This window comes from Pithys albifrons, chromosome 10 (genome assembly GCF_047495875.1).
Source record: "Pithys albifrons albifrons isolate INPA30051 chromosome 10, PitAlb_v1, whole genome shotgun sequence".
Classification (NCBI taxonomy): Eukaryota; Metazoa; Chordata; class Aves; order Passeriformes; family Thamnophilidae; genus Pithys; species Pithys albifrons.
This window is the reverse complement of record NC_092467.1, coordinates 18,208,523-18,352,701: the sequence shown is the minus strand read 5'-3', so window position 1 is coordinate 18,352,701 and position 144,179 is coordinate 18,208,523.

The following is a 144,179-nucleotide window of genomic DNA, read 5'->3' as shown; positions in this document are numbered from 1 at the left end:
CAAGCTGGACCAACAGCTGGCTGGCTGTGGGACTACTGTCCACTGCCTTCCAACCACACTGGCCACCAAAATGGACTGAGGCTGAGTTAAGGTCAAACACCCAAATAATTCATTACTGTTCTATAAACTGTGTGCTCAATCTTCACAGCATTTTATGCAAAAGTAAACCATGCCTTGTTTTTTTGTGCTATCAGGTATTGTATCACTTGATGGATCCATCTCCTTAAAGAGATGCATAATTTAAATACAGTTAAAGGTATGAGTGAAATCCATGTAGAATGATATTAGTGATAGACAAAATGAATGAAGAAGAGATGGGCAAAACAATTTAGATAATACCCAAAAGAAAAGCATCACAGCTAAAGCAGGATTAACCCATGAAGCATGATGTATTTCAGGAAATGACTTTGGTATAGTCTAGAACTGCAATGACTCAAATTAAGAAGGGCAGTATTGCATCAAAGTTGCTTCAGTGCTCAAACATGTAACATATGTATTGAGTCATGCCTTAAAGAGTGGACCCAAATTTTTTTAGTTAATGTTATATATAATTGTATTTGCATAAATTTAATAGACAAAACATTTAAAAAAATTATTTTGCATAAAACAGTATCATATTCTAGATAGAAGTTACTCTAAGCAGCTTTAAGCAGCAATAGATACAGCTGTACAAGGCTTGCAAAATAAGGCAAGATAAGTCACAGCACAAGAGCAGGTTTGGGTGGTGAAGCACAAATGTGGTATTCCAGAAGTATATAAAATTGTGATGAAGGTGAAGCAGAGGTAGTGGGGTATTCAGTGATATACCCAGTGCCCTCATGGTGTGATTCAGAAACTGCCTGTGCTGCCCAGCTGTATGGGAGTGGCGACATCCTCTTGGTCCTGCCCAATTAATCATCCTCTGTTTTTCTCAGCCTCTGGTGCAAAAGGCAAACCCAGTTGACTAATTCTGGCAACAGAGGTCCTACTTGTCAACAAGACCTCCCCTTGACAGAGGTGTGATTTGGTTTTAATTTTCTTTCAGCCCATTCATTTATTTGAGGCTAATGGCTGACATGAATCATAGCATTAGGAGGGAGAAGCATCATTTGTACTTGCAGCCTAAAGACATGGCATGTCCACCAGCAATGGCAGGAGGAGAGGGTGTGGTTTCGTGATGCTTTGAACACAGGAGAAGAGGATTGGCAGAGTGACTCCTCAAAACACAGTGTCTTCCCCTGTTCATGTGCAGGGCAGCATCAGCTGAGAGCACAGCCAAGGTGTAAGTGGAAGAACAGGGACTATTTTGCAATGGATTCACGTGGGAGTCTCAAACTGACAAGGTGATGATTACTGTGGCCCCAAACAAGAGCAGCCTTTGTTTAACTTTACTAGTATGAGTAAGCTAAATGGCATCACTGGGCTTGGATGTGTGCTTAAAAGTTATGGCCATGTTAAAACACTTTGGTGGGTCAGGAAATAATGAGTGTTTGGCACCTTGCAGGACACAGCCCTGGGTCCAAGCCTTAACCCCGACCTTCTGCAAAGCACGGGGCTGCTCTGAGGGCCTGATTTTGCTCAGCCCGTGGTTCCATTGCCCCACGCTCTCCACAGCTACATAATGCTGGGAATTGTCTAAATCATGAAACAACACGTCCTACCAGGACAGCCAAAAACAACAATAAAATTAGCGGGCCCTAGTCCAGCTGACTCTACGAGAAGCTTCAGAGTTTCAATATTAATTTTAAATTTCCCTCTAACCCTGAAAGCAAAGCTAATTGCAGAACTTGATAGGAGCACCTCAGAAAAAACACAAACACTTCAGATAAACCCCTCATTTTAATTGTATCAATTCTGCCAATTAATGATAATGGAAGAGCAGCCCAATTAGCTAAATAGCTAATAGTTTTATCAAGCAGAGGCTGGCAATTTAAAGCAAACAAATTCATTCTAATTTTATCCTCTTGCACACCAAGATGTTTAAAGGATAATGGGGGATCCAATAAAGGATATTGCTCAAATAGAGCTACATTTAAATCGCCTAATGGCTTTAAGAGTTTTACCCCAATTAACAAAGAAGAAACATGAACATTCAGTGACTCCCAGCATAATATCTAAAAATCTTCATTAAAAAATAACATATTCTCCAGCTAAGGGCAGAAAGGAAAACATCACTGACTTTTCCCTTAAAAACACTGATTTCTCCTGAAACAAAGGCTCCTCTGTAACAGCAAAAGTATCAGAGAAAAAGGACTCTCATGTCTAAGCTTCAGTATATAAATCATCTTCAAACTACAGTCATTAGTTTTAACATAACTGTGGATTTGAATAAAGGAGATTGACCCATCTAACATATTTAAGACCAAATCCTACTGTTCCCTAAATCTGAAATAAGTTAAGGCTATTGAAGAGAAACAAAAGCCTTTTCAAAATCAATAGCCAGAACAAATTCCCCATGATCATAATTTTGAGGATAAAAAATCCATTAAAGTGATGTCTTTGATTGCTATTAATGAAGCAATCTGGTGTAAATCCAGAGTGATCCATATGCATAATCGAATCTCTCATTTTCTCACATTTTTCAGATTTGGGCCCTGATTTATATGACAGTGATGATCATTTATATGCCACTGGGCTGCCCAGCCTGGACAGCTGGTGGCACAGTCTCTAAAGGGAGCTGGAGAAGCAACGCACTCGATGCTCAAAGAAAGAAGGGATCAAATAAATAGACCTCCAGCCTCCACTGCAGATCCCCAAATACCTCTCCTTCCCTGCAGGTCTTGTGAAGGCTACTGTGGGCTGCAGAAACCCTTGAAGTGCTGCTAATTAACTGGCACAAACCTCCCTCCCTCATACACCCTCATCACTCAGAGGTGCTTGTCACTCCCACTGCCCTGCCAGGCTCAAGCAGAGACAAGGATGTCACCCATGGGGTAGAGGTGGCCACCAGGAAAGCCCCAGGTGAAACCACTGACTGAAGCCTAGGTAGGTTTTAGTGGGGAAGTAGAAGGACTCTTTCTTCGCTGTTAAGCTCTTGTTTCCCCAGCCAAACAGTAAGAGATTCAGGCTGCTTCTTCTTTTTTCTTTTTTCTTTTTTCTTTTTTTTTAAATAATGTCATGAACCCAGAGGCAATGAATTGCCCTCATTCCTGGAGCTAGGGCCAGGTCACCTCACGTGGGGTGGGGTGTGCATGCAGAAGGGGCCCTGCTCTTCCCTGTGCCCCCTCACAATGCCAACCCAGCAGCTTCACTGCTCTCTTTCTCTGCCATATTCTCCAGGCGGGAGATTCCAGCACCCCACCCCTCAGCACCCATTTTGTGGCCTCCAGATACACCCTAACCAGCCTCTTCATCCATTAGCAGTGTCTCCTCTCCCTGCATGTCCTGCTGCCAGTCAGACCATCTCCATCAGCCTGCCTGCCTTCCTCCCTCCCCCTGCCCTTGCATCTCTGCTTTCACTTGGCTGTGGTCTTACCTGGTGCCTTGGTTTCTCCTTGCAAAGCTGACCATCCCTCTGCTGATTTACTTGAGTTGGCTGAAAAATCTGCCAGGTCCCTCATCAGAAGACTAGAAGTGCTAGAAAGGAATACAAAGTTTTCATTTGTGACTTTGTTTCTTTTTGTCCACCTCCCTCACCTTCCCCTAAGGTCAGAATTGCCTGTGGTCTGGAAACTGTCCATGTCACAAGGCCAGGATATGGCCCCCCATCTCTGAGCAACACTGCTTCAGTCAGAATTCAATAAAGGACGTGTATTTTATGAACTGGTAGGAATTGATTCTTATTTGAAACCAAATTTTAGCTTTCAAGCAAGAACATAAAAATGGTCAATGCACTTTGTACAGGTATCACAACAGTTCAGAAAGATTCTGAACTTCCGCCTTTATTATGATCCTAAATTATCTTTGAGTCCAATTTAATTTCACAGAAGTATCAGCTCCCTTTCCTTCTAATTTCCTGACTGAACACTGAAGGTAAAAGCTGAGGGGTTTAGTTTTTTATATACTTTTATCCAAATCAGACACAAGAAGGTCTTTAGAAGTCTGATCTATACATAAGGAATACTGACTAACAGAACCATCTGCCTCTCAAACAGCTGAAATTATATATAAAAGCTTTCACTCCGACTTCCCAACCAAGTGATAGTCTCCTGTTGCTCCCACTCTTGCAATTCTTTTCTACACTTAGTTGCCCCTAAAAGCTCTGCAACTCCAAGTCGGTTTCTTCAGAAGTGCTACTTCTATCACATCAGCCAACATGGATCTGTGTGGCAGAGTGGTCTCTTTGCAGAAGGGTGCCCTTAGGTGACCATGGTTAGTAAAAATTGCTGCTTTACCATATGACAGTGCAGTTAGGACAGAAGCTGTCTCCCTTTTTTACTTACTAAAAATGATGGAAACATAAAAATCTAAAACCAAGCACACTAGGTTAAACAAAAATCCATGTATTCCACTACTTTTTGTCTGATCATTACCAGTAGTGGATGTTCAGAAGCGCAAGTGTAAGAACAGGTTAAAGGCTGAAGTCTGGCCAGTGTTATGACCCCTCCCAGTAACCCATTGATGAGGCAATCTTGTTCAGACCTGTGGGCAGCATGTGGTGGGTTACCAAAATCTTCAAGCTAGAATGGAGGCCAGTTGTTTAAATTCTTGAGAATATATAGATTGCTGTAAGAATGACAGAGTACAAATATATTTTCCTATGTTTCCTATATTTTCCTATGAGGACTGAAATTATACCTACAACTCATCTAAATGGATGTTCTTTGTTCTTCATTGAACAGCACTGAATAGTTTTTCTCAAATCCTTTAATGGACTTGAATCCAAAAGGTGAAAGCAGACACTATACCATGAGCTTTCCAGAATTTGTGCAGACACAGTAGCTCTGGACACACCTGTGAAATGTTGAGACAATGGTCAGGAAAACTGGGAGAATTCAAGAAGTTGAACCAGCAGTGGCAACATCAACATTAGCTACTGGAGATGGGAGAGAGCAACAGTTCACTACTAACATTTGCCCCTATAGACGGGTGTTTCTAAGAGTAAAACTGCTAAGCCCTGTCATTTGTGAGATGGTTTGGAGATTGTAGAGCAGGCTTTGGGAAGCTTACTAGTCCAACACAGCTCAGCCAGGTGATAATCTACAATGATCATTTTACCATCAGAGGAGAACAGATTCTGCTCCTATTTGCAGTGATCTAGGTTGATAGAGCTACTACTGCTAAAGCAAACAGAACTACTACGACTAACTCAGGTACAGGAATAATCTGCTCCAAGCTCCACGAATGCCCGTTAGGCTGTGAAGAACAGACACAACTACAGATATAACTATCTCACTACTCTGAGTAAGATAGAGACAGAAACCTTTCATGATGTTCTACCCATTAAAAAGAAACCGGAACACACAGTTTATTTTTATAAACAAATGTGTTACCTGAAGAATAGTTGTACACACTCATTTGCATAGGATTTGCACATCTGTGCTCTTCAGCAGATTACTCCAAACCTTGTGTATTTCATGTAATTAATGTCAATATGCTTGGCTTATTTGTTATAAAAGCGTTTCTAATTAGCCTTTTTGATGTGCAAAACTTCAGCATTTCTCTCTAGTGTTTTCCAGATCATATTCCTTATTTTATACTACTAGGTGAGCCTTACACACCACTTTAGACTCATTCTGAAGCCAGTTTAAATTGCACACATGTGATAACTAGGCCTTGACCTGGCCATCACCATGGCGTGAGGTCCACCCACTATGAGCAATATCAGAAGTCCACATAATAAAAACTGGCCTTGTGACAAGTCAAACATTCCAATTTCCTGTCAAATTCAACCAACACTTTGCATATTTCCCTTTAACATAGTGACACATACAATCTATTTTTCAACCAAAGTAAACCCTACTTGCCTTCACTGAACCTCAGGAGAGTCTTTGAGAAGAACAAAACCTTCACAGCAGTGACATTCAGAGGCTTATCACAACACACCAGGGACACAAGTAAATCTCAAGCAGTAAAAAAGAGTACAACTGTGGTGAGCTGCCTAGATGTAGCAATAAAGAAGGTCAAGGTGAGCATTTTTTATACCAGCCAACCCTGCAGAAAGGCCAGACAAATTAAGAAGTTTTTGACCAGCCAAAGGATTGGTGCAATCAGCAGCAAGCAATGGGAGGGTGGAAAGCTGAGTATATAGACTATTTTCTCCTACCATTTATCCCACTTTTCCTTGGGAGAAACTTAGCACTGAATCTACATTTAAGTAAAACCATGGCAAAAGACTGACCGGATGCCTGCTGCAAGCAATTGGAATATTTTTCTTTTACTTTGGGTCTTGGATTAAGCTCTAAATGAGTTCAGAGCTAAACCTGATCTGTGGAGGCATATAGGAAAAAGAAATTTTGCTTCTCTATTAAATTGGACATCCAAAGAGCTTTACTGAATGCCAAAATGAGATGTGAGAGTCCATGACAAGCTCAAGTTGTTTTTCTTTGCCATGTAGCTTTCATTTAACACAAACAGGCTTATTTTCCATATCATGGGGCCCTTGATCTTGAGCAATAAATACAGTATCTTCCCTAGAAGCTTTATAGTCTTGGCAAGAGAGTGCACATTGGCCTAGTTGGTTGATTTGTTAATTCAAACAAGAATAGCATATTTCTAAAACTTTGGCCAAATTTACATGTTTTTGACTGTTCCAATGAGCTAATATTGTTGTAGAAACCTGGAAGCAGAAGTCAAGTCTTTGATGATTTATTTAGTAGGAGTCATCTAGTAGCTAATTGTCTGCAATTTTTAACCTCATTCATGTGCACTGCTGATTCTTCTTCCAGCATCTGCAGTTTTCTCCTTAAACTTTCTTATATCTCTCTATGTAACATTTCCAAGTGGCAGCTCAACTTTATCACAAATATTCTTATGAACTTGCCAAACCACATCCAAGATCTTCAGACTCAAAAGTAAAAGATAAAATCATCCTCAGAGGGCACCTCACCCTTTTGCATCTAGGCACATGAAAAAAACCCCAGCTTTAGGCTCTGACATTTTACATTTATTATGAATCACATCTTAGGGGGTTTTGGGTGGGCATGTTTGTTTGTTTAGTTGTTTGTTTTGTTTGTTTGTTTTGGGGGGTGTTGTGTTGGAATTTTCACTTTTCCATTCTTCTCCTTGATTTCTCACTTTTGATCCATATAAAAAGAGAGAAAATACTAACGAGCCATGTACAAGAACATCCATGTTTCCTGTTTGCACTGCAGATCTTGCCATCTCCGCGGTGCCGCCCACTGTGAAGAGCAGCCTGTCAGTCCCTGCAGACGTCCCACAGGAAGAGCAAGTGATGGCCAGGCAGGGAAGTTTGGGCCAAGAGCGCAGAAGACTTTTGAACTATATTGCCAGAGATCAGAATTAACTAAATTGCTCAAGATGTTTGATGGCTGTAACCCAGATCTTACCTAGGTAAGTTCAAAGAATAATCTGATTCCCTGTGTGGTTCTGTTCCCACCATGGTTCATGGGATGTCCTGATGTCTGTCGTCATAAAAATATAACAGTTCTAGTCACACTTCTTGTTAATCTCATGTGATTCTTCATGAGATAGAAAGTTCTTCTTGTTCTTTTTCTGCTTTCAATTATTCATGATTCAGCAATGGTCACAATACTCATTTGGGGGTGGTTTCATGCCATGAGTGAAGGAAGGGCTCTTTATGCCTGGTGTCTGTCTCCTATCTGTATGTTTATGAAGAAGCCTGGGTCCCTTGGGAGTTGGAAAATAGTCTATTGGAGCAATATTATTACCATCCTCTACTATGATCCATGCCTGTGGGAAGGTATTTTTAAAAATAATAAGTTCTATTTTGCTAATGTAGCCATTGTTTAAATGTAAAATATAATTACAGTATCCACCCAGGGTGTACACTGTTGTCTAATTTTATAATACTACATCTAGATGAGTGTTGGCATTCTACCTATATACTTAACCACACCCAGGACTGCTGGTATTACACAATTACACACATCCTGTTGACTAATTACATAATAATTAGTATTTTTAATATTCAAAGATGCACTCCAATCAGTTGTGCAAGATTTTATGTCCCTGCAAATTAAAGACAAAATATAACAAGTATATGTAGTGAGCAATGCTGTACAGACAGCTTACTGAGCCTAGACTGAGCTTCCTGCAGACAGTACAGAATACTTCATACTTAATTTTAAAATATATGACATTTGAAACATGTTTGGTAGACCCTTCTTTCACTACTGTTACTTTGGGTTACACCTGTCTCATGAACTGTTAACGTACTTTTGTATTCAACACAGAATTTCTGTAGTCTGCCTGGTTCTGAGTTATAATCAGTTATCATGACCAGAGATAATTTTTGGCTGAAAAAGCACTGTGATGTGCCCAGGGAATGAAGATTGTTCTTTACAATGGCAACTCTGGAAGGAATCTGGAAAATGCACTTGAAGTTACCAATTAGCTACAAAAGTATCCCAAATACCTGTGTTTTAAGCAAGTGTCTTCACCACTTGGATTTGGAACAGATTTTCCACAAGCTTGAGTTGAGTGTCTTGACCTGGGCTCTTGGTTCTCCTGATGCTGACGATATGCCAGATGCAAAGCCTGTCTCACCAGTTGGATTTGGGGGCTTTAAGATCATGGACTTTTTGTTGCAACCTTGTCTCACGTATTTATAAAATTTTTGTGTAATGTAACTTCTGAATTTGCTGTTCATCTTAATTCAGTAAAAATTCACAGAAGGCACAGAGGCTGAGCCCTGGGTCTTGTCTAGGGCATAGTTTTATTAGCTGCTGTGCACCAAATGGATTGTATATGATGTTTCAGTGGAGTTTCTGGCCTGCCACTGAGAGTTTACCTGGAGTCCTCGGTTGTGCACAAAGATCTTTATGATGGAAAAGCTGGACTGTGTTCCCACCTCCAGCTATGTGTGTGTGAGGCAACAGTAAAGAGCAACAAACATTTTGCACATAGCTTCATTTTTTTTTCTCTTCATGAATTTGTTTTTTAACTTCTCAGTTACTGTGGTAGCAAATGATTTTTCAAGGCCTTGAAAACAAACCACTCCCCAGGAGTTTCTGTTTGGACTGTTTCTCTTTACACAGGGCAAGAGGTTATAATGCAAGACCAGCTTCTTTCAGTTACACTGAAGAGTAACTTTTTGCTGCTCTGGTAAGTTAAAAGTTGGCATTTTAGTCTAAACATTGCCCTTGCCAGGCAGCTATTTTTAGTGAAAATCACAGTGGGGCTGTATGGAAGGAGTATGATGTGAGACTGCTGAAATAAATGATATTGCTCAGTTCATGGACAGCAGTGCAAGGCAGCTTCACAACTGCCCCCAAAGCCTCAGCCACCCCTTTTCTCTACCCCAAGCATCAGCAATAGAGTCAGTACTGTACTGCCCTTCCCTGCATCTGAAAGATACGTAAAAAGAGGCTGGTTTTTTGAATCTGTTACTTGGGCTCCTGTTACTTCTAAAGGCTCTTCTTTTTTGTTCACTGCTTTCTTGTTTGGTGTGCTTCACCCATGGCTCTGACAGACAAAAAACATCAGAGGGACAGGGGAACCATCCTCACCTGCTTACCTTGGTCACCACTGGCAAGCAAACAGCAACCTGATTCCACACTAGGAACCTCTGAGGGTAGTTTTAAAAAACTGTTCTTCAAACACGAAGCCCCAGTTGACATGATTGGTCAAATCCCTCTTTTCCCTTCTTTCCTAAAGAAAAACAAAGGCACAATGAATATACACTCTTTGTTTTTTCCCTCCAACAGAAATGCTGTGCCTCATCTGCATATATGATGAACAGTATTTCGTTATGGAAAATAAGCCAAAACAAAAAAATTGCACCTGGCCAGTAATGTAAGACCAACTTGTTTCCTGATGTGATTTTAAATGGCTGAGAAATTAAACACTGAAAAACGGGGATTATAATGGAAATACTGACAGACTATTAACTATAGCGGTGCTGCTCTAATAAATGAAATAGCCTGTTGTAATCTCAAATTCATAAATATGCAAATACAAGGCAGAGGATTTGCTCCAAAGGATGTCTCTATAATTTTAACTGACCTTTACTGATATAAAACGAGCCTGTTGCTTCTGAGTTTGTGCATTAAATAGAAATTACAGGGAATCCTGTTTCTTTGCATCCAAGGCCCAGTTCAGCTCCCATAAGTGCCAATAGCAAAATCCTCACTACTTTCAACAGGTAAAAATCTGGCCCCAGGGCATCTAGAATGTGAGACACCTGGCATTAAACTGAACTCCTGACTGCACTTGATTTTAATTCTGTTCTCATCTGTGTTAATTATTATGATATTAATTCTTCTGTTTCGGAGAAATTAAGCAGACATTTGCCCCATGTGTCAAAGAGCTTGACCTGCCAAAAGGCACTTACTTGCTCAGTGATAAACAGACTATCAACACAATGATATAAATGTTGAATTTTAGCCAGTTTCCTGTTCTGCACCAAATGGAGGTAAATCCACTGACTTAATATTTAATAACCTAAATGTAATTTCTTTTTTGTGCCTCGCATTGCACAGTAAAGAATTGGATGGCTAGCAGTTCTGCAAATTCCCAACCCCTAATTATTTTAAGCTATTCATCCTGGTATCTGTCCATTGATGCTCAGCCAAACTGCCAGCAGGGGAGAGATCTGTCCAATCCAGGAGCTAAATGAGTCACTGAGAGTCAATCTGTTTTTTTCCCTTGCTGCTGGGATTTCCTTGGGTCCTGGCCTCTCTCTGCTCCAGTCATACAGACTCAGCTCCAGGCATGGGTCCTCTTTGGCTTCAGCTGCCTCCTGTCTCCTGTGCCCACTCTGCCCATCACAGCTGTTGGTGGGTTCTCGCCGGCTGCCCACAGCAGACCGAACCCCCCATCACGCTGCTCTTACAGCTCTGAAGGGAAATGAAGACATCTTGGCCTTGTTGAATTTGCTGATGAAGTAATGCATCAGGTATCTAGATGGAAAGCAAACCACATGAATAAAATGTGTCATCTGGGTTAGATACTAATTTATAAGTTGGGAATGATATTTGCACTTTTTCCAGAGGACTCGGTTAAGTTCCATAGAAACGGAATACTAATATGATTTCTGTGGCATGGAAAACAAATATGAAACAGAGAAAAAATAGACTCATCAGAAATATTAGGTGCTCACTATTAAAATATCTGACAAGGCAAACACAATTTATAAACAGGAACATTTAGAGCCTAACTATTCACTAAAAAGCGAGTTCCCTGCTTCCTCCCTTCTAGGGTCAGGATTCAATTACACGAAAATATGCAGCAGACTTAAGGACTGCATGTAAGATTAAGATAACTGGTATTTCATGGTAAATGATTAAATTAGCTGACACAGTTTTATCCTGAACTTTGCCATTAAAACTGACATTTTTGTGCCACGCACATTGTAGGCTGCTAGTAATCTAAACTGCCTTTCTTCTTTCAAAGCCTTCAAATAGCTGAAGAACTCTAGTTCTTTACTCTATTTGCAAATGTGGAAAATATATCTACAACATCACAAGATGAACTAAGTACAGGAGGGTTTTTTTCCCCCTCATCTATTATACAAATACCTTGAGAAAACAACAAGGAAGTTCCAAATGCCCAGATTCAGCTCTGCAACATGCACTTTAATCAAGTAATTTATGTGACTCCACAGAGATGAGAACATGCTGTCCTCACGGTGAGTGAAAATAGAGAAATGACAAAAGCCTCTTACTAAAAACTTAATTATTCCTAGTATACAATTCTAAACCTCTCTATGTTTATTCCTCTTCTTTTCAGCCTTGCTTTTTTATGATGGCAGGGAGTTATGGCAATAATTTTTATATAAACCAGACATAGAACTGTATGGGTGAAACGTTGGTTGTAGTCACTGCCCTTTAGCCAAGCCAGCTGGGAGCAGCAACTCAACTCTTCCGTGAAGACACACAGTCTTCAAAGCAAAGTGCAGCCACGTGCCAGTGCACACAGCAAAGGCACAGCCAGTCTGACCAGGGACATGCACTATGAGAGGAGTGTATCTCCTAAATACTGCTCTGAGAGAACCCAGACTAGGTGGGAAGAAAAACCACGGCAGAAACGAAGAGAAGGTGGCATGACATGCAGGCAGGGCACCCTGCGAGAGGCCAAGGCTGAGCATGAGGAATGGGCTCTGTCCGAAAGAGATCGATCACACAGGCAATTGGATAAAATTATTTTATATTTTTAGCTGTTTGACTTGTCCTGTGATCAAAAAAACAAATCTTTATCCTTTTTTTGTAAATACTTAGAGTTACATAAAAGCAGTTTGTGACTCTCTCCTAACTAGTATAACCTATAATATTTCAAATTTTTAGCTAGCTATAAAGTTCAAAAGAAGAGGTTCTAGCAACAAAAAAGCATGGGACTACAATTCTGGTCCAGAACAGTGGTCCAACAGGTCCACTCTTTCACAGAGAGGATCCTTACACACTTGTGAAAATGATGCAATAGGAATGACAATTATTATTAAAGACTACCTGAATGGGACACTTAATTCCCCACCCAGAGGCTCAAAAAATTGAAGTTTTGTGATGAAATCATGCAGGCATCATATTATACTTCTCTATGTGCACTGGCACAAAGATAAAAGAAGTCTCCAAATATTGACTGTACAATTTGGAAGGGTAAAGACATGCCTCTGTACAGGAACTCTGTACTAGTGACCTTCTTGGCTGCAACAGGTAGCGGAAGCTCAACAGACACCAAAAAAATTGTGATTTTTATTCCAGCAGAAAACTTGGCCCTTTAGTCTTAGTGCAGACTTATCAGAGGTATGTGGATAACGGGAATGCTACGGCAAAGTTTCTGGATACCTCATTATCCATAAGCAGTTGAGCAAGACTTTGGACTCTTTTTCACATCTTGGATCTTCTATCATTTTTATTAAAGAAGAAGAAACCCAGCTTTTTACACAGCACCTTCCTCAGCAGTTAAAAATGGTGGTTTGCACAACACTTGAACAGTCACATCACTGTCATCAAATGATGACTTTCATCACTGAGAGACATGATGGTCATGAAGCCAAAGAAAGGTCCACAAAGACATATAATTGTTTGAGAAGTCATGCAAATGTTGAACAATGAAACTCAGTCTGATGATCAAAATTCAAACCTGTATGATGAACTCATATACTGTGTTATTCAATTAAAACATCGTAGCACTTCTACATAATTTTTTGGCTTTTATATATTGTGCAAAAATACAGCTACTTTCAGTTCTCTTTGTATGTTTGAAACTTTGAAAACCTTTTGCAGCAGAGATTATATGAATCATCTAGCTTTTCCTATTCCAAAATGTTTCACTGATCATTCATTATTAACTCAGTAAAATGAAGATAGCTAGGATAAATTTTGATCTAGCTCAAAGTATTAGAAAGGATATGAAAACATCTTGTTCATAGTACTAACTTTTAGATGACACATGACAGTATGAGCCCAGTTTTGTCAGTGTCACATCCAATAAGGTTCTTAATAACCCAAAAACATATTATTACTTTTTCCCCAATTCCTAGGCATAATTAGTTTAAGCCTGCTCTGCCACTCAGCAGAAACAAATTCAAACAATAAAACCATGAAAGGACTAGGTGTGGGTGACAGAAGCCTATCAATGTCAGAGATGTCCAGTTCCTTTTGTAATTAATGTGTGTTCTCTAAACAGTGCTACATACATATATGGCTTAATGTCAATGCTCTGGAAAGGGATTAAGAAGTCTGTGGCCACTGTTAGAGCTGGGAGTGGTGTCTTTCAACACATTTCAGTAACTGGTGCTCTTTTACTAAATATACTGCAATATAAGTGTACACAAAACTTGAAATGCTCCTTTTTAAGTGGCTGAAAACAACCTAGAGAGGAACCATGTTAACCCAGAAAAAAGCCAAAGGAACTGGCTCATTTTAGTGAGTCAAGATCCTGGATACATCTTGACTATCCAGACAGATGGGCTAGACCAGGGTTAGTGGGGCCACTTGAGATGTACTCCCCAACTGAACGTATTTGGAAAAAGCTGTTATACCATTTTACTCATTTACATCTTAAAATTATTTCAGTTTCACTACAGCTGCATTTAGCTTGGGTTCCCCAGGGCCAGAGGGTCAGGCCTATATGTAAGGGAGGCAGACAAGGACAGAAGCTGTGCAAAGCTGTCCATGGACTTAATAAGAGCTTGGTTCTGTACCAATGAAATCAACAGGAGTTTGGCTCTTGTTTGCAACGGGAGGTGGATCAACTCTTTATGCCAGCTGTTCCCTACTGGGTAGGGATAATCCCTTTGAAACTAAATATTTAACTTGTTCTCACTCTGTTGTTGTAAGAAGGCTTCCCATGATAATGCTTTCAGGAGAAATAAAAGGTGTGTCCCATTTTTTTCTTACAAATACCCCCCTTCCTGTAGTTTATAAAAGTTTAAAAAAAAAGAAAAAAAAAGAAGAGAAAAAGGAAAAAAACCCCACCTGCTATTAAACCATGTAGGTTTACAAAAAATGCCACAGAAATGAGCAGGAATCACCCTTGTGTTCCACTGGCCATGACAGCATTTCTTGCCATTTCCTCAGCCAGAAGATGCAGCAAGGAGCCACGTTAATTCCAGCAGCTACAACTGAAGTGGGATCCCATGGGCAGAAGTAAAATAACTGAGGTCCCTGCAGGCAAATTAGAAGATGATAAAAAAAAATAAACTTCCAACATTCATGATGGGAGTCAGGCGCTGAGGGAGGAGAGAACTAACAATAAAATCAGATACATGGGTCCTGCAGTCTGGATCTGAGTATAGCATTTAGTCTCAGTTGCCGTTTCTGTGTTTTGTTTTTATGATTTACAGAGAAAATGAGGTTCTGAAACCTGGCTGAGACTGCCCAGGTTCCTCTACAGATCTGCAGCACACAGTGGCTACTTCCAGCCCCTGCATGTGTTAGTCAGATTCAAAAAGAATGTGAAAGTTGGGCCCATTTACACCAGCTTTCAGTTTTGTTCACTCCCTCTCACCCCTCTGGCTGGGGTCCATTTGGCTAACAAACCTGGAACATACAGTCTGCTAAGTTTTATAAAGTAATTATTTAATTTTAAAAGTATCTTCCCTTGTGTTCTAATGAGACTTCCATAAAATACAGACTTTCACAACAACCAGGGAACTTTTGTTTACTCCATAAACTCTGACACTTTTTGAAAGGCTCTAGAAGAGTTAGAGAGGAAGCTTCCAGTGACAGAGTTGTTTGGTCTGGCAACTGGGAGCTGAGCTTTCTGTGGAGTTACATCCTCCAGAAGCAGGAAACGTATGGAACCGTTTGAGCTTAAGAGACTGTGACATTTTTATAGGATGAAAGGAGGAACTGAGAGATACAGTGACAGAGCCGGGAGCTGCAGCTGCTGGCTGTTCATGGAGCATTCCCCTTATAGATTTTTATGACTCTCCTAGCCTTAATATTAAACACTTGACCTTTTTGTCAAATACTATTTTAGATTATTAGGTTGGATGATTAGTTACTAAACATACCATCTATAGTAAATAGGAAATTGTGTAGTCTGATGCTTCAGTGTTAGACCTTTCAGGTATTGGTCTCTTGGTATTTAACATCAGAACGTCGACTGCCCTTATATTAAGTCATTTAGTAAGTAAGAAATGCCCAGTATTTTCACATAGGGCATAGGGATTTCTGAGGTAGCACCAGAATGGAGATGTCCTCATTCCCTTGTCTCTCCCCACTAAACTGAGAGCTTCAAGGAGAATGCTGTGAACATCATGAAGTCAGGCACAGCCTGTAGCCAGCTCGTGCCAAACAATACACCTTAACCTGTAGCCTACAAGGAAGTGCATTTACCTTTTAAAGTTCTGTAAACCAGCACTTTGCAAAGGACTCTGCCCTTTGCCTCTCTCCTCAGTGAACTCTTCTATTCATCCCTTCCCCTCCTATGTACAAAACTGTACTCATGTTGGAAGCAGAATTAATCATTTGGTTTTTCACCTCTCCCTCCTAGCACCTTCATACCTGAGTTTGGGAAACTCTGCTGTAAACTTGATCCCTCCCTTCCAGAAATTCGACCTCAAATATTTGGATTTAAAGGCATATGCTTACAGAGAGCATGATCCTGAATTTTTGAACATTTATAATAATTTTGGAAGACAAAAAAGACCAAAAGTCTTCCTAGAAATCAAAATTGTTCTAATAGGATTGCATCAAAATGCTAGTGCAGAAACATCTACCATCCTTAGAGGACAAGCTGCATGAAGAAATAAAAAGAGGCTTATATATAAACACTGTGGAGCTTATTTAGAGGAGCACCCCATGGAGTCCATGTAACATATTAATAGTGTACAAATTCAGCTTTGGCATAGAGAGGTTTTAGATTTGGGTAAGTGATTCCTCATTACTGGCAGAACTGCTTTATTTTTCAGTAGACTGAATCGTTCTGATCTCAGTCATGAAATGTAAGACTGGTACTGCTCTAGTCATTTCAGAAGAATCACTCCTGCCTGATACCAAGGTTACAGTTGGTCTACTGGATTTAATAAACCAGCTGCTCTAAATTCTATCATAGATTTTCTCTCTGTTAATACTGGATGTCACTTGTTAGCAAAGTAAAACCTGAGGACTCACCCATTTATGTGCGCAGTGGATGAACAGACTAGAATGCAGGATTTGGCCTCAAATTTGCAGAGCTGTAATTATATTTTCTTTGATTGCACACTAGTGGGATGGAGGCAGCCTATGCAGAAACCCGATAACATGACCTTTCTGCAGTTTAACTTCTTGGAAATTAAAATGGGTGTGTTTGAGAACTATAAGAATTAGAAAAAATTAGGATGAAAACACAAACCCAGCCCTTCTAAAATCACAGTGTGTGAATGGTAATGAACAGCGAATCTTAGCTAGGAGCACCACCATGCTCCTATAACTGCTGTCCACCTTGGTCTTTAATAACAATAACAAAATATTACTGACGCTGAAGATACTCCACTGCAGTTAAAACATGGTTGTTTCGCAAACAAATACATTCAAAATAAACTGTTGTGCTCCAGCATCTACTAAATTGAGTTTCTCCCCTCCTTCCAGATGCCCTCCATGTGGGACACACCAGTGCAGTGATCTGTGAAGTGAGGCTCAGGGCAGTTCCTGGACACTGACTCCAGAATGGGAATGAGCTGGGACTCCTCCACAGTCCTGAAAAACACCAGACTGCAACGCTGGAGCTGCAGCAGCTGGGAATTTGCTCCCCAGGCATCATACAGATACTTGCTGATCCCAGAAAGTCACAGAACAAGAAAGCCTGGTTGCAGGCACAGCAATCCCACTTGTTAGGTGTTTCATTACAGAAGTGTGTGTTTGAAGCCTTAGACACTCAATCCTTGATTACAAGCTATGTCTCTACAGCATAGGACAACACTGAGACAGCTTTTCTGGTCTAATCACAAGAATCAGCACATGCCTATTTATCTCAGTCCTCTGCTCTCAGCTGCTACACCCAATTCATTGAATCCACATGCTTCAGCTACCTTGATGTTTCCAAGAAGTTCACATCTGCCTTAGCTGGAGATCTAAACTTCTGAAATCTATAGGTAAAGTGGTAATTGATTCAAATGCCCTTTTATCTATGGATCTTGAAATAATTATAGTCAGTCTTTGGCCATGTTTAGCTCCCACCTCATAGGTGCAGAAATGAGCATGAAGCAGGAAAAACAGTTAGCAAGGAAAGACAAAGTAAAATAGTTGTGCCACGTATAAGATATTTATATATATATTTATATATACTGTATAAGATATTTAGTTCCTTTTATTGCTATCACTCCAATCCATTTAGTCCTTTTTATTCTTGTCACTGCAATCCTTTCATCTAAGCTATTGACACAAAGGAGATAAAAAAAGGGGTTGTTAGAACACAGTAGGTTCATTGGCACCATTTAAGAATTTGGCTCAAGAAGTAAAATTGGGGCTGTTTATGCCACAGCTGGCCTTGGTCCATTGGTTTTGCTACATTACCTAATCTTTTTGCTAAAGAAAATGAATTCTAATTCTATGTAATTGCAGTATTGCCTTGACACTTGAAGTTCATGGAGCTCTTCCAGGACTACCTGAGTGCAGAGCAGAGCAAGAATGTAAACACTCATTATGATTTTGGTACTTAAACCAAAGAGCTATATTTAGGCTTCTGTAATGCTCTGGACTGAAAAAAAAAAACCTCAAACCAAAAGTGGTATATGCATAAACCAGTTTCAAACATGTGATAAAATTTGCCACCTTAACCACTTATCAGCCAAATCAGCAATTTTCTAGTTTGTAAGGCTTGTCAGAGGACTTCTGTAGTACCATTTTACTGTATAGATTCCATTAGCTGTATCCATGAAAAACCACTTCTAAAATGGTGTTATAAGGATGATTTTTTTTCCAGATAGGTTCAAGTGAAACAATGGAAGTTAAACACAAAATCCATGGCAGGACATTAGTAGCAGAGCTGCAAAGAATATGGCAAGACTCCTGGCACCCAGATGCAGCAGGCCAGACCATGACAACTACCCTGGCTCAAACCACTCAAATTACTTTGCTGTCAATCGCAAAGTAGGACAGAAAGTTCTTCTCAGCAGTTAGTGGGTATTAGCCAATTATCTGTAGAAAACTATGTGATTCATTCTCAGAATTGGAATTAGGAAACAACTGGATTTCACAGAATCAGTCTGTAGTCTTGAGTACTCCAAAGCATGCCATGCTTATTCTCCCCCTCCTAACTGAAGGATTGTGCTCCTCATTGAATTCAACAATATCCACTGGCTTTCTCAATAAAAAACCTTTCTCTTGAGGGTGAGGGAACTATCCCACATAATGAGAAACCAAAATTCAGATTCCATCTCTAGAAGACCATTTCCCAGTCACACCATTTCAGCTTTTGTTCTCACCATCCTGCATGGTTTTCAAGCACAATTCATCAATTGTGATATATCTTATAACCTCCCATTGTCAATCAGACTTCTGGATGTTTGCCCTCTTCAGTATTACCCAAGGAGTTTAAGAGGTTTTAGTAGGTATGGAATAAACACACACAGATATCTGATATAAATCATTATGACCTTTGGCCAAAACATGTTTTAGCTGTGGGCTAGTTGTGCTATGGCTCACCATTTTTTCTATTACATCCAGCAGAAAGGATTACACAGGCTACATTTGCTGAGAAGCAGTTTTCTTATAAATCAGGCCAAAACACAGTGGCTCGGCTTCCTCAACTAGGATCTTCAGGTCTGCACTGCAACCAGATATGTCCCAGGCACCATCTGCCCATCTGTGCAAATGTCAGCACAGTCACACCACTGCAGCCAGGACGTCTTGAGGAAACAGTTAGTCATGCTGAGAAAGTCTAATCTCCTTGGTCACAGAGTTCTAACGATAATTATAACAGGTCCATAGCTCAAAAAAGTGAGAACATGCATATATAAGGAAAAAAAATTGACACATGGGAAGTGTAAGGTTTTATAAATATAGTTGCTGGCATTAACACAATGTGTTATATTCTGAAAAGCAAAGCATAGCAAAATGTCTTTTTAAAACACAAAAGCAAAAACTTTGCCTTTACCCGCTGATGTTTCTAAGCTATTTATGCTCAGTCCAGCTCCTGTCAGCTTATCACAAGCTGTATGTTTTCATTGCAATCTACTGCACAGCATCACTCCAGCATAGCTGGCATCTGTTATGGGTTTTACTTCTTTGCTTCACATCTACCACACATGAATTCCTGTTCTTAGAACCCTCTTTCTCTCTGTAACATTGGTGGGATGGTAGCAGTGGGTCAGCTCCAGCACCTTACTCATCTGTCTCCTTCTCTGCTTAGACACCTGTCAGTCCCTATGTTTTTGGTGCAAAATGCACCACTTTTCAGGTCTGAACATTTCACTGGAATGCTTTATGTCTTGTCCACCAAATATCACAGCAGAGAAGGGAGAAAGATCAGATGGCCTTACTAATATGGCTTTATTTTGAAAAGTCATCCAGTGGTGCATCTGGGGCCTCCAGGACACCCTCCCTGTGGTTATGTTGGAGTGGCTGAGGAAGATAAGCTTGCCAGATTCTGGGGTATTTCTGTTATTACAGCTGAGGAATGTGACAGGCATATAGAGTCATTTCAGTGCAGTTTTGTCATCACTGATGATGGAAAAGAGAAAATGTGACACATGAACAATACAATAATGTGGATTTAAAAAAAAAAGAATCAAAGACCTTTCAAGAGTGGATATCATATAAATTGCTATTAGCAAATCTGTATTCCAACCAAAGATGTATACCAACAACACACTCCAAACAAAATGGCTGGGAATTTAAGCTAAATCTTGTTTGGCACAGTGCAGGCTGGAACTCCAGATGGATGTAAGCCTGGAGGGAAAGACACATCTGCCTACAGAGTAATTGCTAATAGTGAAGTGAGATGTTATATCTTCTTACCCCATTTGGACACTATCAATGGGTTCTACCTTCCCTTTATCACCCAAGAGTCACATCACTTCACCTGTTATTTTTACTGGTTGATCAAAACAACTAAGCAATTACCGGTTCATCCTATGATATGTTAGGGCAGATCTCACTGAGAGACTTCTGCAGATGATCAGCTGTGCTGAATGTTCTCACTGTACAGCTCTTGGGACTAAAATTCTAAACACAACATAAGTTGATTCTTCCAGTTAATAGTCAGATTATAGGTTTGGACTGGTGACATTAGCAACTTTACAGGAAAGATGGGAAATTTCTGTCATGGTATAGTTTACATGACTTCTTACAGACCCACATACAATACACATACATAGTGTAATACATTATTTTAACTTAATATTGCTAATTCTTCCTGTGCTTTGCCACTGCATCTGAGTCAGACCACAGTCCAGACATGATGTCTGCTTCCTGTTGCTGTTTCACATTGCTGCTCTGGCAAAATGGCTGACAGGAGAGAAGAAAGACTTTGAAGTGTTCTGACAATGTCTGTCAAGAAGATCCCAGAAGAATGGATTAATGTTTTTTCTCTCCCAGAACTCACAGCTTAAAGTTCCAAAGGGTTCACTGCTGTTACCTTTCTTATTCAAAACCCATACAAAATCACTAGAGGATATTGTGAAATGGCTTAGGCTCCAATGTCATCAATATCCTGATGATACCAAGCTCTATGTCTCCTTTTCATTGAAGCCATATGTTACAGCTTCCTTGTGTCTGGCAGAGATAAGACATGGATGAAAGCCAGTTAGCTGAGGCTTTCTCTAGATAAGATGAAGGTAGTGTATGGGTTTGGCAAAGGAAAAGTGTTCTGAGTTGACGAAAATCTTCAAATTTGAGGGAGATTCCCATTGTCAAAATGCACAAAATGCACTGCCTCCTACCTCATCCTGAAGTCCCAGCTGCAAAAGTGACCCAAATCCATTTGTTTCTTGCTAGACTTTCCTCACTAGGTGCTCACTGGGTTTCAGCAGACCTGTCTGTGCTGTCTGGGTGTACAAGGACAATGTTATATCTTTGTCACTACTTGCAGATATTGTCTAGCCTATTCATAAAGATGGCCAGTGATAAAGACCCTACGCCTTCCTGATCTACTGCAGTATGCCACCAGATCCCTCAGGGCATACCAATTATTATATTAACTATTATATTAATACTTATACACACTACTCTTAATAATTAATACACAATAAATATTAATATATCAATTATTATTAATACTTATACCAGTTATTATATTAACTGACATCTTTCTTACCATAATTTTAGCATACTGGTTCTTACTTTCCCTAGGAACATATGAAAGGATTATTCTCCTTTTCTTTGGAGCAGTATTTCTCATGTAGTTGAAAAGCGACATTATCTTTTTAAAGATTCTTGTTTAGGTTAGACAATCCCAGATCATTCAATCTTTGCTCACAGATCAAATTTTTTTTAGACTTCTGATAATTCTTTTTGCTCTCTTCTCCAGCTGGACTGTATTGCTTGAAATGCAAGCCCCAAGAGGAGGTCACAGTAAATCAAGTGACATTTTAAGCTTCTATTACATATAGGTAGGCAGGAGCACAGTTTCTGCTCCAGGCCTTTCTGGCATATTTATTGGGTGGAGGATCTTTGCTAGTTATCTCTTTTGCAATATGATAGTATGCAGCTTGGCTGTACTCAGACCCCCCTGCAAAATTACAATTAGGTAGCACAGAAACAAGCAGATCAATGCAAACACAATAAATTCTATACTCATTTTCCAAATTCACAGCAACATTTGATGTTTTGGGTAACAGCAGGCTCCTCTAACATGTCCATCCTCTTGCTGGGAATTCAGAACTCTCCTCCTAATTGTTGATCCTCCCTCCCATAACATCAACTTTCTTTGACCTTAGTCCTACCATTAAGGGGAACCTTTCTGCTATAAAGCATTCTGTCCTGATCCACTCTTGTGTCCAAAGCTGCTGATTCTTTCAAAAGCTTGAGTCTTTCTTGCACCTTTCAAAGCCTTTCCTCAGTCCTTGCAGAAATCCACCCTATCCACTTTCTCCCTGCTTCACCCAAATGAAGAAGCAGGAAGAATTAATTTTCTCAGCCCACTGGACTAGATGATCTTCAAGGTTAATATTCTTCCACTGTCCCTCATCCAGCTGGCACAGAACATGTCCCTGTCCATTCTGGAGTGCAGCCTCTCCACCATCCCAGCCAGAAGCCATGAACTGGATGCAGACACATCCACAGCCACCACAGGACTGCCCTCTGTCATGTCGTGCAGGTGAGGAACTGGTTTCATCCCTTCCAGAGGGAGACTTCATCATTTGCATATGTCTCATCTTTTATTTCCACAGTGACACACTGCCACTATGGGGCTACTCTGGGAGCACAGAGGGAACCTTCTCAGAAGCTCTGACTAATCCTGGATGAGGCTGCTTGCTCTGTTGCAGGGCAGAGAAAAATAAATTAAAAAGGACAAATTACATGTGTTCTCCATACTTTGCATGAGCTGCCAAATGCCTGCTGGCCTGAGCACATTGATGCCTGGCTTTCTTCAGGAAAAGTGAATCAGGGACATATTCTCTGATTTGGTCAAAGGAGCTCTGTAGGCAGAGCACTGCACCGCTTGGTAAAGCTCCCCGCTGTGCCCAATAAAAACGGCACTTGGGAGAGTCAGAAACTTTTTGGCAAATAAGTAAGACTATATTAAATTAAGTTCATACAACAACAAGGAGGATGACCAAACAAGAGCCATGCTGGTCACTTCTTAATTACTCTATCTGCTAAAGAGACAGGCAATATTTATGTAAATTACACAGACTCCATGTAGCACAAAGAAGTTACTGTTCTTTCTCCTCCTCCCTTAATGAAATTTATGATTCTGCAATTTATTAAATCCTTCTCTCACATGTGGAAATAAAAAATAAATAATAACCTTCCAGACACCCCCAGAGGAGCACAAGAGGCAGCCAGCTGATGCAAACAGCATGCCAGGGCTTTATGCAGGGACTAGGAGTATTAGTAAGGGAAAACAGATACTTCAGAAAAAAATCCTGATAGTGTTGGTGTTCAGGTTAGGCTGTCCAAGGAGAGAAGTAATATGTTCTCAAATTATTACTGTGGGTTTTTGGTGACTGTAGTGCCATTCATGAAGCAGTTACCCAGATCTGTAGTGTGAACAGCCAAGATCTCATGGCTTTCTGACTAAATTTTAAGGGTAATGCTGTGGGGCCCTCATGTTTCATGCCTTGGAGTTACGAACTGCACAGTGACCATCTTAGTACTTAACATATAAATGCATTTAGTATAAACAACAGCTCTGAAGAACGGCAAGATTTGTTATCTGCACATCAGTCTTTTTCAGTGTTTTAAGAGCATATAAATATGCAGACCCTGAGGTTTCCACAGAAACCTCTAGTTAAAAAGAAATGACAACAGGCTCACACTCAAGGGGAAAGGGCAATATGGCTAAGTGCAAAGAACAGCTGGGGTATATGTAATGTTACAGTTATTTTTCTGTGCTTCCTCTAGGATGAACCAAAGACCTTGTTTTGCTGGATGCTGAATGCCCTGAAGTCCCATTACACATCTCAGGAAAGGCCTTTAATGCTTTTATTGGGACCCATATCTGCACATATAACATGGCCTTTGAAGATGAAAGGATTTTTTTTTCTCTGATTCCATTTGTTGCTTCTTGGTTGACACGTTCCTATATGGACACTCAGTCCCCAGATTTCTGTTGCCTAATCAGGGACATCAATGACATCCTCAGTGGGAAAACTCTGGAACACCTATGAAAGTCAGAAGTGTGAGGAATACATCTCAGATGATGCAGATGCAGTCACTGCTGTATGATCAGATAAGCAACATTGCAAGTTCATTTTTGTATGCTAAATAAAATAAAAATGTCAATATTTACACATAACCTTCAAGGCTCTTACATTTGCAGCTCTTTAGTATTCAGTACAGACCACATTTTCTTTAGTCCGTTACCAACAGCTTGGAAATTTAGTTAGAGGATGCAACCCAAATGTTCCTCCAAATGTTGTTTCCAAATGGTCATCTTGAAAAATGCTGTTTAAAAGGATGAAACCTTTATGTGAAGATATAAGAGCCCATGCACAAAGCAATATAAACTGCAGGAAAATCATCTGAAGATTAAAAACACTAATGATAAAGATATTACTGTTAGGCATAGTTTAATATGTTGGTAACTAAATCACCAGAGGCTTTTTATAGGCTGCTTGGAATCTGACTATTGTGTACTGCACATTCAACCTCTAAGTGTACAGTGACACAAACAAATAAAAGACATCATAACAGTTGAAATGCAGTTAGAGACACAATTGAGAACATCTGTATTGTAAGCAGAAATAAATTAGAAATACTGAAGTGTTTTGTAGCTGTGAAACTGAGGGCTAAAAAATAACCTACAGCACCTGGATTAAGCAGTTATAAATAATGTATAAAGGAAAAATCTCATTACCCCCTGTGTAAACTCCCCCCCAATGAAATATATTTTATGAATGTTGCATCACAGTAATAAATGCAGCATTTGTTTTCCCCATAAACTTTCCATTTCATGACTATAAGAGAGTTTGGATTTGGAAATAATGGCCAGTGAATGTACTGTTTGCAGGATTAGTTTCCTTCAGCAAGCAGCTTTGAACTGACCTTCAGTTTTTTGGGCTAAAGAGCAGAGACTTACACAGGCTTAGCAGAACTCATCTTTGTGCCTACAAAGCTGTGTGAGTGTTCTCCAGTTGCAGCAGAACCATATCATGCAAACAAATCCAACAGCATCACTAGAGAGTATTTAGACTCTGAGCCTTGAATGTTATAATTGCCTGATATCATGAAAGATTTGATGAGATTATATTAGGTAAAGACTAGATATAAATGTGGAAAGTTTTCCCTTTGTAAAAAAACAGGTCTTACAGGAGAATGCTGCATGCTGCAGGATACACAGCTTCTACTTACATTAAAAAGAGCAAGAGCCACAGGAAAAAACTAGAATGCTTCCTTTTGAGTTTCCAGTTTTTCTTTGCAAATATTCAGAGTTTTGTGTAAAGATGCCAGGACTGATTCCTCTCTTGTGTTAGCTTTGCACTGTCAGCTTTGCTGAAGTACTCCCAGATTTATTCTATATCTAGGCAATGTGTTACTGTCAAATTGCACCATTGGATTTTGTCTTGAAGATCCCTTGATTCCCCACATATGAAAAGGGGTCACTTCCTGATGATCCAGGGCAGCAATCACTGACCCCCCTGGGTGAGTCCCCGAATGATCTGTACACCTGATATGCAATCACGAAGCCACAGGCTGGTGAAACAGAGGTGAGCATGGGGATGAGAGGCTACAAAGGAAGGCAGCATCTAGAGTCCAATTGAAAGATTTGATACAGATTACAAATTAAAAGGACAAGAACTTCCCACTGGCTGAGAGAGATAAAATGTTGTAAACATAAAAACATTATAAAGTTAGATTTGAGTCTGAAGTGCTTTCCCTTTGTGATTAATGATTGGGCTCAACAAGGATGGGAAGGGCAAAGCGAAGTTTCTCTTGAACTAGCTTAAAAATGCCACATCTAAAGAAAAAATATAGGAACATCAATTTAAAAAATAACAAAACAACTCTACTAAAATGTAAAGGTCAGGAAAGATTTGGGTGTTTTTAAATGCTGTCTTGAAGAAATTTCATAAAGGTTAAGATGTCATGTAGTTTCAGAGTTATGGGCACTGAAGGGGGGTCCTTGAGTGCCAGCTATTCCTCAGGCCACCCGGTGACTGTGAGCTGCAGTGACAGTGGACAGCGGGAGGCTGGCGGAGCAGGAGCTATCACTGTGCCACTGGGGAAAACCCATGTCTTGCTCCCCAAAGAATGAAGACTTATGTGAATATTTCAGCATCTGAGATTCAGGCAGTGGATAAAATACAAAACATGCTTTAAATAACATATAAGGGTCTAAGTTAAATTGCTCAGAGCAAACACATTCAGCATTCAGGCTCTTCCAACTCAGTTCACTGTGCCTGGGAGGAGCAGGAGGCGCTTAGGGACGGTGCTCAGAGCCCAAGATGCTCCTGGTGGCAGCCCACCCTGCGCAGTTCAGTGGCTGCGAACTGCACGTGGATTCCTTGCAGTTCGAGAGCCCTGAGGGCACACGGTCAGGCAGGACAGAACAGGAGCTGTAATGCTTTTTTACAGGTGTTACAGATGAGAGCGGAAAGCCGGCATGACTGGGAAGAGTTTGGAGGGTGAGTTTTCCTTGACCTGCCCCCTTGGCTCACTCCTCACGCACGCTCCTGTGCCCTGATCCCAGTTAGCACTGGCCTGGCCCTCCTACCTCATCTGCCTCATTCTCCACTTCTCCCTCTCTCCTCAGGTGTTTAGTTCCCTCATATAGCATTGCTGTTTTGTATGAACAATAGCCACTGAAAAACCCCAGATTTTGTGCCTTGATTTTTTTCCTCATTTTCATCTTTGTGACTTTGAGACTTGAGTTCTCACCACTGGAGTAGGAGCTACCTTTCTCTGCTTCAAATACACCCTGGCCCACGTCCCCTCTTCAGATCCCCCCTGAAAGTCCTTGCTTTCTGCTGCTGGCATGCTGATTAGCCTAGGGATCAGGCATATTCTCTTACAGTGACTTGGAGAGGAAGAAGCCTTGGATTGCTGCACAAAGCTCCTAAATGGGAACTGCGGGTGTCGAGAATGCAGAGGACCCATCACTATCTCTTGACAAATGAAAGCTATTTCAACATGACATGATCTTCACTTGACAAAAGATGAATTATGAAAAGGTGAACTATTTGCTTCTAATGACCAAACAAATGCTACACAGAGACCATGAAATAACAGCGAGAGAAGAAAATCTTAGGCAACCTACCTGTTCTGGACAATCGTTACACGGAGGGTGAAATTCCACAAATGTCAATTATTTCATAAACAAAAGACTGTTGTCAAAGAAATATGATCAAATCGCTTTTTCATTAAAAATAGGTGGTACTGCTCTAATTGAAGATGTAATATATAAAGAGATCTTAAGTTAATTAGATCTTAACCTCCTTTCCCTGCTTCTCCTTTTGCTTCATTGTCTCTTTTTCCATATCCCTCTGTTGCATGCTGCAAGTTCCCTGTGGCTGCCACCACAAGGACTGATCCTCAGCCCTCTCTCTGATAGCTTTGCACTGTGCAGGAGAAGAGCAGAAGGAAAAACAGGTCTGTTGCCCTGAGGACTCCCTGGATTGTGAGGTCTTGCTCAAAAAACTTTTGCCTTTGCAAAGGCAATATAGTGAGGAGAGGACAAGAACAGCTTCAGACACCTGGATTGCCAACCCTAGGATGGGAAGGGGAGAAAGGGAGCCTGACCCAGTTTTCCCAGCCCTTCCTCAGTCAGATACTGGGTGGCTATAGGTGTGTGTAGCAGAGTATACTGTGGGTCTGACCGCTTGCCTTTGAAGAATGTCATGCAGAATTACAGTGTTGTATAAATAATTGCTATAATAAATAATAATAATGGCACCAAATTTTCCCCTAGTGTTGTGTTTCTCTTTTCTTAGTTTACATAACTGCCTCGTTCCTCAAAAACATCCTCCAAAAGTTGCTATTTTTAATGCTAGTCTAATATATATAATTATTCCTTGAAAAGCTGAAATACTCTGCTTTAGGTAGTAAAGTGAGAGGTTAGCACGGTAAGTTTAGATACAGCAGCAACACAATTAACTAATAATTATTCTTTATAGAAAATTAATGCACTTTATCATTCTTGGAGAAAACTGAAAAATTGTATAGTCGAAATGATTCTTCATTCAGCAAGAAAAGACATTTTCTTCTGTGAGATATGCACTGTGTATGTCTGGGTGGTAAAAGACCAAAACCCCAGGCTCATGTGCACAGGCAAAGCGGGTCACAGCATCACCTCCCTGTGTCCTCACCCTCTAAGCTCACACTGGGCATCCTCAGAGCCTCCCAGCTGCTGGCTCACATAAGCCTAGTTTTATTTATAGTTTCTCTCAATACAGAGAATGTATTTGAACACATTTGTCTTTTTTCCCTCTCTTGCTCTCAGAGACACAGATGTATATGTACACATATATATGCATGCACATGCAAAACATTCACACCTTGTTCTTGAGTTTAGTGTCAAAATGATAGTGAAACACATTATTAGGGCATATTTTTCTATCTGAAACTGGCTAGATTTACTCCTAACAGCTGCACTCTAGATTTTAATTAAATAATACCAGTTGTGCCTTATTTAACTAAGCCAGCACATCTTCCTTATGTTCGGGTATATTAATTTTCTTCTTTTTTTTTTTTAATGAATAGGATTGCATTTTGATTGGTATCACTCTACAGCTAAGAAAACCTTCAAATCAGTGTAACATTATACAGGCATAGGAAGGGGCAGTTTTTTTGGCCAGGGCAAATCTTGGCCACATTTTTAGCATGCTTAATTTAAGCCAATCAGCTTGTCCCTGGAAAACAAATACAGGGATAGTGGATCTCCTTGTACCTTTGGCTTTCTCATTTGCTGCTGCAACCCTACAGGCAATAAGCTGAAGGCCACCTTCCCAGGCATGTTCCCTCAGACCATAAAAAGCAATTAGTCTTCCGAGTCATTACCTCCGTTGCTGATGCTATTTAATCAAAGAGAGTTTTTAAGGAAATTGAATAGCTACAATGTCTGGACATACTGATAAAAAAATAAAAATTGTAATGGATCCCCAATCCACTCTGAAGCTCAGCATTTGCAAAAGATCCTACAAAGGAACCAAAATAAAGCTGTATTATCACTTCTGATATCCCTGAACTATATTGGGGATAGATCTTGTTCACATGAAAGATAATGGGAAGCTGAACAACTCCTTTATTCTGGTAAATATTGTAACTGTTTTTACTTCATGCTCTTTTACCTGGGAAATGTAGCTCTTGATACATTTGCCTCACAAAAAAACTACAGGTGACCAATGAAAAAGCCCAGAGAGAGTAGGAGCAGGCTAAGAAACTTGTTGTTTTAAGAGAGTAAGGACTCCCTTCAGCTTTAAACCAGTGAAGATTTTCTTGCTCCTTAATAGGAGAGTCACACAGAGTGACTGCTGAGACAGCAGCCTGTAGGGGTCTGGAACACACCCTTGTGAGCAGCACCTCTTCTGCATCACCTGCCTACCACACTCCATCACCAATTACCATCAGGATAGTTAGAGATCTACACGACAAGAAAGAAATAGTGCCTGTAAAATAAACTTAAGAGGGAGCACACCTCGAAAGCTGTGTAAGTAGGTGGGACTAGCCCAGCTGTGCATTTGTGTGATTTATAACAAGAAAAGCAGGGTGCACTTTTTGTGGAACTTCATTATTGCCTTGTCCTTGGAGATGGCAAATGAATTCTTTTCCATAATTGTCATATACACCAGTACAGGGATAAACGAAGCATGCAGAGTGTGCACTCAGAATCTGCAGGGTGGAAAGTGTCCCCTGCTTGGGCTGGGGGAGGCAGTGCAGAATGGGAGCTATTACATACAAACAGGAGGGCAGCCATACCTAAGTCTGTAACTTTAGGACAAATATAATGTATGTATTTACGTCCACAGGGAAAAATTCTGCCATATCTGAAAGAGCCATGAAGATTGTTTCAGCCATCACACAATTTGTCTCCATGATTTTACGCTTCCAGTGTCATGTACAGCACATTCTATCTGTCACTGGAGTCAATCTCAACAGCTGCTTGACATGGCCCTAATCAAGACAGATACAAACCCCAGTAACAAAGGTATTGTTGCCCCCAATTGGCTGGTATGTTTATTTAAATGGCTCATATCTATCCTGTTAGCACATTCCAAATCAAAGTCCACATTGTTTATTTTAAAGTGAATTTTGGTTTCCTGCTCTCCTTTGTTTATGAATGTCTGTGTTTCCGACAGCTGACAAAGGGCATGCTGAAGATTTATAGTACCCACAGCTGGCCGTGCGGTGGAATGGCACTTTCCCCACAAAAGTCTGCTTCATGTGCCCCAGTCATAGAGCAAACTCCCCACTGAGCAGCCCCAGTGAGAGCTGAGGCTCATGGTGAGGACTGCTTGCCTTGCCCTGGTATTGTTTTTCCTTTCACCTTGGGGAAATTGCTCTATGTCAAAGTGCAGCAAAAGCTACCTGGGCAGAACCTGAAGTCTGTCCTGGGGTGGAGTACGTGTGAAGAGGGGTGGTACCGGCTCCAGAGCGCTTCACACCCAGCCCAACAGCCACTTCAGTGCTCATTAACTCTGACACCTGGGAAAACGGTCACATGGCTTTAAGTAGGAGTAAAATCTGAGGTTCCATATAGGCTCTGTTTACTTATACCTGAGTAACTCCCCTACCTGGTTACCGCTGTAACTCCGAAGACTCAGTCTACAGACTCCTGCTTTTACAAGTCCAAATCCTATCTCCTTTGGCAGGATGTTGTCTTGTACACCAACTGGAAAGGAGCAAGGACAGATGGAAGAGTCCATGAACAGAAATACCCAGACTCTTTGGCTCCAGATCACAAATGTATTATTTTTGGTCATCTTTTATCAATCTACTTCTCACTTTCCCAGCAGTGGAATGACATGTAGATCTGTTTTGTTCAAGAACTTCACATTTTCCCTTTATCATTAGAAACCTGTTGTCCAACACCCTCACAAGATGGCTAAGGCAGCGTCACACTCTCTCTCCACTGCACACGTGCCAAGAAGGAACACTACACAGTTGCAATGCTTATACCTCACAGCACATTACCTGTTCTTTTACAGAAATCCTCACTCAGGCTACCAACAGCAGGGTGGGGAAATGCCTAGGTGAGTGATCTGCAGCTGAGGACTGCACAGGAAGAGTCCTGGGATAATTCCTGACTATTCCCACGCACCCAGGGTTAAAATATGCTTGGGTATGTCATGCTTTAGTAACTTCCAGCTCTTGCTTGGTAATTAAGATTCATGTTGTCTTTACACTGCAAAATGATCACTTATAGATCTAATAAATGGGATCATTGGATAAAAAGACACTTGTTAGTCATATGACCTGAGAAAAGCTAAAGAGAAAATAGCAAGACCCACTCAAAAAAAAGCCCTAAAGAGAATTAAAGAAATATGCCAAGAGAAAACATGACACACGTACTTTATACATGTTTAATTTCTGTTGTTTTGGTTGGAAAACAGCTGCAGGTGTCCTCTAATTATATCACCATTTTCACAAATATCAACTGTCATATTTAATTTGTTACATTTACCATCCAGCCTCCTCAAACATCACACTTCTTCCATTACACATTTAGTGCCAGAGTTTCTAACATTCAAGCTAACTTTCAAGCTAGTCAATTAATGCATTATTTACAAGTGAAATGTTATTAAAAACAGATTCTTAATTTACTAATGATTTAGTAGACCCCAGGCAGTATTCCAATTTGTTTTTATTGAAATTGGAAGAACACTTAGAACAAAGGGGAAAGTAATGTCAAGGATATTTTGGCCTATTCATCTGTGCTGTACTTTCTGTGTTATTATGTCTACCCCTACATCTGCCCTCCCTTTTTTTCATATTGTATTTTTAATACATAACCTAACCAGTTGCAGCATGATTGAGGGGAAAGGTCTATGAAAAATGAAAAACAGCACAAACACTATTGTGAGTTTTGTTTCTAAAAAGCACCAGGCAGTCTGGAATGACTCAATACACATGTTAACCATACAATACAGCATATTTTGATTTACAGCACTGTTCTAGCAGCACAGCAGGTTAAGAAGGTTAGAAGTCAAGGGAAATTAAATGTTATTAGCATTCCACCATTGTTGTGCTGTACAAAAGTGTGTATGTAACTTTTCAAATGCCTTTTTAAACTCAAATTTGTTTCTGAGGCTTTTAGCTTGTCAGAAACTTTTAAGAGCACATGTGTGCTTCTTTGTCCTTTCCTTTTTTGCTCCTTTTCCTCTCCTATCTGTGCCCATTCAGGATGTTCATTAAAGAGTAATTCCACTCCTACCTTCTCTCTTTGCCAAACTGCCACTACCTACAATAATGCTGTTGTCATTAAAATGTTGACATTCACTTTACGGCCACTTAATACAGGAAATATCTGTGATTCAGTGGCAATACTAATCAGTCGCAAACACTAAGCATCAGCGTTTGAATAGTGACTGTGATATCTTCAAGATACTTATTTCTTTGTGTTTATTTTTGTGGGGGAATACATGAAACCAAGGCAGGAACTCATGATCAGTGTGTGTTTTACTCCCACAGGGTGGTTTGCCAACCACAGATAGACCCAAACCACACAGCTTCAGTTTGGCTGTAAGGGAAAGGTGGGGGATACGTGTTTTGGGACTCTGGCACTCCCACACATGTGAACACCTATCTCAGCACCAGGTGTGGACACCTCCACTGGGAGATCTGCACGTGGGTAAGGCGGCCAGGGCAGGGAATGTCTAATTCAGGCACAGTAGCTCCAGCAGTCTTGGTGAGGCCAATGGAGAGGTTAACAGGTGCTTTCAGAGAGCAGAGAGGTGGGCACCAGATCTGGTTGTTTCTACTCACATAAAGTCAGCATCAGGAGAAACTTTGAGTCTGTGGGCAAAATACTACCACACCTAGCTAAATGAGAGCCAACTCAGGTAAGTCTACACCACTACCACCTCTTCTGAAGTGATGAGAGAGGCAAAGCTGAAGCTATGTGTCTCAGACAGTCATTTGTAAAACAGGGACAAAATTGCTGCTGTACCTTGCAAAGCTGATATAAAAATTAATTCAGTAATCATCTGGGATGACCTTCTTTATTATGGAATGCGACTTACACAAATCAGGTTGATGGATTGCTGTCTCTCCATACTGACTGCTGGTGTATTTGGAAGACCTCTTGTAGGTGATGACCTCTTAGCATTGGGTGTGAAGTCAGATGTACCAGACTGACCACGAAATGACCCTTTACCGATAGTGTCACAAGAGCTGCAATCCCTGCCCTGTTGCCAAGCAGCCCCGGTCCCTGTAGGTTATTAGATGCCCAGCATAGCACCAGTTTCAATGCACAGGGGGCCACATTGGCTGTGCATGACCCTCATGAGCCTTGTGGCCAAGCCTTTGGCTGCCTTGGTCCCTGACCACATGAGGCTTATTCTTTTCTGAAGCCAGTGTCATCAGAGCTTTGATCCTTGTCTGCCTCAGCAAAGGTGCTGACATCCAGTGCTGACCCACCTCCAGTGGCTGGTTTAAGAGAGGGTCAAGAGCCTCCTGCCAGCATGAACCCAGCTGGCTTAGCTTAGGTGGAGGAGACAGGGGCTTAGCTCTGGATTTACAAGCTCCTGCTCTCACTTCTGCTGATGAGCTGTTGTGCTGGATCATTGCAAAAGGAGTCATCAGAAAGTTTCAGACTTTGCAAACTAATGCTGTGTTTATTCAACTTTCCAATCATTCCTTTCTACTATCTGTGTTTCACATACCGTGAAACTGCACTACACTGTGCAATTGAATTAGTTGTACAGTGACTCAAAGGCATTAAACAATGACTTTGATATTTTAAGTACTGTCTAGGAGGGATTTTTAATTCCTTCCTCATAATGAAACAAGCAACACAAGAAAAAAAACCCCACAGTTACACAACCCTGAAACACTGATTTTCTTTTCCATCCTGGGTAGACCCCTCTGACACAACAGAACAAAAATATCCTTAAAGCCTTCAGCTTGTTTAGCAGCACAATAAAAATAAGACAAGCATTGACACACAATTTTAATGCCACTCAGTAACACAAGAAATAAGTCCCTGTTATTAATCCACCTCCTAAATTCACAGTATGTACTTAGAAAGCAAATCCTATGTGAACTTTCCAGATACTGTTGAGTCTGTGGGCAGATGTCCATCCTTCTCCAGCTGCAAATACAGCTGCTGAAATGGCCACTGCCCCATAAATGGGGCTGGTTAGCAAAGCCCTGGTATTTGAACTGTTCGGGGTGAACTCATTCACTGTGGTTATCACAGGTTAGGGAGTGGCCACACAACAGCTTAGCTGGCAGCTTGGAAGGAGATGCTAATTTTTGGCAGTGGAGTGGTGACAAGCTGCTAGCATATCAACAGTTGGAAGAAGAGCCATACCGAGCCTCAACCCCCTGCTATTTCCCTTGGAAAACCGGTGAGAGGAAAAAGAGGAAACGTCTGTGCTGTTCTTGCACTCTTGCTCACCAGGAGCTCCAGAACAGCGCTGAAGCTGCTGCAGGGACCACAGGGCTGAGGTGGGCCCAAAAGGGCACCATCACCTCACAGACAGCAAGGGGATCAGCTGCCACTGTGGCACAAACAACACTGAAGAGAGACAGTTCTGCCACTGACAAAAGGCTCTCCAGGCGGGTTCTTGCTAGAGATGGTACTGGAAGTGAGGGCGGAGAGAGGAAAAACCGAGCAAAGAAATGCTGTGAAACTCCTGGTATTATCTGCTAAGAGCACAGGGCCAGGCACCTAAGTCAGATGACTCACATCTGACAGTAAATACATGAATAGTTGTTGAAAGCTTGTTTGACTTTCACAAAGGGGTTTAAGCAAATATTTCTTTGTTCATTAGTCTTGAGCAACACTTTTATGGCATGAGATTCATTAAACCTTAACATATATCTGCAAGCGGGATATTTGGTTGTCTTACAGATTAAGACACAAAGCAATGAAACTGTTTACACAGAATGGCCTTGAAATACCTGTAATGGAGTGAGATACAGTTATTAGACACTGGCATTGTGAATCTTCATTCTCTTGGAAGGTTAGTTGGGATGCCATGTCTCTGCAGATAAAGCCTTAAAGGGCCCGTTTCTGCTTGTGTGTCTGCACAGTCTTAAAAAGCAGATGATTGAAATCTGCTTCATGAATTAAGTTATACGAGCGTATGGGAAAGCCACTGACAGCTGCAGACCATGCAGTAGAGAGCATACCACCACTCACAACCTCCTCAGGACAGATCACAGCACAGGCAGCTGTGTCCTGCATTTGCAAAATGTAATTTGAGTAGGAAACCCCTTCCCCAAATATCCTGAGGTGACAGCATAACAGACAACAACTTCTGGTGTTAAAAGATTGCCATGTATCAGATGGCATGTCCAAGAAGCACACACCAAGCTCCTGAAAGCGTCGGAGTGTGGGCATCCTTAGAGCCCTTTTGTGCTCACTGCTGGCCTGTGTCCTGCCACAAGACAGAGCAGCGGGTGGGCTGTGCTGAGGTCACTTGTTGAGCTCTGACTCAGGACTTCTTGTGGCAGCTGCAAATGAGGGAGACCCATCACGACTCTTCTGATGCTTGCAGGAGACATTAAAAAGGGCTCCCTCCTTTAAAGATATTTTGTATTATTTATGCTATATAAGGCATTCCAGTAAAAAATTAACTTGGATCTATATATTTTCAATCTGCCAAGCAGATTGGGAAGTTACTGTGACCAAATCCTCAATGATGTAACACTGACTTCAGAATAACTATCCTGATTTATACCTATCAAATCATAACTATTCTCAAGTGAACAAGTTACACTTTGCATCCTCTCTCTGGCTATTTTTCCCTGTGAGCAGAGCTGCACAGTGTAATGTTAGATGTGATGAGGGTCAGCAATAACATAATCATGGATCTGAAGTCTCCAATTTATGCACCTCTGTGTCTTCACCTCATCTCGCCAAAGGATAACATAAAAGGTTATGACGTGCAAAGTAAAAAGCCCAAGTTGTTAACTTCCTGAACTTGAAAATATTACATTCCTAAAATTATTGAAGGCACAACATACTTGACATTCTATACAGCTGATACAAATGGAAGATGGCATACAAATATTCCACAATATAGTGGCATTAATATAATAAAAGCCTTATACATATATTCTATATGACAATGAAACCTGTACATGACTTGACTCGGTGTAATTCCTGTCAGTATTTCAGAGGTACAGTAGTGACACTGAAGAAAACTTCTGTTTGGGGGGAAATGATGACCAGTATTTTCAATTTCCCTACACACCCACGGCAGTGAAGAAAATGATGCCACTGAATATTGACCAATATTCTCTTGTACTTCTCCCTGCCTTTCCAGATAGAAAACCTGTTCAAAATCAGCCCATATTTTCCTGCAATCCTGGTATATTGGCAAAGCTGATGTGCAAGAGAGATCCTTCCACACGTTATGTCCTGCTGACTTCATTGCCATTACAACTTAGCGTGTTCACAAACCTTGTGGTGAGAAATCACAAAAAATTTCATAGAATAAAAATTGTTGGCATGAAGGAATTTCCATGTGGTCTCAATGAGATGCTCAATCTAGTAGTACATGCTGTGGGAACACAGAAGAAACTCTGAAAGCTGCCAACATCAGTCAGGCATATTGCTTCCCTCTAGGGCTGTGTTACAAGGACTATCCATAATAGGCCATACCAACTTCAGAACGATTGGACCTGCAAATTTTTTGTGGTCTTTTGTATTACAGCTGCCAGTGCTAACTTTATAGCTTAGAAAGCACAGAGAATAATAAATTGTGCCTAAAAAAGAGGAAAAAGAGGAGCTCTCTGTTTTCCACACTTGAATACAACTGTAAAATGGGGAAGTCTCAGAAAAACAAACCATCCTGAAAAGAACTGCTCATTAAAGAAATAATTAAAACCTTCTGTATTCTCTTTTCTACCTTCTCTTGCTTCTCACTATATGCAGCTCCATGTCTTTCAGCATCTTCCTTGGAACCTCTGATTCTTCTTTCTTACCGATATTGCCCCTGCCTCAAACTGTCTCCAGAGGTGAGCCCAAGGCAGGCTGTAGAACTGAATAATCCTGAACTTGATAAACATGGATTTGCCTTGAAATGTATGGCACTGGCCACTTCTGCTTTGCTCTTGTAAGCGTGACAAACAGCTCCATCACTCAATAAACTCAACCTAATCTTTGCATTTCCTGACTGGACAAGAACTCTTCTCAGTCTTGAATGCTGCTACTGTAGATACTCAGTCACTGTGGCCCTCCTCCCTCAGGCCCCCTCATGCCCAGCAGTTAAAGCCCATAGACGCTCACACATGAGTGCTACACAGAGGTGCAAAGTCTTAAGATATAAAAATCTGTCATTCACTCCTAATTGTCACTTGGTAGGTGAGCTGATAACCTTCCTGTTGTTCTGGCACCAGGGGGAACTGGGATTTGCTGTCTGGGAGAAATTGAAGTAGTATTGGTTAAGACTGCAAGGAGAGGGTCCTGTTTCAGTAGGACTGCACTCAATTTATTATGCAGTTACAAGAAAAGAGGAGCAGAGTGGCTTTTAGGGAAAGCCTAGAATTTGGGAAAAGGGCAGCTCAGAAAACGCAGATGTTTTCCTGAAGGAAGGGGAGCCCAAACTGAAGAGTTCAGATGAAGATCTGAAATCCTCCAAATTGGAGAGTGTTTGGATGTTAGATGTCTGTCTCATCTTCTTTGCTTTCTTGACTCAAAATATACTGATGCTTCTTAAAAATTAGTTCAGCTGGGCCTTGCTAGAAGCAGATTCTCAAGTGCATATTTGAAAGCTGAAATGGCAATATTGAGAAACTCTGTGAGGAGGCTGCAGGAATGTCTCAGCAGGGAATGGTGCAGGGTCTTAGCAAGCCTGAATCCTGCGAAGCATTGTAGGAGGGCAAGCTGTGAGATGGTCAGGCACTGTACCAAGTTAACTCTGCCACACCCACTTGCCTTGAAACTCTAGAAAAAAGGACTAATAGCTGAGCAGGGGACCTCAGCCATCCAAACACTAGAGTGGTCTCCTTCACTGGACTGTCATTCTTTTTTTTTCTGTTTGGTTTTGATGCCGTTTAGCATTTAAACAGGTGGCATTTGAGCAGAATCAGTTTCTACAAACACTGCACCTTATATATTGAGTACAAAAAAGTTATTTCAAAGGCTGTGTTGCTATGTGATTGCAGAAACAGCAGTGCAAGGAGAAATGTCACCAATAAGTGCCTTTTGAAAATAGAAAACATTTAGCTGTTGTGAGATTACTTTTTCTGTTTTCATTGTTTAGAAACATATAAAACGACTGTAGTTCATATCTGCACTTTTGATAGGTTGTGTGACTCACACTGTGATTACACCAGAAATATCAAAGAGGGAAAATATACATAACCCATGGTTAGGATTAAATGTGAGTCGCAAATAATCAGTGTTTACAGCACATAACCTGGGTGCAGTACAGTTTGTTCAGATTTTATTTAAGACTGAATATCCAGTGTTGTGTTTGGAGCAGTAAGTGTACCACTGACAGCAGCAAGGACAGGACTTGCCTGCTGAATGTCAGAGTTTTGCTGAGCTCAAAAGTCTGGAATTTCACAAAACAAGAAGTGTTTCTTTCCATAATTAAAGTACAAAAAGCATGTTCTTAAAAAAAATTTAATTACAGTTGGCATTTAATCCCAGGGCTGGAGGCAGTTGTCTCACTGAAAACTGATGTCCTTCATGGCACTGGCAATAGACAAGTCCAGTGGAAAAGCCCATAAACAAGTTTCTAGGCAAATTTAATATTGGTTTAACCACGGGAGAAAGAATTTTGGTTAACACCCTGTTATTAAAAGAGGTAGGAAATGGACTCACACACTCTGCTGAATTAATTGTCATATGGTTGGCATCACAGACAACATCATTTTTCAGCAATGTGGCCACCCCCAGCACCAAGCACACAAATGCCAATTGTATTTGAAAACAGCTTTTCAGTTCTACTGCCCAGAAGAACATTTTGTAGTGTATTTGTGATGAAAGACCATTCTTTTTTAAGAACAATAGAACTATTGGTCTGAGCAAAAGCAATGAAGTTGGGAACTGTCTTTTAAACGCCATGCAAATTGTCAAATGGACTGATGAGTGATTACTGTTAGGCAAATTTAGGCCCTGTTTGAAGGCATGAATATGAGAAACTCCCTCCAAGCCACACATCAAAGAACCTGTGCCTGGGCAGGACTGATGACCACTCACAGTGACCTGCCAGCTCTGAAAGGGCACACAAGAAGCTGTGGCTAAATTTGCCACCCTGCTGCCCCCAGCTTCAGCCCCAGGGCTGGCTCCTGGTTGTCTCTGCCAGCACTCTGACACCAGAGGCAGCAGGTCAGGCACCCTGGATGCCAGCTCTGAGTAAAACCATTTCCATAGCCCAAAGTCCTGAAATAGGGTCAGGAAAAAAGGCCTTGAGCCTATGAGTACACTCAGTATGCAGCAATATTACAGAAAATATTGTTAGGACTTCTGCAGTATCTGGCTGTGGGATTTCAGGTGACAATTTCCATCTTACATTTATAACATTCCTTCCCATGCTAAAGATCTAATCAGGACTGAAATTAATAAGATGTGATGCAATACATTAGATACATATGCAGCTGATACAGCCTGATGGATCAATTAGCTGGGGTGAAGAGCTTTAGGGCTGGCAAGATTTTCCCCAGTGCTCCTGCTGTGTCCCTTCCCCATGGGCCACTCGGTGGGCCAGCCCTGCAGCTCTGAGCTCAGCTGCACTCAGTGCAGGGACAGAGCCCGGCGAGCCCTGCAGGGGGAACAGCAGGGTCTTGATGGCATCTCCACATCCCCCATTGCAACTTTCGGACCTGAGAGCTGTTATTTGATCTTTGGCTGTCAATTTAAAAAATAAAGAATTAGAGTAAAATTATTATTGTCTTTTATACTGAATACTGGGCCAAGGGCAGGTAAATGGGATGTTTGGGCCTCACCCATTTGCAGTAACATAAAACATGCAGTGTAAATATGTCGTCTATTTTATATTTTGAACAATTTCGCTCTCACAAATTAAGAAGCAACATCTGTTCTAGTCATAATTCCTGAAGAGCACATTACCAAATGAGATACACATGTAGGGTGTTATCCAGTCTGGCAATGGAACTGATTGTACCTGAGTTACCTGGCCAGTAAAGGCTGAGCAATTGGATAATGTGATGGATTAACATCTCTTAGATGAGATTTGACTAAACAAATGTGTATGGCAAAGACAAAAGGCAATGTGATCAGCCCACAGACATGCTATGTTCTCTGAGACAAACAAACAAATTACTCATAGCCCAGTTGTAATCTCACTACTGATCTTGGCTGTATTTGGACCACTACAGTAGCCTAAACTGACCTACTTTAGCAGAGAATCAGAGTGTGGAGGCCTTTATGTCCTGTTTCCAATCCCTTGGGACAACATTCTCCCTTTTTAGTGTTTTATACATGTTTTAAAAGAAGTGCAGTGCCTGGAGTCCAGCAGTTCTATAGTAACATCCAGAAAAAAACCTCAGATATATAAGGAAGCTTCCAAAGATCACTGTTAATTGCAATAAGAAAAAATATATAAAAAACAGATTAGGCTGTGTCCTCAACTGATGTAAACAGGATAACATCATTACCACTCCATCTCATTATTCAGAAGACAACCTCTTTCACTGCTTTGGAGTTCTAATATTTTAAACATCTCAATTTACACACTTCATATCTTTTTGGGGTTTGCTACAAACACTGTAATTTCTACCCAGATTTCCTACAGAGAATGTCAACAGAGTGGCTAACCTGGATCTGAAATGAATTCTTGTTGCATGCATTTGAACTTCATTGTTTAAATGCATTAAACTGAACCACGGCCTGCAAATTGCTGGTGGGAGTGGTTCTGCTGCCAGGGGACTGTTCAACTGCATTGCAAGAGTCTTGGTCCCTCTGCCTGGACTCTTGGAGGCAATTTATACTGTTTGCTTCACCCTTGGAACGACTCACAGATGGTCTGATACCCCATATTGGTTTTATGATAAATGGATAATATGGTTGTGTTATAGTAAATTATATACTGCATTCAAGGACAGAAGAGCTTCTGTAAGGTGCACCTATCCCTCAGCCTTTTTATTTTCCTCTGTCTTCTTTTCTGTTTTAGCTTTGATTTCTTTTCTCTGTTTCTGTCTTGATTCACCCTGTGATCCTATCCTTCCAGAGCTCTGCGATCTCTTATTTCTGTGGATTCTATTACTTCTTTGGCTTGTTTTGTAGATAATTTATTGCAACCTTTATACTTGAAAATATGCAAAGCATCTTTTAGGCCTTCAGGTGGTTCTTCACAATGACTTTAGGAGCAAAGTGGTGTCACACAGTTGCTTACTAGTTGAACCTCACTAAATACCTCCACCTGACTTTCAGGCTCTGTTTTGTATCTTGTTTAGTGACATTTATATATAGCATTTATATGGCATTTATGTAGGCCAACTGTATGAGATTCAACAGTTCAAGAAAAAGTGCTGGGTCCTACACTTGAGTCACAACAACCCCATCTGAACATGAGCTATCAGTGTGCCCAGGTGTCCAGGAAGGCCAGTGGCCCCCTGGCTTGTATTGCCAACAGTGTGAGCAGCAGGACCAGGGCAGTGAGCGTCCCTCTGTGCTCAGCACTGGCGGGGCCACAAATCCTGTGTCCAGTTCTGGGCCCCTCAGTACAGGGAAGACACTGAGGTGCTGGAGCGAGTCCAGGGAAGGGCAGTGGAGCTGGGGAAGGGTGTGGAGCACAAGTCCTGTGAGGAGCAGCCAGGGGAGCAGGAGGGCTCAGTCTGGAGAAGAGGGGGTTTAGGCGGGACCTTATCACTCTCTAAAATTGCCTGAAAGGAGGTTTTAGTCAGGTGGCAGTCAGTCTCTTGTCCCAGATAACAGGATCAGAGGAAACAGTCTCAAGTTGCACCAGAGGAGGTTTGGATTGGAAATTAGGAATAATTTCTCCACTGAAAGGGTGCTCAGGCATTGGAGTGGGCTGCCCAGGGAAGTGGTGGAATCATCATCCCTGGAAGCAATCAAAAGGCATGTGGGTGTGGCACTTGGGATACGGTGAACGATGAATAGCGAATAGAGTGGTGTTGGGTTAATGGTTAGAATCCATCTTAGAAGTCATTTCCAACCTTGATTCTAAGGCATAAATGTGGTGGGTTTTGGAGATGTGACAGCTTTTCACTTAGGGACATGTGACAACTCAAAGAGAAAGCAACAGAAAATCATGCATTAGTCCCATGGGAAGAGCCTGTTCACCAGGCTCTGCAAGACAAGTATGGTGTGCCATACTTTGGCTCATTAAGAGGCACAAGGAATAACCCTGACAACAACTTTAAACTCCTTCATCTTTACTGAGGAAAGTGGCAGGTGTAGTAATGCCTATTCTTCCAGGTAGAAGACATACCTCATAGCATTAAGAAATATAAATCCTTTATCAACATCAACCTATACGCATTTCCAAAGGGTGTAGATGCCCAACAAAATTAGGTACAGTCTGATACTGACAGAACAGAGCCCTTTTGCTCCTCCCACAGGTGCACTGCAGCAGCAGGCAGGGAGGCAGCTCATGACCAGAGTAAAACCCAACCCCATTCCGTCTTCTGGTCCATGTGGAACACTGCCAGCTTTGGGAGCCCCCTGCACCACCTCTGCTACAGAGTAAGTGCTGTTCATGAAACCATCTATGCCAAGCTCTCTGAGGCACATATTCTGCTCAGAAAGGGGATTTGCTGAGGTCTGCAGCCCTCTGACAGAGCCACACTGCCTGTGGTACAGCACATGGATGCTGCTGAGTTTGTCATTCCTGTCCAGAATCAGAAGTGCCCACAAAGTCTGCCAAAAGAAAATTAAGAGTTGGCAAAGCTTGGGGAGAATGGAAGTTTATATGAATCACAACTTTATTTGTAAGAAGTTTGAGGAAGAACATGATGTCAGGTTAAAACATGTTTGGAAAGGAATGTAGCTTGCAGGACTAAACTGAAATTAATGTGTGCCTCTACAAACCCTGCTGCAGTTCTTGGCTCCTGTGACTTGAAAAGGGGAATAAGGATAGTTCTAGAAATATAAAACCATAGTTCAAATGCTGCTAACTAACACTGTGGTGCACGTATGGGAGAAATAAGAGAGAGAAATACTCAGAATTCTAAAAAACACATTCAGACTGCAAGATGCCCATACCATTATTAATAAGCAGTAATGATCCCAGAAAGACCCATCCTATTAAATATAGTCAACTGAATTTTTCTTGCATTTCACAGCACTGCAAAGCTCCTATAGTTGCTGTCTGTCACCTTATCTTCTGGTAACTAAGCATACTTGTTGCTGATTTATGGATTCCTTTTTTTCAAAATAGTTGCAGAGAGAAAGAGAGGATGCTAGGCAAAGCTTCAGAGATAATTCTATAAGTGACAAAGAGAGAGGCAGGAAGAGCTTTCTCTTCACGAGCAATAATACAGTTTTCTCATTCAAATAAAGTTTTTTGTTCAGAGATTAAAGAAAGCAACTTTCAGATAATATAACAGCATCACATGTACAGAATAGTATGCATTTAGTCCTCTGCAGTAAAAAGAAGCTGGGAAAGGTGCATGAGACAGTTGCTTTTCCCATCTTCTATCAACAAACCCCAAAGGAAAATCCAGGTTACAAAATCCCAGCCCAGTTACCTTTACTACAGTACAATATTTTATTAAGGTTGTCTTCTCTCTTTTTTTTCCCCCTTAAATATTTAATCTGAGAAACATTGGTTTTGATTGGCTTTCATGAGTTATGGGAGTGCCTCTTTCCCAAATTTGTCCACATTAAACTTCAAAAAGGATGATGTGGGAATGATCCATAGAAAGAAGAGCCTGTGTTTCATTTTGCCCATAAATGGAACTGGATGCATGGCACTAGATTATGTGGAATGTGCATGGGATCCTGCTTGCACAGCCTGTGCACAAGCTCCAAATGCTTGCAGGCGCAGTTGGAAGTGAGCTTTGCTCAGAGCGGATGTTTCTCCTCTGTATGTCATGCAACAGGAATGCCAATCACATTAGTAATTTTACATGACAGCAGACTGGTGCTGCATTAAAACTTTTCTGATATGGAGAACAGTTCTGGGATGATGTGCAGGATGCATTTCAGTAAAGCACCGTTTATTCTCTAGCCCTCTTTATTTTTTTATAGATAATATCACTGACCTTATCACAAAGTAGTAGCTGAATGGGACATTAATGAGAATACTCATAATGCAGAAAACCTCATGTTGCTGAATACTGGTCTGAAAGGATCTGTTCCCAGAAAATCATAGTTACCTTTCCATTTACAGAGAACAGCCTGCTTATTTTTTCAGGGACCTTGGACTGAATTCTGACTTTGCTTAGACCAGCTCTGCCTGTTTGCCCTCTATCACAGTTTACACCAATATTTCTCACTTGCATTATAGTTCAGCACAGTAGATGATTTAAACTTTTGATTTGACAAAGATATGACTTAGCTAGTGTGGCAACATGGTCTGATACATTTATTATAGGTGTGCTGTTGCTTCTCCTAAAGCACAACATGTACAATAGGACCATGTAAATAATTACCTCTGTTATTGTTCTAAAATACCATTTGATTGGCACACACATGTTAAGATGCAGATTTCATCCTGAGCTCCTTATCTCGCTGTCTCCTTGATCAAGGAGCTGGGCACTGTGTGCAGGACCACTTCTACAGCAATGCTCACATGAGCCGTGGAGGAAATATTATTTTACTAAACAATAACCCACAACTGAACCCTCCTGGGTCCTGTTCCAGGTTGCCTTGGAAGGCACCAGCGTAGATATTGCAAAGGAGGGTAATACAAAATTGAGGTTTGAGAACAGCTCCAAGCAATCAAGTCCTTTTTGTCACTGCAGTTAAGGCTGAATAGAGGATCATTCTAATCCTCCTTAAATTGCTGCACAGGTGTTACAATGCCTGGTTTACAGCAACTCTGTCTTGCCCCACTCAAGTGAACTATACCCTTTCCTGAAGTGCACCTGGGCTCACAGCAGTTAAGCACACAAAACCTCCTGTGAAAACTTCCAGCAAACAAACACTGTATACAGTAATCCAGAAGGAATAAACCTAACAGTTACTGCTTGATATTTGAACATCGTTTAATGAGTGCCCAGAATTCATCTGTAAATGCACACTGTTAATTTAGGGCCTGCTATTCATTAATTAGAGGCTTAGTGGCAAGTGCCATTGAGCTATCTGCAATGTTTAAGGTTACATCAAGCCCTAGTAAATGGCCTGCTGATAAGAAGATGCATCCATCTTCATTACTTGGCCACTCCTGTCTGAGTTTGCTCTGCTTCCTGTAAGGGCTATGTCACTTGGAACTGAAGAATTAAACTTTTATCCAAACCAGATTCTGCACTTTCACCTCTTTTTATTCCTTGAGTAGTTCCAATTTATTTTACTTAAATGACATTAGATTACCTAACATGGAGAGGAGCAGTAACGTAACCTAAAACAGTCAGCAGATCTTTAGTTCTGGGATACAGCGTTGCAGTGGGTTAACATTTATAGAAACCATTACATTTATATTTCATCTGATACTGGTCTCAGTGTAAAGAAATAGTTTCTCATTTTTCTTCTCATAAGGCTAAAACTTAGATAGGATAAAACCCCAGAAAAACACAGGAAATTAATTTTAAATCTGAAGAATAAATGTCCCTCTTTTTTAAAGTTTACTTTTGCAACGTTATGCTTTCAAAATATATATCATGCTGGGCAATCATAATTCAAGTGCAATAATTCACAAACAGTATAAAGATATTTCCATGTAAATTTCGCAGGTACATACATGTGTCTATATGTGTTCATCCAGGGGAAACCCACTGCGGCTTGTTTTCCTCAGCTTTCTATTAGACATGCTCTATTTTGAGCAGTAATGCTACTGCCTGAGTTGAACCTAATTATTAACTTCTTCAACTCACTGTTTCCCCTTAAAATTACAAGTATGAGAACTTAAAGTAGACAAGCAACCTCTTCTGGCAGATGGTCGTTTTAGGCAGCTGCTGCTAGATAGATGTAATGCTACCTGGCATAGTTGTTTAACACATTAGGGTGCTCACGGGTATAGCCTTTTGCTCTCATGAACCATTTTTAAGTGTTTAAGTTCAATTTTAAGCATCACTGCTTGGGATAGGTAATTGTGATCACAGTGGAAAGCAAGTTTCTGGGTGCTGCTGCTCCAACTGTGTGTGTATGTAGGAAGTGAAGGAGAGGATGTTTGTTGCAATGATAGCTCAAGGGGGGTACCAGAAAGCCCTTATACCTTTGAGCTGGCACACATCACAGACTGGCAGTGTAGATGGCGGTTTCACTGGGGAAAAGCCTTTCAGGGTGTTACTGCTCGGTGTGCACAGTGCCAGCTGGTTCAGAAAGCTTAACTACCTTTTGCACATACAGGCCAGTGAATGAAGCCCAGCTAACATGGGACAGGCAGATGTAGAGCCCATGGCTATGGCCAGTGCAGCACTGAGTCTGCTCTGCCAGGCTGGTGATACAAAGAACACAGCCCTGACTCTGTAGGAGCTGTAATGTGTGTGAGATATCCATCCCTCACCTCACCACCTCAGACACACAAAGCTACCAAATCACGGTCAATAGCAACTTTTACATTTACAATCAAATTCCAGGAGCTTTAGTTGTACTCATTTATCATTCTTCCATTAGCCTGCATCTTCGTTAGATACTAAATGAGAAAATAAAACTGAAAGGGTGGGGAGAAAAGACAAAGCAGACATAAAGCTTGCTCTGCAGCATTTAGAAACAAAGTTATCTACATTATCCATGATTGAAACAGACAATCTTAAGCTGAGTATTTCTTAAATTTACCAGAAGGATGAGCTGGACTCTTGAGGTAAGTGCTCTTTGAAGATAATGTGCTACTGTACAAAGAAAGCTTTTTTTTTCCTTTGAAAAGATAAAGCTAATATTGTGGCAGCACAGGCTACAATGCTGCCACAGAAATGGAGGTCAAAGCTGAAGGTTCTTTACTAGCAGAAAGCTAGATAGAAATATTTTAAATTTTTTTATTATTATTCAAACAAAAATTCTGTTCTAGCATCCTAAGCTACTATACATGCAGGTCTCTGGATAGGAAATCGCTCATCTGTCCAATTTCTATAATTCAATATTGCATTAAAAAAAATCAGAGAAGGAAGAAGAAAAAACTTTGGGCATCCTCAGGTCAAGGCGATTTTTAAAAAGGTTAAAAGCTGTTCAGAAGGGTTACAGTATCCATAAAGGCAAATGAGATTATATTTAAAGACTGATGGAGAAAAAGCAATAATTGAGATAAAACGCTACTGTCTCAAAAAGGGTTGGACTGAGGAAATGCTGATATTAAAGCAAAGAATTTGAAAGACTTACAGATCAGCCATCACATCAAAGACAGCAGAGAATTTAATTAAATTTGCAACAATTATGTTTACTTTTAATGTTTACTAGGTTTTTTAGTTTCTTCCATCATTGTTCAGTTAAATATTTTTGTAATAACTTGGGGAATATTGTGATTGTGGGTCTCCAAATACCAGCTGTCAACTGCTGACCTCTCTGTTCCCTGCATCTGTATGTTACAAGCCTTTGTCCTGGAAATAGTTATGATGTTTCAATCAAATACATTGTGAAGTTACAAAACCCAAAACAAGATCTGGATAATGACTGCCTGGATACACTTATAAAATATATTTTAGAACCCCCCCAGGGAACAGAGATTGGAAAAAACCCCAACAAACATTACTCTCTGATGTTTGCCATTAATTGAATGAGTAATCATTACATGAGATGAGTGTTGAATGTGAAGCTTGCTGTAAAGGTATATGGTAAATAAAATGCACAGAAGTCAAACCCCACAAAACAGCTGGATCAAAACATCTATGAGGCCCTGAAATTCAAGCCAAGAAAGTATCCTGAATGCTGACCAAGGCACAGGATCTGTGTTTAGCCCACATAATTTTGGTATTGCAACCTATTGAGAAATTACTATTTGTATTTCAAACTCTGCCCTTTATTCTGTTCTGACTTTTACCCAAGATTTACCAAGTCTCAGAGGCTGTAGTAATTATTGCCAAAGGGAGCTGTGATAGAGAATTGTTTCATACCCAGTCAAAAACTTACAGCAAAGAGATGGATTTGTCTTTTCTGTCTGTGACTCAGGAGCTGGATCACGTGTTGGGACACCTACAGTCTCCTAACAGACCCAACCAGTTTTGTAAAAACCGAGGGATATGACAAGCAGGTTGTCTAGAACAGAAATGCCCAAGCAGTAGTGGAGAGGCCAAGTGACAGCGATTCAAGGCTTGATGCAGAGCTAAAAGCGGTTTGCCCCTCTCTCTTCTCATTATTCCATGGTTGGCCAGTGCCAGTAGCACAACTGGCCACAATGGCTGCTGTGTAAGAAGCAAGGCAGCAAAACCAGTCTGGGAACACACAGGCCAGAAAACATAATTAAAAACTCATTGAACTTAGCCATTCTCTGTATGTAAAGGGTTTATAAACAGAGAGTGATTTCTCTCGTGTTAAATCCCCTCTCACTTCTTTATCATATAGATGCAATCTAACTTTCACACAGATAATCCGAGCGTTGGGGATGGCTCAGGACCTCTTTCACTTCAATGTTTTTCGATAGACCAGAGTGCAGTCCCCAGGGAGGGTTACTGGTGTCCTTGGGCACTTGGGATGTGTTCTGCTCACTCACTGAAAACCTTGGCAAAACCTTTGGAATGGTCATTATTAGGAGAATAACAAATGGTGAATAACAAATTGTTCACTTTCAATAACAAATTTTCAGAGAAGTCATCATGTAAAAATGTCCAGTGGTCTCCAGGGTGCTTGTGAGGGGCTATCATGAAGAGGTCCCTGGCTGCCAGAGTAATTTGATGAAGAGATATCTATGCCATGAATTAACTACCCATGTTGAAAAAAATGTTTGAACATTTATTTTATTTCATTTGTATCTGTTTGTGCTAGGCTTTCCTCTGTTACCCTCTGTGAAGGTGTCCAAGAGCTTGGCTAAAGGAAATTTCTTTTATATTAAAAAAAGAGTTGTTAAAATGACTTTCCAATCTTGCATGTTTTGTTTTATTTCAGCCTCTGGGGTTTTCAAACAGGTGAGTTACCATCTACCAAAATCATAAGGAAATAAAAATTATATAGAAAAAAAAGCTATGAAACATGTTCCAAACAGAAGGGACAAACCAAGAAAGAATTGCACAGGTCTGTAAATTATTATTTTAATTTGGGACCTATGACAACCTTGACAATGCCCCTTTATGTCTCTCTCTATTGTCTCTATTTATATCATGCCATTTTTATTTACTGTTCATCTAGCAAATGAAGCCTGTCCCCAGCACTCAGAGTGCCAGGCTACAAAATTGCTGTAAGTCTCCCTGGAGCAGTGCTCAGCCACGGGTAAACTAGTCCTGCAATGTGATGCTTCCTATTCTCCCTCATAGATACAGAACGAAGAAACTCATTGCTTATGCTGCAGTTTTGATAACCTAACTGGCAGAACAGTTATTCAAATTTTAAGCTTCTAAATGCAGCAAGATCAACCTGGCCATCCACATAAATAATTTTGACATGGTAAGTATGCGAGTGCGATGATAACTGATAAGTGAAGCAATTACCTTGCTTTTTTGGATTATATTAAATGAAGATTCTGATAGAGTAATGAAAAGAGACAAAGCAGACAAAAAGGCGGCTGTGGAGCTTTTGGGCACTGTGTTATCTCTATTATACCATATTGAAATAGAGAAGCTATCACCAATCATGCTTCCTATGTAACTTCTAGCTTCTAACAGTGAACAATGAATAAATTGTCACAAGACAGTAACTGATAAATTGGGATTGGCAGTGCTTTTTAAAAGTGTAAATAAACTTATCAGCCCCCTCACCCTCCCTGAAAGGCAGTACAGTTTGTAGAGGATTTTTTATTTTGGTATGTTGTAGCTTGCAAGGTCTCCTTCCATTTACCCACCTCAATTGTCCTTTGTTTAGCCATCCATCTTAAGTAGCCACTTCAGCATAAGAGTTTTCTCCAGCACTTGCATTCTTTTTGTGGTGTACTACAGAACACTTTGCTTTTGTCTCTATGTGTTTTTACTTTGGCTGTTATCCGCCTCTCCTAATTCCTGTCATTCCAATTAGGAGCTGCTCTAATTATATGATTTTATGCTGGCTTTTATTGCATGCAGAGGCATACAAGGATATAAATAGCACCTCCAAGCAAAGGTGCCCAGATCTCGGTTTCTAAGAACAACTTCGAAGACACTGAGTACCTCATAGATTAATTAGAGTTCGCAGGAACCGTGCTATTTCTTTCCAAAGACCAATCCCCATTTTATTCTGAGACGAGAGTTTGCTACTCATTTTAGCAGGATCTGGCCCAACATTCTTTCTGATGGGGGATCATGAGCTGAAACTGATATTTGTACATTGCATCCTTTCAAGACAAGGCACAAATAGAGGGAGAATGTCATTCCCTTGTTAAAATTAATTAAGTAACCCAACACCGTACATCTGGGGAGAGGACAGAAGGGGAAAGGAAGTTCTCCTTGTTCTCTGTTTACCATTTGAGCCATGCTACAATAGCATCACAGTGCCATTACTAAGGCCTCCTATGCTCTGTAGCCAGCTGGGCCCAAAGGCAGTGGCAGAGTTCCTGCTTTGAGGGGCTCATACTTTGGGATGACCACATCATATCCTGGGTAAGAAACTTGCCGCTGTTTTGGGTTTTTTTAGGTTTATCATACCTACATTGGACAAGGCACTGCGTTTGGAGATCCTTCTGGCAATATGCTGGGTTTAGAAACCCAGTACAGTGTGAGAAGCAGTTGAGAATTTTAGAATGGAGAAAGGACACAACTTCCTTCCCCGATGTCAGGAACAACGGAGGACATCTGCAAACCAGCAAATTCTGACAACAAGAATCCTGGCACCCTTCAGCTTCCCACCCTCATATCCGCAGCTGAAAATCTCTGATAATGAAAGCCAAGCATACTGACAAACTATAGTCCCCTCTGAGTGGATCTGCACTGCCAATATTAGACTTCAGGATTAATGCTCCACAAGGATCTATTGTTCTTGCCTGCTGTTTACTTATTTTGAAAGAGTTTTTTGGTTTGGAAGTTTATCTGTGAAAATCAGGCAGATCACAAACCAAATTTTACTTTATGAAAATAAAAGCCTGCTTATCCTGCCATTTTGTAGGAGGTGGTGGATTATTTGGTAAGTTCTATGGCTGCAGAACTGCCATAAAAGAACCTCAGCTTTGACTACTGCCTATTGTTTCTCAGGATCAATTGCTCAGATCCATCTCCTGCTGAAGTCAATGTCAAACTTCACTCTGACTTCAACATTTCTGCTCCTTATTTCAAAATAAAGCATTCTAATTGACTTGGGACTATCCAGGCATGCATACATCTTGCCTACATAAACACATTTTTTGTTCCTCTTATCCCCAATATTTGGTTCCATGCACAATGTTTCTTTATCTATGTGCTCAGTCCAAGTTAAATTAGCAAAAACTTTTGTTGACAGTGGGTTTTCACAAAAGTTCAAGTTTGAGAAACTATAAAAATGTATTATCAGCCCTTGGGGTGTTAAAAGGAAAAGCAGCTTGGCTGGGGAGAGTCCATCCATCAGTATAAGTCAGGCAGTCCTGTCCTCCCTGAAGATCCTGGCTGTGTGTTCTGTCCTCCCTGCCTCGGTGATGCTGGCACAAGTGCACACCTTATGTGATTTGGTCTGATCAAGGACCTGACCTGGCTGGAGTGGAATGTTTCTTCTGGGCTGGGCTGGTTTCCAGCAGGAACTTGTGGCTGTAAGTGCCCCAGAAGTGCAGCCACACGAGCTACAGCACCCACACAGAGCAGGCAGAAAGAGGGAACACACCTTCCAACAGGTCCCTGCTGGTTTGGTGATCTGATTGAAGCCTCAGATTGGATCACTTTGAGGATCGTGGCCTCTGAGAGAATTGTGCTTCAGGGAAGTAGAATGTGTTGAGAATGGACTATCTCTAAAGACAGGACAAAAGGAAAATCATGCCTCCTCCTCCATCCAAACCGTAGTGAACCCATCAGTTACTGTGCTGTGTCCCAGAGCTGAGAAGCTCTGCACAGATTACCTGCACATTCCTTTGCCCTCCTGGGCTCCCCAGGCCACACCTGGGCTGCTGTCTGTGCTGTGCTCCCACACCCAGCTCTGCACTGGATCAGCCACCTGGGCTGGGTGGGCTGGGCAGTGCTGGGGGTCAATGCTCTGCCCCCGCTGTCCAGTGCAATTTACAGGCTATTTCCTGGCAGTTCCTTGGAATGCCAATGACATACAACCAGTAGTGGACCCAGGAATGTCAGCAAATGTAAAAATGACCCATTTCAAATTCAATTTACTGGAACCAATTTTTAATCAGGTAAAGAGTCTGTATGGGTTGCATCAGTAGAATTGGGCTTATGGCAGTATTCATTTCAAAAGACTCCTATGACTCAGAAATTTAAAGTCCCAAATTTAAGACTATTAGGAGCATAAATATCTTTCATTTTCAATGGTATCCAGACCCCAGAGTCACTGAGGTGCTTTCGGAAGTCTGTATTTTGCCCTTGAGAAATTGTATTTCTCCAACCTATTTTCTACTGAGACATGGAACAGGCAGAATTATTAGGCTAAGAAAGTTGATTCCCGTACAAAATATTACATGATTTGCTAGATCCTGTTCTTTATGATTATTGATAAAATCAAGGAGAAAGACTAACTCCCTCTTCTTGTCAGGAACTGTGGAATGTGGAGGACAGGATGATGGAAGTGGTTTGCAAAGTACCAGATTAGATCACCTTCTTCTCACCTAACACAGTCACAACATTTTCTTCTTGTCTTTACTTTTAGCCTCTTGGGCCTACAAAAGATAAGAAAGGAGACCAACTGCCTGGATTTAGAGCTGTATTTCTGAATGATGGTGTAGAAATTGGAAAATGAAATTTGTGTATGCAAGTTTTTCCTGGGATGCTTTCTCAGAGCTGGAAACTTCCTTTCAAGCACATGTTGCAGAGGGCTGAGAAGAAAAACATGTATACACGTTCCTCTGGGATATGTATCCCCAAAGAGTACTGGACTCTCATGCCCACTTATAAAAACATGGTTGGTACCCTATCTTGTCACACTTATCCGAATCTCATTTGTAGTCACCCATTCATACAGGGACCTTCTTCCTTCTATATTACACAGGTCTGAACTGCCCAGGTTTGCTGCAATTTCCCACACAGTCTCCCTGAGAGTGTTACTTTCCAGTGAGAATATTCATGCTTTTTGACATCTCTTGTCCTAACCAAAATATCCCAGATGCAGCAGGATGCTTCTTGCAGAGCAGAATACAATGTAAGACCTCAGAGCTATATGGGTGAGGATGCACACTGCAGGATGTGACCTGCAGAACAGCTGCCTGTTGAGGTAGTATTTTCCTATTTCTTTGTGTAATTTGGAAAACTGATACATGACTTTTGGTCTATCCCTGTAATAATCAGATATCTACAGTGAGATATTTGATTATTGATCTAATCAGGAATCAAGCAACCTTATCTTATGACAAAGTGTAATTAGCTATTTTGTTAATTACTATAATTATCCTCCCTACATTTATTTTGACAGCAGTGTCAGTAGCGGCAAACTATTTCCTTAAATTGCTGTTGCCTATTATGAATTACAAATTCATACGATTTTGACAAATGATTTTATTTCTCCTTTTAGCAGCATGTTTTGCAACAGAAAACTTCTCATAAAAAAACCCCTACCATTTACTTGAAAACCGAGCTACAAAGGTCACACACGGATTAACTATACTGGAGTTAACAATACCACATTTGACCAAATAGAAAATTCTTTTTATTTCCTCTCCTGTGTAAGTTTCTTTGGCTAACTAGATGACATTAAGAGACGTGAGGAAGCCAAAAAACAAAACTAAAACAAAAAGGGAAGAAGAATAAGAAGGAAAAGAAGAGGAGAAGGAAGAAGAGAAAGCCTGAATGGTTTATAGTAGGCACTTACCCAGAGGTGGCCAATGGGGGGACAAATTAACTAGCTGTGACCCATGAAATTCTACAATGTGTTTTGCCCATTGAAAATTAACCCCTTTCTCTCTCAACTGTGTGATAGGGAGAGGGACAATACACAGAGGCAGCATGACACACATTGGTGGTGCTCTGCGACTCAGAACTGCTTTTAATTTTACCACATCCCAAATAGGTGACTTGGAAACAAGAAGTGGTTGTGCCAGAAATCTTTGAAAATGCAGGAATTCAAGTGGGAGCCCTTCATATGCTTTTAAAGCTGAAATCAGATCATCTGCTCAGTGCTTCATTTAGCAAGCTGTATTCTTAACCAAAATACTTTTTGAGCCAGCTGCTTCAGCACTGTAATTCGTTCCTTGGCCCAGCAGAGCTCAGCCTCTGGGGAAGACTGAGAGAGCTTTTAATACAGTGCATTGTACAAGCAAAACTGAGATTCTCTTGCTGGGACAAGGTCTACCAAACAGCAAAGAAGGGATGGGGCACTAACAGGAAAACTGTTTGCATTAAGATGGGTCCATGTTTTCTGTGGGTTGCCTCTCCCACCAGGAAAAGGAGCGAACAAAAGAGGCCAAACCACATGTGACCCCAGTATGCTCATCAGCTGCCTCTGTGATTTGCACTTGTAAAGTCTGACTGTTCCAGAGCAAAATTCTTTGTTTCTTGTTTGTACATAAACTCTGAGGTGTAAGGATCATCTTTTGAAATGAGAGAATAGGTGAGAAAAGCTGGACCTCTAAACTGTTTCAGCCTACACATGCCCTTTTCGGATCAGCAGTGACAGAGTTAAAGGCATTGGCACCTCTGCTGTAAGGTGTAACACACCTTGTGTTTTGGGAGTGGCAGTGACTACCATGGTCAGCAGCTGGAGCAACACCGAGCATTCCCTTAACCTCCTAGTTTGCTTGTAGCAAAAGTAATTTACACAGTACACAGACATCTACTCCAGTCTAATCTCCTTGATGAGAGATTACAAAAGGGTAGTGGGCTGAAGAGGCATAAAATTCCAAATACCATATCTATTTTAATTCATTGACAATACAGTAATATCCTTGGGACAAGAGTTAGTAAACAGAGAAAGATATTCCTTCTTAAAAGACAGCTTTTCTCCCTGATTTAAAATTACAGTAGAGCAGATCTTCAAAGTTGAAATAAAACGTTCCTCACTATGCCATCCCAGGGAAGGATTTTTGCAGTGTGGATATATAGAGATGGATTTCAAAATTACACAAAGCCACATGAAAATGAAAGGGGTGTTCATATGTAGGACTATTTATACTGGGTGCACTTCATGGATTTCAGAGCAAGAAACAAAAAGACCAGAACACAAGACATACAACTGACCACAAGAGGACAAGGAAGCTTGATTTTAGTGAAATACTGATGTGGCTTGTGAGACTTGGTGAGCTTCTAGAGTCACATGGCAGAATAACAAGTTCAGCTGCCATTAAAAAGAATTATAATTCTGGCCCTTTTTACAGAGAAAAGTCTGAAAGAATCATAGCATAGAGGCACACTGTTTACTGTGTGCATACATGCTACATACAAACACTAAAGAGATGAAAAGAGCCAAAATGCACTTCATACAAACTGTGTGATTTAACCTAGTTTCATAATTTTTAGAATTTCTCAATTGACAGTTTTGAAGGCATGGGTTTGGCAAAACACAATCACCATAATGAAGCAAGAGCTTAATAACTGAATCTAGATGCATCAACAGGATGTGGAAAGTAATGCTAATAAATAGGAAACGAAATTCAAGTAAGGAATAAGTGTGAAGAAAAATGATAATTTCGGAGATCTATCATTAATAGAGTGAAAGGCCTATTTCTTAGTTACTACACTTCCTTTACAGAGAGCAGAAATCTGCCATTGGTGTTAACTAGAACAGGGTCAGGTCAGCAATTAGCAATTTAAAATAGCATACCATTAATTTATTTATATGATAATGATTATTGGTAATTTTCTTGGGTTAAAGTCATCATTGGCACTTTGGATATTCTTTTGCAAGGGAAAATACACATAAAGAAAATGTAAAAAAAAGTCAACTAAGTAAAATATTTGGGATCCTCAGTGGACTGACAGTCCACTGGACTCACACAGGATCCTCACTGATCCTTCACGGCCATCAGTTCCCCCATCTGAAAGGCCTTTCTGTTCAGTGCTATGATTTCATTAAAAAAATATGTATTGCCAGCAATAGAGGAGCCACAAAATACCAATGTACAGGTAAGAGTTATAGAATGCCACCTGGACCAAACCACAGTCATGTGGATTTCACCTGCTCTAATTCTATCAGTTCTTCAAACTCATTGGGATTTCTGCCTTACTTTCCCGTTTTTTTCCTTGGACACCAAAGACAATATTCCAGGCCTTGATTACATTTCTGAAACCTAAGTACCAACAATATGAACATACAGACTCGCTGACAGCCTGACCTGTGTGTTCCACCATCTCAGGGGGTAGCACGTATGGATGTCTGGCATCATCATATTGCATCATCTAGCAAGAACCAAGAGTGTTTTAGGGCTGCTTGTGATTTTCTGCCCCTCTGAGGCAGTTCTTGCAAGTTTCTTTGAATTCCTACAGGGACAGTTAATCACCCTTTTGATTTCCAGTCCCAGTTCCAGACTCAATCAGGCTCCAGTGCTTGGTGAGAGGCACCACCTCCCCACACAGGTCCCTGAAGGGGTGCCAGATGTGTCACCAGGCAGCAGAGCTGCTCTAATGCAGTCTCTGCTGTGCACAGGATTTCTCATTTCCACCAGTGCCTTATGAGTGAAACTTCCCAACTTTTGCAGTTAATCTATCTTCCTCCATATTTTCATCAACAGAGTGTTGCCTTTACCTCCTTTACTTGCCCTTTCCACTTTTAAAAAAATCATTTCTCTTTATTGGTCATATGATCCAATAAAGTTATTCTCTTGGTAAGTGTGAAAGGTCTCTCACTTCCTGCCAGCGCAGTGTGTACTCCTGCAGCTCCCCATTACCACGGCTTCTGCTCCAAACTATCATCTTTAAAGGTCACTTGTTTCCTTACACATGCAGTCAAGCCCAATAACGATTTAATGGCACCTGAACAAGCTTGTATTAAAATTACCCACGGCGTGATCATAAATAATTATTAAGCAAAAGAAGAAGAAAGCAAACACATTTCCTTTTGAGAAACTAACACCAAAGATATTAGTTAAAATGTTAAAGTATATTAACCAATTACATAAACCCCTTTCATATTGCCTTGCTTCATTTCAAACATGGCACGGGCTATTTTGTGTGTGAATTCAAGTGGAACAAAAAGCTGCAGAATGCAATTTGTGTCAGGGGCCGGGCTGCGGAGGGACAACTAATTCTAATTAGTGCAAATTCCCCACAGGCCAGTCAGAGGCCTTGTGCAGAAGCTACTGAGCTGAGCCCCTCTGCCTGCAACAGGTGGGCAGGGGCTCCTGCCACAGCCCTGGTGACAGCTGAGGGCAGCCCCTGCACCGGACACCCCTAATTAATGGCTGCATGGCCAGCCTTTGAATGTGATATCTTTTAATACAGTTCTGAACTAAGGAAGATTGGCTCTTCTAATTGGTTAAAATTAAAGTGCTGGTGGAGTTCGCAAGTAACGGCTGGGCTTGCAGTGCCCATCTCATTTCAAACTCGCAGCCTAAAGCTCTGCCAATCAGTGCAAAAAGGGGAGGGCTGGGGAAAAGGAATTACTGGGAGGAAAAGTCTTGGCTGTCTGATAACACTGGTATTTTAGCAAGCACGTCCTTCATACAAAATATTTCTGCAACTCATTAATATCCAACGTTTGATGCATATTAGAAGGAAGCTTTAAAAATTCTGATCGATTATAAGAAATAATGGTGGCAAGGAAGGCACAGGTCATTAACCTAACTATGAGTCTTCTCAGCTAAGCCTGATGTTGAACCGTTCACTCTAATGCAAACTCCAGGTAAGACTGGCTGCCTGATTCCAGCCTGCCTTCCATCAGACCTGCTCCCACTCACGAAAACTGCTTCTGGAAGAGCACAGCCAGCCCTAACAGAGAGGCAGCCCTCCTGCCCTGCCTGTGGGACAGAAGCAAAGGGAGAAGATGCAACAAGATTCGATACAGCATGCCACTTGGAAGTGCTTTTTAAATAACCGAGTAATGAAGCAGAATTTACACAGATTAGGATCATCTCATATTCAAAATCTCATAACAGTTAAACACCAGTGAAAAACTTTGTTTTAATCCTACTGAATTATACACATGAAGCCATATCAGGAAAATGTTAGCTATTAGGGATTTCAGCTACGAGAGGCCTGGCACATAAACTGTAAAAAGTGTTTACCAGCCAACGGGAACCTATGGCAGAAGGAAAAGTGGCAAAGCCTCTGAGGAGCTCTGCTCTCCTTGCTTCCCAGCAGGCTGATACTTTAGAGAGTGCTGGATCTACCCTTGTGTGCTGGTGCAGCAACACACCATGCACTGTGTGTGCTGGTCTTGACACTGCCCAGGCCCACGTATTTTATCCAAATGATACTACCAGCCATACTGCCCAAGCCATCCTGTGTGTCTCCAAACCGCTGTACCAAAGGCTTTATTTAGGGACTTTGAGCAATCCTTCATCATCATTTCATACCAGACTCAAACTAATAGGATTCATTTCTGTTATTGCATTTCCTTTTACTACACATTTCAGCTAAAAACACTCAGAGGGGTGTGCCAACTACAACTATGTCACAAGAATGATTTTATTAAGAAAATGCCTCCAATGCTACCTCATAGCACTTTCCAGTACCATTGTTTGGGTTGCACCAGAGGCTAAAATGTGGCTTCTTTTAATAACACATTTGCATAAGTTGATCTGAAAGATCCCCACGTGATGACATTACTTCAGGGTTGGTCTGTCATCTCAAAAAAGCCTGAGGTGCTAGCGCCAAAGAGATCAAACTCAAGAATTAACTAGTCTTCATAAAGCAGGAACATCTCCACAAGCATAAACCAAATGATTATCAGTTCTTTTTGGCGATGGTCTATGCCAAGCTAGAGAAAAACAGAGCTTTCAAACACTGACAATCTGGTATATTGAAGTATGACCATTATTTTTTATTTTCCACATTTTTGGTCCAAAGACAGTTCTGAGTAATTGATTCCCATAATGAGCTATGGTTCGTTAGTCAATTTAATTTATAATTGAATTGGATGGATGTAACTCTGTGTAAAATTGTCTCTGAAGAATCTGTTTTGTTCGTCTGTTCAACTTCTGACAGGGATGGAAGAAAATCTAAATTATTCCCTTCTGCAAGAGGGAAAAACTCTGAAAGTCTCAGCATCCCTTGTGAAATTAAGAGGAAAATATTGTTAATAGTTGCCATGCAAAAATAATATGGCTTTACTAAAATTTATACAACCCTGACAATTAACACATTAATGCCTGGAATTGTGGCATAAAATGAAAATCAAAACATGGGAAATATATGAATCAGCAGTGCTGCCTGAGCAGCTGGAAAAATCATTCTTAACCAGAATAAAACCACAGACAGATATTTACTGCCATGTCTTCTTTGCAAATATTACAAAATCTGAAGAATTTGCTTCTCATGCTTTTCTATCAATATTCTGATGATACAACTCCATTGGGAAATGCCTGGTGTGAAGAATCATACTCGGTGGGTTAATTTTTTCTCCTATTTATACCTTGGAAACCCAGAGCTGCTCCCGCTGTCATGAGTTGTGGGACTTCTCTAAACACAGTTTGATTTTAGAGAGCTGGAAATTGCTGCTCTACACTCTGTGGGCCTTCTCTTGGACACGGCAAAGTTCATAAAATAATGGACCACTACAAGAGAATGACTTCTGCTTAGAAGCAGAGGCAGGGAAGAAATACCTGGGTTTAGGGTTTTGAAGATGAACATGGGTTTCCATTTTTAAACTAATTTTGCTCTAAGATTCTCTGGGCCTCAAGACTCAGGTACAAAGCCACTTTCTTTCCACGTAAAATACTGAGGTTCTTATCATGTGCTGAATTCAATTCCCTCCTAATTTTTCATGTCTAAAGAGAGACGCTGAATCTCCGTCTCTATTCCTGGTCTTAACAAGACATACCAGCATTGAAAGATACATTTAGCTTACAAGGAAAAGCAAGTGAATTAATTCATTCAATATTTGTATTTTTCTCTATAGACATACAGATATTCGCCATCGATTGTGCGTTAGCAGACATAAATGCTGGCAGGAAAAGAATTGCTACGCTATTATGTAAGCCTGGTACTTCTTGTAAGCCAGCCTCATGTAAAAGCTAAATATCCATGTTCTGTTTGCTGAAAAAATAAAGTGTACTGAGAAGCATTGCAGTGGGATAGGTGATGATGATCAGTTATTATCACTCCCAGCAGGCACATATTTTTCCTTAACAGCCGCAGGACTGTTGCTCTGAAAGCCAGGCACAAGGGCTTTTTAGTTCAGAGAATTTCACATTGCCTTTAAGAGGCAGGCATGACACACGGCTGCACAAACTCTTATGGCCTCCAGTTAAGGGGTCACTTAACAACCTCATTTGTCTGCTTTTGCATCAAGTCCCCAATAAATTCTGATGGGCAACAGGCTCCCAGGCCCCTTATGTTATCCAGATAATGTTTTTTTTCTTTTCCTGTAATAGTAACAGTAGAAGTGTTGCATCCAATCTTCATCATATTTCAGAGTTTGTTTATAATGTTTCTGACCTTTTTTTCCACTAGCAAGCATTTCCTGTGGTTATGAGGCAGGTTCAGTGGTTGGTCACACCTACTCACCTTTGCTGAAGGGAATGAGATCCTAAAGATAGAACTGGGGAGAAAATTTGGCTTATTACATCCACTTAAGGCCTTTTTTTCTGGGCTAAACTATATGCATGTAACAGCAGACATAGGCTGAAGCTGTTGAAGACTGTTCTTATTCTTAATGACTACATTGTGTCTGAGAAATTCTTTAATATAAGTAATTTTCAGCACTGAAAATGCACAGGAGACAATGAAAGTTGTTTCTAAAAAATGTTAAAGCTGACATCAATCATTTATACATAATGCACAAAGCAATGAGAGCAAACTCCTCAGTGCAGATAAGAGATGTCACAGTAAACTTATGTTCCAAGGCAATGGTATCAGTTACGATCGATCACTTGGTAGCCAGTGGAAGTTACATTTTTACTTTAGTCTTTAAACTCTTTTGACTGCACTACCAAAAGTATTGTTTTAATCTAAAGTGCTAGATCGATATTTCTGATCAATAAGCATTCATTTCCAACTAACAAGGACAATGGTTAGTGGATTCCTTTAAACATTTTCATTTCAAGGAAATCTCTGCTGTTCTAGAAATCAGATTTCTAACAAAGAGTACAAGAAAAAGGGAAATGAACACAAAACATAGCAGAGAACTTCCAGATAAATTCAACTCTTCCACAGGATATTTCTTTATTCTCCTATGATGCTAAATCAGTAAACACTTTTTATGACCTTTATATTTCAAGTAATTAAAAATTTCAACAGCATTACCATTAATTCTTCCTACTAAAGCATACAAAGCCAAACAAAAAGTCAAAACACAAATGACCAAAACCAAACTGACAAACTTCAGTTGTTGAAAATTTAATTCCTGGTGATAACAAATCAACGAGCCCAGCTTAGAAAACCCTGGTTCACTTGCTAGAAGACCTGGTATAGCTTCCATGAACTTCAGAGAAATCCCTCCACTTTCAGCCCAGGTGAGTTTAGACCTAAGAATGGAAATACCTGGCCCAGTCAGCAGCCAAGAGATGGTCCTCTTTAGAGTGAACCTTTCTTCTTGACCACATACAGATCTAGAAGACTAAACACTCCTCCCATTCCCTGGAAAAGCCAGACACCATCTTCCCAGAACATTTGGAAGGTCTTTCTGTCCCACCCCACTTACTCCTGGGCTTTTCAGAGCAGGATACAATTCTGGTTTAAATATCCCAGGGACTCTGATGGATGTTAGAGACATGTTTAACTACAGAGGAATCAGGAGTTTTGCCACAGTGGTGCGTACTGTACGAGACCACTCCCTTGTGCTTTACAAGCCTAACTAGAAGAGAACATGTTGTTTTCAGTGCCTGCAGCTGTGCTTAGCAGTCCTCGCTATACTAAACATTCTCCAGCTTTCCATCACCCACACCCAATAATTTGCTTCTTCTCACACCCTCTTCTCCTCAAGACATTGGCTGTTGTTTACAGGGCAAGAAATACTAGTTATAATTAAAACCCAACTGGGCTGTCAGCACCTCGCACTACAGGAACTATGTGCTTGGTGCCCTCCATCTCCTCATGGCACTGAGTGGTGGCAGTTGTTTAACCAGTTGTCTGTAGGCACCGCTTACACAGGGTGTAGAAGCCAGGCTGCCACAGGCACTGCACACCCTCTCCATTGGTATCTTCCCCAAAGGACAGATGTTGGGAGAACTTAAAGCCACGACTGGCATGCTCTTTGCCTGAAGGCCCTGCTGACACAAGGGCACTCACCTGGGGTTGGCCTGCCTGTGTGATGCTGTGCCAGTGCAAATCAGAGCAGAGCATAAAGCCTTCGTTCTAACTCCTTCACAGCTGGTGACAGAGCTGTGGTTTGGATGGGGTGCCATTACAATACAATAAATACTGCATTCTACTGCTCACATGTACTTCATTCCCCTTCATACATCCATAGCATTACTTTGAGTTTTGAATCAACCCCAAAACTCAAAGTCAGAGAATTTGTCTGTTTTAATTTGTATTTATTATACCAGTGATTTACATCTGGAATTCCCCCAGAAACATAAATCACTCAAGATTTGTTCAAATGCATGTACCCCAAAGAAGTTTAGGAGTCTGGGCCAACCTCAGGGGGTTCATGCCATCTTTGCTCTTAATCTATAGATGAGGTATAGAGGAAGTCTGATGCTAAAATGGGTTGCATGCAGATTGTGCTTTTCTCACTGAGAAAGGATGGGAAAAGAATGTTGGCTCCATTAAACACAAAGTGTCCCCTCAGACAGAGGGCTTAACACAAAACAAATGGAAGGTCAAACTTTTGTTGGGCTATTAATCTGGACTGTGACTTATGCAGATTGGAAAATATATGAGAAATGTAAACAGAATGTTCACTCTGCATTAGATAGCAGGAGATAAGCAGAGTCAGAATAGATAACCTTTTGTGAACACTGGGAAGCTGGATTTTGTGTGAGAGTTGTCTGAGTCCGACTCTTTATGGTGCCTATTCATCTAGTACGGTCCTATGAAGGAGTGGGTGAAGGAGGAGGGACAAGAGGAGAGGGCTGCTGGATAGATACATAAATTTACCATAAATGGTAAAACTTCCATTGACTTTAACTAAGCCAAGAAATCAGTTCTGCTTTTAAAGGCAGTACAGCCAAAGAGTGATATGGGCAACCCAGGACTTTGGGCCATACTAATCTACATGAAAAAGTGGTGCATTGACAAAAACCTGCAATCACACTAAATCTAAACACAATCTTATACACCATAAAACAAATATTCTATTGCATATCCCACTCTCTTTGTTGTTCAGTTTCTCTCTTCCCAGCTATTTTGGCATTGTTTTCTATTCTTCAGGTGTTTTCCAGTCACAACTACTCCTTTGTTTCAAAACACTGGTTCCTGTTAATTTCTTTTGCTAACTATGCTTTTTCCATCCTTCACTGTGTTCTCCTCAACTAGTCATGACCTCTGTTTTATTTCTGGGCTTTTTATTTTGTTGTGCTTCTCTTATTCCTCTTCTTTCCCTTCCCTTTCTTGCACAGACTCCTTTCTCTCCATCATTTCTTTTCCTTTGTGTGGTGTTCTCTTTATTTATCTCATTGCCACTTCCTTACTTTTTTCCCTACTTACTTCTTGTACTTTTCCTACTTCTGTACTTGCTTTCTCTCTGTTATTTGCTTATACACCCCAATTTCTAAAGGGAAGAACTTGATTTGAAAGAAATGGTGGGAATTTCTGTCATCATGTAACCATTTTCAAAATGGTTGTAAAAGTACAAAAGCAAACAAATTATCAGTAAGGACTCTCTTCTATTTTCCTCTTCTTTTCTCTCCTCTCCCTCTCCTTCTCCTTTTCTCTCTCTTCTGTCTGGGAATAGACATTTCATCATTTCATTGCATCCATGATTTTCTCTGGCCTTTGACAGCAGCATTTTGTTTTGGTTAAAATCAAGCAAATACTGGATCATTTGAATGATCCATACCAGAGGCTGATCAGGCAGAACACAGTCAACTAAATCCCTCAAAACCTTCTCTGGATGTCCCCATACCATCACTATGCGACTGAAGATGAGTCAGTAACCTCCTGTCACCTACTCCAGCTAGGCATATCAAAAAGCCTAGTGCAGAATCAAAGATGCTGGATGTTTTCCACTTTTCAAAGACCCAGGCTTGTAACTTTGGTGCTCTGAAAGCATGCAGGTCTCTCCTTCTCATGGGCAGTTTAGCTGTCAGGTTCCCGTGCTCACTCTGAACTGAAGTTCAGCAAGATGTTTAAAAGGAGTTAGTATGAATAATTCTTTTTGAGCTCACCACCTACCTGGTGCTCTTCAGCAAACATCAGCATTGCAGTGCCTTCTGACATTGCTTACATCAAAACAAAGCAGATGGAAAGAAGGCAGATGAGGAGTTAAACCAGTACAAGAGAACAGTCTGCTCTGTGCACTCAACCACAGCCCTGCCACATCTGAAGGCTGCTACTGGCCTGTCACTGCAGTTGGAGACTTACTGAGCTGGGTACCTGAGGTACAGCACAACTGGAAGTGTGTACAGTACATGCAGCATATTAAACAGCTGATGTTACATGCTTTGGGGGAATATTTCCCCCCAAATAACTGTGGGAAATATTAATTATTTATGGAATATTTGCATAACTGCATAATGTGTCTAGATATAAATAACAGATTATTTGCATAACTGCATAATGCCACTAATCACGGGAAGAAAAAAAGAACAAAATATTTCTGGCATTTGATCACACTGTGTCATGTATGCCGTGTGATTCTTCTTCAGGCTCTCCCAGAGAGAAGCCAAAGCCCAGCTAAGCTCCTGTACCTCACAAGAGGAACAATAGGTAAAATTTCCAACACTTTGCAAATGCTGTGTGAACAGTACTCCAACTACAAGGCCTTACAAAACTCTACAGACTCAATGGTGTTCTGCACAGATTACTTGTCCAAAATTGGAAGAGAAAAACAGGCCATGTGCACAACATTCATAAATTTCTACAAGCAAAATTCATACCTCTGTCATCTGCCCTGAATTACACAGTCATCACCTGTCTCTTAGGCAGCAGTTCTCATTCTTACATCAAAGTGCTCAACAAGGGGAAGAGGTGCCGTTACATAAATAGGGACACACAGGGCCAGAAACATGAAGAGACTTTACCAGAGTCAGAGAGCAAACCAGCAAACCGGCTGCTGGGGAGATGTCCATGGCTGCAGCTCAGCAAAGCCAAGAACCAGCCTGGAAAGGGAAGGCAGTCCATGACACACAGAAAGGTATCAGCCCAGAGGAATAGCTGTGTGCACACTCTTTCTCCCCATTGTCAGGGAGCTCAAAGGAAGACCACAGTGATCCTGCTCTAGCTCAAAGACATCACCAAGCAGAAACAAGTCTGAAACTACAAGCCGAGTTTGTCAAGCTTTAATATTCCCTAATAACCACTGTTCTTTTCTCTGTTAAAGATTTCCTGATAACTGCTGTTCTTTTCTCTGTTAAATACTATTTACTTCAGTGCTGGAGTCTCTAACATACACAACACTGCCTTCATTTTTAATGGTATTTTGGTCTAATTTCAGAGACTGATTTCCCAGTACCAACTCAAGTAACAAATGTATAATTATTCTCATAAATAACTCAGCACCTTACACTAGGTTTCAAACAAGTTTTCCCAGAAGGCACAAGTGCCCTATATTAAATTCTTTCAAAGTGTAAGTTGATTAAGGTAAAAATTAGTTGTTATTACCTTATGGACATTTTAGTTTTCACAGCATTTCAAAGCTGGTCCTATCAGGAGTAGATTTGTTGCCGCCCACTGGTACAATCATCAGGAAAATTAATAATCATCTTCAGTCTGACTATAAATCATTGTGGTACAGGCAAATAATTTCTGTAGAAAAATGAAAGATCTATAAGTAGCATTATTGTGTAAACTACATGTTGTGAAAACTCAGATTCAGCACAGGCAAGTTAGAAAACCAGTGCTCCTAATTCCAGAATGTGATAATGCTGCATCATCTGAGTCTGGACAGCCAGAAATTCTGCATAAATTATGCTGGCAGCTCCTAGCAGCTGTAGTTGTTTTGTCATGTTTGAGATGCATTTGTAGTTCTTGAACCCGATACAAGCACGTGTGCTAACTTAGTGAGTCTGGACAAAACAATCCCAGCAACTACTGAAATGAGGCAGTTCCTTGCATTTGTTTCTCTCCTTGCCATTACCCAGGGCAGATTCATACACAGCCTGCTCCTGTCCCGGTAAGGCCATGGGGGTCCTGGTGACACCTGGGGGCAGGTGATGTTGCACATGCAGACCACACATGGCCCTTGTAACCGAGACTTCTATTGCTCTAACAACACACACTACAATCCTGCACAATCACATGTTTGCTAAAAGTTAGATAAAGGTAGCATGAAGGCCACAAAGTTTAGTTTGTAAAAGTAAAGCAGTTAAAAGCTCTATATTTTTATTGGCTTACCTATTAATATAGTATGTCCTGTGGCTCTATGAGAGATACTGTTATAGAAGACTAAAATTCAGTTTCACTTGTTATAAATAAGTCAAATTATTCTCAAAATCTCTGGATTTGAGTTTTCAACATTTAGGAAATCAATTAAACAAAATTCACATACCAGAGAAACAAAATAATACTTTGCCACCAGCTTTTAGTCCATTAGACAAATTATTTTCCAGGGATTAATTTTAGTTGAATTCACCATACCTGAAATCATTTGAACAACATTTAATAATACCTTGCACTGGAGGCTACAGGCTGAATGAAAAGTAAAATCTACCCATTTATTGCTGGGTTTTCAAAAGCCAGATTGAAAGAGGATAATAAGGGAAGTAACCATAAAGTCAAATGTCTATGGAAATGAAAAGAAATGAAATAATTCACATTGTGATTATTCATATAGAAAAAAAAGAAATATTTTAAGCAAATATTTTAAAATACATTTTTAAAAGATAGATAGACTTCCTTTTTTAGCCACTTACGAAATGTCTTCTGCTGCTTGATCCAGCTTTGAAATCAAGTACTTTGAAGTGTAGTATCTACACTCCACTGGGAAGTTCGTTATTGAAAAAGAGCATATCCATGAATAAGGAAACTCTCTCTTGGAAAATCTTGCAGGACATTCTTAAGTTTCTAGGATGGAAGCAGAAGGGACAAATAATTATCTGTCATATGGGGCTCCTGCTCATTTTGTAAGAGTAAAACAATTTAACCGGCCATATGAATTGCATTTGTCATTTAGTCACCATTCAGGTGTGTGTGTGAAGCTGCAGTATCCCAGACAGAACACACCTAGATACTTTCCTGGCTGGAACAGCATGCTGCCAGAAAGCTACTGCCCTCAGAAAAGAAAGCCCAGTCTTCCCACGAGAAAATAGATGTAAATAATTTAGGGACATGATGTTGTCCATTGAGATACACGATATATTTAATGCATTGAGTTGAAGGAACCTGCAAAGAAATGTACTTGCTTCCACATAGATCTACACAGATTTTTATATTTATATTTGGGATTTTGGACCACGTTTCTTTCCATAATGGTATGGTTTGTTTATTAAAGACAAGCATGTGTTTAAGACATTGAGAAAACCCTTTGTACTTCCAGCAAACCTGCAAACACACATAAACATAACAAAATGATAGAAATAAATTTGCTTGCCACATTGTCTCTTCCCTTTCTTCTCAGTACTCCCAAAGGAAACCTGGATCTTGCACACAAAGCTAACCACAGCCATTGCTGCTTTTGAGAAATAATTCCAATAATTTACATTAACAACATTTTTCAATTTATCAGGTAACCTATATGGGCTTTCATCATGGCTCAGTTTCATGAACAAAGATTTGGGAAGGGCTCTCCCCACGTGGGTGTGCCCTTCCAGCCTGCACAGTGGATTTTTTAGGTGAGGCACAGCGTGTGCAGAACTGGCCCCACCCTTTAACTTCTCAGGTCCATCTGCCACGGCCGAGCGAGCTTGAACAGTGACAGTGAAGTCCTCAGGACTAGAACCTACAGCCCCCGGGATTCCCAGGAGGTCTCCCATCCAAGTACTGACTGGGGCTGACCCTGCTTAGCTCCCAAGATCTGATGGGATCAGGTGTCAGGGAGGATCATTTGCCCTGGCGAGATACGGAAGATTCCTCCTTAATTTCCTTTCTTAGCTCCTGGGAGCCCTCTTCAATCTTCTCTTCCAGTTCAGCCAGTTTTGTTTCCACAGATGAGACATGGGCTCGTAATGGGGCAGTGACAGTGTCTTCATAAATCCCGAGTTTGGTAACCTGTGCTCCCACCTTGTCCTCTCCCTCTCCACTGCACCGTTGCTAAGTAGTGGGAATACATTTCTGGCCCAAGCTGTGCAAATTTTAACCACATCTGGGATGTGCCTTGTACACTGTCTGGACTTTTAGGAACTCTCTCATCCTCTGCTGGGCTTTACTGGGCAATCATTGACACACTTCAGGAAGTACAAAGGCTGTTCACATGCCTGAATGAGTGGTCTGTGCCTCCCCATTCTGCCTCTATGGGCTTGGTGGGTTGCCATTGCCCACGGTGCACTTCCTGTACAGAGAGAGGAGTCTGAAACTGGCACGTATCACCCACACATGTCCCAAACCTGCTGTGCGCTGTTCGAGTGTAGATAAATGTGTTCTTTCATTTGGGTTTCAAATGACACTTTAATTTTAAATTTAAGGACTGAGCCACAGCCAAATCTGTGTTATCATCAAGGTTTATACGGTCATTATAGAGCTTTGATAAACATCTAGGCATATTATATAGTTGAGTGCAATCTATCTAATCTATCCGTCTATCTCCTTGCAATTCTTCCCATATACGGGACATAAATCTTAGGCAGGGATTTGAGGATGTATTAGGATAGTATCAAAAGAGATGAAAATCACAGCTGTTCCAGCTAAAAGCCCTTCCTGATTTGTTAAACAAACATAAAACTCAGTTGAGAATTTCCCAGATTCACCTGGTTCAGCTGTATACAAAGAGCAGTTAAATTAAATGATCTTTCTCACAAAGGTCAAAAGTTAAGTGTCCCTGGTTACATGAGGCCTCATGCCTAATGGGATGATAATCCAATTCTATGGCATCTAGAAAGAATCCTTCTCCTAGTTATTAAATATGCATGTCTATCCCAAGCAAAATATATTGGAGCAGTGAGAAGTGGAGATAAAACACTGCACCAGAGTAGAGTTGCAAAAATGTCAACTTGAAACAGAAGAGCAGAGAAGAAAAAACAAACTAAACCTCCCACAGACAGTTCCACGAGGTAAAAAGAATTAGAAAATTATTTGTGAAGTGAAATGCTCATAACAAAACCTGAAGGAGGACCACACTCACACCGAAGTTACATGACTCTTCCCAGGCAATGTTTATCCTAATTTTGATGTAACATTTTAATAATCACATTAACTACTGATAAAAAAAAAAAGAACAGAAACTTCATCTTTCAGGGTAGTAACTCCACAGCAAGTTTTGCTTCCACAATCACACATAATCTGTATGATTTTCCTATTTTCATGTGGATAAAACTGCAAGTCTCAGTTGCAAAGAAACAAAATGTCACTGAGGCAATTAAAGTTGCTTTAACCAGAAACCTTACAGGCTACCAACTTTTTAATTCTTCAGAGCTGCTAATGGCCAGAACAGCATGGAGTTAAAACTAGTAAAACTCACAGGAACTTTTTGTAAGGTATTTCAATGCTCTTCCACTATGTCACACTGCTTTCCATCAACAGCTTGGGGAATTCTAAACAGGTAAATGAAAGAGGCAGATGCCAGACCCTCTGATCAAGGTGAGCATGGCGGAATGCTGACTGCATTTGAATGGCACCACTTGCCGGGAGTTGGACGTTTTCTGCAGAAGAATGTAATCCTTTGTGTTACAGCCTCTCTCAGGGGTTAATCACTTTCTTCCTTAGAAGAATGGGCCTTATTTGTAGTTAGACTGCTGTGCTTTGTCTGGGAAGCCACCAGTCCTTGTTACACCCTTCTCTACCAGTTTATGTAGCATACTTTCCAGAATGGTTTTTTTCCTAGAACATCCAGTATACTGTTATAGCTCCGTCATCTTTCTGACATACTGATTTTGTGAGGCCCCACTCACTGTAAAACATTTTGTCCAGTCCTTAATTAACTTGTAGTGTTATTTTTGCACTTAACCTTCTTATTAAAATAGGAACATCAAAGCTGAATACAGAGTTCCAGCATAGCCTCAAGATAATGAGCATACATATAAAATCTCCCCTTTATTTCTCAATGCTACCCTGTTTACAGAGTAAGGACTGCAGTAGCCACTTTAACAACCTGAAGGTCAGGATCAGTGCCTAAAATTTTCCAGAACTGGTGTTCTCCTGAGCACTGTCCCCCTCTTCATACACAGAGATGGCATTACTCATTCTGAGGTAGCTTTGCATTCAGAGGCCCTACAGCACGTTGTATTTGAACAGAGAATGCCACTGCTCCATGAGCTCTTCAGCCACCAGCCTGCTGCTGCCATTCTCCTTCCCTCATTGTTCACTGCGCAGCCATGACTCTGTATTGAAAACAGCCACTACCTCCTCGTGGGAGCAGCAGAGGGGAGCAGCTGAGCATCCGGGGCAATGGGGGCTGCATGAACACAACTCCCCACAACATGCCACTCACGTGCCACTTCCCACCCAGAGTCCCAAAGGGCTGAGAGCTTTGAGCTGCTGGTCGGCAGCACTCAGGAGAGATGTCCACTCTGGGCTGAGGTCCATCATGCCACCCCAGCAAGGAAGGTGGGTTTGGTGATTTACCTCACAGCCTCCTCCCTCCACCCCCCTTTCCCCACCAGCAGCTGCTCCCTCACTTTCCTCCCCAGAAGCCCTGTGTGGCAGGGGCCAGTGCAAGCTCAGTTCTTCAGGGCTCTGCACTGCTAACCTTGTCCCAGGCAACCCGTGCAGCTGGCCATGCTGCACAGACTGCTGCTAGGGCACTGCCCTGCGAGGCCCCGCCTCCTGCTCTGCCGTGAATGGCACTTTAGGGAGACTCCTCCAGCACAAACAGGCACCCCAAGGAGCAGAGACCAGCAACCAAACCAGCCAGCTGTACGTTAAAACAAATAGAGAAACATCCAAGGAACCAATAAACCCTCAAAACTTTGCATGCAATTCAACCAAAGGAGCTGAAAAAAAATCACCTCTGGATTTTTTCTGATTCTCCTTCCCCAACAGGCAACACAAACTCTGCTCAGCTTGGCTTTGTACTGAGCACCACCCACTTCAGGGAGCTGAACATCAAGGAGTAACACAACAGAGAGCAAGCAGCATGACCTACAGAGGCAGTGAGAACTGTGTGATGTGGCTGCTGCACCCCTTTCCTGCAGCTGAGCAACAGGGTAGACGGTGCACAGTCCTCTTCTAAGGCTGGGTTTAGAGGTGAAGCAGGAGTAGAACTCAGCTACAGATTTAACAGTACTCATAGGTTGCCATTTAAAAATTTCCTTCATAATAGAAATTTCATGAGACTCATCAAGTTTCCCACATGCTCACACATTACTCATCCCTGCAGTATTTGAGCACCTTAGACCAGCTATTGTTGCCATAGGCCAAAATCTCAGGAGATTTTGGATGTATATTAGTAGTTTCTGTTCGGTGTTGGGTCCAACATAGAGTTCAAACTGCTAAGATGTCTTGAGGACCTTAGATATAGAAGTTCCACTTTGAACTGATCTTCCTTCCTTTTACCAAAACACCATTGTTTAGATCATTTCCACTGAAGTCATTCTCTGTGCATCTGTCTCCTCCATCAGTATATCCCAGTGTGTTCCTTGTTGCACACTGTTTTAATTAGCGTCACACAGTCTTGTGTATTCAGCAAAAACCCCAAAATATGACAAATGTGATTAAATGTTTCAGTTTTGAGAACATCAGCTTAGGTAAGCTCTTACACAATAAGGCATTAATAATCTTTTGCATACGATATACAACAATTTTCTGTGATTGATTAACTCTGTACTGATAACAGTGGATGAATACTTTACTCATTGTGTAGGTAGATACAGTTAGAGAAATACATGTAAAAAAACTACCATAGAAATAGGAAGCAAATAAATGTTTAAGTCAAATATTTGTGCTTTTATCCTCGGAATCTAATGATGACAAAGTTTATTGGATATTTTACATTTTACTCAGCAGCAATCGTGGTTATTATTAATAGAAAAAAATAGAGAACTGGGTTACGATTTTCAATAAATAAAGCATTTTACTGAATTTATACTCACCAGTACGTTTGCATCTGTGCCTGTAAACTATGTATTAGACACAAAATGAAACAGGGGAGGAAAAATACCCCAAGCTCCCAAATGTTGAAACCAAGGCTCGATGTATGAAATGTTAGTTATCATAACGTGTCAGGCGTGTATACACACCACTGCTCTCTACTGGGTTATATCAGAAATGCTTGTCTTGGACTCTAAATGCCTACACTGTGATTAAGTGAAAATTATTTTTCCTTAGATCACTTGATAAGAATTTGTTTACAGAGCAACTAACAGTTTTAATACTGATGCTTTGCATAAATTAAGGTGGCCATATTGTGTAACCTACTGCCAACAACCCCTATGTAGGTCAACTGCACCTCAACTTTTATCACGTTAAGAATTGAACATACTTTTTTTTTAACAGCTCATTTAAATGGTATCAACTACCCATTCTAACTGCCTGTGTCTTTGTTTCATGCCTCTGGTCCCCATAGGCAGAGCCATCCCAAACACCAAGCAGTTCAAAGAAGAAGATAATTAACTACTGCCTATTGTACAAATTGCACATTTTCAATTAATGTTCTACCTCACAGGCAGGGCAGTTAGTTTTAATCAGTCTCATGACATCAACTATTGTGGTTCCTGTTCTCAGATACTAGAAGGCACCTTGGTGGTGCCATGCAGGCAGACAGCAGCACACAGCCCCTTCAATTGGTCTCTGCTGTGTGTAGTGCCCCTTCCTAAACATTTGAGAGAAAAAGGTTAGAAGGTGAGAGAATCACTGAAGGTCACTCTTCTCAGGAGAGGCTGTGCACACAGAGTTCAAATGGCTTTTAGTTCCTCTGCTCAGCTTTCATAGCTTCAGGCCTAACCCATGCCATGGAAGATAGCAGAGATCAGGTGGACACAAAGGAGATTCAGAGCCATTTTCTCTTTGCATCTGGCTTGCAGCATGCTCCATTAGCAGCAGTGCAGAATGGTGTACTTTGGAGCAAGCTTGAGAGTACTCTAGCTAACTTTGGTGGAGCCCTAGAAACTGCAAAAATGGGTTTCCTTCTTATCTGTTTGCTTTTTGCTTTGTTTGTTGGTTTGGTTTGGGCATTGTTTTGTTTTTTTCTTACTGGGGGGCTGGTTTTGTGTCCTGTGCTGAAACACAGATTAGATGATAAAAGAGCTGGGGTTAGTCCCTGAAGTCAAGGGGTTTTAGAAACAGGATTCAAAATTTCAACAGTCTAGTGAATTAAAAAGATGAAGTGTTTGGATTTGGGGTGGAGGTGGAAGAGGAAGGAGAGAACAGAAAATGCGTCGAGGAGAGCAAAAAAATACCCTTGATTTTCACAAATAAGAGAATGACCTTTAATAATGCAGTTGGAGCCTTGCTTCTTGTCAGTTATGGGTCAGTGCCCTACTCCTGCATTGTCCGCACACCGGCACTGCAGCAGTGCAACCGCACCCCTAGAGGGAGGTTGTGTCAACAGTTCTATTACAAACCCCTCTTTCCAGAAGGTTAAAACCTGCCTGTCAGCAAGGAAATAACTTTATTAAAAACGAACCTTGATAAAAATCCATTTGGCCACTTTCAAAAGATTACAGCCTTGTCCCAACACAAGAAACACACTGGGTTCAATCGCTCTCATGCAGCTTCAGAAGGGTTTTGCTGGAACCCCTTGCTTGGCTTGGCCGCACCCACGAGACCAAGGGAGGGAAGGCACTGAGGGAAGCTCCTGGCTTCCTGTAGCTCCTCGCTGCTTTAATGATCTGGGCCCTTCCAGGGGAGGCATGACCCTGGAAAGGATGCTGGAAGGTGAGGTTTTCCCAGAGACCCAGCCCTACACCCGGTCTCACCTCCCCATGAACTGGAGCTTGGATGGGAAATGTTTTGTTTCACCACAGACATTTTCAGATGCCTCACTTTAGTGGAGGTGACTTCTGCTCCTGCCATGGAAACAGCAGCTATAGGAAAGCAACGGTGACCTCTATCAATACAGCTCCCACTGGCACAAGGGTAGTGCATCTATCCCTAATTCTAGGGGAAAGCTAAGGTTACAAATAAATATATATACTTACAAAGAATTATACTAAACCTGGAGTTGGCTCCATTTGTTTAAAAAAAGCCATACACCAAAAAAAGCTTTTAGAGGACTCAGAGGGGTCTTTCTGTTATAATAGGTACATTTGCTTGGTTTTTAGTCCAAAAAAAATCCATTCTGTGTGTATATCTGGCTGGTAGATTTACATATCCAGGCGGCTTTTTAGGGAGTCAGTCTCTTGTGTGTAAATAAGAGATGTCATTTGTTAAGATCTAATAAAAAAAATCTTTAAATCATGCACTTTATATTCAAACCTCCCCCTTTAAAATGAAAACAAGTCTGAAACTAGCCAAGTCAGGCTATTTATTCTACAGTGCAAACTCTCTCATTTTATGAGAATTTTCTCCTTAAGACAGACAGTTAAAAATAAATAAAAAATAAAATAAACTATGATGTATTAAAAAGAAGAGGCTCTGTCCAAAAAAATTGAATTTTGGATGTACTTCCCACCAGGTTTGCTTTGCTTTCAGTAATCTTGCTCACAAATTAAAAAAGCACTTTAGACCAAAATCCTGAGTCAAACCAGAGCCAAAATAGTGGTGTACAACATGACTGCATGGCAATGAAGTAAACAAGTTTCTTCCTAAGACAGAGTTGAAATGGAAATTGTGGCAGACTCACAGAGCATTAGAGACTTGTGAGCCCTTGTGAAATATTAACAAAGTAGAAAATTCCAAGATAAAACCCTGAATGAAGAATACTATCAGAAAAATGGATAGAGAACACTGTGTGGCTACTCAGTTTGCCCCCTGCAAAACACAATGCACAAATTAACCACTGTGTGCTCTGAACCTCAAATCACCCCCCAGTCAGCAGGAATAGGACAGGGTATGTCGGATACTGCCTAAGCCTGGGACTAATGTCATGAGCAGGAAAAGGAAATGCAGGATGAGGAGAGGAAAAAATCTCTTTGTGTTGTTCTGATCACTGTAGTTCTGGTTGCATTTCATGAGTCCCTAAGACCTCTCTGCAAATACAACATCTGATGACTGTGAGACCTGCAGGTGCCTAATGGTTACTGCACATCTCTAAGGATTTTGATTTTTCTTTTGCTTCCCAATTCTTTTCATCACTTAAGTGTCAAAATCTTGAATCCTGGGATTATTCCTTTAACTGATGACATGATCTTTCTGTGCAGATCTGTCCACTTTCAACACAATCGAGAGCTTGCCAAGAACGTGAATCCATAAATAGTTTTTAAAAAAATAACAAGAAAGATCTGCCAACTGAGAGCACTTCTGTATGGCAGTGCAGATTAGGCAGACAGTCCAGTTCTATGGAGCCTTCTGAAAGCTGCCTTGTAGATGGCCACATCCCGTCAGAATCCATAAGCAACACTTTAATGTTTGGATCAAATACATGAATACAATGTGAGGGAATAAAAGCTAATTCAGGAATGCAAGATCCATTAAACTATGCAAGTATGCATGAACTGTAAAAAGTGGATCCCATACATATCAGCTATAGCCCTTAGCTGTTAGCAGGTGTGAATCAGTCAGTTGTACAATTCATTTGTCTACCTAATTGCACTGAAGATAGGCTTTTACTTTGCCTATAACATCACTAATGAGTAGGTTTTCAGTTTGATCTAACTAATTAATTCTTGTTAACTTCCTTTGCATTGCTGTTCTTTTAATTTAACCAGAGACAGCACCGGAGTTGCTACTAGTGTTTAGTCTCAACTAGATTACTCCTATTCATTAAGGTCTGTAATTGTTGGTCATACCCTCCCAAATGGTCATTACAACCTCTGGCTTGCATATTGAATAACAGCAATTTCCTGACTCCAACAGTCTCTCATGTGAGGGAGGGGAAAATGCTAATAAAGAAAGAATGAATGATTCTCTGCTTCATTCAGTGCTGTGTAGATTTCCTTTACAGCAGAAATTGTACCGAGGTGGTAAAACGGGTTTCTTGCAGGCCCCCTACCTCCACCCTGAGTGAAAACAATAAGAACCAAGTCAAGCATTCCCTGCTACTGTGATTACAGCATCCGTAAAAGTGATTATATGGCTGCTGTAATCAACTTCAATGAAAGCTGCCTGTTAGAGCTTCAATAATTACTCATTTCTGTTAACAGCTTGCTTTCAGTTTAGTACTTTGAGGCCTAGGAAAAAAAATGGTGTTTTAATAAAAGATCCTGTGAACACAGTATTTTGGGGGGTAAGAGCTTGTGTGTGGGCAAATAAAAAAAATGCACATGCAACTTTTTTGTCCTGTGCTCAATAGCAGCCCCTTTTCATTTAAGCTCAGAATCTATTTAACCAGCAACAAGCACAAGTTCATACAGGGTTCAGTCATGTACTGAATGTTTACTGAAGGAGGCACAATAGTTTAAATAAAGTGGCGGTTTTAAATATTTTACCCATTTCTTTAAACAAATTGCCAATCCTTAAACTCTGTGTTAAACACATTTCAAAAGCAAAATACCACAAAGTTCTCTTTCAATAAAACCACCACTTTTGTCATATTATGCCTCCTTCTTCTTGATGTATTTTATTTCTGCAAAGCTCTGGAGAAGAATGGAGCTTACAGAAGTTAAGGGCTCATTTTTAAAACAAAACAAAAGAACCATTTAGTCTGAGATTAAAACAACACAGGTCACCATTGCCCTCCAATGTTTGATGTTCTGCAGAGCAATGCCACAACTAGGGATAAAGCAGACAGACTGCAGAGAATTAAAGTTGACTAACACTTCCTCCTCAAACGTAAAATCTCGGGCAACCTTTTCTTGAGTTAAAATAAACCCCAAACAATGAAAAGCAGAGAAACCACTCCTCTTGTTTGGACAACTTTGTGACGATGCTTTTGCTATGCACCTATACACTTCTCCTCACGAGACAAAAGAAACAAAGAGAAAGTAAGTTCTCAGAGTATCCTACAGACAGCTAAAATATCCTAAAATGCTGTAAAATCTTACAAGAAACTCAGTGAAGTCTGCATAAGTATAAATAAGGTTGTATACCTGGAAAGATTTTCTTCACCTAGAATCCTTTCCCCACTTTGGGAAGGATTCCAGTAACTGCAACCCAAGGGCCAAGTTTCCTGAAGAACAAGCTCTGCTCTGATGAGGGGCTCCTGGTCAGGGGTCCTGGGGACATAGGACATGCTGCACAGAACACCCTGCTGCTTCCTTTTAACAGGACTGTCTCCTGCAAAGGCTTGCAGCTGATGGCAGCGTTTGTACCAGCCAGATGAGCCGCTGGGGGGCCTTAATTTCCCCCTAAACTTCATCCTGGGGATTAGAGTTAGCTGCTGTCTGGCCTTGTACATGACACCCAAATAGAAATCTTGATCTGAACTGAGAATGGGAGGGGAAACACTTGCTGCTTTAGCACCTGATCAGAAGCATCAAGGAGAGCTTAGCTCTGTGAACAGTACATACACTTCTTTAAACTACCTTTCCTAGAAATGCGTAACACGCTCCCTGTCCTCAGTTTATCTGATAGGTGAAGTAACACAAAAAATGTTATTAGTGTCTTGAATGTAATACCGTGCATGACATTTACATAGCATTTTTCATCCTGAAGGATTCCAAAGCACTTTATAAATTATATGCTTATGGAAATCACTTCCCCATTGGAATGGAGCCAGCACTGGGGTTTAAGGCAGCAGCCAGCTGGACAAATGCTCAGCAGATCACATTTGGTCAAGGACAACAGTTGGAATTATCTACTCCTGCAAAGTGTGGCAGGAGTTATAGAGACCCTGCTTTATTGTGCATGCACTGTGTGGTTTCCATACACTGTAATTTCCATAACACTTCTACTGTTTCTGAGGACAGAGGATTCTCAAAAAGATCACACAGAACTGGAAATTGCTTTCCCTGGTGGTCTATCGGAATGCAATTCTGCTGGGAAAGAAGGTACCATGAAAGACCCGTGTGTTGCACCAGCTGCCTAGATACAGTTTCAGTGCGGGGCAGCATCTTCAGTTGGCACAGTCCCATTCACTTGAAAGGATCTATCCAAAGTATATCCTCCAGGGTTTCACTTCATAAAATGATTCCCTTTAACAATTTCATTTTCCTTCCCTGAAGGAAGTATTGACAATGGATCCCATAAACATTAAAAAAGAAGAAAAACATGCCACTATTTTCCTATGCACATCAGAGGATGGATTCCTGGTGTTGCTCTTTTCTCTTTGTCACCTGTGTGCACAGTGGAGCTGTAGCGTCAGTTTTGTCTTCTTCTCTCTACTTCCTTACAAGAGACTTCACCGAGGGCAGTCAACTTTGCCCCCAGGGCAGAGGTCTCTGAGTGGTGCAAGACAGAGCACCCTTTCCTCTGCTTTACATTGCATGGAGCGACCTGACCAGTGCAGACCATCAGGCTCTCAAGGGGAACACATCTGTCACATACTTTCCATCCCCCATTTTTACACAGTCTTGATTTACATGTGGTGTGGTTAGACCAAGGCATTTGGACAACACAAGGGATGTGGAAGACAGCAAACAAAAATTTTGAGGCTATTTGGTACAATATGTTCACCTCAAAAAAGATGAAATCTGATCTGATTTTTATGTGTTTGTTTTCTCTGAAAATCAAAGTGGGGGTCTGCAAGTCCTTATTCAGAAACTCCCACCATACGGGAACTGCCAATAGATCAACACTTGCAGGATAAGGCACCTGTGGAAAGCCTTCCACATAGATGTTTTTGTCTAGGCAGCCTCTCCAATGCAGATCAGTAAGAGTCACACTGAAATTAGTAGGAACCATTTTTCCTGTCCTCTAAGTGATCTTAGCATATTTTTGCAAGTAATTCAAGATGAAACAAAATCATAAAACATCCTTTCATTCTCTATTACCTATCCAGTAGATTATTTCTATAGTAAAATTAATGAGAACAAATTTTGTGTTTCTTTGGCTGTAGGAATGGAGATATTCTCTGGTCTTTATGCACTAGTACAGAAAAGATTCAATATGGTCCTCAGCTGCTAAAGTATTGCTATGTAGCTTATTATAACCCATGTCCAGAACTTTGTAATAGGCAGAGTAATGCACAAGCCCCAAAACTGTTATAGCAACTATTGTATTATTTAGTAGGAGAGTGCTGTAAATAAAGTGCTATACTTGTCAAAATAAAGCTGAAAAACTTGTAAAATTCAGGATGTAAGTTTTCTTGAGCATAGCCACTTTTGCAAGTACTGTAACAAGATTCAACATTAAACTTTTCACCATCACTGAAAAATAGGAAGGCTTGGTACAAAGTATTGAAAAGCTGGCTGGGAATTTCCACTCCACAAATATCTTGTGTCCCACAGGTACTGAGGTAAAATTAAACACTGAAAAAGAAATCTTGATACATGATCTAATTTTCTTTAACATTCAAGAAACTTACCCTCCCCAAAAAAGCTGAAGAAAATTAAGTGTGAAATCTTTGTTTTCAGTTGCTTGTGACAGGCCTGTGTCCAGCACTAGCAGCAAGGACAACAGGTACCAAAAGCCACAATTCTTTTCCTTGTTTTGATGTAAAGCAGTAACAGAGGTGTTTGCAGAGTCAGAAGAAACTCGGACCTTTCAACCCATCACCAAGGCCGATAAAAAAGTTGGGGCATTCTGATATACCTACTCGCTTAAGACAGGAGACTGTCTTTAAATCTTTAGCTGGAGGAGATGATTAAGGCAGACTGAGTGGTGTTACATGGGCAAGAGTTATGCAAAAAAGCAGTATCTTCCTCTAGACCACCTTCTGACTATTGGATAGAATTACAGACACTAAGATACTCCCAAATATGATTACAGCTCATCTGCTTTTTAAAGACATCACACCCTCAACCCTGGGAGGATAAAACTGTTCTTTTTTTTCATAGTCTTAGCAATTTCATTGGCTCAGTGACCTATATTCTGACAAAGAAAGTATTATACGACACAGATCTTTGCCTATGCAGATGATCATTAAAAATGATGTTAATAGAATATTTGATACATTTGTGAGAGGTGAAGTAGTTGTGAGTGACAGGGAGATAATTTCTAGATGCACAGGTTGTCTTACAGCACACTTGCCTGTATTACCTTCACTGCAGCATAAAACATGCAACTCCTACATCAGTCCCTTCACCCACTGATTTCAATTGCTCTGCAGTGCTCCCATTTTACAGATGGAGAAACTACACTCAGAGCAGTGAAGCCACATGGTCCAGCTGACACTGCAGGGCAGTCAAGCAGCAAGGAACGCTGCTGTTTCCTGGTTCCCAGCCAACAGCAGCACTTGGAAAAACTTCCTGCAACTCTCTCACTCCAAAACATTTGTGCTTTGAGAGAGACTATACTAAATGAAATGCATAGTGATCATTTATTTTGCATTCAGCAAAAAACCTGCAGAAACTCCACTTGAAAAGATGTACTTACTTGACAAGCTTCTGTAGCAGACTCCTCCCTATATGGCATGAAGTCCCTGCTAACATTAGATGACTTGCTACACCTTGTTTCACTTCCGTTTCTTAATGTACCTATAGCAGAAGCATGACATACTGAAGCCTTTCAAATATTAATTTTAACCGCTCTCCAGTGACCAAAATTGCACTTTGAGATTGATCAGGAGACACCTATGCTGACAGTAGGACACAGTCTGGGTACAAGGGCTATTGCTAAGTCGATTAAGTAGGCCCCAAAATAGACACAACTTTCTAATTAAATCAAAGAGCTTGAACCTCATCCAAACCCAGACATGAAGCCAGAGCTGTGCAAGTGGAATGTGTTCAAACTGGCCTGTGCTGCCATGCTGGCACAGCACATGCTTTTGTGCAGAGTACAATGCAGAACCCATGGGAGTGACAGCATGTAGGACTGCTCTGGGCAGGTGAGCACCAGTGAGACAGCTTAGCTCAGCACAGAAGGGACAAAAAGTGGAAGCAGCTACTACTGTTACTGGAAGCCACTGGGAGAGCACACCAATGCTACAAGGCTCAGTGCCAAAAGGTGAAATGGTTTGCACAAGGAAAGGTTAGACACAGTTACTTGTGTACCAAATAATGATGCCACCATGAGCAGAGGTGGCAACCATCCTGCTTACCTTGGAAGCAGCTTTACTAGTCACAGTTGTTAATAAGGGATTCAAAAATCTTCCAGCTGATGGCTCATCAGTCATGACGGACACTTGTCCTGTTCACAGTAACAGCTCACAGCTCGCACTCCCCTGCTCTTTCCAGATCTTGAAATATAATTTAAAATTCTACCAGGGATGATTTCATGCATCATTCCTTGCTTTCTTACTGGTCCCATGGAAGCAACCAAAATAGACAGTATTTGATCATTTTTTCCCCACAATGTAGTTGGAAACATTTTCCCAGAGGAAATGGTTAGATGCACGTCCAAGTTAGGAAGGTGCAGGTTTGCCAGACTGCTGACACTATCAAACCCTTCCATGACTGACTGTCCAGAAGCACTCCATGAAGGAGGAGAACCACAGCTTAAAACCCCAGCGCCACATATAACAAAATAATGGTGAAATGTCAATAAGCTTTCTGGTGCTGGCAGACACAAATATTAATATTTCATTAGTCAGAAGATGACCTGTGTTTGTTTCTTTGAGACTGTGAAGAGGAGGCAAGTTACAGAGTTGGTACGTTTGTGTGGTAAGGCAGGGGACTGCCCTAACAGAAGAGCTAGAGTGAAATATATATGAGTGTATATATATATATATATATATATGTGTATATATGTATATATATATATATATATATACATGGAAATATACCTATGAAGTGTTTAACAGCTAAACATCATGTCCTTATAGGAAATTTTACAAAAAAATAAAAATTCTTTCTGCCAGTCTCTCTGTTCTGGAGAGGATGCCATCTCCGACTTTAGTAAGGAGATAGCAGTGATCTAACTATCATCCACATACGGCATGGACTTCCAGAATTTCAGTACTTGTCTTACAAGGAATTACTTCCTATTGTAAAATGATCTTCCCATCTTTTTATCTGTGCCTGTGGTTGTAGAATTGTGAGATGTGGTGAAGAGCAGTTCAGCTCATGTACTGCCTTCATGGTTTTGCAAATTCTGGTAATTTCCCTTCCACCTTGATCATTTCCTCCCCCCTCTTTCTCTCCTCCAAAGCCTGGGAGATGACACTACCAACTCTTCCTCATTCTGAAAAGTCCTGGTTCTGCCTTAGTCTTTGATTACTATCATTTAGCCAGATTTCAATTTGTAAAAGAACTTTTTTTTTCTGGAATCAGTGCAGATGTATTTCTTTGATGAGGAAAACTACCAAAGGCTTTCTGAAGTTGAGTTGTTTTTCTCCACTGCCTCCTTATCGACATTCTAATGCTGGCAGAGCAGGGCAGTGTGGCAGCATTTCCCTCTGCAGAAGCCACAAGGACTCCCAGGAGATCATGCTTGACACCATGTGCTCAGTGACCTTTCTCTGAGATGTACTTACAGCCCATCTTACCAGGGGCTCAACTCAGTCAGCGGCATATGCATTTCCCAAGATCTCTTCTACAGCCATTTGTTTAAGTATCGAAGCCAAAGCAGAACCACAAACTGCTTGAATTAGTTCCAGAGTTAAGACAATGCTCACATGATGTTAAGTAAGAATCTGCACCATTAGCAGGGAGACAAAAGTTAGTCAGATGGGCTGAAACAACATAAGCACAGGCCAAGCCTTGCACACCACACAGAGACACTTGACTTGCAGACAGAACCTGGATGGAGGGACAGCAGCACACCACACTCCAACTCTGTGTAGCTGAATGCCTCACAACAAAGCTACTCCAGCAGAAATTGGGCTGAGGCAAGAGAGCAGCTAAAGGACACAAAGCCTTTGCTTTTGTACCAAGAACCGTATGTATACCCTCTCAGAGCACTGACACCAAAGTCAGAGGCTGCCACTAGGAGTAAAACATCTGTGATGTTGACTTTATTAACTGCAAAGAAAAGCTTTTTAAAGCGTAGAGTACATATGACATATTATTGCAGTTTTTCATTTTAAATCAAAGTCAGTGACTGAATAAGAAAGTCACGTGTCTCGTTCTGCTATGAGAAGAAGTCAAACTAAACCTGAGCCATGGACTGTTTCAAAATGTTTCCCAAGCTGGAAGTAATCTTAAACTGTTATTTTGGAAATTTTGCTAATCCCAGATCCCAAACTGAAGCAAAACTAAGACCTTTCCAGCTCAGAACACTAGTTCAGCTAAAAAGCGAAATCCCCTGACAGGTTCTGTGTAACAAGAGGACAGCTTGACTTTCAGAGTCCTTTGGAAACCACCACTCGGCCCTGTGTCTGTCCTTCTCTCCCTCTCTTGCCATACTGTGCACCAGCAGAGGGTCACAACTTTCTTCCCTGGAATCAGCTGCCCTCGGGGACTACCTGCTAAGATGAGATTGAGGTAAACTGCTTCTTGTGATCCCTGTTTCTCATTTTACTGTTGTTGACTAGCCTTAGGTTTCTCCAGCAATCCCACTACTACACCTAGTAGCAGGAAGGTATGTGCAGGTGATGGGTTTGGATTTTAACAAAGGAGAGAAAGGAGATTTTATCTGCCGGTGAGCTAACCCTTCCATCATTCCCACTCCTCTGCCTAGTTCTGATCCCACCTATGTTTCTGGCATCACTGTTTTCTCACCAACAACACTGTCCCCCATACCAAATGTAAGGTATTAAAAAGCCCAGTACAGGCCCATGACTAAAAATTATGGTCATGGAAAGGGGAGGAGAGGGAGGTTTAACCCTTCCCCTTGTTGTAGGCCTGTTCTGAGAGTCTTTGAACTAAACAATAAACTGTTACTGGCTTGGAATCAGAGCTCAGCTGAAACAGCTTCAGTCACAGCTGGATCTGACCCAAAACAGATTCAAACATACTGGTTCAATTCCCTGGTTTAAGTGTCTTCTTGTAATGATAAGCTGTAATCAGCAATTAGGAAGCATTCATGGTGAGGTAGTGCCAGAATTCATGTAAGGAAGGTCAGGCCTGGGCCCGGGTCTCATAAAAATTCCAAACTAGAATAATAATCTCTATGCAGAGCAAACATTTCAATATTGACATAGCTAAAGCACAGTTGAGATGGGGAAAAAAAGCAGGAAGCATTTGTGATTTATATGAAGATAACGAGGTATACACATTCCTTAACATAAAGATGTTATAGATTCCACTGGGCACCACGCAATTGTATAGTCCTTGTATTAACTCCTAGTTCTATTCTGCAGGGTACATCAATAGATTTAAGTATTCATGAGCTCCAAACAGGGCAGGAAGCAGATACACCCCATGTAAGTAAAACATGACTGTACCAGTGCTCCTCATAAGCACTCTGTCGATGTTCTCAGCTAAGCTCAGGCAAAGGCACCTAATGAGGGAAAGGATAGCCTTAAACTTTCTGCTGTTATCTCCTCTCAGGGAATCTTCTCTAGAGCTTTCTCTATGTTAATTTGCTAACAATTCACCTACATCCTCTGGTTAGATCAGGGTTTCCAGAGGGCAGTAAGAAGTGGGACTAGTGCATGAGGCTGATGAGAACGTGGCTTACACCCAGTCCTCCTTTAGGCTGCTGGGACCTCAAGCCCAGCACTTCACTGCCTCTTTTCTGGACAGCTTTCCAGGCTGGAGATTCATATGGGACAAGATTACTCTCAAGAAGATTCTGAAAGGGGAAGGACATAAACATGTACTTCGTGTCAATGGTGAGGGCTAAACACTGGCTCTGAAAGCAATGCACAGACATGGCAATGAGTGATAGGACATGAAAAGTACTTTTAAGAGGAGAATGAGAAAAGAAATAATGTCTATTGTAGAGTCATCCTAAGACAAAGTGCATCCTCTTTTCAGTACTGGCTAAGAGCAACAATTTCAGTTCACAGTTGGTGATTCCCAAGAGCACAGCTGGGATGTTCTAGTCTATATTTATAAACAACAGTTTAATCAGTAGAGAAATTTCTCTGTCTGTAGGTTGGATCACAACAGTTCACACTATTAAGAGCTTTTCCAGAATTCTGTGTAATTTTTTGTTATGTGTTGTTTTGTTTGTTTTGGTTTTGTTTGGTTGTTTTTAAAGCAGTATTCCAGTGTGTTATAATTTTAAACTGATACACTACTCTTTAAGTGAGATAACATTATGAGTTACCATGTGTTTCATGGTGCAATCCTAGCTATCCCCACCTAGTTCAATCAGCCGCTCCTTTCTCATTATACTCTCACTTATCCCTATGTCATTCTGCCAACTGCCAGCTAAAAGTCTGTTTAATTTGCTTGCAAGGGACAATGTATGAGAAATGAAATAACAAAATAAAAAGTAATGATTTTGTAAACTGGTAATTGTTCAAGTCCCTTCAGAGTAATAAAATTTTATAAAAGGAATATGAACATGCTGAAAAATCAGGGTATGGCCATTTGAGCTTCTTTTTGGTTTCTTTGAGAATGAAAACACTAATAATAAGATATTTGGGTTGAATGAAATCTCCTTTGATTTATTGCATTTCCCCAGTTTCACAGGGAAGGATAGAAGAATATATGCAATTAAACTATTGGCCTAAAAATGACAAAGCTCAAAACTTGGAGGTGCTGAGTACTTAAAAATTTGTTATTTCAAGTTCACATATTGACTCAGATTAAGTAAAAAACATCCTTGTTCAGATGGAAACATACTGAGAGGTCACTGCTTTCTCTGCAAGGCCTTCTTAACTCCTAAACACACTTCTGTGTGGTAGATCCCACACTTGTCACAGCTCCTGGGTCATGAGCTGGAGTAACCTGCTTGCAGACAATTCTCAGGGAAGAAATTAAGTGAGGATGGTGGCATGTGCAATATTATTATTAGGGTGATATAAAAGTAGGAATCATTAAATTCTTTTAGAGGCCAAGTTTTGCAAATTGAAAAATATCTGTTTCTTAGTCTCCAGAAAACAAAAGCCCTGGAGGCCAAACTCTCAAATGTGTCAGGTTGTGCTGCATAGGATTTTCCTAAGCACTTAAAGAAGTTGAGATTCTGACTTCCATTTTAATCAATGGGACTGATGCACTTAAGTGATTTTGAAAATTCCACTGAGCATCTGTCTTTTTAATCACCTAACTACTTTAGAGAATCTTTTGACCTGTAATTTAAGATGTATGTGTTACAGAAATGGAAATTTTAAAAGGGACAACAGAATAAAAGGTGGCATTAAAATAGTAGCTGTGATTATTTCAGGTCTGGTTGATAATATTCAGGGGTGGTGGGAATGTGGAGTCAAAGCCCAAGCAATGGTACAGCCATGTATGAGCAGGTGTCAGAGACTCCCTCTGTGCAGCAGGTGCCTTTGTTGTTCTGAATGACTGTCCAGGCAAAACCAGCTACCAATGAGTAGCAACCAGTCAAGCCACCAACAGCAAACAGAGCAAATGTTAAAGAAATAAGTCCCCCCCACCGTACCTGTTAGTACTTCATACACGTCTGACCACATTTCCCAACCTAAACCAACACAGATGAGCTGTGCTCACTGCAGTCAGCCAACCAATAGGAGAGGATCTTCCCTCCCTCCAGGGACAGACACCACCAGCTCACCCGCAGCAGTGGGGAGCAGCGGGGCACGGATTCTGAACCACCTTATTAGCACTTCATCACAGGAAAATAACATCTGAGGAGAGCCTCATACCCATAGATGTGGCCGGGCTTAGGCTGTGTTCAGACAGGCAAGCAATCTCAACATGTACCAAAGACAAGGGGAGGAGAGTATCAGCACACCAGAGTAGTTACACTGAGACAGCTCAGGCCACTCAACCCACTCACGGGCATTTTCTCTGGATGAAACACCACCACTCTCATCACTGTGTTTTTGATGGAGCCAGGCAGATAATGACAAGAATTCTTAAATGACCACTGCTGTGGCATCCTACATTACTGCCACAGATACAGGACATAATAACAATCTCCAGCTGCCTGTAATATTGCAATTAAAATCTCTAGTAATCCTTGATGTAAGTTTGTAGGAACTGCATAGCAGCGGCAAAGTCAAACTTTCTCATTATTAAATAATTACATCATCACACACATAAAGCCTAAAATACAACCAACCTTGTTCAATGCACAACATAGAACAGAACCTTATTCTGGTACGTTATGAGAAAACATATCAAAATTTTACTTTAACAAGGAGAAATAAAAGAATATCTCGGCTCAAAGGAGATTACTATTACAACATACTACACTTAACTTTTTTTGGTAGTGAGTTAATTTAAATAACATGTAAAAGACATGTCAGTTATTTAAATACTGATTAAAGGCTATGCAGATTTCTATAGAAAAAAGGAAGTGTTATTGTGACCACTGTACTTTAACTTTCATACAGCTAAAAAAATTTACCCTAATGGAAAGGTTTAGATTTGCTTAACCTAATCAATTATTCAGCTCTTTATTTACTTATATAATTTATTGATCTAGTTAGAATCTTGATTTCAAAGTAGGAAGGTATGTGCAGTGTTTAAGTTCAGAGAAATCAATCACTTACACACAATCTGTGGATCCTTTTGGTTCCAGTTATAGCTGTAATTCATTTGTCCCACCAAACTGGGTCTATAAAGCTTGAATATTAAAGATTCAGCTTTAGCCCCTCAATTATACCAATGTGTTTCTTGATTCAATATCTTTTAAATTAATTCAGAAACGTCTACATTTCCAAGGGAAAATTATTATCTTATCATCCTCTTGATTTTCTGATACAGGGAATAATGGAGCTATAAAAAATGAATAAGATCAGAAAACCTAATTTAATTGATTAGTCAGTTCTGTGAAATCAACATATTTGTGTAAAAACTATGAAAAACTGAAGCAAAAGCTGTATTTTTCTTGCACTTCTATATTAGATAAATACTTAATAAAATATTAGTATAACAATACTTTTCCCTCAGTTTTCTTTAGGCAACAGACAGAAGATATTTTTTTAGTATATTTTTCACCAAATATATGTCCATACAAAGGCAAAAGGATTATCCAGCCACAGTAGGGAACATGTAACAAAAATCACTGTTAGTATCTAGACACAGTATAACTTGCTAGAAAAGCAAATATTCTTTTTAAGAATATATAAGATTTCTTTCATGAGGAACCTACTTATTTCCAGAGGAATCAGTGGCAGAACTGGGATAGGGACACAGCCCAATCTGCAGCATCTGTGCATCCCCAGATGTTCACACTTCATCCAGTGTCACTGGCACTGTCAGCACTGGCTGCCATGGACTCAGAGGCCATCTTTTCAGACCTCCTTTACCAAAAATAGCTCAAAATTTAGAACAATCTCTACGATTAATGAATGCTTTCTAGTGAGAGGGAACCAACCACAAGAGCTGTTAACCTGTTGCAATGCTCAGTCACCTTGACTATTTAAAATTTAAACTTTCCTGGATCTCCTACTTTGTTTTGTCTTTTAGGCCTTCTCCATAAAATTCTTTTCCCAATAAGAGATGTTTACAGCCTTTGATCAAATGCTCCTCATCCTCTTTACATGCTTGTCAAACAGCTCTACATAAGGAAGTGGATTTCTCCTCACTTTCTTCATCTTAATGAGCCCAGGAATGGACAAATCAGTTTTCCTCAGCAAAACAGTCTTCTGACTAGCAATGTGGCAACGGAAAAATCCTGCCATGCTCTTAAGCTCTTTTCCAATGATTTGAAGAACTATTGCCCCATCCACCCCTATTGTACAACTTATTCTAATAAAACTCCTCAGATTGCATTTGACTGCTCTTTTCCTCTGTTTTGACCTTCAGAAAGGTCCACAGGCCTTGAACATAAGAGAAAATAGGGAAGTAATCTGGTCAGAATGATGTGTGAATACAGGAAAGACCATTACAACTCATAATTTTGAGCAATTCAGCAAAATCCTGTCTGTGAGTCATCAGATCAATTCCATAATACACATACAAAGAAGACAATAAGCTGAAAGAATTCACTAAATATGCTGATTTATGCCACCCAGAAAGTTGCCAAATGTTACACTGTTGCTGAATATAGTTCAGTTATTTCCCTGAATTCTAGTCAATGTAATTATGGGCTTTTATTAGAGGACTCACGTATTGTCTTTATAGCTTCAGCATCTATTTCAGCCTCAGCTAGAATTCATGAAAAGCACATTCCCATTCCTTAAAATGCACTGCATGAGGCACATTCTGGGTCAGAGTCAACTCTCACACAAGTAAATCTGGATTAACAAAATCCACAGAGGCCAATGTACACGTACTAGCACAAAGCAAACAGTAAAAATGGACTCACGGCCACATATTTTAAAGCAGAGAGACCCACCTTATCAAACTATACAAAATCCTTGAATCTGGGAGGGAAGAATGCAGAAAATGAAAATAAAAAATTAATGCTCCCCTAAGGAGATAAAACTGCTAATGACTTAAAAGTGACTAAATTGTTCTGTTTTCCTTATAGCAGTTTCCACGGAAAGGAAGGAGTATAGAAGGCTGATGTTTAGCTGTTTCTCCACTGTCCTGCAGCCTCAAAGAATCTGATATGACAATTCTGTGCTCAGTTGTTTGAACAACTTAAAACACATGCTAGGCAGCTTAAGGAAGGAAATTAATACAGCTCTCACAGATTGTTCATTCCATGGGAAAGATGAATTGAGAATACAGGCTGGGACACATGTTGGAAACACGTTTCAGAGCAATTAACAAAAAACCTATTTATATAATGCATCACACTAAGCAGCAGGTGAAGTATAAGCAGGAGCTGAAAGAAGATGCATTGTTCAAAATTGAAGCACCCCAGTACTAGGGATAATTTGGCGTTGATTCCCCACTGAAGTTTAAAATGGGATGCAGCTGAACTGAATTTCTAATCCCTTCACTCTCAGGGCGGGGATGCTTCAGCACCTGGGGGACCAAGGAAAGGAGAGAAGACTTTTTTGCTCCCCCTGAAGGTTGTGGTGGTACCTGCACTCATCACCTGTCCCAGCTGCAGTCACAGGCCTGCATGGTCCCCTCAGATCAGCCTGCACCTGTCCCTGCCCACACTCTCTGGCAAAAGCAACATTTGCACTCACTCTTTTGCAACTCTAAGTACTCACACAAACTTTGATTTACCACTGGCATTTATCCCTGTTACTCACAGGCCCTTGTGTAGTATGTGGATATTGTAAACAACATCATCCATGCAACACTGATATTCTTAACAGCAAGCATCCCTGTGCTGAATTACATAGCAAATGCACTCAACGGGGCATTGCATGACTCAGAGCATATCCAGAAAATCTGAATAGTCCACTGAAATCATGAAACAGTAAGTGGATTGGTTTCAAAGTTGCTCACATTATAAACAGGTTACACTTCTACCCATGACCCCATTGATCCCTTTGAACTTAAGTTCAAAGTCCTTGAGCAAATTTTACCTGAAGCCGAGCTCCGTAACGTTCAGAACACAGTGCGGTAACTAGGAAGAAAAGTATGGATCCTAAATGCCCAAACTGTTCAATACACTGCACAAAGTGTCTTTGCTGTCATGCACAACAGCTTACCAGAAAATAGTCACAAGTTCTGTTCTAAACTGAGTTACCATCACCCCGCGTGGGTCTGCTGGAAGTGTAATTGTAACTGCACAAAAATAGGCCAGGTTCCACTAAGATGTGAACAAGGAGGGCTTCTACTGCAGAGAGAAGAGAGAGCATCTACCACATGTACTGGCTAGATGGGACAGAAGAAGCTGCTGAAGGGCCCCTCAGTCTTACAAGTGAGGTGAAAATTCCACTGCTGCAATAAAAATATGTCACAGTTTCAATTATCTGGTCCTGCCTCAGAGAGAGACAGTTTCATATAGTGATGGCTAGACTACGCAGTAACAGATTTGTGTTTATGAGGTTTATTATGATAAAGCAATGGTAACAGCAGAAGAGGCAGCCTCTGCCCAGACACCACCTCCAGCACCAGCCAGTACCAGCTGCCTCACAGGAAGCTACAAAATGCTCAAGAGCAGCAGTGGAAGGACCTTCTGAAACAGGAAGTTTCTCAGTTTTTCTAGTAATGTAATTGGGTTTAATTGTGCATGTTCTCACTGCCCTGTAGTCGTGTCTAAATCCTCTTTGAAACCTGTTACAGTTTTCACCAATGCTACCTTGTTACAGCAAGGCCCATAGATCAGTTATGCACTGGAAAAAACAATTCATTTGCAAATTTTCATTGCTGCCTTTCAGTTTCACAGACAACTCCCATCACCATCCAATATTTATTAAGAGTTCACAGATGAAAAAAACCTTTGTGGTTCATTCTGTCTCTTGGCCATGGGCTTCTGAGAAATATTGTTAACTAATTGAGTGGAAGAGGTAACGACTCTGGCACCACTGGTGAGTTCAGGGGTTTTTTAAGAGTCTGTCTACAGCTGTGGTTCAGCCCATGAAATTCCTCACCAAAGTTTCTGTGAAGTCTCATGTTCATGTCCATGGAGTCAGGAGCCCAAGCACTGATGGTTTATACTGCTGTTAGTGTGAACTCCCCTACCATTTCTAAAAAACAAAAGGTCAGAAATGCAGAAATCAAGATGGCAAGTATTTAACTTTCCCAAGAGACAAGATCATCCAAGCAAGTAGCATTCTGCTCCTTGTTTCCCTTGCAGGCACTTTTAGTGGATAGGATGACTGCAGGTGTCTATGGAGATGGAATCCTATGCTGATGTAGTTCATCTAAATGATGAAGACCCAAAATGTAACAGGATGCTTCTCTTTACATCACTTTGTAACATATAAACTATCTGCAGAATATATGTAGCCAATGGTGATGAGTTTGTGCAGTGTTCACACATAGAGAATAGCACTTGAATGTAATAATTTTTCCAAATAAAAAGCCGCCTTTTGCTGAAATAAGTTTTCACACTTTGTCTTTAAAAAAGAATCATAATGCAGAGGTAATATCAGCAATGATAAACCACTGACTTTATGAAAATAACTGAGTTTCTAATAATGGAAATGCAAAGACACTGTTTCAGCAACCACAAAATCACATCCATTAAAAATGTGTACTTCTCAGGACTTTTGGTTGTTTTGAGTTTGGTTGGTTTTCAGAAGACAAGCTTTCTCCTAGTCCTTTTAAATTCCTGACTGTCAAGTCTACATTACAAGCAGGGTCATTCTGTCGAAGGACAATCCCATTGTAATCAATACAGCATCACGATGACAACACATGTCCCTAAGGCAAAAACAAGTATCTCAGTTGGAGTAAACTCTCCTGGGACATCCAAAAGGTTAAAAACAAACAACCACCCTATTCTGAAATCTGATTTACAAAATCTTACAAGGAGAAACACTGGGAAGGAAGCTTGTTTTATGGACAATACAAGCTTAAATGTTCTGGGAAATATCTAGGCGCATATAAACAGCCATTCTTTGTCATGTTTGAAGACAGGGAAAATAGACTAAGTCTTTAAATTCTACTTTTCTGGAGTCTTATTTATCAGCACAAACCAGCTTTGTCAGTAGGATAGTGCTGAAGATGACTCTCTCTGTCACCTTATGTCTAAGGTCAAGTGTTTTGTACCCTTTGCTGTTCTAGGTGATTAACAACAGTTTTAGCTGTAGACAGCTGGATACTCACAGTGTTGCAAGCACTGATGGTTAGTCTTGTCTTTGATTATATGAATTGACTTTGGTTTCAACAATAGTTGAAAATTCTATGGAACTCGACAAACTACAAATAGATTTCTCTGACTTTCCTGTTTTCATTAGATGTGTACAAATTACCTCCACACGCCCTTTTTTTCTGAAAACACCAAGGTCTGAAAGAAACTCTTGTTATATTGTTGCCACTTAGGTTTCACTGAGCCTGCATTATCTACTCACAGCTTTAATGACTTCCTGCAGAGAGAGGCTCTGTAGAAGTCTTGGCAGCAGGGCTAAGAATAGCATTAAATGCAAGGTTATCTAGGCATTACACTCACTGTAACATGCAATTAACTCTCCTCTTCCATTTTCATTACACAATTATTCATTAATGTCAATTTAATTTTATGCATTGTTCTACATGACCGAAGGCTGATTACGGGCCTTTTCACTCCAATATCCCAAGTTAACTGGTGCCAGCCTCTCTCAGGGCTGCCTAATTGCAATTTAGCCCAGACAATTCCTCCCATTTTTGCCCTCCAGTAATGGAACGACAGATCACGGCCAGGTAAAGATTTTAAGGTGGAAATAAAGCCCAAGCCTGAGCAGCACTGAAAACAGTAGAGCCCTGTCCCTCCCTTCCCTTTAACATCTCACATTTTCTGAATTGTTGTTTCGTGTAGCTGCCAATGCTATAAAAAGCCTCATAACTTAAATTGGCCTCTGCACCATCCCAGGGATTCTTCCAGTTTTATAATGCTGCTTTAACACAAAACCAACATTATGCATTGTAAAGACTCAGTACAGTGTGTATTTAACCAATTTGTTCAACAACAAGGTAGCTATGCTATGGTCTCCATTCATAGCATTTGGTTGGCCTCACTGGTAATCTTCTGGAAAGTTTTGAAAAAGTTTTTAAGCATTTTTCTGTTTAACTTCTTGTACTTTATTCAGTTCAGCTCTCTGAAAAACTATTCTTTATCAGATATTTTTCTTGACAAAAGAATGCAAAAAGTCTCACACTTACAGCAACACACATTACCAGCTGTTTTCACTGCACATCACTTAATAAGCCACCTTAAAAAGTCAGGATATAAATATAGCATACTCATCCTACCCCGTTCCAAAAAAAAAAAAAAAAAAAGAAGAGAGATTCCTCCCCATTATCTTCTCCTAGTATTTGCACTATACTTTAAATCTGCACAAGCAGCTCTTCATTACTTTTTTCCTCAGTTTTAGTGGCAGACCATAGCCTAAAATAAGATTTAAAGAATGGCTAAGATAAGCTACATGCCTTTTTGTTTCCTTCAAATCACGAGTCTGTATTTCTCAGATTAAAAAACCCATTAAAAATGAGGAAGTAATTCTGTGTCCTCTACCTGAGTGAGCTACCAGCTTCATTTCAGAAGAGGGTCTGTATGAGGCCTTTTGCGCACACCTGGTAGAAAGGCTGTGATGAGACATGCTTTTTGAGACATTGTCTGATGCCTAAGGGTAGGCAACAAGCTGCTTCTTTTAAAGCAATAATGAGAAAAAACAAGTTGTATGCATTACAGTGCTCCTTTCTCTCCCTTCTTGCCACTGTTTTTAAGGCTGTGTCAGCATTCTGGCTTGAAACCCCTGTTTGCAGGGGCTTTACAATTCAGTCATAAAAACGAGTTCCAAGCTGAAACTTGGCACATAAGCTTTCGGCCTAAGAGCAAGTATTTTTTACAAATTGACAAAACTAAAATCCTTTTGGTTGCTTCTAGGTTGAAAAGACACTGTTCCCCCTCTCTCCCCCACCCACACTGGAGCAAACTCACTGTGCAGTTCACTTCATACAACTATAAATAAAAATGGTTTGCAGGACCTCAGTCTAATAAATGGACTTGGATAGTTTTGGTAATTGTTTTTAGAAAGCATTCAACAGCTCAGGGCTGAAAGATAAGCTCAATGACATGCATACATATTTAATTATTTTATATTATCTCTTGTTATTCTTTACTGCATTAAGTTTCATGGTGATTTCAATCATTGGAAAAAAGGTTATTAAGCATGCAGAATAGTTCTTGTGATATGTTAGATCAGAAACTTCACAAGCCAAATTTGTCAATGACATAGCCACGTTTACTGCAAAGGAGTCATACAGCAGCTGCTTAAAAATGCATAAACATGTATTTAACAAACTAAATGCAAATGGATATGATGAGGTTCTTATAGACTGTGATGCAATAAAATATATTTTAAAACTCCCTAAATAGGTTTTAACTTAATTAGGTCAATATGTGTGTTTAAAGCTTAACTTATATGATCAGGTCAATAACTGGCATTTGGGGAATTTTAAAATATAGATTTTTAAAGATTTTAGTTTGGTGTTTTAAACAAAGGCCAAATAATAAAAAAAAAACCTGTAGGGTTTTTTTTATACTTGCTGGATAAGGTATAAACCAGACAGGGTCAAGAAATTAAAAGTGAATGCTGACATTATGCTTCAAAATTGCAGAGGGCCAAACACAGCATGGGAGGTGTCAGTGCTGTACATGCTGTATCGCTCTGATGAATTGCACAAGAGAAGGATGAAGTGGGAAGGAGTTAAAACAAGATTTGATCTGTCTGTTTGATGACTGTGTTTCTGACATAGCTTATATTGACCTGGACCTTTTACTTGAACTTAGGAGTCTTACACATCCATATTTTGTTTTGAATTCAGCTTTTTCTTCTAAATGCACACAGACTTCAACAGCCAACCTTGTTTGATACTTTGATTTTTTTTTACTTAATTTATAAGTTACCAATAGTTTATTGCCTTCTAAAGGTTTTTGATTCATGCTCTGTTTGCTTTCCCTCTGTGAGGTTTATGGCCATGGGACCTAATTTGCTGGTTTCATTATGTATGTTAGACAAAATCTGTATTGCCGACAGAGCTCGGTTTGGGCCTGAAAGTTTTATTTCTAAAGTTAAACCATTACTGTGTAACAAATAGTTACTCAGAAAATACCCTCACATCTGTCAGTTCCCTGAAGTTGACAACTGATTTGAACTCATTGTATTTAAACTAATTTCATCAAGCAGTAGCATTCCAAACAAGGCAGCTTTACCACAGTGCACCGCACAGGCCTTCATGCACAGCCTTCCAGGCAGAGCTCCTTAACCAACACAAAACAAGGACTGCCAGTGCTGAGGAACAATTTGGATGGGATTAATGAAACAGTGAAAGTCACACAATGGGCACAGTTGCACTTGAAAGTTTATGTGCCAGTTTTTCTCTTGATGGTTTTGGCAAGCTGAAATGCGAGCAATGCACGGATACAGGGTACATGTCAGGGATGCTGAGGCTTGGAAGGATGCTACCTACATACAATTGTATGCTCTTACCTGCAAAACCAGTGAAAAGTATTGCAGCTACTCACAGCTGTTCATTACATTTTTAAACTAGAATTTGAATTTCAGTAGATCAGACAAAAACTCGTAATGAGCATCTTAGTACCACAGGTATCTGAGCGAAGTACTCACCAAGTGAATGCTGCAAGAACGTTAAATGGTTGAGAATAGCAAAACTGGTTAAAATCATGCAAAGCCAGGGATATACTTCTGAAGTTCCATGGCAATTGAATGGGAGTCCCGAAAGTTTAAATATAATTATCTGGCACCTAAATATTAATCTGCAACCCCAAATTTGTCTGGGAGCAGTTTGGGGCCTGACAGCTGGTGGCCACACGTTATCCTCCCCGAGAGAGCAGCCTACCATGTAGTGCCGAACTGCCTGAGCTGAACACGCATCTTGCCTGGTTTGGCAGCCAAGAGGGGAAGGGGCCACAATGGCTGCAGGTGGCAGCTCTGGTGGGTGACACAAACCGGAGCCTCCACACAGCTGAGCCAAGGCAACTTCTGCAAAGTCCTTCTCAATTGGAAATATTCTCCGTGGCTTCTGATAGGAACAGATTGGTTTTTCATGGGCTAAAATTCAGAGAGGAGGGAACCAGCTTGCCTTATGATTATTCATACTATTGTTTAGGTTTCAGACTATATTCAGGTACTGGGCATGCTCCCTTCTAAGACAGCTTTTGTAAGTATGCTGGCTGTTTAGTTTGCCAAGCATATGTAAACAGTTTAAAAAATGAAATAACTGTTCTCTTTTAAAACATATATTTATTGCCCCCCTCCCCCTAAAAAAACCCAATTGTTTTTCATTATGGTTTGCTTGCATGCCAAACTTCATTTAAATAAATAAAGATACTTTTTAGGTATAGGACTTTTTTAAAAAATAGTATTATAGTTATGTAAAATCTATGCTCCTGTAATTTAAAACAATGCTACCCTGGAGTTTTAAATTTTCCAAAATGAGGATTTATAATGAAACACCTGACAAAACCTTAACATACAGACACTAATAAGTTATTCCGTAAACAATGAATATGATTCAGATTTTTTTTTAAACTACCTTATTTAGCCTAGTGTGACTTCACTTATTCCAGTGAAATAGTTTCCCCCATTTACCTTGTTGTGAGTGGCTGCAATCATGTGTGGTGTATGGTAAACACATGTTGGGGCAATCTGCACTGATCACTCTTTTTTTAAGGTCTACATTGACAAAAATGGATAGTAGATGAAGTGAAGTTTCTAACGAGTTAGCCAGAAAAACACTTAATGAATAAAAATAAATGTCATTCAAATGCCATTGTAGCCTGTATTTTTGCCTTACAGCTGTTCGGTTTTCTCGCCCCTTGCCCTCTAATATTAAATCTGCTTAGCATTCTTGACAATATACTTGTTGGTTTTGGCATAATTTGGTCATTTTACTAATAGGGTTTATAGAGATATTATGTTCTATTTAGAGGTAGTGTTGCTTATAAGCAAATGGCAGGTGTGCAGCTATTCTGAAAGGTTAAAATGGTTCACTGAGGTATTATTCCAGATGTTGTAGGCCTTCTAATGGCCACAGGTGCTGACTCAGAGTAGGACTTTGTGTTGCAGAATCCTGCTCTAGACTGTAACTCTGATGAGGCTCATGATGAGGGTGATAGCTGCTGCTGGGGTCAGAAGACAAAACTGGTAACTTCAGTCTGGGCCAAAGCCTGACTCAAAATCAAATGAACGAGGACAGACTTGCACTAAAAGAATGAAAGTAGGAGGGATCTGAGTATGTAGGTGCTTCCAGTGACCTAAAACCAACTATAAATCAAGTGAGTATTTGACAGCTAAGTAGATGTCATAAGTTTTCCTCAGTATTTTCTGCCAAGGGCTGGATTGTGGGGGTATTTAGCTTTGCAGGATGGTTCAGATCATCCCATTTGCTGACTAGGTGAGTAATGACTTGAGATCATTTAATCACCACAAGAAGACTCCAAAATACATTGAAAACCTGAGAGATGTCTGTTATCTCTGTTTCCTGGATTTTGCTTAAGTATCAGAAGGAAGAGACAGGAATTGCGTAGGACACCACACTTTTCAGCTGGATAGTGTTACTTCATTCTTAGAATGAATGTTTTCTACAAAATGTGTATTTCTGACCCATTTAATTGGGGACATTTAAAAAATCTGGCTAATCAAAAAATTGCTAATAAGGCCCTGAATATGCCAGCTTTGCATCATTTGTTCCCCAGTTGGATCACTTGATCTGCCTTTATCTCTTTGTGATAAAATGTACAGCTTTTAAAACACAGCAGCAAAGTTTTCAATAGACTAGTTTGACTGGTACTCAATGAATACCTTATTCAGCTGATCAACCATTTTCTGCTCCCTAGCAAATTTTATCTTCCCAGTTATTTTAGTGGAAAAGAAGCACACTGCCAGGTATAGTCTCCCTTCAATGCATGCATGCATCTCCCATTAACTCTAGAGGGAATTATACACACACATCAGGAGAAAAATATACCCCATAGTGATAATGGCTTGCATTTATATAATGCCTTTTATTCCAAAGCACTTCTCAAACTGCTCTATTGCTAATCTGATTAGAAGCTCCATCTGTAGAGTGTACCTCTATTACTCTGCTCTGCTAGCAAGCATAACATTTTCAACCTGGTCTATGAAAACCCTTAAAAAAGTGTCACTGTGTATTTATGCTCAGGTTTTATTAGTGGTGATCTCTTCCCTTCTTTCCTCTCTTCTTTATGTACAGTAAGTTGCAAATGCACACCCTTGTTCCATTTTTACTGTGATCTGCAAAGTCCACAATAAAAAATGGAGACCACACAATATGGCACGAGACATCAAAAAACCAATTTGATTTTTTGCTCTCAATGAAATCAGTTGCCAAATCACCAGTGATTCCACTGGTGCTCATCACAGCCTGGACCCAGAGGTATTAAGAAACTGACCCACTTTCCCACAAATTTTCATTAATGTATAATACATATGGAACTAGATAAAGAAATAGTAGTTTACGATACAGGTCCTGAGCACAGGGAGATGATGAGTATCAGCAGTGAGGAAAGAATTTTTCATCAAATGAAAAAACTTATTTCATTCTCTCAGCTGTGGCAGGAATAGGAGTTACTGGTCTGCCAGAAACAGCTGCATGACCAGGATTTTGGCATCCAACTAACAAAAGAGCACTGTACATTATTTCATCTACAATAATATCCCTCAGTCTCTGAGGCAACACACAAAAGGGAAGACTGAAATGTCCTTCACAGCAAAGCTTACCTGTGCAACAAACTCTGGTATTCTGTAGGGCTGGAAGGGATGAGGGAGAAGAAATAATGTGCACTCATGGGTAAGGGCTGCTGAAAATTACACCATACTCTGTGACTCCAAAACAGAGCCTGAGTGTGTTCCATAGGTGTACAAGCCATCTGCTTGTCTTCCAAGGGTAAATTTTACCCACTGCACTTTAAAGATTCATGTTCATTGCTTTCACAGTTACCACTGAGGTCTAATTTACATCTTGGGATGGTAGCAACAAGAGAAGAAAAACCTTTTCATGTAATATCCGTTACACAACTTCTTCTCCTCCCACTCCATCCCCACATGCCAAAAGCATTTTTATTTCATGGATGGAGATGTCTTTAATAATGTGTTAGGGAATCCAAATGGCCACCCTGATGCGCCAACAGAAACAACACATTTCATAAGATAACTTTCTCGGTGCTTCCCAGTGATTTCTTTTCCTTAAGGGGGTGTCATTATTATGTTTTATCTTTGCCTGTTACTGTAATTTTAATTTATCATTAAGTAACACTTTGCTTTTTAACATAAAGTATTCAGTGTGCTTGATGGAGCGGCGCTTCATGGAAAGTTAGTTCCTTCACAGCAACAACTGTTTGGAGAAGAGGAGTTTATTAATTTATCAGAGCCTTATGTTCAATTTCAGATTTTTCAGCTTAGGAACCAACAATCAGCTGCACCTGTTACCAATTAAAGTATTAATGGCACATCAATCAAAGAAAAATCACTGCAAAAGGAGATTACACAAGCTCTGTACTCATGTCATTTCTTTGGAAGTTATCTTTTATTTCCAAAAAGAAATTAAATCCATAAACTATATACTAAAAACCCTGAGCAGGGCTCCTGCTACAGCACTTGCAGTAACTTTGTATCTGAAACAGGGCAGCGGGGTGGGTGGCCAAGATCTTGTTCTGCTAAAGAAACTGGGTGCCTTGTATTTAAAAAGTAATAATGTTCCTTTAAACACAGAGGCCAGCAGGACCCTCTTAATGTTTTTATGGAGCTTGACAAAAGTTAATTACTAGGTTTGCAAAAAGCCTGTGAAGCAGGAGCATGGCACAAGATTGATGGAATCTCCCTGTTCCTTGCAGGTTGCTGCCTCTCCCCGCCATGGGGAAGGCACTGCAGCAACAAAGGCACAGACCCTGCACAGAGAATGTCCAATTTGATCATCAGTTCTCTACAGAAGAAAAAGCATTATCACCTTCAATTAACAGGAGAAAGTGCCACAAGCAAACGATGCAGCTGTCATAGCACAGCCAGGGTACCAGAGTCCCCAGCTCCACACCACGCTGTGTGTGAGGCCTGAGTGCCCACCAGGGCACCCCACATCACACCTTCACCTCCATGACAACTATCACCAGCATTGTTGGGAGAGTGCATATACATTTGCTGAGGCTTTGGGATTACATCGGAGGATCATTTTTCGTTGTTATGCAAGTTGTATATACAATGTGTATCAACCTCATTACATTAAGGTACCTTTTGTACCTTCCAGAATTCAAAGTTGCTCTTTGGTAAGTGAAAATTGCCTAATTGTGTGCTGAAGAGTAGGTATTTTTATCAAGATGAAAAGCTTGTGTGAAAAGCCCCTCTCAGGGAGACAGGCTGAGCTGATTTATTTTGGGGTGCCCTATTTTGCTGTTGATTTCAGGTTGGCAGCCTCCCAGAAATTAACTAAGACAAATTTCTCTAAAGTAAGAGGTGCCCTTTTTACACAGCATGTTAATGGCCCATAATCCAAATTTTCTCCATGTATGTACTTGACTTCATTGTTTTTACACTTTTCCCATTTTAAATTGCAACATATTAAAAAGATTTTTAACACTTAAAATGCTACTAAAATCTAAGACCGTCCATCAGATTCCTTCCTCTTGTTTGCTTCAGAAAGTGGTGCTTTGATTGTCCATTAGAGAGTTGTTTACATTTCTCCAAAAGCTCCATTTAGTTTTCCTGACAAGGTGGAATAAGTGACTGGCTGTGATGGATAGAGGCACCTGTCCTAATGGCTGCTCAAACTGTGCCCACTAGTGCACGTTACATTGATAAATTGACAACAGTTGGGACATGCTCTGCTAGCAGCAAGAATGAGGCTACTAGGACAAACACAGGCGGTTAGACAGTCTGCTTTAATATTCTTGGGAAAGGTATAAGGGCTTCTAATCTAACACCCCAACAGCTGCAGTGAGGAATTAGTGTACGGGCAGAATTTCTTTGTTACCTTGACATTAGCATTGCTAGTTATCCTGGAAGTATATTTACAGTAAAATATTTCCCAGTCTTCTTGCTCATACACCTGCAGTACCTGCATTTGGCACTCTAATTAAAATTGCATTGCAGGGTTTTACTCATTCCTTTGCCTCTCTTCCTAGATTTCATCTTCCTTTTTGCAGATGGCTTGACTATTTTTATTGATTTATTTGCTGAATCCAAGCCACATTTATCAGTCTCCCGTCCTATTGGCAGAAAAACACCACAGTTAAAGAAGAGTGTCAAGAAAAGTTCCAGATACCAGTTGAAAGATAAGGCATGAGAAATGTGAAAAGATTTTCAGTTCTTACTCCCTCACATCCCCCCCTTAGTAAAGAATTTAGGAATGGGACAGTCTGAAGGACAGACAGTACTGAGGCTGCCTCCTTATTGCAAGGACCCACCCAGCAACAGCTGTGATATGAGGGTACAGGTACCAGCCTGGCATCCCCTGCCCATCTCCCAGCTGCTGTAACCAGAGACACCCTCGTGCCTTGGGCACCTTGTGCCTGGCAGCTCTGGACTGACACAGCTTTGCAAGGGAATGGGCCAAAGAGCAGATCCAGAGTTTCATTATGCTGCTTCCTTCCTCCCACCTCCCTGTGTTCCCAGTCCATTTGCATTTATTGCTAACAGAAATGCTATCTCTACTCCAGCTGGACTGACTGAGCTCCAGAAGCCACAAAGGCCCCCTGACTTTATCTGTGATAAGCTTATTTTAAGCTAAGAACAATCTAAAGGAATAACCATGGAGAAAACACTAGAACTTAATGCAAAGCCATAAAAAAGGATGCACAAGCCAAAGAAGAAGTATGGACATAATAATGCTTCTCAGAGCCTTGCTTTTAAATGGCCTAGTTACTGGTTTTATGATAAGGCACAGTTTGCCTTTCTGATTTGCATGGATAATGAAGCAATTAGCAGCTATCATATATAAAACATGTTAATACTTCATTAGACACCAAACAAAATGGCATAATGCTCAACATATAGCGTGGCAGCTCCAGCTACTTGCCGACCCTATTTCTGTGGAATTTTAATGGGATCCCAGTTGGTGTGTGCATTTTGCTCTGTCAGATGATTGTGAGTTTGCTATGAAACTTTGATGGGCTGGCACTGGGCTCTCCTCCCCACCCTTTTGCTGCTACTAAACTTCTTTTCATGTTATAATTTTTGACATTGGAAACAGCTACTTGTACAGTGTCACAATAGCAGAGCAACAATTACAGGGGGTCTGGTATTTCTCATGCAAATTATTACAAAAAAGAAAAAATTCCAGAAAATCTGCTACCTTAAAAGACCAGTGTTCATATTCCGAACACAGTCCATACTTTTAGGATCATCAAATTAAAACATAAAGGGCTACATATACAGAACTGTGTTTTCTGAACTGAAGAGGAAAAAATAGCACATGAGGCTATATTTCAAAATATTTGTCAGGAATACTTTTCTAATGACTTCATGCTAAAAAGACTAAATGCCTTTAATAAAGGTTTTGGAAAATTCTTCAAGTAAGAACAGTGTAAGAAGAGAGAAACAGCACCATATAGGTGTTTCGTATATTTTTGTTTTCCAGAGAATTACAGAGCTGCATTGGAAGATATGAATTAACCTATTCCCATGTGCTTTGGACAGTAAGGGCAACAATGGCATTTGTCACATCCCTATTGGACCAGCATGTGTAATAAAAACAGATAACCAGGACAAGAAAATTAGTACTGGGACTAAGCCCATACCTTATTAGAAGCTCTTTCTTTTTCTTTCTTTTACTCTCTTTCTACAAATACAAACAAGCCCTGTGAAAGTATCACAGTAACAGAGCACTAAATTAAAAGAGCCAACCACAATAGCATTAGCATTAGAGGTTACAACAAATGCAATCATTGCTGGGAAAAAATCCTAAATGCAGACATCTGCACAAAGAACTTCGAAACAATGACTTTACTCCATAGGGAAATGCTGTGGTATATAATACAGTATCATTACAATAAAAAAGGAGCCATGAGACACATCACTAAGAGAGAAAACAAATCAAAACAAAACAGAGAAGAAAAGCAAGCAGCTTTTTGTGTCTCTGCCAAGGGTGAAGTAAACAGTACATCTGTTTCAAAATTCAGACCCCTACATCTGACCAGGAGTAAAACTGTCCATTAGAAAACAGAGTCAGGAAAGGTTAGTGACATTTTGAGTGTCTAGTTTCTTTATGCTTTTTCCCTAGCACAGAAAACCAGTTGTGAGTGCACATACTTAGAATGAATCCAATTGTTAAAGGAAAGCAATTTTCCAAATTCCTATTTACATTAACAATACTCTTGCCATAAACATGGAACATACTGTGAACAGGCAGTCTGACTTATAGCTGCTCAGTTCAGCCTGTGCAAGATAGCCAGGAGTAGTGGGTTTTGATAATCAGGCCACAGTATTAATATAATATGAACCATAAATGCTTTTGTACTACATCTCTGGTTAAGCTACCAAATCTCATTGGATTATTAAGGAAGAAAAAGCTATATTCGACTTTCTGTTCTAAATTACCAAATATACTTCAGAGAATTTCTACAGATGCCCATTTTGAACAGACACTGAAAAAGTGAGCACATGGTACAGGTGATTAATAGACGCATCTCCAAAATAAAGCTCTGATGCTTAGTATCCTGTTCAAGCTCAAATGTTGCTGCTGCGTCAGAGATTTGGTTCCATAAACTTAGCTATGGGATTTCAAGTCTCAGTTTTGCTGGCAGGGGTCAGTCTGCTTGGGAAAGTGGAAGTCAATTGCTCTGGGAGAAGAAAACTCCATTTCAATAGGTTTCATCAGTCCTCTGCTCCTATAACATTAGTCTGAAGGGACTAATTTTGACTGATGCCAATTCTGGAGAAATTCTAAATAATGTCCATTTCCATCAACGTCATCATCAAGCTACACATAAAGTAGCATCGATGTTGATTTTGGGGAGTATTTTACAGCACATCTGAATAAGGTGACTCAGAAACATAACCTATGTTGAACATACTGCTGTTCCAAAACACAAACCATACACATTACTACAACCAGAGTTCTGGGCAGTGGTAACTACCCAAAAACTTATGAACTTTACACAGAAGCAGTGTCACCATAGTATAATGTTTACAGCAACCCTGCTGCCATAAAATAAATCAATATATTATATAAATGTATAAATAAAAACAGAAAAATATTTTTATTTTACAAAATTAAATTCTGGCTGAAATATTTATTATTTGAAATGTTTAAAAGGCAATTCCACATCAATGGCCAGTAGAACATAATTCCAATAACAGAGCTGACCTTCGTGGTATTTTGAATTTACTTATGGTGGGTGAAACAGAAAGTCAAGCTCCATTCCTAACCAGTTTTGATCATTAAAAAAAATCCATGGCAATTTTAACAAGAATATGGGTGTTAAATTAATCACAGTGAACTGGCCGAATTCTAGTTCTGGTAATTGCATCCTGCATACCTAAAATTCCCCCTGCACTTTCAACTTGAGAAGTTATTCTTCACTTTTCTTCTCAAGAAACTTTGCATGTTGTGGTGCTACTAACATAACTTCTGGTCGAAAAAGTTTCATATGCTTATTAAGCAAATGGGTTGAAAAACTTTTCTTAAAGATACTTAGACTAAAGTATTATCTTAGACTAAAGATACCTTAAAAACCTGACTATGATGGCACCTTACGTCATCCAACTATTTTTCCCCCTCATAACATACATATTTGTTCTCTCCCCTGAATGCAGTGGAAGCATTTGTTTATCCATCCTCTAGTTAAGAAAACCTTACCTATGCTTTCCATACCCCCAATCTGGAAACATCCCACTCACCTGACACAGAGTCAGGTGGAAGAACACAATGAGCATCCTCACAGTCTCTCCAGACAGACAGCAAGAAAACTACTTGGCATCTTGGATATGAGTCTTATGAAGGGCCTCTGCTCTTTCAGAAACAAACAAAAGGGCTAGGATTCCCTCTCTATTCTTAGACACCAGAATAACAGCAGGTTGGGCAGCACTGCTAACCATTCTTTCTTTCCTACCAATAGTTACGTATAATATTTCAAAGTCCAACAGCTATCTAACCAATTAACCAGAAATATTTGGACAAAAACCAACTGTGAAAGTCACCATTACTTTTTAAAATAAGTCAACTATTAGGTCTTCTGAACTGCCATTATTATATCAGAATCCTTCACGTGGCCACTAGAAAAAGACTCTTATTTGCTTTTGCAGAAGCATCCAGGATAGTTAGTATATGTAATTAGATGTATCTGTAGAAAGGGCAAAGACAGAGAGGAAGAGGCCAAGCACAGACTGCCATATGGACAGAGAAGACACCTGCTAAGGTAAAATGCACAGAGGGGACAGGGGGACACTCGGGCCCTGGGCTGCAGGTGAGAGCAGGAGTCTGTCAGCCTGCCACTGCAGCAGCCCCCTCTGAGCTGGCCCTGCTGGCCCCCCTCCAGGTGAGCTGCTTCCTGAACCCAGAGCAAATGCAGATTGTGCAGAAGGCTGGCCAGAGTTTTCCAAGTTTCTATTAAGGCACATTTTGTAGGTGATAATGTCTCCAAGTGTAACAAGCAAAATGTTATGAATTGATTTCAGCATGAGCTACTCAAGATAAGATGGAATAGGAACAGGGGCTGAAGCAGAAGTGTTTAAATGAGACACAGGGTCTGTTCCTTGCTTCTGACCTCTGTAGATAAGCAATAAAATTACACATGGCTGCAACAGTACTCTCTGTCAAGAGTATTAAGTGGACAGCTTCTAATTACCTTAGCTCATAAAGCTAGAGAGTTTGATCTATTGGTTAAAAGCTTTTTAGTTTAAATTATTTTAATCAACAATTCTATTTTTAGCAGTTGTTTCTAAGATGTTTTTCCAGTAAATGTGGGGGTAGAAAGGGTGGTTGAGGGTCTGGTTAGCTAGCTGGCTCACCTCCCAGGATGCACAACCTCAAAGTCCCCAGCTCAGTAAGAATCTGCTGATGTAAAAATGAGATAAAGGCACTGGAGTCTGGGAACCCTACAGCAGTGGCCGTATTTTCTAGAAAACTTGTTCCAATTGCAACAATGTACAGTAATACCTAATGTATTTTTTATCAATGTGGTGGGACTCGGTAAGAGCAGGACGTTAATGCTCCCTTGCTTTTCTAAGCTTGGTTTCGATCCTTGGCAACATTTTCCTTTTCTATGTCCCTGCTCATGGTATGGAGGGCTAGAATGGGAAGCCCCTGACAGGGCAGCTCTTGGGCACACAGAACCCAAGAACATGGACAGGGCATGAATGGCAGATGGTGTTAATAGTACAAACACACTGCTTGGTTGCACCTTCTCCCAGATGAAAGAAATGGCTCAGGAAAAGGGCAGTTTTGATTACATTTCACAATCCCTCAGACTTTGGGAAAAACTGGTGAGTGGGAAGCAAAAAGTCATACAACAAGTTCTGAAATTCTGCCACAGGATGCTAGAAGTACAAGTCATCGACACAGATCCAAGACTGTTTTCACTAACAAAACTTTTATTAAAGGCTGCAATGTTATTCTTGGGATCAGATTTAATAATCCAACAGTCCTGAACCTCCTCGTGCTTTTGGGGTACTGATTAATCCTTTGATGCTCATTTGGCTAACTTACATGTGGGCTGTTCACATATTAATCTTCATAAAATTCAGACCAGAACTGTATCAAGCCATTCCCTCACTACAGCACAAGCAATCTAATGAAAATATCCCCATATGTCATAAGTCAGATATTAAAAAGAGGAAAAAAACAACACAAAAATCATGGACTTCATGACTCTCATGAGACTACGAAAAAGATTCATCCTTAGCTATAATAGGAAAAATGACCTTGGCACAGGGCACTTCCTGAAAAACGAAGGACTGGCTGGGGTTAATGGCCTACAGCTTTGCCTGAGGCCATCAAGACTCCCAGTCAGCCATTAATCCCCCGGAAGTACCCCGGTGCCTTGATCATTTCTACTTAATTAAAGTCGGTGATCCCCAGGATGCCTCCATTGCACCAGGAGACTCTTTCTAGTTACTTCAAGGAATGCGCCTCTCAACTCCCTCCCTCCGCTTCTCTCTCTCTCTCTCTCAAGATATTTGACATGACATGTTCCAATTTCCTTTTTAATGACCAATGTTTAATATGGCTTACAAATAATTATTTTTTCTTTCATCTTTGACATGAACCCTTAGTCCAAAATTGAAAAATTAATTCTTTTTTTTTTCCAAGGGAAAAAATACATCTGTGGTTCCTGCATGAGGGACACTGAACCCAAAGCAAATAACCAGCAAGGTTTAAAGAGCTTCCATCTTAAAAAACAAACAAAACCAAAAGCAATACATCTAAATGAGGAGAGAAAAAAATGGAATTATGTCATGGGGATGAGCAGAAATTACACAGGATAATTTAATGAAAAGTCAAAAATGAGATTTTGCTCTTATTGGCTTTTCTACCCACCCAAGTCCCTAAGTCTGGAAATACTTACAAAAGTTAATTTAATGATTATCAGCAGCTCCACAGACTTCAGTGAAACTACCTATAAGCAAAGAGGTAGGTACTTGTGTTTTCAGAACCAAAGCCTACATTTTCACAAAATAAAACAAACAGTCAGAAGGGCCACCAGTGTAGCTCTCTTCAGAGAATCAATGTCTTCCCACCTCCATTTTGTTAACAGTCTGTTTCCATTTACAAGATACAGACCTAGACTTACTGGAAATTTTATGGTGAGCTGAAAAGAGGCTACATATTAAAATTACATTCTTATGAACGTATGAAAATTGAGGCACAGAGTTAAAGTCAACATCATATACAAGAGACTGAGATGCATTCACTGCTCTAAAGATCTGATAACCCCAATCCTGATCTTTCAGATCTTTGGTATCCCATGTGGTAGGAGGCTGCAGTGCATCTTCAGACTGGTATGTACAGTTAAACCTGCACTTCCTGCACATGGTCCATGCACCTGATGCTTTGGAGTAATAAAGTCCTATGTAGAACTTTGCAGACTTGTACCTCTGTAACAGCCTGCACCAACACTACAGGTAACAGTTCCCTGTGTTGGCTTAAGGTCAAGCTAAGATTTTAACTTTGTAAGGAAAGCCAGTGGCGACTCCAGACAACAGCAAAGGAGGTATTACAGTAGACTTTCACAACTCCACAGTGCAACAGGTCATAATGTGCAGCTACTCTGGCAAAATATCAACCATTACAAGTATGTGCATGTGTGTCTGGTCCACCTCACAGAATGGACAAATAAATACCTTTATCTACGTGCACACACGATACACCTGGGGGCTGTGTGTATACAAAGAGGAACAGAGAAGGCAGGCATAATTTTAAAATGTCTTAATAGCATCACAGAATGAGAATATAACTAGATTCATGCATTATCCTAGAAATTTTGCAGACCAACTTGACAAGTTTGTTGATTCCTCCACAATCAGAATGTTCCATAAAAATAAGAAAATAAAATTATCATATAGTAGTCATATGTATTGAGTCAGTATTACTAACACTTTATTTCATGCAAGCCAAAGGTCCAAATGCATATACACTTTGCATCATAACTGGCTACTTCATTGTCAATGACAGAGTAACTGAAATTAAAAAAAGAATAGCTTCACTAATCATTTTACTGATCTAAGAAATAACTTGTTAACTGCTTAAACTTTAAACCTTTCAATGAGGACAAACTTTGAACTGTTTAATGATGCTCTGGAAGAACTCCTTCTCTTGAACTACATCTAAAAGACTCATAAAAAATGTTATTTCAACACTGAAGCAGCTTAAGTGACTGACTGGAACCACAATGTATAAGAAGTATAACAAGCTTGGCAGATTGGAGCCAAACACAAAGTGATGATAAGCGACATATCTAACGATGTGCTCTCACTGTCTTGTCATTAACACAATTATGTCAGTACAGTCAATCAGCACATTGCCTTGTCTTTAAAGTTAGATTCTGAATACATCTTTCTAGAGTTGAAGAGAGTAGGATAGAGGAGAGTCACTAAATTTAAAACCACAGATATTCATGGCTTTTTAGGAAAACAAGGTTATCCATTTATAATATGCCTTGAGCTGGAATAACACTAAAATGATTCTTATGAGTTCAATACCATCTGTAATATCCCTCTGGCTATACAAAACAAAGGAACTCAAGATGAAGCATTCCTTTCACAAATGAGAAACTGATTTACTACCTGAAGTGATAATTAATGCCATCCAGTTTGGTTTCAAGTAGGGATGAATAGGACAAAACAAGAATGCATGTTCTCCGAATGTTCTCCTCTCCAAAAAAGTTCTTTGCTATGTGCAGGAGGACTGACAAACCTATGCCAGCAGCAGCAGCAAGTGATGGCATCTGCCAGAATTAGCTACCCCATAGCAAATTAAAATGAAACTAATCACCTTTGTGGCCTAGTGACAAAGTCTGTATACAGACCTGGATAGGCAGCAGCACATTCACTGTACCAAAGCAGGGATATAGTCCCCAGGCTACTGTGGTCCACAACAGCAACACTGTATTAAAGAATGTTCTTCACGTAAAATTCACCTGCATAAACACTAATGCAGAAGATCTGCCTGCTTCAAGAGAGTTTATTTTTTAGATAAATTATTAAAATTACACTGAGGCCCTGGTGATAATCCTCCAGATGCTGGGATGTTCAGAAGGAAAACTGCCTAAAATACTTAGGTTGTACCTTATGATGGCAGCTATCCTGAGGAATCACTACTGGGTTCCACAGCAGCAGCCAGGACAAGCCAAATCCTTGCAGGAGATAAATTAAGCAAGAGCCTTGTTTCTGCTAATACATCAGATCTGCCCTATAACATGCTTATTCTTGGTACTTCCACCTTTTGAAATGCTCTGTAAGGTCTTCTGAACTAACTGGGGTATGCTGAGCAATAGCCTAACATCATTCTGCCCCTCTGGCCAAAACAATATTTACTACTGATTCTCAACATCTATTTCTCAAACACAAATATTTATTATAATTGTGTTTCACCTTCATTGTTAAGATACAGGCTCATCATTCTAGTTTCAAATAGACACTTTAAATTGTGGTACCTGTAAACCTTTGCTTTGCACAAATTACATCCTGTTCTCATCATCCTTCAAGCCCTTTACTCCAGCAGGTACATGGCACTAGCAGTGGAAGTGCACACAGAGGATTGATGCAAGTTCAATCCGCTGCCATGGCTGAAGGGCCAGGGCAGTGGCGGGGAGCCCGCGAGCCCCGTCCCTGCAGTGCCTGCTCGGGGCACACTCCCTGCACCTGCTGCCCCTGAGCTGTCGGGACTTGAGCTGAACCTCAATTCGTTCAGTGACTGGAAGTGGAAGTATTTCTGCATGTGCTGGTGGGACACTGCACGGGGGTCCCACTGAACAGCCCCAGCACTGCAGGCCTTGTACAGACACTCGTGCTCACCAAACCACACACAGTTCCAGCTCTCGCACTGAGCTGAGGGTGTGCTAACGCAGGCCTCTTGCCAAGTGCTCATACACAGGCACTTCATGGCAATCAAGGGGAAGTTTCCAAACAGCTGATGGTTCAAGTACACGTTGAGTTAAGATTTCTCTTCATTTAAGACTATACTGCCTCAGCAAAAATTCAGTAAGGAACATTAATTATCAAATGTGCCAGTTTTGTGACTATTAAGTACCTCATTAGATTCAGTTTTGGAAAATGCATTCATGAGCACTTTTATACAGGACAGGATGGCATATTTGGCATTGTTTAACCCTTCAATATGACCCAGAAGATCCTAATCTATTACATTTGTCTGGATCATTTTCATTTTCATTTTGACCATTTTCTTAATGTGAAAAATTTTAAGTGCATTTTTAGCTGTTCTTGAAGAACAGGCAAGCCAAAGACATTAAAATAGGGCATTCTTTTATTCAGCTGTCTTTAAATTTATTCTTACAGCTGCTACATGATTTTCATTCATACCTACAGCATTAAAGGTGGTTAAAAATAAAAACATTGTCTACATATTGTGTATAAACCTATATTTATAAATACTCACTGTCGACAACAACATAATTCTTTCCTTGTGTTTATATTAGCACATACAGAGTCAAACTTTTCAGCTACAATATATTTTCTTTAATCTGTCAGAAAGAAAGCCCTATAGTTCAACAAAGGCAAAAGAAAAAAAAGAAAAAATAAATTAAAACCATATTTAAAATGTATCATCTACCCTAACCTTTACTCCATTAGGGAAAATATGCCTGCAAAAAAGATTAAATACAAATTTGCTTTGCTTTTAAACCTACTTAAGAAACACCTATCCTATCTGTTCATATAAATTCCAATGAAAAACACGATGACATGCAATTACTAATCTCAATGTACACAGCTATGCCTCAGGGACTTAGTGGTTCATATTTTACTGTTCTGTAATCAAATACAGAACTAATGAGTAAAAATATGCTTCCCCCAATAAATTCCCAGCACCTGGACAAGTGTCTGACAGCGAAATGGAGGATGCTCACACAAAATTCATTCTGCAAAGCTATTAAAGTGTTATACTTGCCAACAAGTGTTCATTAAACAAGAATGAAGGATCTTTACGCCAGTTTCCTACCAAAGGCTTTTTAATATTTTAATGGAGAGTAAAGACTATTTATCTGAACTCTGATCAGTTAATGTTCAAATCTGTTACGAAAAAACAAGGAGTCCTTTATAATACCTTTCATAAAAATCCACTTTGCAATGCTTCAAATAAAGACTAAGAACTGTAAAAGATTATGTTGCATATAAACAAAATCAGTATCATTTTGAAATTATATGGTTATCCATGGAGCTCCTTGGCATATTAGAATCATGTTGTATTTTTATTTAAAGGGTGGTTAGCAACACCCGTGATACAAATGAAAAACAGGATTAGAGATGACATCACTTGTGCAAGAGCATCTTCAGACTGCAGGAGAAAGAAAACCAAATTTAATGGGACAGATGAGAGAAGTGGGAGACTAATACATAGATTATGCAAAGCTAGGTCATATAGCTGTTGGGGAAACAAAAGCACTCCAAGAAACATACAAGGAAAACTGTCTGGCATTCTATTTATCAAAAGGAATTGAAGTTCAAATCCAAATGAAACCTACATTTAATAAAACCTACTAAAATAGCAGGACAGATCAAAAGTTAGAAATAAAAATATGGATCAATGCAAGACTTCACCAACACTTCCCTTTGCAAGAAGAGTGATGACACTGGATTTTGGTTTAGCCCTTCACAATAACACAGTCAGATCTGGTATATCTCCCATGTTTGAGAGTGAATAGGAGACACCATTCCCTTTTTAATTGCAAGCTCTTACCCAAGGGCACAAGAAACAGAGGCCGGGTCCTCTTTTACAAAATCAGATGGGAAATGGGAGGCTTCCAGGTACTGGTGCTTTTCTTCTAGGGTCACCCCGATTTCCAGGTGCTTATGGCAGTGTACTAAGCACCAGGATCCATAAGGATATTTTGGACATGGTTTTGCTCTTGTTTTCCAGTGGACAGCATAAAAGAGAAAATAGTGTAAAAGGTGAAATAGAAGAAGCAAGGGGAATAATAGCTTGATGTTTTGGCCATTAATTTTTCCCAGGGTACTGATGCATTTTAATATAGAGACTCTGGCTAAATGCAGAAGCAGCACAGAGAACAGGAATGGGAGTCTGCTCCCAGGACTTTCTTCCCACACATGCTCCTTGAGCTGGCAGCTTCTAAACCCACGTTTCAAAATATGATTTATAGCCTTTTTTTTTAATCTTGTGAATATGGTGGTATTTAATATCAGACTTTGAGTTGCTCACAGGTATCTGCATTGCTTTGGAGGAGAGCTCTCCTCTTCATCCTCGATTTCTGCCTCCTCCCCTCTTCTCTCTAAGCCTGATGTAGCTTCTGAAATTGATGGGAAAAATGACCTGAGAACCGACAGCGTCTGGATCTGGTTGTTGCACAGATTTTAATTGTCCTCCACAGTCCATTTTCAACGTACTATCACATATGTGGCTATTTCACATTTGACAAAAAAAAGAAAGATTTCTTCACGTTAAAAGGAAATACTGTGTAGCATTGTGGAACACAAATATAAATGAGTGAACATTTTAAAAGCCATGAAGGTAGCAATGTGAAAATACACACTTAAATTGCAAAGCCAAACAATTACGTGGCAAGTAACCAATTGTGTGCACAGATTTCAGTTATACAGGCACATGTGCATACGTCTAAAGGATAATAATTTTTTTATTGTTTTAATTTAAGCCTCTGCTTCTGAATGTTGCTGAATTTTTGTTTAGGGGAAACCCCAGATTTCTCAGACTAAGCAGGTGTTTGGTAGACTCTACCAACAGTAATGCACATATTCATAAAGAAAAGTACCGTATTGTGGAAAGAAGTATTTTTAAGATGCAAGAGAGTTAGGGTTTAATAGGGTGTGAAGTTGTCAGCGAAGGATTTGTGAAGTTGGGAGTTTTGTTTAATGCTTATTAGTTAGAGCAGAATTGGCAGCTATAGACCTCAGGAGTGAAGTGGCTCTGCCAATGGTGGCACATAAACAAAAGAAGTAGGCACTATCCTGTCATCTGCAGAAGAGGTGGCTAAACCAACAACACTAGCCTGTGCAGTGCGTGAGTCCATCATCTTTCCAACAGGAAAACAAATGGACACACCCAGTGTTGTCTCACAAAGCTCAGATTTACTCTTGACCACATATCCAGACAAGCCCCCTGACATAATACTGGAAGACAAGGAAGTATTTACAGTACCATGCAATCCAGCCCCAATTAAACTTTAGCATTGACTGAACTAAAGAAACAACCAGGACCCATATCTCAAACATTAATTGCTGCCCTCAACAGTAGGTTTTTAGAGATTTAAATGATATTTAAATTATATTTATCCATGTAAAAGTAAAATAATAATAATAGTAAAAAAAAAATCTAAGATGGTCTTTCTCCACCACTTCCTCTAGTTCAAGTGCTCTTTTATGGAGAAGATCAATTATCAATAAGAACAATTTCAAGCAGATTCTTAGCCCAGTTACCACCCACTGCAATTACTACAGTAATGAACACGTGGTCAGGCTCATTCCCATGCCAGCCCTGGAATACTGATGTCACATTCCCATGCCAGCCCTGGAATACCGACGTCACGTTCCCATGCCAGCCCTGGAATACCGACGTCACGTTCCCATGCCAGCCCTGGAATACCGATGTCACACTGTACATGCTCTGCCCATGGCCAGTGGTCACATGACTGCTCCAGTGCAAATGCTGATGCTTTTGTGGAATAAAGCACAGTAAACCTCACATTATTGCATTCATCAACTCCAAGTAGAACCTTTTCATTAAGCTACATTGGTAAAGTACCATGCACAATGGTGGAGCTTTATAAGTAATACATAATGATGATGAGATAATGCATGAAGGAAACTTTGACATATTATATTTAGACAGGTGAGACACAGTCCACTAAATTCTCTGCATGAGTTTAAACTACACTGACAGCAGTTATTCCTCAGCTGCTCTTGTACTAGTCAAAACTCACATCCTGATTTTGTTGCTGAATTCTCCATATTTCAGTCTCCCACCTTATTCTTGCTGGACTGAGCAGCTGATGGGGTTAGTGTATGTAATAGCTACCACAAAGTTTAAGAAAATCAGTGAGACAAAGCCAAGATCCATTGCATGAGTGGCACTGCTAGATATGACTGGCCTATTTCCAATATTTCATTTATGTAGACTTTAATCAGTATATACAATATCTATTTCCCTAAAGCAAATCCATTGTGTAATCTTTCACATGTAACTGTACGTGTGCCTTTTGTCATTGTCTCCAGTGAAGCTGTTTCCTTATATGATTTTCATTTTGGTACCAATTATACTTCCTTCACATATTTCATAATTTAATTGCAAAAGTAAGGCTTCTAATGGTCAGATGATACTTTTGAATCTCTAAACAGTTCAGTTGTATCCATACCTTGTACCTCAATCCCTCAGTGAGGTAGGAATAACTCTCCTTCTTTTACAGTCAACTCAGCCACACAAACTTGTGACCACAGGTAAGACACTGAGCAATTTATTCATAGTAATACAGGTGTCCTGGCTGCATGGTCCTTCCCATAAACTTAAAAATATATAGCAAGTGAGGACTGAAGGGCAATAATAATTTTATCGATATTTGGGTCAATATTTTTTGCTCTGAGTCACAACAGCCAGACACAGTCTAATTTGAACTCTAAAAGATACGCTTCTTCCTTTTTTTAAAAAAGTATTTATTTATTTTATAAAGGGTCTGCTCCAATCACCAACACTTTTTTTTAAAGAAAGAACAATTTCTCTAGTCTACAACCAGGCTGCTTTACATATGAAAATGTCAGAATGCTTGTTGGCCTACGATAGCCAATGAATAAATACAAGATGACACATTTTGACAGGAACAAATGAAGTACATAATAAAGTTACAAAGTAAACAGCTATCATCAATTGCCTTTCTGATATTACAGGGAAAGAGGATCACACTCCATTCTTTGCACACAACTCTGTCAAGTAAAAGTGAATAGGATTCCTTGTGCTCCCCAGTTTCCAGGAATTCCAACAGACTGCCTTCATAGAAAAACCTGGAACAAAGACAGGGTTTGTCCCTTGCATTACAATGTCTTACCTTATGAGGAAGTATTTGACAGCTTTAGATTAAACTCCTGGAAGCTAATGAAGATTCCTCCTTAATACACATTTCTTTTTTTTCCAGTTTGGACTTGAAGTGACAACATTACAGAAATACCCTGAAGGTTTTTATTTAAATAGCATCCTATAAAACAATGCCCTCTTGTCAGTCAACACTAATTCAGCAGAAGTCAAGCTATAAATCTGTCCAAAGGCCAGCAAAGTGCTTAACTTGGCACATCCCTAATAAAATTAGGAATGTGAGTTTATTACATGAACCTTAAGTAGGTTTGGCCAAGATATTAAGATTTTTGCTTATGGCAACCATGCCTAATGTGGATTGGTATTTTCATTATAACACACCCCACAGCATTTCTCAGTGATGTCTCAGGTTTCCAAATTGGACAATAATTTTCTACACCATCTGACACATCACTAGGTGTTACAGATGAAACTCTGTCACTAAACTGCACACAGTTTAACTGTACTTAAAGATGGCAAAGGCTTTTCAATAATGCTAATTCTACTGAAAAATGAGGGCAAATTAATTAATACTTCTATTAATGTAACGTGATTTCACTTTGTTCAAATAAAGAAGCACTTACAGGCTTTTAACCCAGGCTCAGATGCATTGTTTCAGCTCAAAGCAATTGAGAAGTGATTTCTACTGTAATAAGCTGAAATGCACATTTAGAAAAACATTGAGGATGTAGATTATAGTGTCTTCATTTTAGCTGGTTTCAACCAAATATACTTCTGATTGATATTGATGCAGAATGTCTCACCAGAACGATATTCTGTAAAGCAGCCTCATGTTGTGACTGCCCTCTGACCACCTACCACACCAAATTTTTGTGGCACAGAAATATCTTTCCTTTGAGAGAAGAAACATACTTTGAGGTCCAGGAGTGGAGATCATATCAATCGAGTTCTCACCTGGCTAAAAAAGAACATACAAACCCTGGCTTCTGCAAAAGCAAAGGCTTGTGGTTATTGGTGCCTGGTACCACATGTGTCCCAAGCCATACACTGCATTGCAGCTACTGCAACAGAAAAGATGCTCCCTAAGATGCTGCACTACCAAACACATAAAGGTGCAAAGTCACTGAAGTTCACTTCATAAAAAATACAATACACTCTGGAAAGGAAATATGATTGATTTCCCTTGAGCAGGCTGTTTATCAGACAAACACACTTTGCAAACTTTGACATAAATTGTTCGTTTTCTTATCATACTGACACTATAAGAACAGTACCTTTGTAGAAACTTCCTGAAAACTCTTTAATGACCTCTAAACAGTGTTATCTTATCATCATCTGACTTTCTACTTCAATAAATCATTTAAAATAGGCAAAAAGAAAAATTGATATCCAAAATACAGATTTATTTTCCATAGCCATAGTATTTAAGATGTGAGGAGTCTTCTCACGAAACAGTTACGATGCTGATAAAGCACTCAAATCTCTCTATTTGCAGTCATTTTGCAAGAAAAGAAAGAACAACTCTCACCAAAGATCCTCAGGAGAAATGAAATGAAGATTCATAGTTTCCCTTGTATGTAAGAGTATGACAACATTGTTCACTTTGAAAGGCAATTGCATATGCAAATTCCTATTTGATGTCCATAATAGAAAGATGCAATTTGGGAACATTTTTTGTGTGCAGTCTGCTTGGGAGCACATCTAGTGACCTGCATGCAGAGCCAGCACACAGAGGTGTATCCAGAGCACATTACCAGCAGCCAGGCTGTCACACAATGCACTGTATACTCATTTAATAGCCTGACATAAGCTTAACTAATATTTCAAAACTTTCAAAATAAATTCATGCTTCAAACAAATAATCTCTTTTTGTACCTGCATTTGCAACAATTACTTAAAATCTGTACAAGGAATGCATTGAGTGACAAATGAGTGAGACAAATTAATGAGTAGGAAAAAAACATGGAATGGACACTTCCCAGACAAAATATAAGACACTTAAGAATCAACCTTGCATAGACAGGGACAGGAAAAATACCACATAATCTATGGGTCTAACAAATGTGTACATGCTTCTCAGAATCTGAGAAATCAATCTTTGGGAGAACCTCTCTATAAACAAGAAAATTTTCTTGGAATTGCTCTCAGTGCAAATTCCGAACAACAAGCATTTTTACAGATGTTGTAATGTTGTTGCCCAATCTGAGGAGACATAAAACCTGTTAGTTACTTGTGTGAATAATTTAGAGCCCTGTGCATGACACTATCATTATTAGTAGGAAAACACAAAGTGCCTGTAAACCCACATAGCTCTACAATTTTCCTGTTTTCTTCTGCTGCCTTGGAAAAGAACGCAAGTACGTTGCAGTCCCAGGATGGCAGTGTCTACCTGTGGCACAAACACGTTTGAAAGCCCCACAGCAGCTTCTGAACTCAACCAGCCACCCTGGCATCTGCACGACTTCTGTTAGTTTTCCCCTACAAGATGAAGATGCACTCAGGTAAAAATGGGTGTGATGAGAAAAGCACATCCTGAATGATCCGAACAAACTCTCATTTTGGACGCCTCAAAACAGTGCCTGGTGTGGACCTCAGTCCGAATCAGAGTTCCACAAAACAAGTCATGTTTCCCTTTCAGGGCTACAATTAAAACATCTTTTTTCTGTGAGAGATTTTGGCACAGCATTGCACTGGATACTAAAAACCTCTCTTGATCCTTCTGATCCCCCTCGATATCTCATTAAATTGACAGACCACAGCCTATTACCATACTTGTGCCAATTGCACAGTGACTGTGTGATCTAGAGAAGAACTCATCTGACATCACCAACTAAACTAACATTCCCTACTGATCTTTATCCATTTCACAAATCCCCCTCTGTCCAGAGACAACAGGCCAGAGCATTACTCCATGCTCCCCTCCACAGCCCAGGTCTCACATGTAAAAGTAAAGGAGGTAGAGAAACACAACAAACCTTGCCTTAGAACTAAAAAACTCTATCATTGAGCAAGACAGTTTCTTTCAATTTAATATGAATAATCATATGTAGGTCTGAGTTTTTACAACTTACAGTTCCCCTTAATTCCACATGTCCTTACTGCAGACAGTACAGGCATAAAACTCTATGATTCTATGAAAATATTTCATCACGGTCTTTAGTAAAAGTGTTTTGGAAAACCCACCACTGTGCTGCACAGCAATTCCTGCCCTAATTCCCAGTCACATCACGAACTATAGGATTGTGATGTTGGGATCAGGAAACTACACTGACACAACCAACTGAGACTGAATTGAAAACTACACAGTCTAAAGACAGGGGAAGAAAAACAAAATAGTCTTGCATTTTTAAGGTATGATTTTAGAGAGTATGTATTACAGACAAAACAGAGGTCAACTAAAAAGTATTTTAAAGCTGCCTTTGACATGACAATTGCCCCCATCTCTTTGTTTGAAAAGAAAATTATTAACTTTGCTTTCCAGGATTTACCATTTGAATAATACACAAAAAACATCACGTTAACATACATACATACTGAAGAAAAAAGCCCACAGTACAGCATGTCATTAAACCACCTTAGTTATCCAAACTTAATGAGCTCTGAAATAGATACAATCCCAATATTGCAGGTCATAAAAAGATTTTAGTTGTGACCTACATCATTCACATAGAAGAACTAAGAAATTAGGGCATCTTTCCACTTCCCATTCGCTGTGTAAGTGTCTATTCGCAGAGTCTGACTCCTAAGGGCCAGGAAAAGCACCAGATTTGGCAGGTTTTCCCTGTGATGTAAGGCATCATTACACAAAGCTGCCAAAGCTCTGGTCCACTGACCACAGTCCCACACAAGCACACTTCCCACATAGCCCACTGAGATGGGCAATGAGTGGCAAAGTTCATTGTGGCTTAGGCAGGAAAACGCAGTCCGGCTTCCACTGGAAAACAGCATGGTATAGAAAATCAAGAGGAAATAACAGTCCTCCAAAAAGCAACACATAGCTGTAATCACATGTTTAGCATTTACAGGAAAATGCAACATCTGAGGACGTGAACAGCTTAGTAAAATTGCTGAACTGAAATGCAAAAGTGAGTGAAACCAGGCCATGGGGTGACCTCAGACCCAGCACCACCCGCAACAGGCAGCAGCTCCTCTCCCCACCCGTGTCTCCATGCTGGTGAAACATGTCAGGCCTGCAGAACACTGTGGAAATCCAGACACAGAAGCATTGTGCCCATAGATTGTAAAAAATAAACTCACAAAGAGTCAAGCAATAGGATTTTCTATTGTAAAATGTGAGTGATATTTAATAAAAAACCAACCCCCCCCAAAATTACACTTCTCAGTTTGCTGGATTATGCCAGGCTGCTGAAGAGAGGAGAACCCATCACATACTTCCACCAAGATTTACTGTTAATTCGGGGAAAGCCAAAAAAACCAGAGCATCTGGGGGTGGCATAGATAAAAAGAAGGATGCAAAGAGGCCACTGTTGTGACAGACTTTGGTCACTGAAAAACGCATTTCTCATAACTGAAGGGACAGACAGCATCAGGATTCAGATGTGCTTCAGACATTCCAGGTATGTACGGTGACAAAGTGGAAGTGCTTCACTTCTGACTAGCCTTTGATTCAACTAATTGTGGTGAGATTAAGGGAAGGGAAAGAAGAGAACAGAATCACGAAATCTGCCTGCCAGGCTGTTTATATTCCAGCAGGAAGTACTTAACGCTACTTTGCTAATTTTCAAATACCAAATGATCAACCCTCATAGCTCTCCCACAGATATCCAGCATGGCATCTCTTCCAATGCAATCTCTTATAGCTGGATAATTTAAATCTAAGCAGTACATTGCTGGCACTCTCCCCATTTCTAATGATAATCTGTTCCTGTCCTGTCTGCTATGAAATTAAAATTAAAATAACCCCTTTCTCCTTGAAGAAATCTACATTACATGCCTGCAAGAAATGGATATTACCTCCAATGTATGTAAAAATCATCCCTTGTTCACACTACTGTAGCACATTCTAGAACAGATCGGTGAAAGCTCCCCTGGACAAAAACAGGAGAGGCAAGGAAATCCTTTCGGAAGGACTTGTTTCTTAGATTCCCCTAAGTAAAAATAACAGTTAAAAGATAAATTCCATACACAGGCAGAAACACCATCAGGCTACACAGTTCCATCTTGAATATGCGAATATCATATATCTTTCCTATGTTAGATTGAAAAGATAACGTCATGCAGAAAATTAAGATCAGCCAATGAAATAGTGTTATGAAAAGGAGTTTGAGAGGGCAACTTTTTGAAAGTAGGTTTTATGTTTTCACACTAAAACACAAGTGTCCAGGCTAAAAAGTACAAGATTTGAGTATTTCGATTACATTTTGCTTTTACTTCATAGCGAAGCAATTGGGAAATAGGGAGTTATAGCAGCATATTTTTAATTAAATCTTCAGAGATGGGTCTATTGAAAGAAACTCAATGTTTCATCACCCTATTAATTTAGTGATATGAAATTAATTTCAGGTTAATGTGGATAAATAAGCCTGCCTTTAATGTCAATTTCATAAAGCCAATGCCCCAGTCGGAAAATAAAAAAAAACCAAACCAACAAACAACAGTGTTTGCAAGCTATCTGGCCTTCAGTGCCAATACACAAGGGCCTTCAATAAGTTAGAACCCATTTCTGGCAGCCTGAGAGATGGAGAAGCTTTGCCTGAGCTGAAAAAGTTTTTGGTACCTTCAAAACTGGTTCTCATTTTATAGCCTAAAAGTGGAATTTGTGTCAGGACACTGAGTGCTGTATATTTTAAGTCTTTTTTCTCTTCTCCAGTCTCCTGCCTGCCCCCACTAAATCAAAAGACCTGATACAGTTTTCCTCTTGCCTTCGGTTTCCATTCAGAAAACCAAGGCTTAAAAACAACAACAGCTTTAGCATAGTAAAATTACTGCACTTCAGAACCTTCCCATGCACATCACAGTCTCGGTAGACCTGAGAAGAGAAACTTATTCATGGTGAGCAAATGCCACAAACATTTTACGTTATCTTTTTCCTTTCCTCTTCAGGGGATGATGAGTCAAGGAGAGCTGCAATTTAGCAAATTCTTCTTCATACAGAATTTTTCAAAAGTGCTTTTTGTCCATTTAAAAAGCTAGAATTGTAGCTGTATAGGGGAAAACGCTCACTTTAAAAGGAGTTGGTGAAGAATGGGGCTGAAACTCTAAATCTCCTGACCAGTAAGGAGTCAGTTCTGCCTGCCTTGCACGAGGGGAGAGCAATGAAGCCTCAGCACTGGTGCTGTGCCTGCTTAATGGGGTAGGAAGCTGACAGGAGCCCTTTGCAGAGTGGATTACAACAGGATGAATGACCTGTGCTGCATGAATTATCATCAGATAGTTCCTTCAAACATTATGCAAGTTACAACCTTGTTAAACCACATTCTTGGAGTCTTGTCCTTCTTCCAATCTGGGACAAAGAAAAGGTGAAATGCAGGAGAAAGTACAAGTGCATTTCCTGAGCTGCTTTGCTTTCTAGGGTTTTTTCTTCAGCAAGACAGAAAGCCTGACAGACATTTATTGGAGTAGAAGTTATTGTACTGGATTTATGGAAAGAATTCATTTTAGGAACATAGAGGAGAAAGAAAAACAAACTACAACTAGTCTACATAATCAAATGGGTTCTACTCTCTAACTACCTTTACATGGCTTAAATCTGTTCTTTCATTCTTCCTTCCACTCAAGAGCCATGAGTGTTTCCAATAAAGAAAAAAATATTACATGGGTCAGTATTTTTCTCTTGGTTTTGTTTCAGTTCTGTTTTGTTTTATTATTTGTTTTGCGGGGGTTTTTTGGATAATTCAGAATGACACTCTGACAGAGTCAGGTGACAATGATAGAGACTCAGAGAATGAGTTTAACACTGGCAAAGGAAATTTAATTAATCAAAGAAACAAATTATTTCCCTAAACTTATTTGACTTGTCATATTGTACTTTATTCCTTACCTCTCCACATTCTTTTTCTGTCTTGACTTCAAGCACTTTTAAGGATACATCTTTACATTCTGCACCTTTCTCTTGTCCAAGGCAAGAGAAGGAATAAGAGGATGAACTTGCCCTATGAGGTCACTCAGCAATTACTTTTTTGAAAACACTGCACTTTCTCTGATACCACCAACATAAAACTGAAGGCTGAATGAGTTGGGTCAGAGAAGTTTTAGTAATCTTGGCAAGTAATGACTTCTGTTGAGGAAGAGTCCACTGCTACTTCTAATGTACTGTGACACATGACAGCTCTTCACGTCCACCTGGATGAAGACTTGTACGGATACACTCTCAATCACACTAATGGATTTGGGAGGAATGCAGTGTAGATGACACTACTAATTACACAACTTAATTCAGTAGTGCTCTATAGAGCAATAGAAAATGTCCAGCTTGCAACTACTAAGCATACTCCAAACAAATTTCATCATTTTAACCCTGGAATTCGAAGCTTTTTTCCTTGTTTGGGAGGACAGGCTGGCCTAACTAGTGTGAGCAGAGGAAGCAGGACAGTGCCGTACCTGCCAGCACTGGCCCCAAGGGCCCTGTGACAGCAGCCCCCTAGGGCACAGGTGTGTACAGCAAGCCAGAAGTAGTTCCAACAAACTGGAACCCAGTGCTCGGCACCATTTGCACAAAAGTCTCAAAGAAGCCCTCATTTGTTTTACTGCAGTCAGTTACAAGAAGGATCTGACATCAGAGCACTTTTACAAATGCAGACTTAGCGAGTTCACTAAAACCAACAAATCAAACTAAGAAAACTTCACTGTGCGGTATGCAGTGTTTTGAAGAAAGTGTTAAAAGAAAAAGACTTTCTTTCCTCAAGTCTTCCCCTTTCCTACCAGACAGCACAGTTTCTTTCTGAGAATCCATGTCATCATTCAGCTGTGTCTTCTGGCAAAGCCAGAATCCAGAACAGAATCTTCATGAAAGAGAAACCAATAAATTAGAGCTCTTTTTGAGCAATTTGCCGTTAGTTCTGTTCTCCCTGCCTATTAAGATTCTTTATTTGCTTCACCCTGAGATTTCTGCTGACAAGTCTATTCATTTACTACTACCCTAGATAAAATGCTAATAAACAAAATGTCAAAAAATGTATTCATATGACTTTCCCCTTTTTGCTGGGCTTGTTTTTAAAAGAACCATAGAACTAAACATTAACATCTGGTGAAATTAGGATGCTTGTTCCCCCTGAAGACTAAGCTCTATTTCAGGCTGAAAACAACTTGTGAAAGAACTATCTAAAGTTTCCTTAGTTCTCTGTTCTGTCAGGCACACTCAAACAACCCTGTCACCCCACTAATTTCAGCCACTGTCCCACCTCCCATCAAAAGCAAACAAGAGCACCCATATGGAAATACATTATATAATGCTACGCTTTCTACAGACTTTCTATGGCCTCCCACAGATGCTTTACAGTGGGATTATAACATTTCATTAAGCCCCACAGATAGATTGTCATCATTCCAACTTCTACTGAATGAAACAGAAAAACTCTCCAGAACCTTCTTTTGCTCCCATATTAGTTTATGCTTTGTCAATTCCTTCCTCCCTCCCATTAGACTGGTGTGGAGTGTGCTCTTTGGTTGGGTGTTCCCAAGGGAGTCCTCACCTTAGCAGATCTGTGCTAGTGAAGTTCAGGTGTATGGATGGGTGGCCTCCTGAAGTAACCACCTCTAAACAAAGACACAGCAAAGAAAGTGCCCCTTTGAATTAAAGAGTCCAAGAGTGAAAGCTGCAGGCAGCTGGCCATTGAGAGCTAAGTGAGACAAGCTGTCATTGGTTGGGTATAAAACACTTAGGTAGAGGCCAGACTAAAGGGACTCCATAGGATACTCTTGCGTATTTTCTTACTAATTTTGACTCCTCAGAGGTTCTGGAGACTTTAATTTTCTTTGTGTAAGACTACTTGTCGAGGGTCTTTAAATAAACACACTGTCAAGGTGCAAGACAGAAAGCAGTGGTGGGTCATAGGCAAGATATTCCTTCTTTCCTCACTCTCCAGTTCCTTTAAACCTGGAACATAAGATCCCCCAGCAACAGCTAAATGTTCTGTGGGGTTGGCAGGACACACATCTCCAGCCCAAGCTGTCACTTGTCTTAATTCAATTTGCTAGACATTTTCAGAATGAGATGGATGGGAAACACAGCCTCACATGCTTTCACGAGTGGAGGGAGAGTTCCACAGTGAGAGTGACTGAGTATTTTATTTTTGGAGCGTGTTTTGTGAACTACTCAGGTGAGAGGAAGAAAAAGCAGCCCTGAACATTTCCATCTTGCTTGGACTCTAAATGAGACACCTTCAACACCAAACAAAAAGGTACCCTCAGGATACTTTTATACATTTATTATAAAACAAAGATTAAAACAATTATATGGAAATTAAGGATAATATGGAACATTCATCTGCTTCTCAGTCAAACAGTAACACAGCCTAGTTCGACAAATAGCTTCACAGCTTGAGGCACACTGCATGCAAAATGATAGAATGGCTGGGCTGAGGACAACCTGAGTGGCTCAGCTCTGTTAGTTCTGCCTCAGACAGATCTATGTAAGAGCTCATATTTCACTGCACTATTAACCTTTGGCAGAAAAAAAAGAAATCAAGTATTTTTCACAGGTTTTCACAACCACACAGATGAAAAGAATACAGATGCTGCCCTTATTCACCAGCTCAGAAAGCTAAAGAACCAGCATGCTGAAAATAATGGAGCTTTTTTTCCCCAACACTTTCCACTTTTCTCCTCCTCATTCTACCTACAAAGGGCAGTTTCTAAATGACTCTGCTTCAGAACCTGTTGTGATTTTCTCCTAGTTACCAGTGCCACACCTATGCAATTCATTTTGCTCCTAAAGGAAAGTATATTTGATTAAAGAAACTCCTCTTTCTGAGAGATAAACCCTTCCACAGAAACATGGTTAGAAACATTCTCTGGAACATGCCCTCTCTATTCTGCTGGCAACAAGTGACAGCCTATGATTATTATAATCCAGAACATTTCTCACTACATAAAAGTTAAACTTGGAAGCAACTTTGAAATTAAGCCCAAAACCTCAAAACTATTGGTGTCCTGGTTTCAGCTGGGGTAGGGTTGATTTTCTTCTTAGTAGCTGGTACAGTGCTGTGACACAAATTTGGTGTGAGAATAGTGCTGATAAAACACTCATGGTTTAGTTATTGCTAAGTCATGTTTACTCTAAAGCAAGGATTTTTCAGTTTCCCATGCTCTGACAGCAAGCAGGTGCTCAAAAAGCTGGGTGGAAGCACAGCCTGGACAGATGACCTGAACTATCCAAAGGGATAGCCCACACCACAGAACATCATGCCCAGTATATACAGTGGGGGAAGCTGCCCTGGAGTTGCTCATCACTGCTGGGGAACAGGCAGGGCACCAGTGAGCGAGTGGTGAGCAACTGTACTGTCCACTTGTTTCTCCTGGCTTATATTCCTCTCTCTCTCTCTCCTTTCCACTACAGTTATAATTATTTTTTATTTGGTTTCAACTAGTAAACTGTTCTTACAACCCACAAGGTTACATGTTTTTTCCCCCAACTCTGTCCCCCACCAGGGTGGGAGGAGTGGGCAGGGAGCAAGTGGCCACGTGGTGCTCAGTGGCAGGTGGGGTTAACCAGGACAATGTGCTGCTCTCAGGGGAAGAGGTCTCTCCAGCCAAAGGAGAAGAGAGCAATAACAGAGAAGTGACAAATTAGAGCAGCCTCGATGTTACAAATGCAACAGTAACAGGAGCTGAGGGAGGGAGAGGAACGATCAGTAGCAAGAGGAAATCATCAAAATTCATCTTACCCTTAAATTTGATATTCACCTAACCTGTTACTATCACTAGCTTTTCTTTTGGGTATGGTTTTCCACAGCAGCTGGAGATAAAAACATTGATTCAATTTTCATAGTTTTAGGAATGTCAATAAAGAAGTTTTCTGCTTTTAGTCACCAAAGTTGAGAGAACCTGTGAATTACTGAGTTACAACACCCTTTAAGGTACATTAAAAACACAAGGTTTTCATTACTACTGAATACTACCTATCTCAAAAAACCTTACTGATTAATGTCAGTTTTCTTAATGTTGATTTTTATGATTATAAAAAAAATTAAGTTTATTTTAAAAATAGAGCAATTTACCTTCCCAAAGATAATGTTATCACTTTTACAGTTTTGCATTGAATAATACTGTCACAAACCAGTCTTCTCGGTGTAAATGGATACACCCAGAGTATGGCAATATTACCCAAGTAAGAGTGTAGCACAGTTTGTCCCATAGTGAGTTTAAATGTGATTTACTCTATTAAAGCATCAAGAAGTCCTTTTCTATCCATTTTTACAAATGTTTTGAATATAAGAATTCATCAGGATTTAGGAGATTAAGAAATCACTCTGTCCACAAAAAAAAAGATCTGTAGAAATTTTCATTAGTTCTTTTATGAGTTGGCAGCAAATACTCTAGCTGTGAACTTTTATGAAGCTATAAATATAAAGGACCTTCTGATACTGCTATGATGATAATTCTAAATTTCCTCTTTGCAGCTGCAGATGATCCTTGTATTTGGTAAAAAAAAAAATCTCTTCTTGTAATTTAACAGGGAAGGTTGGCTCAACTACTGTATTGACTCTGAGCACTCTGAGTGGACGTTCATGAATTAAACCCACATGGCAACACAGCCCCCCCATCCCCACCTTTCCCTTAAGGTTGCTATAAAATGTCAGTAGAAAGCCAAGCTGTTTATTTTACTTAGCATTTGATTTTGTAAGTAAATGAGTTTCTGGTGAGGCACATCTTTGTAACTAGCTCTCTTACATCACTAAACTTTTATTAAACTGTGTCATAAGTATTAAATCAATCATTAAATGCTTAAACTTAATATTAATGGCAAAAAATAAGAATATGCAGATAAGCAACAAACTTGTTGGCAGCCTAGTCCCTGAAAGACTAGGATGCTTGATCATGGGGGAAGAAAAAAAATCCATTCTTTGCTCCTGCAGCGTTTTAGAAAAATTGATTTCCCAGGGCATTTTTCTTTTGGGAATAAAAATTAAGAAGAATTTTGTCTACATGTTCCATAATCTCTGTGGTGAACCATATTCCTCAATTCCTCTGATAGATTCGTGCCACTCTAGATTCATTGGAATACTGTCAATACATTTCGCTTAATTGTCTAATAAACAAAGAAGACTCATTTTCCTCTCAATATCTTGGGAGAAGGGCATCACCTGAGACAGAAAGGAACTCATTCCCTTGGCATCTGAGTCCCTAAAGAAATACTGGTGCAGCACAGAAGCAGTCCAGAAACAAAGCCATCGGCAAGAGAGAAAGGTATGCTGGCCTGCAATTTCTGAAGTAACAGCACAATACTTGTTTTCCCTTTGTGGTTTCCTTGGCTTCTCAGGACCCTGACCAGAAAGAAGGTAAAGTAACCAGGCTGTGCAGCTACCTGAGAAAACTCACTGTGAGAGCAGTTGCACTTGCCCAAGGCAAACTGTGAATACCAACTGAATTCATGCAAAGTTATCCATCATGCAAAAGAAGAAATCCACAAGTAGACACTCTCTCTTCGTATCTGTATATCTAAGAAGTGGGACGTCGTATCATTATTCGCCAACTCTGCTTGGGATGATGAAATAAAGTCAGTGAGCAAACTCCGCAGAGCACATATTTGCTGGACTGGACTAATGATGGCCTGCACTCAAAACGTGAATAGCTTGGCTGGAATCCTGCATTCAACAAAAAACTATGTCAGAGCTGAAATAGCTGCTGTGAGCACCTGTTACTGAAGTCCCCTGATAGGAAATACAGGGAGTCCTATATTCCTTTGCCACCGTATATGGTGCATTTTCCTATGATACAACTGAGTAGTGCAGTATGTTTGCTGATATAACTACCAAGTTATTAGTCCTGTTTTTACCAGCATTATTCTGTAGAAATTTGAAATGCTCAGCCTTGCAATTAAAATATAAAGTAAGTTTCAAAAGAAGATGTAAGTAGCTTCAGTGATCTCAAGAGACAGTCTCTGTCCCTCTTTCTATGGTTCTATTTTATAAGACAGACCTTAAAAAGGAAATGTTGGAGATTCATATTTGCTATCATTTTAATAATTAATAATTAAACAGCTCATGTACACAATTTTTCACAGAATCATTTATGTTAGACAAGACCTCTGAGATCATCAAGTTCAAGTTCAACACCTTGTCAACTAGACCATGGCACTAAATGCTATTTCCAGCTATTTCTTGCATGCCCACCTTGTGGGTGTGCATGTGCGTCTGTGGAGGGGGCAGGGATGGGTCAAACCTCACAGGGGTGGGGTGGCATCACATCCCTCATGGCAGGCACCTGCAGCCCACACAGGGAAGCCCCAGAGGGGCTGCCAGTCACAAACAGACTCAGAAAACTATAAAACCCTACAGCTCCTGGAGCCCCTGACCCAGCTCAGATGGGCAGGGACAATTGGGCACTGCCCCTCACCCTGGCCTGGAAACCCAGATGGTCAGAGGCCCTCCCTGGAGGGGTTTGCCACAGGGACCAGAGCAGATAAAACCAAAGCAGGCCACATACCATGGCCCCCCTGATACTGAGATGTGTAAGAGCTGGTCTTCTACAAGGTTCCAGTGTAGCTATATAATCTGTATCTTCCTCTTTCTCCTCTCTTCTTGCTCCCTCTGCTTCTCTTTCTTTGCTACTTTCTTAATGCTTTGGGTGCCTTGAAGCTGGAGGGATTGGACTTTGACTTCAGTGTTGTGGAGGGATTGGATTTTGACTTAAGTGTTGTGGATTAGCATGTGCTGGGTTGGTATTGTGGTAGAACATTTTGTCCAGCTTGTGTGGTTACCCTTTGGGACTCTTGTCAAGTTCCCTTATTTTGTCCCCCAAATTATCAATAAAAATACCTCTTCAGAACAAATCTGTTGCTTATTCTTTTGATGCTGTCTTGAAGTATTAAAGAACCCTATATATATTTTAAAGTAAAACTCCTTGCTGAGCCCATGAACCTGCAGTTCTGGGGCAGAGTGTTACAGCTGCCCTTCTCTGGACACACTCCAGCACCTCAGTATCCTTCTTGCTGTGAGGGGGCTCAGAACTGGACACAGTACTAGAGGTGTAGCCTCAGCAGTGCAGAGCACAGGACTACAATCACTTCCCTGGTCCTGATGGCCACAGTATTCTTGTTACAAGTCAGGATGCCATTTGCCTTCCTCAGTTTCAAGTTTCCTTTGAAAAAAATACAGTTCTAGAGGTGACTAAAAGCACACTATTACTGAACGGTGGTTTATTAGGTGCTCTCAACAGGTGACTGTAATTAAAAATAGGGTCACATCTAAGGAAAGTAATTCAGGTGCACAGGTGGCTCCATTTGTCTCCTTTACAGTGTTAGCCATGTAAAGTTCAAGAAGTGCACAGATATAACTTAGAAACCTAATTAGGTCATTAGAAGTAAACTCCATTAAAACCCACCCTTCAGCTTTAACGATAAACTGCAGCCATTTCAAATTTAATACTGCACTAGCAAGTAATACTGCCATTGAATAATTCAGCATTCTGTAACATAAGGCAAGATGAGAGGAATGAGAAAGTGTGATTGCTATTTTCATTATGATGAGCCTTTTTGGGAGGTATAGTATAAACCTCGTATCACTGACACTAATTATTTTGGCATCTTATTGGCAGTCACAATTAGACTAAATGTAGAGATTTCTAAGAGAAAAACAAGTTCTTGGCCAGATTTCTTCAGCCCGATATACTTCAGACTTATATTTATGGCTAAATTGAAGCTGGATGTCAAATCTGGGTCCCTTAGAACAAAATCTTAATAATTAACTGGCAAAACTGAACATGATCATTTCTGACACACCTACACTGGTGATTATTGCTTTGAGGCCATTTACTAATGAAATTAATGTATTCATTGCCCTAACAAATTAACATAACTCATACATAATGCCCCACATTTCAAGACCTTCCTAGAAAAACAACACTTAATACCGCAGAATGAAATGGCAAGGGCATTACATGGAGACAGAATTCACTGAATTACTACATGTATAAGCCACAATGGCTCTGTTAGTTATAAAGCAAACTGTAAACATAATGTGGGGATTGAAACCATTAATAGTGTAGTCAAGAGTATACAATCGATGATTATCTTTGCACTTCAAATAACCACATATTACAATAGCAGTAACCATGGAATGTAATTAACTGGCTACTTTTAGAGATATGAAGTATGAAAAGGAGGCAGTGCTGAAGCAGTTTCTTCTTCCTTCTCAAATGTATATAAATACAGTGTGGTCACTGTGCTTTTTCACCCATGTTTCCATTCAGATTAATTCAGTGCCCAGAAGGGGCTACAGCAGCCATAGGGTTCAGCAAAAGGCAGAACTAAATGCATTACCTTTGGAAATGACAAAAACAGGCACACCAACCTACTGCCCTGTTGGTAAGACAATTGGTAAGATTCTCTCCTGAGTTGTCTTTGTTGCCATGCAGAACAGAGGCAGGGAAGCAAAGCACCACCTGGCTACATGCAGTCCCAGCTGGATGGAGGGCAGGAGTGGAGAGCACATCTGCTGTGCTGGCTCCCCTGGCAGGCTGGGGCTGCACTGCAACCCCCAGGCAACAGATCTAACATGCATTGCCACGTACAGACCACGCACAACCCACAACCTGCAGAGTGCTGCTATGAGGCAGATTACCTGAGCAACTATTGCTTTAGAGCATGAATAGTCTCCTTACATACTTCCAATGATAAACTTTGATGGAGAAGATGGGGGCAAAAATACAAAAGGTTTGCAGAAAGTCATCTCTAGTCTGCATTGCTCAGAATTTACTCCTGGCACCAGCAGGGAGTGGGGGGCTAAAAGCTAAGGGTTAACTTAACCAGGTCTTTCTTCCACATACCTGAGTACTCATGCCTTAAAGCCAGTTACAGCAAGGTTACTTTGCTTGTGTTCTCTACAATCATCTAAAAGTCATTTCCTCCTGAGAAGCAACGAATAGGAACATATTGTTGTGCCATCCTCTTCTCCCCTCCTACTCAAACAGAAATGCAAAGAAACACAGAGTTTCTCAGCAGATCCTCAATTGCATCAGAACCTATCACTACAAAGCAAAGCACAAAAAAAACCCCAAGGGGAATACTATGGAATAATTACCTCAAGCAAGAAGTTTTCTTGGAGCCCCATCCATATGTGTTTGGCTCCTGCCCACAAGCATAAAGTTTTACATCTTTAAAAATGTTTACATTCTACTCAATGTAAGTTGGATTTTCTCATTATCTAGATGAATGACTGATGTTCTTTCAACCCTCTTAAGTTCTCTGGTCCCATGATATCTTATGCCAATGATTTCTATATGCTAATTTTAAGACGCATAAAATTTCATTTGACCAGTTCTCTATTCCTTGCTTTTCAAGTCATTCCCTTTCCACTCCCAAACAATCCTCTCCTTTATAGAGTTATTAATTTTGCAATTTTCCCCTTAAAAAATCCAAGTCTCGCCTACAGAAAAGTCTTTCTTTGACTAGGTCTTATGTATCTAACTTTAAAAAGAAATAATGACAAATATAAAATAGAAAATAAACCAGAACACAAGATAACATGAGAGATTTTTCACTGCAAATGTCCCAAAAGCACATTTTATACTGTTCAAACAGTTCAGCAGTAAACTCCCAATGTTGAATCACAAAGGTTATTGTGCTCTCTCACACAGACATGAAACCTAATTACATTGTGGCTACTAAGTATAGATAGATACCTTGAGGCAATTAATGTATGACTGAGAGCTCTCCATTTGTGCCTGTATGAAGAACTAGCTGATCTTCAGCCTAATCATCTGAAATGTCAAGAAACTGCTTTTTTGAACTTTGGCCTATGGCCATAGAGAACCATTTTATAAATGGGTAAATGCTACCTCTTTAATACTCCTCACAACTGCACAGGCAGAGAACAATTTACATTTACACGAACTCCTCTTTACACTCAAGCAGTAGGTCTCTACGTACTTCTGTCCATGTTATATAAACCCAGAGTAACAGCAAACAGCATCAGTGAGAACAAGAATCAGGCCTCAACATTATTTCATTATGCAGATAAGTAGCATAAACCCAACTTTTTGGATCTTTTTTTGTAAATTTCCTTCTGATTTCAAAATAATGCCCCACCAAAGAATTTACACAAAGTTTAGAACTTCCTAAGTTATTTAATAACACTGCACTAGAAGAACAGCATCTCCCAGTCAAGCTATTGTATACCTTCTTGCTGAGGAATATTAGCTGATTGGACTGCAGAAACCTACACCCCATCCTCAGCTGGTCTGTTCTGGGCCATTTATGCCATGTACTCCCACACACGATCTACTCTGATGCCCAGCTGATAATTACATACTACAATATGGCATACTATCAACTGTTGAGTCAAACTTACCTTCTGAAGGTCAGTCCTCGTCCATCCCCAGGCACCGAGTTCACCTGCTTTTGACTTCAGGTCACTCATTGTTACAGACATTTTATTTTTGGCAGCATGACTATTTTTAGTTAATTCCTTTGTCTGACATGTTGTTACTTCCCTCAGATAGGCCTTTGCAATCTTTCTTCCTCCAGGTCAGCTGTAATTTCTGTCCTATCATTTACTACTGGATACAGAGTTACTTTTGTATTGCTGACATTCCTAGCAGATGTCTGTCTGACCCAAGTGCTCCTCACCACCTGTCCCTTTCCTTCCAGGTTTGGCTATAAATAATCCTCCCCTTGCTGGCTTGACTATAAATAATTCTCTCCCCACCCTATTAATTTTTGGAGTCAGCTGGTTCCAATTTAGGCAAGGTGGAGCTTCCCTTGCCTTTACAGTTAGTCCCCTCTCTTTATTGTGTTACCCTCACAAAAATCCTATCACTGCATGAATCCACAAGTATAATAGAAATCTATCAGTAGGTGCCTAAATCAGATCTTTTGGCTGTTCATCTACGTTTTCATTCTAGCACCTCTCACATCCACCTCTCAAAGTTACTGTACTAGTATATACAGGAGACACTGGGCTGTGCTTATGACCAAGCTGACCTCTGCTTGCCTTGCTTCCCACAGGAGGGCCAACATGTCTGCCTCATGGACAAGTCCTACAGGGCACCCTCAGCTATCTGCCTTGCACTTATGAATGTACCTGTGGATGTGGGCAGGTCACTGGGCTGTGGCTCTCACCAGGCTATGTCTGTTCTACCCCACGGGGTGTCTGTATGTGCCACAGTCAGCACCTGGCCATGAAGGCAAATGGAATCCTTCTTACAGAGGATTCTGGTGTCACCTTCACGAGACTGCCTGAAGCAGGGTGTGTTGAGGGCATTTAAACAATACAGACAGGTATCCATGATCTTGTGAGCTCTGTAGACTGCACGTTTCACCCAGCATAGGTGATTGCAGTTTTGCTCAATGAACTGCAATTAGATCCTGACAAACACCTGTCTGAGTCATCCAGAAATTGTTCCCTGAAGCTCGTGTATCTGCTGCTCAAGGAAACTGGCTTCTCTTCAGCACTCTTCATATAATACCTGATATTTTAACACACATTTTGCACATTTCAGAAGCAAAGAAACACATTAAACTCACCACTGTAGTTTGGTAGTGAACTGTATTGAGGGACATGATGCTTTGGTGAAAATTTACTTGTTTGCCCTTTTTTAAAAGATAAGACGGGAATGCTTCAGTCAGACAAGGGTGGCCAGTGTAAAACTAAGAGGGAGTCAGTCCACGTACCTGCAGCCAGGATTGAAGAGGCTGTCTACTAACAGTTCCTATAGGAAGAAGGGAGAGAGGGAAAATAATCAAGAAATACCCCACCCCCACAAAAAAAATCAAATAGAAACCCCAAAAAAGCAGCCTAGGAGAAGTTGAATCCAATTGGAAGATACACATAATTTTTCTTAATGCATAGTTTTGGCACGCCACTTTTCCATGGAGGCTACTTCACATTCCTCTTCTCAGGAGGTAACCATACCAAGTAATAAATGCTACTTCTCAAGGTTTTGGCTCAAGACTGTCCTACAGAGGATGAGGCAGAAAACAGGCAGTGCTAGAATTTGACGTGGGAAAATATTTTGTGTTTATGGCATCCTCAGGAAAAGCAATGACTGCAGCAGTAGTAGTCAGCCACCTGCAGCAAGATAAGCAATAAGTGAGAATTAAAGAAGAAAGAAAATGCTGACTGATTTTCTCAACGATATTAAAGACTTGACAGGAGCCAGAAAACAAGTGATGGATTTGCTGGGGTGCATCTTTCTCACATCTTCAGTAAAAAATTAGAGGAAAAGCAGAGATTAAAGAGTGACTGAGACTGGGAAAGAGCTGGTGAGAGAAAGCATCGTAAAATCCTGAGAAGATACAGATGTCTGTATTCATTCAAAGGCATTATGTCACTTTACATGCAGTGAAGACCTGTATATAGTGCCATGTACTATCCAGCCTAGACAGAGGCACTGGGGAGAGTGCCCAAGTGGGCGGTGATGCCCCTACACACAACTGGAGGCACTAATGCTGCATAGTGGAGGAACTCTGTGTGACCTCAAAGGCTGTACATACAAGTCTTGCCTGCAAAACCCGTGAGAATTTTTCCTGCTATGATTATGAACTTAGTAGTAAGTTAGACTCTCACAGAGTTATATAATCCTATGTGGTAGTTAATGAAGTGCTGGATGTAAGAAAAATAACTGTAATGTTATTTTGCCCCTGGTATGCTTTGCCTTATAAGGATTAAACCTAGAGCTAATTCACTTGTGTTTTGTGATCTCTATCATGCTGCAATAATAATACTTAGCACTTTATAGCACTTCTCACTTATAAAAAGTGCTTTGCAAACATTATCTAATTATTAATCTTCACAACAGTCCTGTGATACAGGTATACCGGTCAAGTTAATGTTCTTTTTTAATAAACTACTAGCACTTTAGTAAATTGAAAAGTATAGAACACATTAAATTCACTTAAGAGAAATAACAGTTAGTGAACAAATAGTAATTCTCCCTAGCAAACTGTCAGTGATCACCACCCCTGAGGTCCACAGAGGACAGTCTATACAGCAAATACTTCAATTACGTAGTTGAGACTAATTTTTTTTCAGATGGTAACATGAATAATGTGAATGAAGAGGGACTCTACCAAAACAATGGAGGTCCCTTTATCAAGACCACACTATACTAAGTTCTGTAATAGCAAAACACTGTAGTCCCTACCCTACAATGTTTGGGATCTAGACATACAACAAGGGACAAGAGATGGGGAATGGGAGGAAATCAGAAAGTTAGGCAGTAACCATCACTGCTCACACTGTGTCTGCCTATGCAGAGCCATTTTATGCCAGTAGACTCGCTGCCTCATTAGCGCTCCATAGTTCTCTCCAGTGATACACCTCAAACTTCAGTGTTTGTGATTGAAGACAGAATAAGAGTTTGGCATTTGGTTAAACTATCATGCACCTAGTCCCATATAGCTACTGTGAAGAAAAATAACTCTACACTAGCCCAAACCAGTACATTTACATAACTGATTATTTACATAATCACAAAGAGAGTGGTTCACAAGGTCACGGTTCTATGCAGTGCATGGCATGGCTATGTTTGTAGGATGATTCAGTGCAGAGCAGAAATCTGCTGCCCAAGGATGAGAAAGGCTGCCCCATGCATTGCTGACATTCAGAGTTATGTAATGAGTGAGGAAAACAGGAAGAAAGGGAGAAAAAGATTAAAAAGAATCCCCTACCTAACACAGTTTAAAAGTTGCCCCAAAGAGTTTTGAGTCTACATCTGCTTTTGTTGTATGACAGTCTATGAGACACAGGGCAAATTTCCCAAAGGCAAGTTTTTCACACAAAAGCCATCTATGCTCATATGCTCCATGCCCAACTTGACACCTGGGGTCTGTCTTGCTCAAAGTGCTGACCACTCAGGAATGTAGCTGAAGTTAAAGGGAGCTGTGCTTTCAGTTTATTACTCAACATTAAATATTCTGAGAGAGATAGGAACAGAACGCCTCAAACTGGATTCCCAAATTAGCAGGTACTTTCAACCTTGATTTACGGTGTCCCAGTAACAGTAATTCCGGGACAATAATTCCTCATTTCACTGGGGCGTTGTGAAAATAACTTCATTAATGGTTTCTGAAGCACTGTGGTGTGGAGTGCTATGCAGAAACCTAAGAGGAAATTAATAATTCTGTCTCTGGAGCAAGTTTTGAAAAGCATGCAATAAAAAAGGCCTGAAGGCACACATTTAACTGAAGACTAAAAAAAATAAAATACTGGATTTGAAATACTTGAACAAAATATTTGAACTGCTCATTGAGTGAGTACTGTACTTGCATTTTCCAGCAGATTTCATGCTGATTTTAAACTCTCAACTCATAATCTCAGTGTTTATTTGTAAATTACCATGTTTCTAAAAATTTAGAACTATCCAGCGCTGAATGCCATTGCATGGAATCCTACTGATGAGCCTGTGGCTCAACAGCATCACCAGCAATAGTCAGTCACCATACAGACCTGAATCATTTCAACTCAAGGAATAACACAACAATAGCACCTTTCTCAACAGGAACCAGTACTTCAAGGAAAAAAGATCACAGAAGATTTTGATGGTATACTGAAAGAACAAAAGAGAGATGCAATTCAGGGAGAGAAAAAGTGCTCAAAATTTTACATGGAGCAACAGATAGTCACTCCCTTTCCAGAAACAGCCAAACAATGTTGGCCGTAGTCTTTCCAAATGTTTTCCCCCAGGAGGAGCCCCAACATGGAAATTATCAATCCAAACAGTGAAAGTTTGTGAAGAAATTAATTTTAAAAATCTTATTTACAGTAATTTATAAGTGAGAATTTTCAGGCAATCTTGACAGTCAATGTTCTCTGCCAGACCTAGAACACACATGCACACACTGTTCTACAGTGCTTTGCTTGCTGTGCAATTAATTTTAATTCTCTCCTAGCACATCAGCTTCAGTGCTGAGGAGGTTTTATTATTTATTTATCTTTATTATACACCCCCCTAGCTGTTTCTTATATGGAAGAATAGTATTCCTTAGCTTCCCTTAAATAATATACAGATGACTAATCACTGTGGCACCCAGGAAAGATATGTCAGGTAAAGTAAACATTCTGAAAAGAATGAACCCTTGAGCTATCCCTGCCAAACACTCTTACCTGGAACTGTCACAATGATTGTGGTGTGACCAAAGAAGAAGCCTTTGATGACTGAGGAGTGCCCAGTGAGTAGAAAAAAGCCTACTGCCAGTCAGCCTAAAGCGATGCTGTTTAACAGAAATGATAGCACCAGAGGGCTGTCTTTCCTGACCATAACACTGAGGATATCAAATGCATTTTTAAAAATGTGACTGAGAGAAAACTCTTATTGTCTGCATTACTGCCACTTGTCCAATGTGCTTAAAAAGTGCAAATGTAATGGCTGCTTTTTGGCTGAACAACATTATGCTGGTACAGTTTATAAGGGGTCAGAGCTAAAACTAGAATTGCAGCTCCCCCAGCATCAACATAGAAAAAAGAAGATCCAGTACCCACATCCCTTCTAAATCCAGTCTTTATAAAAACTAAGTGTGCAGAACAGTGTTTTATATTTAAGATTCTCACAGGCCAAAATGTCCTGAATATTATGATGTTACTCCCAATGTGAAAAAGGACACAACTTTTTTTAGGTATGCTGAAACAATCTGGTTTAGGTGTGCCATGGCACAAATTACTTGTTCTTTTAAGTTTTTAAGAACTGTTCTTGTGTGCATATCATGTCAGATTTTTTTAAATCTCCTTCCTGCCCTAATGTTGGCCACTCAAGTCTACAAAGGAAATTTCCCCTCATTCTAACATAATGCTTGTAATATCCTTTCCATACTTTAATTTTTTGTTCTTAGATGCCAGTATTCTTACTTTGCATGCTTCACCTGTATTTTGATACCAAGTCTAGTCATCTGACTGACAATTCTGATGTCCTGAAACCTGCCATACAAAGTGATGTGAGGATCAAAAGCAGGCCGTGTCAGAATTAATGGGTGTCTGAAGCCCAACAGATCACATGCAGCTGGCATGTAGTCTGTGACAGTGCTTAAGAGACAAACAATGCATCTCCCCCAGAGTGCCCACAGACTGAGGGGACTCACAATATATGTGGCCCAGAGGCAGAGCAGACAGCACAGAGCCTGCCTCAGGGACAGCAAATGCCCACAGATCTCTTCTACTTCAGAAACAGTCTCCTGTCCTGAAGCTCATCTGTCAAAACACACGGTGTGCCTCTTGGGGATAGTCCTGTGCAGGGCTAAGAGTTGGACACTGTGATCCCTGTGGGTGCCTTCAAACTCGGCACAATCTGTGATTCAGTGAAAACTGAACTCCATGCTGTCACCAAGAGATAAGTGGTAGAGAATAAAAGACCCCTAAGAAAAGTATGTGGGATGGCAAAGAGTCCACTTACGTGGATACAAAACCAAATTCACAGCACTGAGCCCCTTCACAGCCTGCCCATAATACTACAGTACAATATTAAATACAGTACCTTGGACAAGAATTAACTTATATGCCAGGCTTAAAACTCCTACTTCGTAAGGGCAAAGTCAAAAAAACAGCCAACCAACCAAAAGGCAACTTAAAATGGACAGCTTTTTTGTCCTCTTGCCACAATTCCTTACATAGTTCTTCATCCACAGTGGGATCCTTGTCATCAGCCAGCTGATATTTCCCTTTTCCAGATGTATTCTTATATACTTTGTGCTATTGACAGTAATGCTTTGTTTGGTCCTCACAGGCATCTGGAATATAGGCTTGTGGAACACAGCTGGGAGCTGCATATGCAGAAATGCTTGTGCTGGAGCTGAAAAGAGGAAACCCACTTCAAAGGAGCAATGGAGTCAGAAATTGGTCAGACAAGAAGGATGATGTGAGGAAAGGGAAAAGATAATGGGAGCTGTGTTTTGCATGTGACACTCACGAGAGGATTAATACACAAAATTATGAGTAGCTAAGCAACAGGGTCCTCCCAGGTGGGCTGCATCTGACCGATGCTGGTAAGAGCTCCTGGAGCACAGAGTCCAGCATGAATTTTCAGAGATTTACTCAGATGTTAAAATATTCCTAATTTGATAATATGCTGCTGTCAAGAATGAATGAGAGGGAAAAATCTCAGGCCATGTTTGTCTATCAATTCACTTTTGTTGTTTCATTTAAAGTCAAACTTATGATATGATCAGCTACTTATTTCTTCACAGACACACCTCTGAAGTATATCATTCAATAACATACTTCAGAAAAATAGCTTCTATTACACAATAAAGAGCAATGCAAACTCTTTCCTTTACTTTTCAAGCAATTTGTCTCATTACTTCCAAATTAGAGGAACGACCCCTTTCAAAATACAGAAATCCACCCCCTTATTAGTTCTTATGGCAGGAGAAGAAAATACCCTCTACACTTCCCTATGGCAGGAGACAACTGATTGGAGACTGTAGGAGTGTATATGACCACAGAAGAGAGAAGGGAATTCACACACAAAACTGTAGCTGAGGAAACAATGTCTTGAACTCCATCTGGTATGTGAGGATGTCTTACAGACCTGGAAGTTTGTGTTTCAATGAAGAGATTCAAGAGAGATTCAGAAAAAAGGACTTATTTCTGTAATATGGTTTTATGTCTTGGAAGTGGTCTGACAACATTACAATGACTTACAGCTGTGTGCTGTATTCTCCAACTCTTTCATTTTTCTAGTACTTCTAGAGCACTAGATCTTGCTTTCTTGATCTGCAGATTGTCAATATCACAATAAATACTGTCAAAAAACCTACCTGTAAACAGTTATGTGACTTACCTGTGCTGCAAATACACTACATATCAGATTATCCCCAATTTGAGGACATTAGAAAACCCTCTCTCCCACAAAACAGATGTAATTAAACTTATTTAAATAATGTCTTGTCCAGCCAAGTACACAAAGTCTTCAAGTGTCATCCTCCTGGCAGGACTGAGGAATAGCAAGGACAGGTCTGTGATGAAAAATGAATGTCTTGGCACCTTGAAATCTGTTTCATATTTGATAATTGGCACCTTTCTTCCATTTACAGTTTTCATATTATACAAACACTTAAATACTGTGAGTCAATGAGGTATAGAAAGATAAGCTTCAAATAGGTTACAATCAGCATTAACTAAAGCTCAGGATCCCTGGGCCTCCCCGAGCCTTTGGAAACAATCAACGTTTATGGTGTTCAGCCATGGCCTCAAGGGAAATCCACACAGTTTCAGTGAGATAATACACTCAAAGTGTCATAAGTTTATGTAGCAAAAGTAAGACCTTCAAAGGCCTGTCCTTCATAAACCACCTTTCAATAATATGATTATCAAATCCAAATTATACACCTTGCAGATCCCAAATGTACCTGCGTTGCAGACCTTGAAACAGAAAACCTGATCCTTGCAAACTTCAACTCATTTAATCAAAAAAGGTTAAACAAAATACTAAAAATAAAAGTCCAACTACTCAAGGCAGAAAACTATTTCTTCAAAGTTCTTCACCAAAATGAAAGCAAATTTAGCTATTTTCAAACACAGTCTGAAGTAGTCTTTAATGACAGAGAGAGAGAGACACACAGAGAGAGAGATAGAGGGTGTGTGTACCAGATTCTTCTAAGAGGTGCACAAGTGACAGGATGGGAGATCATTAATGGGCACCAAGTTGCAACAGAGAATATTACAATTAAATATTTTTTAAAGGGCGGAAAAATCCTTATTGGACAGTAAAACACTAATGTGTACAGCAGAGAGATTGTGCAGTTGCTGCCACTGAGGATGTTCAGAACTTGACAGAACCAGCCCTGAGGAACTTGATCCAAGCTGGGCTTGCTCTGAGCTGAGAGCTGGGACTCATGGAAGTGCCTCACTTGCTGACTTGCCTGAGGGCTCGCAGCCTTCTCCTGACTCCAAGGTGGAGTGGAGCAGGGCACTTTTTGTGGTCAGGAGAAACTGAAATCTCCTCCCCTATTAAGGAAGTGCAAATTTTAACCTGGAAGAACATTTATCTTTTATTTTGTCTATCAGAATTAATGGTGATTCAAAGTATTCTAATGAGTAAGCAAATAACTGGTAACCTTTCTGTAAAGAAAGCCTACACTTCCAGCAGGCAAACAGCCCCATCATGGTGGCACCTTCCACCTGAGAGACTGTGAAACAAGCATGGCACATGCTATTTCATAGATGTGGTAAACTACTTACTGTAGAGACTTCCTTAAAATCCTGCAAAAAGTGAGATACAGTGCAGAATAGAGACAAATACCCTGCTGTGCTTATTCGGTTTCAAAACAAAAACCCACAGAATAGAGAAGAATGAGGGAGGCAATTAAAGCTCATAGTAAGTATAGCTCCACTACAGAAAGGTTGGGAACATTCACATAATCTCAAATTCATTAAATCAGTTGTCAATTCCTCAATATTCACAACAAATTACCACACAGATGACTTAGATTATCATTTTTTGTAAGAAAGGAACAAATTAGCTAATACTTTCCCAGAAAATCTGGGGGCAGCCTTCGAGAAACACTGTGTTACTCAAGAAGGAAATGAACACAACTTTTGAAGAAGTCTAACACTGAGGCACATACTGTTCACAAAAAGTGACTTGCCTGAGGTCTTGAAGGCTAAAATAAGAGCCAGTTCATACTTCAGCTCTGAAATCAGAGGACTAGGTCCCAATAGGAGGAATCCAGTCAACACAGTAACTCTGAAGAGAACATATTCTTATATGGGTTTTATATTTTCTACAGGCAGCTCCAGAGGCTGCTAAACACAGAAATCAAACAAAAATGATCAGAGTAGAGTGAATTTAATAGCAGATTGAAATTCGTAACAAAGTTTTGAATACAAGATTACACTGAATAAAACATCAGAGTGGATTGCAGAGAGATAACATAGGAACGAAATGAAACCACTAATGGTTTATGAAGCATCTCCATTTCTCATTGTTCATTTCTTCTGTTACCTGACCCTTATGTTGCAGTTTCAGAAACCAGCATTTCACACTATCCATCTTTAAAACTAACCTGTACAGAGTACTCTCAGTTTAAATAAGGGTTTGTATTCTTTTTTTCAGTTGTGCCTCCTGTGATGAGCCCACCAATGTACCAGATGAACCACCCCAGTCCTGGTTTTCAGTACCTCTCCTTCCTTCATCTCCAATGAGTCTCATA